General features: G+C 37.0%; 1 protein-coding gene and 1 non-coding gene across 2 annotated transcripts; both read right to left on the bottom strand.

Moving 5' to 3' along the window:
- Positions 1 to 76,330: 76,330 nt before the first annotated feature.
- Positions 76,331 to 143,944, bottom strand: ETNK1 (ethanolamine kinase 1). The gene is made up of 8 exons (XM_030321930.1): positions 143,523 to 143,944; positions 123,429 to 123,688; positions 111,333 to 111,473; positions 108,471 to 108,613; positions 99,213 to 99,296; positions 96,921 to 97,081; positions 82,415 to 82,488; positions 76,331 to 82,076 (listed from the first exon to the last, which is right to left on the bottom strand). The coding sequence occupies exons 1-8, from the start codon at positions 143,676 to 143,678 to the stop codon at positions 82,004 to 82,006; spliced, it is 1,092 nt and encodes a 363-aa protein (XP_030177790.1). The 5' UTR covers positions 143,679 to 143,944; the 3' UTR covers positions 76,331 to 82,003.
- LOC115519591 lies at positions 138,027 to 138,158 on the bottom strand. Its single transcript, XR_003970587.1, has one exon. It is a non-coding gene; the product is annotated as a small nucleolar RNA SNORA72 (small nucleolar RNA).
- Positions 143,945 to 144,179: the final 235 nt, after the last annotated feature.

Raw genomic sequence — 144,179 nt, 5'->3', positions numbered from 1 at the left:
GGAGAAGCCTTAATGTATTTTTTAATTAAACTTTTTATTTTCATTTTATTTTATCTTATTTTATTTTAATTTTATTTATATCTTAGAGAAAGAGAGAGAGAAAACACAGACAGGTGAGAGGGAGAATCTTAAACAAGCTCCACACTCAACACAGAGCCCAATGCAGGACTCAATCCCATGACTCTGGGATCAAAACCTGAGCTAAAATCAATAGCTGGACACTCAACTATCTGAGCCACCCAGGCGCCCCATAAACTTTTTATTTTGAGACAATTGTAGGCTCATATACAGTAGTAAGAAATATAGAGAGATCTCTCTACTCACTTCCAACATCTTGCAAAACTGTAGTACAATATCACAACCAGTATATTGACACTGATACAGTCAAAATACAGAACATTTCCATTATCACAAGAATCCCTCCTGTTGCCCTCCGATAATCACACCCACTTCCCTCCTACCCACACCTCCTCCTTAAGCCCTGGCAACCACTAACTCATTCTCTATTTCCATAATTTTGTCATTTCAAGCATGTTATATAAGTGGAATCATACAGTATGTAATCTTTTGGATATTGGCTGTTTTATTCAACATAACTCTGGAGATTCATCATGCTTGTTGCCTGTAATGATAGTTTGCTCCTCTTCATTATTGAACAATGTCCCATGGTATAAATGTACCACAGTTCAACCATACACCTGAAGGAGGACATTTTAGTTCTTTCAGTTTCAGACTACTACAAATAAAGCAGGTATAGACATTCACATAGAGGTTTTTGTGTGAATGTAAGTCACATGGTCTAACTCAAAGCCAAGTAAGAAGTCTACCTACCCTGTCTACCTTGAGCCTGGCAAGGGGGTGGATGTATTACATTGTTATAGAAGAATGAAGCTTAGGGAACAATAATTCAATCTACCACAGATAAGTTACCTCCAGCTCTCGGCTACCAAAAATAATGGAGCAAAAACCCTTCTCTTTTTTTTTTAAGATTTTTTATTTTTAAGTAATCTTTACACCCAACATGGGGCTCAAACCCACGACCCCGAGATCAAAGTTCCCACATTACACCGACTGAGACAGCCAGGTGCCCCGCCACAACCTTTCTTGAATGTGTTCCTTTATAAATCTTTGTAGGGTTCCCAAAGGATATGCACCCAAGAGTAGGAAACTAGTTTGTAAGGCATACACATGTTTCTCCAAACATAGCAAGATTGCTGTCCACAACGATAATTAACCCCACTGTAAACGATACAAAAGAGTTCCTATTTCTTCACATTCTTGCAACACTCAATATTTGTCCTCCTTTTTAACTTTTATTTTGTGATATGTGTAAAATGGTATTTCATTGGTTTTTCTTTGCATTTTAGATTATAGATGAGTTCACAAATCTTATACCATTTAGACTCTATAGTCTATAAATTGCCAATTCTTATGTGTTGTTCATATTTTTTCTCAGTTTTCTATTTTTTTTTATTATTATTATTTTCAGTTCTTTCTACATTTGTATATTAACCTTTGTCAGTTTAAGATGCTGGAAAGTTGTTTTGTTTTGTTTTTTCAATTCCATTCTCTGTCTGCTAATATTGTCGCCATGTCCTTTACTGAACAGGAATCCATAATTTTGATGTAGTAGATTTCATTAAATTTTTATTTCAATTGATCTGGAATCCACTTTTATAACTGGTGTATGATAAGTATCTAGCAATATTTCTCTCCATTTTAGTGAGGTTTTTTACAGCATTTTTACCAAATAGTTCATATTTTCCTCCATTAATTTGTGATGCTTCATTTACTCTATGTTGAGCTCCCATATTCAAATAAATCTATTTCTGAGCTCTTTATACTCTGTTGGTCAATTTGCTTCTTCATGAGTCAGACCAAACTATTTTATTTCTTGTATCTATGTGGTATGACTTAATATCTTATAGGACAAGAAGCCTCATTTTGTTCTTTTTCAGATTTGATATCACTGTTTACTGTATTATACATTTTGGAATGTGCTTGGCAAGTTACTCAAAAACCCAGGTGGAATTCAATGTTAAGTTTATAGAGAACTATTTAGATAAGTCCTCTTGTCTATCAACATGGAATATTGTTCCATTTATTTTAGTCTTTTATGTTCTTTATTTAATAGGATTATAAAATTTTCCATTCTAAGTTCTTATGCATTCCTTGATAGTTTGATTCATAGATGTAGAGTAGTCTTTATTCTGATGTATATGTTATCTTATATTTTATTACATTTTTAGTTGGTTATTGCTGATTTGCAGAACACTACAGATTTTTGTTATATCTTTTATCTAGCAAATTTGCTAAACTCTTATTACCATTATTTCTAATAACTTTTTTTTATTGGTCCTGTTGGGTTTTCTATGTCATTTGAAAATAATGACAACTTCCTCTCAAATATTATATCTTACATATTTTTCTTGTCTTATAGCATTAAACATGACTTCCAAAATCATGTTACACAGTTGTAGTGATAGTAGTTATCTTGTCTTGATCTTAACCTTCATGGACATGTAGCTGAATTTTCTCCACAATATATATTTCCTAAAAATTTTCAATACATATACTTTATCAAAATAAAGAAATCCCTTCCATTCCTGATTTTAAAGGATTTTTTTAAATATATGTCGACATTGAACTTAGTCAAATGTTTTTTCTGCATCTATTAAGAAAACAAAATTTTTTTCTTCTTTTGTTCCATATATATGGTAAATTTATACTGATTGTTTCTCTGACATTAAACCATTATGGCATTCCTGGGATAAAATAATTATAATATAGCTTTAATGCATTGTTGGATTCAACTAGCTAATATGTTACTTAGGATTTTTATCTCTACATTCATTCACTAAATGCTGTGTGTGTGTGGAGAGACTATATAGATACAGGTAAATATTACCACACCATGCAGTTTTGAAATAAGGTTGTTATAGTTGTATAAAATAAGTTAGGTAGCTCTAAATTGTTTTCTATCATAGAACAAGACAGGGACTATCAGAACTTTAACATTTTGGTAAAACTTATCTGAAAAATTGAGTGAGAAGATTTTGGGAGATAGGACATATGATTTCTATTTCCATTTTCTATAATTATTAGCTATTTTTCTTTTTTCTGCTCTATTTCTATCATTTGTGGTTTTTTACTTTATCAAACTTATTATCATATGGTTCATATTTTTTTAAACTTCATGTCTATAGTCATGTCTTCATTTTCATTCTTTATTTTATTTATACCGCTCTTTTACCTTATTGATTTTTTTATAGAAACAGTTTTGGGTTTGTTAATCTCTATTTTTGTCATCTATTTATTTCTGTCTTTATGTTTTTTATTTTCTTTCCTCTTAGAAAGATCTCCTTTAACAGTATTTTTCAAACTTTTCGATCTGTTTAGCTCATTTCTTTTTTTTGTTTTTGTTGATTTTTGGTTTTTGTTTTAATGTTTATTTATTTTTGAGAGAGAGAGAAACACTGTGTGAGTGGGGGAAGGACAGAGAGAGAGGGAGACACAGAACCCCAAGCAGGCTCCAGGTTCTGAGCTGTCTACACAGAGCCCGACGCAGGGCTCGAACTCACGAATCATGAGATCATGACCTGAGCCAAAGTCTGACACTTAATCAATTGAGCCACCCAGGCTCCACCGAGCTCATTTGTTTTTAATAAAAGCTCCTTCAAAGTACTATTTTAGCTGCATTATAAATATTTCATTATGTAAGTTTTCATTATTCTTCTAATAATTCTAATTTTTTTTATTTTATTAATATTTTATATTTACTATAAGGATGTTTGCAGTAATACTGGTTTCCAGATTTATGGGCATTTGGAAGTTACTTTTATTATTTTACTTTTTAATTTGATTCCGGTATAGTTAACATACAGTGTTATATTGGTTTCAAGTGTACAATACAGTGATTCAACAATTCTATACATTAGCCACTGCTCATCATGGTGAGTATACTCTTAATTGCCTTCACCTATTTCACCCATTGCCCATATAGCAATCAAAGCATCTTCCTGAATTATTTCTCTCCTTCCTGGAGCATTTCTTCCAAGACAATTTTAAAATATGGTCTTTATGTGTCAAAACTTCTAAAGCCATGTCATGACTAAAACTATCTTTGTCATGATCATGCATTTAAAAGATAGTTTAGCAAAATATAAAATTATAGTTTTAAAAGACTTTGGAATTAGATCTGAGCTTAAATCCTTATTCTCCCACTATCTGTGTTACCATGAGCAAATTGCTTAATAGCTGTGAGCCTCAATTTCCTCATTTGTAATGAAAGGATGTTAATATCTAACATGCAGTGTTACCAGGGCAATGATGATACATGCAAGTTACTGAAATGCTATATTAACCAAGGACTTAATTGCTTTTTATTTTTTTTTTTAATTTTTTTTTCAACGTTTATTTATTTTTGGGACAGAGAGAGACAGAGCATGAACGGGGGAGGGGCAGAGAGAGAGGGAGACGCAGAATCCGAAACAGGCTCCAGGCTCTGAGCCATCAGCCCAGAGCCTGACGCGGGGCTCGAACTCACGGACCGCGAGATCGTGACCTGGCTGAAGTCGGACGCTTAACCGACTGCGCCACCCAGGCGCCCCTTAATTGCTTTTTAAAAGTACTATAGTTTGAGTCCTTTTCCTTTAACATGTTGACACTACTGTTTCATTGTCTTCTTGCCTCCTGTGTTGCTATTGAGAAGTCTACCTTCAATGTGATATTTTTAATTTTCTGGATCATCTTTATATTAAGAAACTTGTATAATTTTAATTTTTTCTCTTTGAATTTGATGTTCTTAAATATCACACCTGTAAGTGTGAGGTTTTCCTTCTTTAATCCCCATGAGGGTAATAAAATTCCACCTCTTTTTCTTTTTTTTAAGTTTATTTATTTGAGAGAGACAGAAACAGCACAATTAGGGGAAGGGCAGAGAAAGAATCCCAAGCAAGTTCTTCACTGCCAGCACAGAGTCTGTCGTGGGGCTCGAAACTCACAAAACCATGAGATCACGACCTGAGCTGAAACCAAGAGTCAGAAGCTTAACTGACTGAGCCACCCAGGTGTCCCAACCTCCACCACTTAAAGTGAAAGAAGGATCAAAGAATTTGTAAGCATCTTTAAAAATAACCACTGAGGTTATTTTTAAATAACCTAGATGGCTCAGTGGATTGAGTGCCCAACACTTGATTTTGGCTCAGGTCATGATCTTACAGTCCTGAGATCCAGCCCCACAGTGATGGGATCAAGCCCTGCATCAGGCTCTGCCCAGGCTCTCTCCTGCATCAGCATGGAGCCTGCTTAAGATTCTCTCTCTTCTGCCCCTCCCCGACTCATGTTTATTCCCCTCACTCTCTCTGGCTTTAAAAAAAAAATAAAAGGAAGGAAGGAAGGAAAGAAGGAAGGAAGGAAGGAAGGAAGGGAGGGAGGGAGGAAGGAATAAATGATCTCCCTTGGTCAACATAAGGTGTAACAAATCAAATGTCATATCAAACTTTGGAACTTTCTTTGTAAATTAATTTTTTTTATCATTTAAGTCAAATTAACATACAATGTTATATTAGCCTCAGGTGTACAACATACTGATTCAACAGTCCTACACATCACTCAATGCTAACCACAACAAGTGTAGTCACCATCCATCACCAAACAACATTATTACCATATTATTGGCTACATTGCCTGTGCTGTACTTTCATCTCTGTGACTTATTTCATAACCAGAAGTTTGTACCTCTTAATCCCCTTCACCTATTTTACCCATCCATCCCCCCACTTCCCTCTAGCAACCACCTGTTTGTTGTCTATATTTAAGAGTATTTTTTTGTTTATTTGTTGTCTTTGTAAATTAACAAAGAGTTTCAAGGACATAAAAGCAATATGTCATGACATAGCAAATACTATTCAATCATTTCTCTAAGCCTTTATAATATTGAAAAATGCTGTTTAAAGTTATAAAAATTCTAAGATGTTAGAACTGTTCAGGAAAATTATCCAAAACTTTGAAACAAGGCAAAAAATGTCAGAATTACTTTTCAATGTCATACTAGAACACTGTCCAGCAGGTCTGCCCAAAATTTATTTAATTTCCTAGGGGATTATATCTTTGACTCATTATTTGCTGTTCATCATAGCCAATACCCTGGGACGATACATATTAATTTGTGGATTTCTGTCTGATTAAGTAATGAATTCTCTCCAATAGAAAAAAAATAATCCTAATGCTTATGGTTGTATTTCTCTGTAAAACATAACTTGTTCTGTCTCTTACTTAGCAAGCTTATTTCATCATGCCTTTCATAAAATGACTATATAAATCTTTGTTCCTTGAATTCTTCTTCAAATTAGCCAACTTTACCTTCCACTTGGATCCCTCATTAATGAATTAAATAAATCTTTGACACATTCTTTATATTTGTACGAGACTCATGTTTTTTAACTTTTTGATGAGTATGTTCAATAATTTGTGAGGTTTTCTCCACTGAGATAGATTCATCTGCTGGAGTCTATTCTACTGTATTACCCAAGACATGTAACTTTTGAGTTCTTCCCTGCCAGGAGCATCTCTTCTTGAATCCTGGAGTAAATCCTAAAGACATTATAACTTTTCCTCATTGAGTCTCTGTGTCTTTATTCTTCTAATTTTATGTCTTTATTTTTGTTTCTGGCTGTTCTTTCTGCATTTTGTCCAATTTGTGATTTGGGTCATGTCTTCCTCTACCATGCAGCCTAAGGATTCTCAAATTATGAACCAGTAGGTCAATCTCAACTAGGTAGCTAGAAATCACTCTACATATACATGAGTCTGATAAGTTATTCCCCACGGTACAGACAGCGATTGGAAACTGATTTTATGGTATGACTACTTCATGATCTCTGTATATATAATGGCACCTACTTTTTATCAAGTGAGTGACGACAGAAAATCTAGTTTGTTGGACTTTTTCGATTGTTGTTTTGTATACTCTTGAGTTCAACCCAATTAGGAAAAAACTGAAAAGGAGAAAATCTCTTTAAAATCTAGAGTGGTGAGTGCTTTTGTTTCTGTTTACTGTAGACCTATGTCTGTAGTTACAGAGTTGAAGCTGCAAGCTTTCTATGCGTCTCTGTTTCAAAAACTGAGAAAAGTATTTTCCTTTCATGTATGAGCACAAAATATTTTCCTACTTCTGTCAGATATTAATACATTAAACTACAAAACCTCTTAAAGAAGCTCTGTTCTGTTTGGTTATACAAACCAAGTAGGATTTGCATAAATTTAATACTTCAAAAATTCTTACAAAAATAAAGAAACTTAACTTCTAATACTCTGAGTGTATTAGCCTTTAAAAAACAAAAAAAACTTTTCACAGATACTGCCAGCTCAGAAGTATTTTTATATAATAATTCAAGTTCATGTAATTAAAGTGAATATTATTGGACAAATCACAACAGATTTTCATAATTTTGCTTAAAAAGAGTTTCATGTCAGGGCACCTGGGTGGCTTAGAACAGATTTTCATAATTTTGCTTAAAAAGAGTTTCATGTCAGGGCACCTGGGTGGCTTAGTCCCTTAGGCATCTGACTTTGGCTCAGGTCATGATCTCATAGTTTATGGGTTCAAGCCCCACATCAAGTTCCTCATTGGCAGTGTGTGGAACCTGCTTGGATGCTCTCTCTTTCCCTCTCTCTCTGCCTCCCCCCTCCCCAACTCACGTTTTCTCCCTCTCTCTTTCAAAAATAAATAAACTTAAAAACAAAAAAAGAACTTCATGTCTTTTCCCGATTTTTATCAATGTGGAACATAATAAAAGCATACTTTCTAAAAATTTTTTTAATGTTTATTTTTGAAAGAGAGAGAGTGCACACAAGTGAGTGCGAGCAGGGGAAGGGCAGAGAGAGAGGGAGACACAGAATCCAAAGCAGGCTCCAGGCTCTGAGCTGTCAGCACAGAGCCCGACACGGGGCTTGAACCCACAGACCGTGAGATCATGACCTGAGCCGAAGCCAGACACTCAACGAACTGAGCCACCCAGGTGCCCCTAAAAGCATTTGTATTTTTTAAGATTTGTATTTACTTCTCACAAAGGAACTAGGAATCTGAAGTTCCTAGACGACTTATACTGATTTGTAAGTTCAGATAAGTTACTTTTCCTTTACAAAGTGTTTTAAATTGAGAAACATTATATGTTCAGCTAAATAGAATTATAATAATAAAGCTGATAAACATTTTATATCAACAGTAATTATGTCCTAAAGTATGTCTGCTGAAACTTGTTATTCAAGATCTTTTTTTAAACATTCATGATTTGGGTTTTGTTTTTTATTTTAATTTTTTATTTGAGAGAGAGAGAGCAGGGAGAAGAGCAGAGGGAAAGAGAGAGAATCCCAAGCAGGCTCCACTCTCAGCACAGAGCCCAACACAGGGCTCAATCCTATGGCCCTCGGATCATAACCTGAGCAGAAATCAAGTGTCGGTCACACTCAACCAATTGAGCCACCCAGGTGACCCAAGATCTTTTTTTAACTTTAAGACAAAAAAAATTAATATTAAATTGAGTTAATTAATGGCTAATTCTTGGATACCTGTATAGTATCTAACTATTTTTATTGCTTTCTAATTTTTTTAATATGGTTGACACACAATGTTACATTAGTTTCAGGTGTAACATAGCTTTAATATATGTGCTTCTCTTTCTTTTTCTTGTACATTGTAGAGAGGCTATGCCTCTATGCTCTGTTAACAAATGTGTATATTTTTGCTACTATAAGAGGATATAAAAAGCTGTATGTGACTATCGAGGATGTGTGTGCTCATGAGTTCTGTGGTCACTAAAATAGACAGTTCACAATGAGCTACCTCCAGATTTCCTCTGATTAATAGAAATTAGTTATTTTGGTTAAATGCTGAGTTGTTGAAGCTATGCTAAAACTATTAGAGCAGAGAAGTACAAATGTATATGCATAAAAATGAGATGGGTGTGTTTCTCTTCCAAAGGAAAAAAAGAGTGGTTTTGTTTTAAAGTAAAATATCTTATTGTTTCTGAATATGGAAGGGAATAAAGAAACAACATTTAAATAGATATAGAAAGTTGCAGAAGGTTAGAGAAAATAAGCTCTATTTGCTTTGGTTTTGCATACCTGCAAACAATGAACCCGAAATGAGGAAATGAAATACGTAAAAAGAGGATCAGCAGAGTATGTTTAGTTTGATGAATTCATTCAAAATACAATGCTTTTATGAAAGTTCAGGTCATAATCTCAGGGTCATGGAATAGAGCCCCACATCAGGCTCTGCACAGAGCATGCAATCTGTTTAACATTCTCTCTCTCTTTCTCTCTCTCTCTCTCTCCCTCTTTCTCTCTCTCTCTCCCCCCCCCCATCCCCTCTCCCACTTGCATGTTCTCTATCTCTCTCCCTAAAATTAAAATAATAATAATAAAGAATAATCTCTGGAGATTCTTTACAATTGCGAAGGAGAAGTGATTTGTTAAAAAAAACCAAAAAAACTTTTTTTCCAAAACCTGAAAATAAAGCAAAAGGATAACAGCTTATCTTTTCAATGTGACACTGAATGTTACACACTCTTTAATAGGTCTGTCCCAAGTCTATTTAAGAATGTACTTTTGAGTTACTATTTACCATTGATTATAATCCAGACTCTGAAGTTACACACTCTAATTTACAGATTTTTATCCAGCAGAGATACAAATGACTTCTTGGATACATGTTCACTTTATATTTGAAGAAGTGCTATTTTCAATTTTTTGAAATATTTGGCAGGATGAAATCACTGAAATACAATTTTTGAAAAGTCAAATGACCACCCGTGAAACTTTGGTTGTAGGCAGAGACTGATACAGAATCTTCTCCAAAGAGCTATTTTGTGTGTTTGTTTTTAGTGGATGATTGATGTAGCCTTAGACAATTTCGTGTAGTCGCTGATTTCATGAGGCAAACAAAACCTGATGTATAGGATTAAATGCTGCTTTATAAATCATTAAAAAGCATCCTAAAATCAATTCAAAAATTGACCAGAAGCCACTGCACTTTGCTCCAAAGAGAAATAACATGCTGAGTAAGCAACGCAAATGCTACTCACTCTTCTCCAAACTGAAGCAACCTGCTGGGTCAGCTCTGTGACAGCTAACACCAGTGGACAATGGCAGTAAAAGTCAAAAACAGCAAAACCTACCAAATGAAAGCCAAAATATTGGAAATTTCATTTACTCTGTGGTTAGTAACTATTTTAGTATAAGTTTCTAGGAAAAGGGTTAAGTCAGAATGTGACATAAAATCATACACCAAAAAAAAAAAAAAAACAGTTTTTGAAATATACTAGAAACTGATGTGAAATATGCTAGAAAGCTACCTCAAAAATAAGAGAAATGCCATCAATTCCCATAAGATAAAATAATCAGTTTTTTTCATATCACCTGTTATTGACCAACAGACCTAAACTCAAATCAATTTGATGTTTGGACTCCAAAGGTCAGCAGCATACTCTGCAACAGAAGTAGCAGCTGTTTTCTCACAGATTAGGTCTCTTTAAGCCACTGTCACAAGTCTTCTCCTAAAGTCACCAGAATCAGACATTCTAAGCTCCCATAAACATACTAAGGTCCTGCTGTAATGGTTCTTGGGGCCCTCACCCTATGATGTTATTGTAGATGATATTTATTAAAAGTATCCTTCCATGTCTTCAAAGCTTACAGAGTCTTAGTTGAGCTCAGTAAATATGTACAATCATTTCCTTTCCTCTCCCCCAACCTCTCCCCCCACCACACACACACACACACAACCTGAAATAAGTAAAATTCCAGAATATGCCATGTAATAATGAGAGAGACATTGTTAATTGAAGATTAACAATTCCATGCATACATGGAAAATAGTTTGAGAAAGTGGAGAAAAAAATACTCAAAATCTGATATTTTTGAAAAATGTTATGTATTTGCTTTTCTATTTGGGCCTGAGATTACTACATCCAGAAGCTTATCCTGGCAATGCAATAACAGTTATGAAGTGGGAAAGAAATAGAAAGAGGGTAACATTTCAAGTTTGATTTTTTTTCTCATAAAGTCCATGGATTATGGAAGAAAAGTAAAAGACATGAGGAGAAAAATATAGCATTAATTAGAGGACATAGTTTTGAAGAAACTTGGGAAAAAATATGTTTTTTGTTGAGTGTTTTGGGTTTTTTTTTGTTTGTTTGTTTTATTTTTATAAGCCTGTTATACTATGAGCTCTGTGGTGCAGGGACTATGCTTATATCCCCAACTCCTAGCACATGTAGTACCAAGAATTTCTAGGCATCAAGGAGCACCTGGCTGGCTCAGGTGGTAGAGCATGCAACTCTTGATCTAAGGGTTGTGAGTTCAAGCCCCATATTAGGTGTGGAAATTACTTAAAAATAAAAAATCTTAAAAAACAAAGAGTACAGTAGGCACTCAAATACTTACTAAAGACATGACAAAATTAACCAATTATTGAGCTGTTAACAAGTGCCTATAATGGTTAACATTATTTACAAATCAAATTTTAGTTAGGACTAGATATGAAGAAGTGTTCTGGGCCAGAGCTTCTCAAACTTCAATGTTCACACAAATTACCTGGATATTAAAATGCAGATTCTGACTCCATAGTCTAGGGCGGAGCTGAAGAGTATGCATTTCTAACATGCTCCTAGATGATGCTGATACTGCTGGTTTGTGGACCACATTTTGAGAATCACCATTCTGGGCAATCTAATGCTTCGTGTCAATAAGGAGGCTTCAGAGCAGGGTATCAGTGAGCACCAGTGTTGGGGCAGATGACTATCAAGGGAAGAAGTCTTGGGCTAAACAGGCAAGGCAATAGTAGGAGGGTAGATGACTACCCAAGGAGTATTCCACTGTCCTGTTCCCTTTTCCTCTGTAAAATAAAAACTGTTATGTTTTATCTGAAAAAAAAAAAAAAGAAAAAAGAAAGAAGAGAAAAGAAAAGAAAAAGTTTCAAGAATCAGTAAGCAAATGGAAGAAACTATCTTGTAACCTTGAAATCATATTATGTCCATCCATATGGCTTTAGGAATGGAGTAATAAGAAGGCTTGTGAAGTCTCCTCCCATTATGGCACTTTCTCAAGGACTTTCATTTCCTGGAGGAGAAATTGTGGTTACAACCACAGGAGGCCTATTCCCAAGAACTCTGAGTTTAAAGGAGAGTGTTCTGGCACCTCTGGCCTCTCAAACAGATTTCACCAATTAGCTACCCTTTCCCTCTCCCTCATTCTACCCACTCTAATCCCACCCACTGTGTTCCAAGACTCACAAACTCCAAAGATACCAAGATGATTCACACTCTGCCCACCCTCTCCCCTGTGTCTGCTCAGCCATCATTCTCCATCATGGCTGTCCTACCAATGGCGGCCACATGCACTCAAGGAGATTGTCCCTTTTCTGAAAACATTATTGAAGGGTCTGAGAGACTGAATCTATTCACCTAGGTTATTGGCTCAGAAGTTATGTAGATCTCTCATTTGAAACTCCTGAAGTTATCTTTTGAGCTCAAGTTTTATAGAAGCACAAAATACTTAAAGATGATAGAACCCAAAGTATGAAATATATATATATATATATATATATATATATATATATATACGGTTATTTCCTATTTCTCACTCTTTACCAGAGATGTGATGTATAGTAAGTAGTTTCCTGCCTCCCCTATTATTACAATAGCATTTATTATTACAATGGTGCCACAAGCCTCACAGCACCAACTAAGAGGCAGGTATGAAGATGGGAAGGAGGAAGCTAAATGCTACTGGGATGCCACTGTTGGGGCAGCCACTTTACACAGTTCCAGGGGGTGTAATTAACACAGAATACAATGTGAAAGGCACCCCCTGGAGCTGCAGGATCCTGTAGCACTAGAAGGGACTCTGGAGAAAAGATGACCCACAGGAGAGGACTGTGGAAGGGGGGTGCACGAGGGCCAAGGAAGGAAGGAATTCCAGCATCAGGAACTTTTCTCCAAAAAGTTTCTCCTTGACTCTATATGGATATATGTACTGTAATCATGATTATTAAAATGCATATATTGCCTCAGGAAACTATCAGTGGCCATTCGTTATTTGCTAGAGAACTAATGCAGTTATCTCCCTGGCTTTGTAAAACACAAATTATTATCTCCTGTGTAGACTATTGAGCATTTATCCTAATTATCATGCTTTACAAGAAGAATTATGCATAATACTGAATGGGGTAGTTTATATTGTTGGGAGTCTTACTTTATCATAACAACAACCTATAGATTTTATGGACTATATGTTCCTGAACCTAAATTCAATAAGTGCAAAGGAAAAGAATTAGTAAAATGATCAGCAAGAAATACATGACAAGATGGATGGGCCACCTATAACATAAAGAGAAAAACTGAGTAGTTGAATTTCAGCAGAAACAAAAAACCAATCATGACTCATATGTGCAATCTTATAAAAAATAAGCAATGTTAAATGCATACTCAGTATCATTTTGCTTAATCTAATTTCATCCTAGCAAAAATCCTATTAAATTGGTACACTTATGGTCCCCATTTTATCCCTAAGCAAACTAAAGCACAAAGAGGATCAGTAACTCACCCAAGGCCGTACAACTGGTAAGGGACAGAACTGGAATTCAAGCCCAGGCAGGCTGGCAGCAGAGCCCAAGCTTTTGTCACTAAGATGTAAATACTCCCTATTACAAGCAACAAACATTTGTTCCTCTCTACCTATGTAATGTTTCACAAACATTATATGAATTATTAACATGGCCATATTTAGTTCTACTTAGGCTAGTCTGATAAAAGAAACAACATCCAGAAGCCCAGAAAATGTAAGCCTAAAGAAGAAGAATTTCTTAAAATTTATCCAGGATAGGGGCGCCTGGGTGGCTCAGTCGGTTAAGCGTCCGACTTCAGCTCAGGTCATGATCTCACGGTCCGTGAGTTCCAGCCCCGCATCGGGCTCTGTGCTGATGGCTCAGAACCTGGAGCCTATTTCAGATTCTGTGTCTCCCTCTCTCTCTGACCCTCCGCCATTCATGCTCTGTCTCTCTCTGTCTCAAAAATAAATAAACGTTAAAAAAAAATTTTTTTTAATTTATCCAGGATAATCCAGGAGAGGCAGCACTCTGGCCAAATGGTGTGAGCAGTCAAAATAACTTGACCATAAAGAAGGATGTTTCAGATCAAGGTCATCCAACCAATTGCTCTTGACCCCATACCATAATTACCAACCTTCTGGTTATAATACATTTTTATTTTTTTTAGCTATTTTTTTCAGTTTATTGAGATATAATTGACGTATAACAATGTATTAAAGTACACAACATAATAATTGAGATATGTTATATTGCAGAATGATTACCGCAGTAAGTTAGTTAATATCTACCACCTTCATGGTTGCAATAATTTCATCTTTTAGGTTTTCTTTCCCTCTGTAAGGAGGAGAAGGAGAAGAAAACAATTGGCACCACTTCACAGCTTTCTCAGAGTAAACTAATAAATTGGTATTCTGAGTTATACATCAGCATTTCGTGAGTTGGGATAAATCAAGACTGTTTGTTGTTGTGTCATTTACATGGTGACCACACCAAAGTACTGAGACTTTGTTGCTAAAGCAGCTGACCTCCTGGCCTTTCAAGAAATAATATTTGGTCTAACTAAATGTATATGTCCTTATTTTTTCGTGCATGTTCTTCAAGCCCATGCAGTTTTAAAACCAGGGGAAACTTATTTCTTGGACTATGGATTTGTTGACATAGATTTTAAAGTATACAATTTTTTTAAAAGGAGGAAATAAAAGAGAAGGAGAAATAACCATGATTAATAGCCAGTGGTATGGAATCTAAAAAAAAAAAGAAAAAAGAATAATGAACTCATTGATACAGAGAATAGGTTGGCAATTGTCAGAGGTGGGAGGCGGGAGTGGGTGAAATGAAAAGTGGTCAAAAGGTACAGAACTTCCAGTTATAAAATAAATACATCATGGGATGTAATATACAGTATAGTTAATAATACTCTATTATATATTGAAAGTTACTAAGAGGAGGTTTTAAAAGGTCTCATCACAAATAAAAAAATTTGTAATATGTGGGGCAATGCATGCTAACTAGACTATTCTGGTGATCATTTCACAATATATACAAAATCAAATCATGTCATACATCTGAAACTAGTATAATGTCATAGGTCAATTATATCCCAATTAAAAATATATGACAGGGGTGCCTGGGTGGATCAGTAGGTTAAGCATTTGACTTCCACTCAGGACTCAGGTCATGATCTTACAGTTCGTGGATTCGAGCCTCGCATTGGGCTCTGTGCTGACAGCTCAGAGCCTGGAGCCTGCTTTGGATTCTGTGTCTCCCTCTCTCTCTCTTTCCCTCCCCACTTACATTCTGTCTCTCTCAAAAATAAATAAAGATAGTAGATAGATAGATAGATAGATAGATAGGATAGATAGATAGATAGATATGTATATAGATATAGATATAGATGTCAGGATGAGGATAGGGGTGTGAGGGAAAAGTCAGAGATTTACTTTCCTGGAAGAGTAATTTTTGTTAATGACTTTCATTTTACTAAACAAGGCTTCTTTTTTTTTAATGCTTATTTATTTTTGAAGAGAGAGAGAGACAGAACGTGAGCAGGGAAAGGGCAGAGAGAGAGGAAGACACAGAATCTGAAGCAGGTTCCAGGCTCTGAGCTGTCAGCACAGCTGACACAGAGATAATGACCAGAACCAAAGCTGGATGCTCAACCAACCGAGCCACCCAGGTGCCCCGTAAACAAGGCTTCTGTACAACAGATCTGCCTACTTCCATCCAATCAACTATACTTCAATTAAGAATAAATGACAGACTTGGTTTTCCTCATATACCATGCTTAAATAAGGTGAGTAGTGTGATAGAGTGAGGGAATGAAATAATGAAATTAATAAATAAAGACAGCAGAAGCATTGGCAAGAAAGACTGAACAAAAATTAATCATGTTCCCAATAGAAGAAGTTGAATAGAAAGATAATCCAAAGTCACACAAAATCAAGGCTAAATAGAAGCCTCAGAGAAAGTCAGAGTTCTTTGGTCTCTTCCTAATTTCCAGAAAATGCTTTTACAAATGGTCAGGCAACTGAGCATCTGAGATCTAATTGTGTCACGTCTAACAAACTGGTTTGATGTTCTCCTTTTAGAAGAGCAGATGGAGTCGTCTAAAGACTAAGAGAAACCCCTGAAGAAAGATGTGACAGCCTGAGGGACAGACTTAAACTAATGTTTAAAAAATAAATCTTTGATGAATTAGCAAGGATTCTGCAACCCAGATCTAAATGAGATTTTTCACCATTCTTTAAACAAGGCCAAAGTAATTTTCTGATTTTAAGGAAGAAAAGAAGACACAGATTTAAGAAATTAAATAAAAAGCAGTTGATGAGAAGGAGTTAAACCATGAATACAACATCAAGGAAAGTCACTTTAGATGCTTTCTCTTCATTAAAAATTCCTTTAAAATACAAGGCATTGCAAATAAAAATATAATAAAAGCTATGTATCCACTACCTAGCTTTAATAAATGTTATTATTTTGCCATACTTGCCTCAAATCACTTTTGAGGGATATATATGTTTGACTATTTCTATATTTCCCTTCCCAGTGCAATATTCCTCCCTTTCTCCCAGAAGCAAACATTATTGAGTTTTGATAGGTACTACATCAACTATACATCAACTATACCGACTATATATGTATGAAAACAGATAACACAATACATACATAATATACATATGAAGTACATGCAGTATTAAAATATTAATTGGAAAAAAACAACAAACTTGTATAGCTCATGTGACTCATGTATATCTTTTAAATATATTATACATTATTAAAATTGCCTTTAATCTGGGAAATTTTAGAGAATGAATTTCAGAGCTAGTTGGCATGGCTAAAAAACAGTGGTCATTTCTTCTTAGACAAAAAATAAGAATAGAAACAAAATTTAGAACAAGGACTTTTATAGTGAATTTGGAAGCTATTTTACAAGCTCTAAGAAGATACTGAGAATGGGAAAGGATTTCAAAGGCGGTAACATGATCAAATTGCTACCAAGAAGCTCTCATTTTATAAATTTGAAATTATAAATGAGACGAGTCCAAAACAGATTTCAAAGGTGAACCCAGGTACTAAAAAAAAAGATTACGGTTACTCATTGAACTCTCTTCCATGCATGCTAAACTACTCTCCAGGAGTAACTTACACAGCATCAGAAATTACATTAATTCTTCAAACCTCCAGGGTACTGTTTAGTAAGTTATTATCTGATGTATTAAATTTTCTTAGCGCCTAAATTATTCTCACAACATCAGCTATTCCCTGGGTAATCCCAGTTATGGCCTCCAGAAACCCTATAGCTTTCTGATTACTTAAGAGTTCATGTGACTCCCAAAAGTGCTCAATTTATTCACAGAAGTAATTTAGGCCACCTAGAAAATCCAACTAAACAAGTGAAATTCAGTCTGATGCCATTGTGTCCGTATGCTTAAAGACAACAGAGTGGGAAAGGTCAATCTGATGTATGCAAACCTATTAAAGACAGAATCTATTGACTATACAGCCAATCCAAATGGACATTATGATTGGCAAGCAAAGCCAATTAAATAAAGAATAGTTCACTTATTGGTTTTATGTAGTCAGAGCTTTAGTAAGTTATAAATGCTCCATAAGTCTGGCTCTTAGTCAGACTTCCTGGGATCATTAACAGTCTCTTGGTAATTTTATCAAAGAGAGACATATTGATCCCGTATTCCAGCCAAATTCTAATTTAAAGAATTATAGTCTACTCTCCTCCAAATTCCCTCAGATTAAGTGATATGTTCTGAGAGGACAACCACCCCCACTTCTAAGGTGCTTCTCCCAACCTCAAGCCTCTCTTGGGAAAACCAAAACTTCTCTCTGGCCCAACTCTATAGCACAGATGCCTTGATGGGTTCACAGAAGCCTCTTTTCTCATCACCCACTTCACAATAAAGTGTACATATTCTAATCCTTTTTTAACAAGGGATGTGTTTTTTATCATTACACAGTTGATCTCAACTGAACAGGTCATGGACAAGTATTTATTTACTACTGATTTCTCTACATATCATCCGAAGAGTGATAAAGAGAAGGTAAAAGTGTGAGGAGCAAAGGTGTGAGCTTCAACTCTTCCTAGAAGAGAGAGAAAATAATTAGCTTTATTGCTATTCCTCTTGGAAATAAACATTAGCCTTACTGGTTCATAAATAGAGGCTGGAAAACACCAAACCATCCCATTGTGGTAGCCAACCAGAAATATGATCATTACTTTTTCTAACACCTAGGGGAGGGCAATCCCTATCAAAATTACACCAGCATTCTTCACAGAGCTAGAACAAATAATCTTAAATTTTGTATGGAAAGAACAGAAAGATAAAAGCAATCTTGAGAAAGAAAAGTGAAGCTGGAGGCATCACACTCCCAGACTTCAAGCTGTAGTACAAAGCTGTAATCAAGACAGTATGGCACTGGCACAAAAACAGACACTCAGGGGGTGCCTGGGTGGTTCAGTCAGTTAAGCTTCCAACTTTGGCTTAGGTCATGATCTCACAGTTCGTGAGTTCGAACCCCACATCGGGCTCTGTGCTGACAGCTCAGAGCCTGGAGCCTGCTTCAGATTCTGTTTCTCCCTCTCTCTCTGCCCCTCCCCTGCTTGTGCTCTGTCTCTCTCTGTCTCCCAAAAATGAATAAACATTAAAAATTAAAAAAAAAAAAAAACAGACACTCAGATCAATGGAACAGAACATAGAACCTAGAAATGGACCCACAAACATATGGCCAACTAATCTTTGACAAAGCAGGAAAGAATAGCCAACGGAATAAAGACAATCTCTTCAGCAAACGGTGCTGGGAAAACTGGACAGCGACACGCAGAAGAATGAACCTGGACCACGTTCTTACACCATTCACAAAAATAAACTCAAAATGGATGAAAGACCTCAATGTAAGACAGGAAGCCATCAAAACTCGAGGAGAAAGCAGGCAAAAAACCTCTTTAACCTTGGCCACAGCAACTTCTTACTCAACACGTCTCTGGAGGCAAGGGAAATAAAAGCAAAAATGAACTATTGGGACCTCATGAAAATAAAAAGCTTCTGCACAGCGAAGGAAACAATCAGCAAAACTAAAAGGCAGCCAACAGAATGGGAGAAGATATTTGTAAATGACATATCAAATAAAGGGTTAGTATCCAAAATGTATAAAAAACTTATCAAACCCAATACCCAAAAAAACAAATAATCCAGTGACGATGAGCAAAAGACATGAATAGACGCTTCTCCAAAGAAGACATTCAGATGGCCAACCGACACATGAAAAAAATGCTCCACATCACTCATCATCAGCGAAATACAAATCAAAACCACAATGAGATACCACCTCACACCTGTCAGAATGGCTAACATTACCAACTCAGGCAACAATAGATATTGGCAAGGATGTGGAGAAAGAGGGTCACTTTTGCACTGCTAGTGAGAATGGAAACTGGTACAGCCACTCTGGAAAATAGTATTGAGGTTCCTCAAAAAATTAAAAATAGAACTACTCTATGACCCAGCAATTGCACTAATAGGCATTTATTCACAGGATACAGGTGTGCTGTTTCAAAGGGGCACATGCACCCCAACATTTATAGCAACACTATCAACAATAGCCCAAGTATGGTAAGGGCCCAAATGTCAACTGACGGATAAATGGATACAGAAGATGTGGTATATACATACAACGGAGTATAACACAGCAATCGAAAAGAATGAATCTTGCCATTTGCAACTACGTGGATGGAACTAGAGGGTATTATGCCAAGCGAAATTAGTCAGAGTAAGACAAATATCATATGACTTCACTCATATGAGGAATTTAAGATACAAGACAGATGGACATAAGGGAAGGGAAGGGAAGGAAAAATAATGTAAAAACAGGGAGGGGAACAAAACATAAGAGACTCTTAAATATAGAGAACAAACTGAGGGTTGCTGGAGGGTTTGTGGAGAAGAAGGGATGGGCTAAATTGGTAAGCAGCATTAAGGACTCTACTCCCAAAATCACTGTGCACTATATGCTAACTAACTTGGATGTAAATTTTTTTAAATAAATAAATTATTTTAAAAAAAACCACACACACCTAGGAGGGGCACTTGGGTGGTTCAGTCAGTTAAGTGTCAACTTCAGCTCAGGTCATGATCTCATGGTCATGGGTTCGAGCCCGTGTCGGGGCCCTGTGAGGACAGATCAGAGCGGAACTGCTTTAGATTTCTGGCCTCCTCTATATTCTGCTGCTCCCCGCTCAATCTATTCTCTCTCTCTCTCCTCTCTTACGATCTTATATCTCTCCAAAAAATAAATAACATTTAAACACACACACACACACACACCTAGTAGAGATTATCTATAAGTGAGCATGAACTAACATGAAGCAAAATGGCAGGTCTGATAGGGTAAGCGTGCATGGTGGGCCACCAGTCGGCAGGATAACTTGGGGTGAGATATCGCAAACTAGATTTTTAAATCATCACCAGTCTTACAATTTTGTCAACAGAAAACTAAATAGTTGGGTATTTGTTTGTGTGGTTTCATTTTAAAAATCAGTTAATTCAGTGAGGAAAAAAATGAATTACTCTGGTTTGACATCACATAGGCATTAATAGGCATCACATGGGCATTCACAGGTGACAGGGTTTTAGTTTCCACATGCATGTTTTGTATCGTGTTTGCAAAGTTCGAGCTACCTACAAGTAAGACATTTCTTTGGTAAAAAAGGTAAGAGGCATTGTTATCATGGAAAATAATAAAATGACCATAGCTCAGAAAGCATTAATGCCATCTCTATGCATTTAAACTACAGCATAGTTGGCTGTGAAACATAAATACATCTAGTTAACACAAGCACATATTGAGCATCTAAAAAATCATCTTTTCTTTTTTTAAGCAATACTGACACTCATTAGCACCTTTGAATATAATTTCATGCAATATAATTTTTTTATTTATAAAACTGTTTCCAGGTGTGATTATTCACCCATCACAAGATATTTTTAAAAATAAAAACTGACAGCATTCACTTCCAAAATTTATGTATGCTGGTAAAATACTCTAATTATACAACAAGGTAATTTTGTTAATGTCATTTTTTGGTATCAGTTTACACCGCCTAAAGATGTTTGCAAAGCTAAAGAAAAAAAATTTTTAACTCCAAAGTGTAGGTATTTTCCATTAATGCTGTTCACTATTTCCTTATGGATTACAATGGATTACAGCTATATGTAACCCAGGGTGATGTCTGGCAATTCTTTCTCAAATTCCTTTTCTTAATATGCATAACCAGAATCCCAAGGATGGGAGGAAATAGCATCTTTGATATAACTGCAAGCTTATTCTTACCAAAGCAAACTGTGACAGCAGAGTATGAAAGAACTCCTTCAGAAGGAGGGTCCTAAAAGTGAGGAAACGCAGGAAAATTCTAGACAATTCAAATTCACCTAGTTGTGATTCCAGGCAACAAAAGTACAACAAATTACCCCCAGTACTAAAGAACTCCAGAAAGGTATTCCACTTTAGATAGAAATAGAGTTGTAATTATTTACCCACTTGACATTTATTGAATACCTACTGGATGATAGGTAATGTGCTAGGTGATGAGCCTCCAGAAATAAAAAGCATGGGTCTCTGCTCCACTCTGATGGGGGAGACAGATGCACGAGGTGATTTGCCTGTAGTGATTAAGTTTGAGTGTGGAAGATGAGATTCTCCTGGGAATGACGGTTATTCAGGAGAAATATCAGTCAGGTCTACTCTGCAGGAAGATCATCTTGATAAAGAACAACAAAGAACAAAAGGTACCGGCCTCGGGGCTCCTCTGAGCATCAGAGTCTGCCAGCAGGGACCCTGGGGTCTCCCGCTTAAAAGGTCCCCCTTACATTCTGAGTGCCCATGGACAATGTGTCCCATAGAGGGCTTTCCCTGACAACGGGACCTGTTGGGGCTTTCTGCTTACTGCATTGTTTATTTTTCCTTTCTCATAATTAAACTTTCTTTAATCCTACAAGGTAATAATATTTGCAAATGAAGAACACCTGCTTATCGAACATGATGAATTTTCCAGGCTTCTGGGGAAAAAGTTGTTCAAGCCAAAGAAATCTAATACACACCTAGAAAGTAACCCGAACTCTCCATGATAGGAATACATGGGCACAGGAGTTAAGTGTATATTCATACAGAGAAACCATGAAAATTGTGCCTCTGTGTGTGCGTGTATAACCACAGAATTCTAAGCTTGTAGGGTGTGCTTTATATCTATATCATATGTTATCCAGATACCAGTTGTATATTATAAGCTGCATATGCAATACCATATGGACACCATAAAATATCACATGTGTGTCAGGATAATTTTACATTTAGTGCACGATTAAAATGTCTTATATACCTAGTTTTTCTGTGTATACATGGATTTATCTAACAAACTGCTTTCATTATCAAATTCAGATATAGATCAAAGTTAAAGTCTCTTTACTTAAATTTAATAAAAAGCAATATGGAAACGTGAATACAGTTTGTTTTTCTTCACTAGATTTTTCTGCCACGCAGCATTTAACACTGGTGCAGCTGTCAATACCCATTCATCTGCTATCGGGCAGCTTTTTCCTTTCACTCACTGTGACATTTTTAAAGTGGCAAAAAAAAAAACAGCTTAAAACAGCATATTTGTCACTTTTTTTTCCTAGTGACCTTTTAAGCACTAGGGAAAATTATATGTACTAAACCTTTTAATCATTACACACACATTTCACAATAGTGCTTTATATAGGGGTATCATTTAATTAAATTTAAGAAATTTACATGGTACGTGCTGCTGTTCATTTAATTATTCAAAAATTTAAACATAAGAAAGCCTCATAGCTCTTAGCTATGGCAACCATGTAACGCAACTATAATTTATATTAAGAATCATTTTTTATAAGTGGAATTTCAGAAATAACTTGTACACACCCGCAGTTTCCAGCTTTTAAGATAAATAGCTATATAAAATACTTTTCTTCAGTAAATAAAAAAGGTATGTGAATGGTTAGGCATCACAAGGAAGGTTTTGAAAAAGAAGATGCAAGAGTGAGTCTCAACCTTATTTTAGATTAGCTGTGTGACCTTGAGGGAGTCACTGTGTATCTCTGATTCGTAGCTACTATCTCATCATGTACAAAATAAGATACTCATAGCCACATCTATCACAGTGCGACTATGAGAATCAAATTAGCAAATATTTGTGAAAGTGCAATGAAATCTCTACAAAATGGAAAGTAATACTACTTTTAGCTGAAAAACAAATATTGTGTTTCCTACAAGTAGTAGAGAAATGTAAAATTCTTATAACACATTAGAAAGAAATAAAATTTTCAAAACAGGCTAAAATATCAACATTAGCAATACAATATTTAAAGTTAGTGTCCTTTATAAAAATAGAAACAGAAATATTGCCATGCCTGCCATAGCATGACATTAAAAATTGTAAAAGTTAATAATTCTGGATTCCCCATTTAGTCTCATTTTTGTTCTTACACTTTCACTATAACTGACATATCTTTAGAAGTGACCACGTCTTTTTCCTCCGATCCTCTCTACTCTGCAGCCATGAATACAGAAAGTGAATGGGCTTTACACCCTAAGACAGAATAGCCACTTCACCACTTATGAGTTGGTCATCAAGAGTACTTAGCTTCTCAAAGCACCAGATTCCTCATCTCTTCAAAGAGAACATAATTCCTCTCGCACAGGTTCTTTTGTGGGTCATAAATAGTGTATATTCAGGGCCTGATATGTAATAAGCTCTTGGTCAATGGTATTCATCACTGTTGTTCAGGGAAGAAACTCTCTTACCACATTTTGCTCTGACAGCAACAGGGAAGACTTACTGATTCTACAGTTGAGCCAGAATCCTGTCAGGAATCAAGACACAGGCCTTCCCATCCTTCAGGCGGTCCTCTTGGAGCCCTCCTCATTTGGCTTTGGCATCATGGTGAAGCGACAGCTGGGAAGGACAACCCTCCCTTCAAGGTCAAGGGTCACTGTTGGTTTGCAACCTCAGGAGTTTGTTTTGTAACCTGGGTGAAATTTGAAATTGGCCCCCATACAGAGAGGACAAGGAGAGATGAAAGAAGGAGGCAGGCCACTCCAGACTGGTAGGTGGCAGTTTTAATAAGCAAGGGAATTTGCAGACTAGGCTTATCTTGAGCAATCACAAAATGAGAAAATCTCCGCACATACCCTTGAGAATCTTAGACGTTTACACATAGGCTTTAACTGGGTTTAGTCACACATGCTATCCATATGATCTTAATAACACTTTATTCTCGCAAGATTATGTCCAGGAAATAGTTCCTCGTGTGGGAATAGTGGGGTGAAACATGAATTCTAAGGACAGGGGAAGGGGTGAGGAGCCTCCAATTATCCGCATCTAGCTAGCGGATCAACCAGTAGTCACATCCTTTCAATGAGCAACTCCAACAATCATGGTGTCCTTCTCCCCTCCATGCCAGTCTCTTTATATAGACAGGGAAATGGGGGGAATGGACTCAAGTCATGCCTGGTAGTAATAGGACTGTTCTAATAGAGATCACTAAACATCATAAGAAAGATGAGTATTAGGAGAACTCGAAACCATCATGTCTAGGAGATTTGGGACAACTTGGGCTGGGTCTTAAAGGATGAATGAAATTTGTCAAGGTGGCAGGATTGAGTAGAAAGATTCCCTGACAAAGACAATAGCACGTTCAAATCTCAGAGAAGTGAAACAGTATGAATGGTTCTTTTCATATCACTGAAGCATTGTTTGGGAGCAGAAGGAGATCAACAGTGATTGCATCATCATGGTACCATCTTGGAAAGTCTAAGTTTTATCCTCTCTTCAGCTAGGACCCAGTAAAGTTTTCAGCAAGGAAGCAACACTCCAAGATTTGTGTTTTAGAAAGATTGCTTTAATGTTTATATGGAGAAGAGGTTGGAAAATATTGCACAATGAGAGATTAAGTAGCAGACTTTAGAACAGTCTAGACAAGAAATAGTGTGATCCTGAGCTAAGGCCATACGGGGGTAAGTGGGAGAAGGGGGCAACTAAGAGATAGAATCAACAGAAATTAGTGAATGAAGATAGGGAGTGAGAATAGAAAAGTTGAGGATTATTCCTAGTTTCCTGGTTAGTGTGACTAAGAGGATAGAGGACAGATTACACATAACACAATGAGCTAGATTTCATAATAAAGTGAACTTGTGCTAAAACACAATTACACCAGAAGACAAAATGAAGCAATCTCATGTTTACACTTATTTATGATAAATGTCTGGATTTAAGAGACACTGTTTTTCAGTTCTGACATTTTGAAATAAAGCCGGAATAACTGTATTCCTGTAAACTTAAAATCACCTTGAATGTGTAGCAGATGCTAGGCCATCTTATGGGCAATGATATGCATTTCAAAACTGGGACACAATTCTTAGTAAAGTTATATCATGCTCAATAATGTTGTCAACAGAACATGGTATAATTCCCCTTCCATTTACATTGTAGTTGCCTTAGAAAATTCTGCATATGTTTAAACTTACATAAGTACAAACTTATTCATGTTCTTAGGTAAAATGGAATACATTCTAGGCTTAGGAAATTATATATATATTTTTTTTTTAATTTTTTTTTCAACGTTTATTTATTTTGGGACAGAGAGAGACAGAGCATGAACGGGGGAGGGGCAGAGAGAGAGGGAGACAGAATCGGAAACAGGCTCCAGGCTCTGAGCCATCAGCCCAGAGCCCGACGCGGGGCTCGAACTCACGGACCGCGAGATCGTGACCTGGCTGAAGTCGGACGCTTAACCGACTGCGCCACCCAGGCGCCCCTAGGCTTAGGAAATTATAAACAGCTTTTTTCACCTACATGAATGGCTACTGGGAATATCTGAAGTTGTACAGAATACAGGATAATTCTTTGGGTGGACTGTTCCGGGTAATAACAAAACCTTGAGAATCCCTGCTTCCTCATATGCCAAGTCACTGTGGCACCTAAATCACTGAGACAATTAAAAATCTTCCCAACAAATTTGGGGCGCCTGGGTGGCTCAGTCGGTTAAGCGTCCGACTTCGGCTCAGGTCATGATCTCGCGGTCCGTGAGTTCGAGCCCCGCATCGGGCTCTGTGATGACAGCTCAGAGCCTGGAGCCTGTTTCAGATTCTGTGTCTCCCTCTCTCTCTCTGACCTTCCCCCATTCATGCTCTGTCTCTCTCTGTCTCAAAAATAAATAAACGTTAAAAAAAATTAAAAAAAAAATCTTCCCAACAAATTTACAAAACATTCTCCAGGGAATGGTATCACTCTGAGCCCTTAAGAATGAGTACGCTTAGGAAATGTTCCAGAGAAAACATCACAGTATCCTTTTCCTCAGCATCTGGGAGGACCGTTTCAGCCCCGAAATAAAAAATCACCTTCCTTAAAAGGAACATTGATCCTACTAATTGAGATCATCTTAGTTTTGACTCAAACTGTAATGGCCAATCAGAAAGTATGAGAAGGGAAAGACAGTATCATATCTATTCTTTAGTTTTTAGGAAAAGCCTCCTATCTTTCTCTGAGTGTTTGTGTGACTTTAGACAATGCAGGAACTCTACAGACCCTGCTAGTCCAGGGGTAGAGTGGGGTTAGATACGGAGAATGACCATATCTTTACTTTATGGCTGCCCCTGCCCACTGGCTTGTTGAATCCAGGAGTCTATTGGAGGAATCTCCCACTGGCTTTTGAGAACCAACCTAAATTTTCTAGAATTCTTCGAGCTGGTTGACAATACACTGGCAGCCTGAAATTGGCCGTGATTGTAGCATTTAAACTGCAGAAATTGGGGGGCGCCTGGGTGGCGCAGTCGGTTAAGCGTCCGACTTCAGCCAGGTCACGATCTCGCGGTCTGTGAGTTCGAGCCCCGCGTCAGGCTCTGGGCTGATGGCTCGGAGCCTGGAGCCTGTTTCCGATTCTGTGTCTCCCTCTCTCTCTGCCCCTCCCCCGTTCATGCTCTGTCTCTCTCTGTCCCAAAAATAAATAAAAAACGTTGAAAAAAAAAATTAAAAAAAAAAAAAAAAAAAGAGCTTGCTTCCTTTAAACTGCAGAAATTGGCAAACACTACAAATCAGGGCTCTCCCTAATACCCAGAGACCGTTGTTAAACATTACTGGTACCTCACTGGTTGAAGTTTTCTTTTATCCTATAGGAAAGGGAAAGATCGTCACTGAGAAGGCATTTTACAAAAGCCCATCATCCTCTACATCCTGTCTGGCCTCACAGCCTGCTCATTATAACCTTAAATCTTGTTAGTGGCGGACTTCACAATGCTGTTGCTCTGAAGCACCCATGCAAGTGTTCCATGGATGAGCAGCCTCTGTGCCAGCCACAGATATATATATAGGCAACTAAAATGACTCACCCTAAATAGACACTTCTGGGAAATCCTAGCACTTCTACCTGTCAAGGAGTGAATTCCAGTCCTCCCTTAATCCTCGTACAGCAGCTAAGTTTTACTCAAACCTCCCCCTTGGGCATAAAAACAGACACGCTCAGTTGTCCCTCACTCTGCTGCCCCTGTAAGATCAAGCTTGGGGAAAAGCCACAATAGCCTCAATGCAACTTGAAACTGACAAATCCCTGAACTCCAGCCTCTGGGCCAAAAAGAGTTAAGAGTTTTGTCAGCTCCGAGTCACTAGAGGCTTCAGAAGTCAGTCAAATCTGCCCACTCAACACATTTTGCTTTAAATAGGAAAGATGCCAACTGAAGTTGAATGGCAAAGGAGATTTCCAGGCAGTGGTAAAACTAAGAAGAAGGCAGGGAAAGGGAATACGTAATAATAGCAATGATTCTTTCTTCGAACAATATGACCTCACTTTGACTAGCTGTTCTGTCTCCTTTCTCACATGTCCTCTGAGTTAAGTGTTATTTTGGCCATTTTACAAGTGGCAAAGTTAGAATGGTCAGATAAATAAGCCATTCCAGAACATCTGGAGAAAACAGAACTAAAATCTGGGTCTTCTGATATCTTTCTCTCAATCATTCTGACCCTAGGTACATGTTTCCCACTTAGTAACAAGAAGATAATGTAACTAAATATCCCTCCAACCACAAATGTGCTTAGGCTTTTATGCACAGGAACCAGTTTTTAAATAGCTGAAGAGTCAAATATCCATTTACTTCAATTGAATTCTAGCATGTTTAAAAAAAAATCAATATAAACTACAAATAACTCCATATGCTATCTACTCCTATCTTTTTCTTCTTTTTTAAAAAAGTTTTATTGAGCTATAAAAAGCATATGATAAACACAGTAAGTGTACAATGTGATGAGCTTCGATATATATATATATATAAACCCATGAAACCATTACCACATTCAAGATAATGAATATTCATCACTCCCAAAATTTCCTTGTGCCTTTTGTAATCACTCACCTACCCATCCCACACACCAGGCAACACCTGATCAGTTTTCTGTCAATACAGATAAGTTTTCATTTTCAAAGTTTTATAAAAATAGACTCATACAATATATAGTCTGTATGCGTCCTCTTTCATTCAGCATAACCATTTTGAGATATATTCATGTTGTTGTACATATATGTTGTGTTCCATATAGTTCCTTCCATTTTATTACTGAGTGCATTCCATCGTATGGATATACTACAATTTGTTTGTCCATTCACCTATTGAAGGACATTTAGTTATTTTCCAGTTTGGAGCTATTACAAATAAAGCTGCTATGAGCATTCATATGAAAGTATTTGTAGACATATGATTTCTTTTCTCTTACAATAATACCCTCCAGTGGAATGACTGGCTCATATGTAAGCGTATGCTTAACTTTTTAAAAACTGTCCAACTTTTCCAAAAGTGGCTGCATAATTTTATATTCCAACAGCACCATCTGAGAACTCCAGTTCCTCCGTATCCTGGTCAACACTTGGTAGGTCAATCTTTTTCATTTTAACCATTCCAATAGGTATGTATCTCATTGTGTGGTATCTCATTGTGGTTTTAATTTGCATTTCCTTAATGAATAATTATATTGAGCATCTGTTCATGTGTTTATTTGCCATCCATATAGCTTCTTTGGTGAAGACTGTTTAAATCTGTTGCCCATTTTTAATTGGGCTGTTTTCTTATTATTGAGTTTTAAGAGTTCTTTATATATTGTTCATACAGTCCCTTCACAGATATATGCTTTGTGCATATTTTCTCCCAGTCTGTGGTTGTCTTTTCAGTCTCTTAACAGCACCCTTTGGAGAGGAGAGGTTTCTAATTTTTATGAGCTTTAGTTTACCAATATTTTATTTTATAGACTTTGGGTGTCATATCTAAAAAATCTTTGTCTAACCTAGGGTCACAAAGATTTATACTTTCTTTTTCTAGACACTTTATAGTTCTAGGTTTCACATTTAGGTCTATGATCCATTTTGAGATTTTGATTTAATTTTTGCATATGGTAGAAGGTTTGGATTGAAGTTTGTTTTTTTGTACATATAGATATACAATTATTCTAGCACCATTTGTTGAAAACACTATCCTTTTTCCATTGAATTATCTCTGCACTTTTGTCAAAAATCAGTTAGCCATGTGTGCCTGTTTCTATAGTCTATTCTGTTTCAGTTTCATTGATCTGTCTATCCTTACATCATTACCATAGCTTGATTAACCTTATGATAAGTCTTTAAATCAGGTGATATTAGCCTTCCAGTTTTATTCTTAATTTTCAAAGTCATTTTAGCTACTCCAGGTCCTTTGCATTTCCATGTGAATTTTAAGATCAGCTTGTCAACATCACAAACACACACACACAGCCTGCTAGGATTTTAATCAGGTCTGTATTGAATCTATAAACCATTCTGGAGAGAATTGACAATTGTATTTTTATATGTGTGCAACACTCAAAAATTAAAAATAATGCCACTTACAATAGCATCAAAAATATGAAATATTTAAAAATAGGTCTGATAAAAGATATGAAAGACCTGTTCACTGAACAGGTGAACTAATTACAGAAGATCTACAAAACTGGAGTGATATGCTCTGTTCATAGGTCAAATACTCAGTAGTGGAAGGATTTCTTCTTCCTTTTAATAAAAGAAAAGTCATCACCTTGTAGCTTCTCTTAGAAGTAGGTGTTCCCATTTCACTAAAAGTATCTAAGCAGAAGAGATATGTATAATCTCTGGGTCATATCTTTTTCACTTTCTGTTTTTCCCTTCCTGTGGGCTGGTGAGCATGAGGTCAGCACTCCAGGCCAAGCCTCTTCAGTGTGGTTTCCTGACCAGCAGCAACAGCATCACCTGGGAACTTGTTAAAAATGCAAATTCGTGGTCCCCACCACAGAGCTATTGAATCAGAAACTCTGGAGTTGGAGCCCAGTACTCTGTTTTTAAAAGTGTTTCAAAGGATTCTGACGTGTGCTAATGTTTGAGAAGATCCACCCTCAGAACTGCAAAACATCAGTTAGAACCTGGTTGGCTGAATATCCCTACAGAGCAGAGTTGTCCACTCTTCCAGGATTACCAGCCCATCTCCATCCTCACACATGACAGAGAAATAAACTGCTCTTGCTTGAGACTTTTGTCATAACTGTCTCTCTGTTATACAAATTTACCCCATCCCTAACTATAACTCCATCTTACCTCTATGTGATAGTATCTTGCCCTTGTGTCAGGGAAGATGCTCTTTTCAGATATACTGTTTATCTCAATGCTGGTATCAAAGGAATCACTTCATGGCAAGGACTGTGTTTGCAAGGATTGCACACTGATGGGTAGACCACAGTAGCAAGTAGTACCTTTCCTATATAAATTTTTACGTTCTGAGAAGTTGGATAGGGGTGCCTGGCTGACTCAGTCAGTTAGGCATCAGACTCTTGCTTCCAGCTCAGGTCATGATCTCGTGGTTCAGGAGTTCAAGCCCCACATCAGGCTCTGACCTGACAGCACAGAGCCTGCTTAGGATTCTCTCTCCTGTTCTCTCTCTGCCCCTCCCCTGCTCATGTGTACTCTCTCTCTCTCTCTCAAAATAAATAAATAAACCTAAAATTTTTTCTAATAAAAAAGGATAATAAAGTTACATTAGTATGCTACATTCAAATAGATATAATTTGGGGTGCCTGGGTGGCTCAGTCGGTTAAGCATCCGAACTCAGCTCAGGTCATGATCTCGCAGTCCGTGAGTTCGAGCCCTGCGTCGGGCTCTGTGCTGACAGCTCAGAGCCTGGAGCCTGTTTCAGATTCTGTGTCTCCCTCTTTCTGACCCTCCCCTATTCATGCTCTGTCTCTCCCTTTCTCAAAATAAATTAAAAACATTAAAAAATTCAGATAGATATAATTTATAAATTGTCATACATAAGTTAGTCATAAAAATTAAAATAAGAAATATATTTTCTGCCACTTTCCCTTTTTGCATAATTCCCTTTCTTTTTCTCTAACTTTGAAAAGGAACCACAAGATTTTTTCTTCCCCTCCAAAGTGTTTACTCTTTCCAACTCCTTCATCTCATGTAGGTACTTTAGTTGTCAATAGCAGCAAGAATGGCCCAGAAGACTCTTTCAAAGGAATTAAAAAAGGTATGAATAGCCCTAGTTCCTAAAAGTAATGGAAGTAATGCTTTAAATAATATTCACACTTGATTGTTCTAATCAAATCTTCAATCAGAAAAAAAAAAAAGAGAAAGAATTATGACCTGGAAAAAATGTATTGTTTTAATTAGTTAGATATTTATCTTTTAATATATCATGATAGATGTATAAACATATATATACTTTCACTATATTTGAAGCATTATATTTATAGAAATGCTTCAAATATAGTAGAAGTACCATCCAGTAACTCTTGGTGGAAACTTTTCAGTGGTTCATCATGAAGCACTTCTTATGATGCTTGAATGAGCCTGTCAGACAACTTAAAGATTCCTGGGGCACAAGATTCAAGTCTTCACAGCCATTCAATACTCTACTTATTTGTTAAGTACCTACTCTGTATCAGGCAGCCTCTTCAATTTTTGAACAACTTTAATTGTTTAAAAGTTCTAACTCATACGGAGATTAACAACCTCCTTGTAAACAGCTTCAACACAGCTCCATTGCAGAAACACTGTGCTTGGAACTGGGGTTATAGATACAACTGCCTTCAGGGAGCTTCTAGTGTCATGGGTAGGGACAAGTCATTCCAAGATGACTTCCTCATTCATGAACTTGGTACCTCTGTGCTCTTTGGACTCTCCCCTCTGCCACCTTTTCCTCCTCCTCCCAACAATGGAATTAATCTGACAATGAAATTAATAAATGCCAATGCACAGATGCACAAAGTGTTTTGACAAAATGGAGGAAGAAGCCACTAACTCTGCTAAAGGAGTGTTCAGAGAAGGCTCCAGAGAGAACAAAGTATTAGAGAGAGTTCTAAAAAATGAGTAGGGGGGCACCTGGGTGGCTCAGTCGGTTAAGCGTCCGACTTCGGCTCAGGTCATGATCTCGCAGTCTGTGAGTTTGAGCCCCGCGTCGGGCTCTGTGCTGACAGCTCAGAGCCTGGAGCTTGTTTCAGATTCTGTGTCTCCCTCTCTCTGACCCTCCCCCCGTTCGTGCTCTGTCTCTCTCTGTCTCAAAAATAAATAAACGTTAAAAACATTTTTTAATAAAAAAAATAAATAAAAATGAGTAGGAATCAAAAGAGAAAGAACATTGTGGGTATAAGGAAGAGTATGGGGCAGCATGGAGGCATAAGAGAGTACGACATTTTTAGGAAACTTCAAATAGCTCAGTATGTCCAGAATAATAGGTCGTGGGATAAAAGATAAGACTGGCACAAATCTGCAAGAGACAAATTAGGAAGAGACTTGTACATCATGATAAGGGGCTTGGTTCTTTATTCTCCAGGCACTGGGGAATCAGAAAAGAATGTTCAGCTCTGATTAGAACAATTAGTCTGACTGGGGCACGTGGGTGGCTCAGTCAGTTGGGTGTCTGACTCTTGACTTCTGCTCAGGTCATGATCTCACAGTTCATGAGATAGAGCCCTGCATTGGGCTCTACACTGACAGCATGGAGCCTGTTTGGGATTCTCTCCCTCTGCCTCTCCCAGCCTCTGTCTGTCTCTCAATAAATAAATAAATAAACTTTAAGATTTTTTTAAAAAAGAACAATTACTCTGACTGAAGTGTAGATAATGACTCAGAAAAAGGGGAAAATATAAGAAAGCATAGAGAAGAGAACTATAAAATGTTTGTAAGTTTCTTCCTGTTTCTTTCTCCTACCCTCTCCCTGTTCCTTCCTTCAGAAATAGGAAATATGTCTAAACCAAGGTTGCAGAAGTAAGGGTACAGATGAACCAACATATTTGAGAGAGAAGGAAATAAGATCATCATCAGGACTTAGCAACTAATTCAGTACTGGGATTGAGGGAGAGGGCTCTTATTCCCCTTGGAGCATCACAAAACTCTTCCCTAGGATCTCTCTTCAGTCATTTGAGAAAAATTATCCCATTCTTTTCCTCACTCACTACTCAAATAAACTAATCCTCATCTCTTCAACCTAAGAACAATAAAATGCCATTCCCCAGTCTTACCACCCTCCAGTGTCTAATTAGGTAAAGAGGGTGCCTTATGTAAAATTTCTTCAACTCAATAATACACTCAAAACTTAGTAAGTTGATAAATTCACTCCTCTTCAGCCTATAGGTATTTACACGAGCCAAAACATCTCTCTCACTGTTCAGTTGTCAAGAAAATATATTAATGCCTCTAAATCAAGAACAAAAATAAAATCACTCAGAAATAAAGTTTAACATTTCATATTTTTGGCACTTAAAATATTCTTCTATTTGTGCTATCCTAACATGAGCATATGACTTGCAAAGTAAGGTAGCCATAAATCAGGCTACTATAACACCCCTCCTCACAGATATTTGTCAGGAAAAAGAATTAGTATACTGGCTAAAGGAACACTAATAAAGTAGTGCATTTCATTTCATTTGGTCCTTATTTAACAACGGCACAAAAGACAAAGAAAATTAGAATTATCATTATCCTGTAACCAGCCCTACTGATGAAACACATTTCTTGCTGCTGGCAAAACTCCTGGACCCAATCTTTATTTTTTAACCTATTGATCCTTTTCCATCAGTGACAGACTTGTTCTGCCATAAGAGTTGGGTTTCCAAATTGGCCTTAAGGAGGCATGTGGGTTAGAAACAATATTGTCATTCGCCTAGTTTTGGCAGGATTGGTGGAAAATCAGACAACTGTTATGTTTTGGAGTTGTGGGCTAATAGTGCCCTCTGTTTTCCATTTTTGCTCCCATCAACAGAATTACCAGATGGCCAAGAAGCCACTAGAATAGAAGTAATGTTCCAATATAGTAGAAAAAGACCAACCCCATAAACACTCTAACATCTATCCAGTGGTTTGAAATAGCAATTTAAATGTTGAAAGGTGAAGAGAAAAAAAAAAAAAAGAAAGAAAGAAAAGAAAAGAAAAAAGCAAAAACTCTGTAACAGGCAGTGCTTTCACCATCATATCTTGCCTTTTAGAGCAACAAATTCATTACATATTCCAGCACTCTCAGAATATCACACCCATCCTCCCAAATGTCAGACCTTATAGCTCAGAGAACCACAATGACCTGAAAGATTTGTAAGATGCCTCCTAAGTCCCCACAGTGGGTCCACAGTGAAGCACAGGAAAGTTTTAAAAATCTTTCCAGGTGATTCTGATGGTCACAGTGGCGAATGATTTAGAAGAGTCTCAGGTCTACCTAAAGGAAAAATTTTCAAGTGAGGGTGCTGAACAGGGAAGTCATCAGTTGGGTAGCATGTCAGTTTACATACATCCTCTGCTCCTACCTCCCAATTTCTTCTGTGTCCCCCAGTGAAGAGAAGTATAGTACCCAGGGTGACTGTGGTCCCCAAGTTGAAAACCAATGCTCTTTGGAATGACAAGTCAGGGAACTGCCTGAAGAAACAACAACAACAACAACAACAACAAACATTCCTTTCTGAAAGTGTGGACATGTAGAACTAGTAGAATTCAATCATAAAACCACTGTCTTCTTCACTACTGCCCTTGGTTTTGGTTCATTCCATGGAGCTGATTCTTCCCTTCTGCCTGTAAGAAATTCTGGGAAGATGGAACTGGGTTTTCCAGGAATTCTCAGATAACAAAGTAATTTTGTCTGGAAAAGTCTCATTTTATAATTAAGAATCAATTCAAAACTACAGTGCTTAATGTGAAAATTTTCTTCCTTCCCCATTTCAACCTGCACTCCCAGTTTGGGCCTGCACATTCAACTTTTTCTCAATTTCCTTTCTTGCTTCCCCCCACCCTTCCCCCACTCTGTGGGCTTCCCTTTCTCCATGAAAGACTGAAGGTGGGACTGGGGTCAGGAGAGGGAAGGGAAAAAAAACTAAGGATACAGAGAAAAATGCCTTGCTTGACCAAAACTGATTTCAATCTGACACGGTTGCTGATTCATAAAACTGACTCTCACCCCTGAGATGTAAGGGAAGTTTCCTTGGAGGCCCCTGCTCTCACTGAGACTGCTTACCTGAAGAACTAGAAGGATTCATTTACTCAGGTTCATGACTCACAATTCCTCCCTCCAGCTCCTGACTTCCACCACATGCCTGTAGCCTTTCTTGGATGAGCTTCCCCTGCCTTCTCAACCCCAAAGTACCTGGGCAGTACCTAAGGCATTTTGAGGCCAGCTTTCTTTCTCACATGTGGCCCACCTTTAATGCATGGAAAAGACTCATGTGTCAGTCCCCGTCCCGCCATCAAGACAGGAAACTCTAGCCAGAGCATCTTATTTTTAGGTTCTTCAAGCTTGTCTCAGACACCAGTCAACTGTGTCTCCCAAACAGTAGAGAACAGTATCAGGATATCCACTTTACCCCTTTGAAGCCCATTTTGCTTGACTTGAGGCTTAGAAGAAGCCTTTCATTCAGTCCATCTGAATGATGTAAGAGAATGAGCAGCATACTAAAAACTCTCTCTAAAAAAATCCTCTCATATCTCCAACCACCTCCTCTTGATCCCTCCAACTTCCTTGGGAGATTGGAGGTGGACGCTCTGTAAAATCAGTTCATAGCTACCATCTTCTCAAAATGTGTTTAAGTGATCTTGCACTCACCCTTGGCATGCAGTGTTTCTATTGTCTTCAGGCCTTAGATGAAAAAGGGTTTAAAGAGTCCCATTTTGCAACTGGGTAGCTAAAATCCTAGTCCTTTAGACTGCCAAACTGAGAAGGGCAATGGATTTCCATTAGAGGATCTGAACATGCCCTGCATTCAGTTGGCTCTTTGACATTTAAAGTCTGGGCAGACTGGCAGGTCCCATTTGCCAAGGAGCAATTACTTCTGTAGTAATTAGGTCTGAAATGATGTTTCCTCTTTGAATCAAAAGCAGTTATCTGCACAAGATAACATTCAACCAGTGCAGACACAGAAAGTAAATAAACAACCAATGTTTCTTCAACCAGGCATAGCACTGAATTTCATAGCAGATAAAGATTCTGAGAGTATTAAACATTATAAGACTATAATCATAAGGATACCAAAGACATTTATTAATTAAAGCCAAAATCTGGAAACATACACTGAAGCTATTATTTATATTATAATAGAAAAGGAACAGAGGGAAAAAGGAGGAGAAAAGAAAAAATCCTAAATGAAAAGCGAAATTATAAAAATTTAGATAAACCAAGTATTCTAAAGATCAACTAGTTTAATTCTTATTTTATAAAACAGTAACAATAGTAATAGGCAGCCCTAATGAGTATTTATTGTGTTTCAAGTACTTTATATATGTTATTTCACTTAATCATATGAAAGGCTGTGGTAGATTTGATTATTGTTCTTTTTTTAAAGTTAATTTATTTATTCTTTATGGGGGAGGGGGGGAGAGGAGCAGAAAGAGAGTAAGAGAGAGAATCCCAAGAGGGTTCCACAGTGTCAGCGCATGAGCCTGATGCAGTGCTCAACCCCACGAACCACAGGATCATGACTTGAACTGAAACCAAGAGTTGGAGGCTTAACCAACTGAGTCACCCATGTGTCCCTTGATGATCTTGGGTCTTCACTCTCTCCCTCTCCCTGCTATGGAACCTTATGATGCACTGTAAGGGGAAAGTATAATTTTCCCCCTCATCCCCACATTGATACCGGGCTTTGCCACGTGACTTGCTTTGACTAATTTGTTATTAGCACAGGTAACACAAGTAGAGGAATTATGTATGTTTGTATGATTTGACTTGTCACCTTGTATTCTTGATATCATTGCTGGTACAGGGAGAATTAAAAAACATAAAAATGGAAGGAAAACTTCCAAAGTCTTTCTATGAAGCCAGCATTACCTTGATTCCAAAACCAGACAAAGACACCCCTAAAAGGGAGAACTATAGACCAATTTCGCTGATGAACATGGATGCAAAAATCCTCAACAAGATACTAGCCAACAGGATCCAACAATACATTAAAAGAATTATTCATCACGAGCAAGTGGGATTTATACCTGGAATGCAGGCTGGTTCAGTATCTGCAAAACAATCAATGTGATTCATCACATTCATAAAAGAAAGGACAAAACCACATGATCCTCTCAATAGTTGCAGAGAAAGCATTTGACAAAATACAGCATCCTTTCTTGATAAAAACCCTCAAGGAAGAAGGGATAGAAGGATTATACCTCAAGATCATAAACTCCATATATGAAACACCCACTGCTAATATCATCCTCAGTGGGGAAAAACTGAGCCTTCCCCCTAAGGAGAAACACAATAGGGATTTCCACTCTCACCATTGTTATTGAACATAGTATTGGAAGTCTTAGCCTCAGCAATCACACAACACAAAGGAATAAAGACATCCAAATTGGCTAGGAGGAAGGCAAACTTTCACTCTTCTCAGATGACATGATACTCTGGAAAACCCAAAAGATTCCACCAAAAAACTGCTGCTAGAACTGATCCATGAATTCAGCAAAGTTGCAGGATATAAAATCAATGCACAGAAATCGGTTGCATTCCTATATACCAATAATGAAGCAACAGGAAGAGAAATCAAGGAATTGATCCCATTTACAATTGCACCAAAAACCATAAAGTACCTAGGAATAAACATAAGCAAAGAGGTGAAAAATCTAAACACTGAAAACTATAGAAAGCTTATGAAAGACATTGAAGAAGACACAAAAAAATGGAAAAGATATTCCATACTCTTGGATAGGAAGAACAAACATTGTTAAAATGTTGATACTACCCAAAGCAATATACATATTCAATGCAATACCTATCAAAATGACACCAGCATTCTTCACAGAGCTAGAACAAATAATCCTAAAATTTGTATGGAACCAGAAAAGACCCAAATAGCCAAAGCAATCTTGAGAAAGAAAAGTGAAGCTGGAGGCATCACACTCCCGGACTTCAAGCTGTAGTACAAAGCTGTAATCATCAAGACAGTATGGCACTGGCACAGAAACAGACACTCAGAGGGCGTCTGGGTGGTTCAGTCAGTTAAGCTTCCAACTTTGGCTCAAGTCCTGATCTCACAGTTGGTGAGTTCAAACCCCACATCGGGCTCTGTGCTGACAGCTCAGAGCCTGGAGCCTGCTTCAGATTCTGTTCTCCCCTCTCTCTGCCCCTCCCCTGCTTGTGCTCTGTCTCTCTCTGTCTCCCAAAAATGAATAAACATTAAAAATTAAAAAAAAAACAGACAGATCAATGGAACAGAACATAGAACCTAGAAATGGACCCACAAACATATGGCCAACTAATCTTTGACAAAGCAGGAAAGAATAGCCAACGGAATAAAGACAATCTCTTCAGCAAACGGTGCTGGGAAAACTGGACAGCGACACGCAGAAGAATGAACCTGGACCACGTTCTTACACCATTCACAAAAATAAACTCAAAATGGATGAAAGACCTCAATGTAAGACAGGAAGCCATCAAAATCCTCGAGGAGAAAGCAGGCAAAAACCTCTTTAACCTTGGCCACAGCAACTTCTTACTCAACACGTCTCTGGAGGCAAGGGAAATAAAAGCAAAAATGAACTATTGGGACCTCATGAAAATAAAAAGCTTCTGCACAGCGAAGGAAACAATCAGCAAAACTAAAAGGCAGCCAACAGAATGGGAGAAGATATTTGTAAATGACATATCAAATAAAGGGTTAGTATCCAAAACGTATAAAAAACTTATCAAACCCAATACCCAAAAAACAAATAATCCAGTGAAGAAATGGGAAAAAGACATGAATAGACGCTTCTCCAAAGAAGACATTCAGATGGCCAACCAACACATGAAAAAATGCTCCACATCACTCATCATCAGCGAAATACAAATCAAAACCACAATGAGATACCACCTCACACCTGTCAGAATGGCTAACATTACCAACTCAGGCAACAATAGATGTTGGCAAGGATGTGGAGAAAGAGGATCTCTTTTGCACTGCTGGTGGGAATGAAAACTGGTGCAGCCACTCTGGAAAATGGTATGGAGGTTCCTCAAAAAATTAAAAACAGAACTACCTTACAACCTAGGAATTGCACTACTAGGTATTTATCCAAGGGATACAGGTGTGCTGTTTCAAAGGGGCACATGCACCCCAATGTTTATAGCAGCACTATTAACAATAGCCAAAGTATTGGGGTGCCTGGGTGGCTCAGTCGGTTAAGCATCCGACTTCAGCTCAGGTCATGATCTCGCAGTCCATGAGTTCGAGCCCCACATCAGGCTCTGTGCTGACAGCTAGGAGCCTGGAGCCTGCTTCAGATTCTATGTCTCCCTCTCTCTCTGCCCCTCCCCTGCTCACACTCTGTCTCTTTCTCTCTCTCAAAAATAAATAAACATTTAAAGAAATTTAAAAAAAAAACACAACAAACAATAGCCAAAGTATGGGAAGACCCCAAATGGCCACCAATGGATGAATGGATAAAGAAGATGTGGTATATATATATATATAATATATTATATTAGTCAGAGAAAGACAAGTATCATATGACTTCACTCATATGAAGAATTTAAGATACAAAACAGATGAACATAAGAGAAGAGAAGCAAAAATATAAAAACAGGGATGGGGAAAACAAAAGGACTCTTCAATATAGAGAACAAACAGAGGGTTACTGGATGGGTTGTGGGGGGATGGGCTAAATGGGTACAGGGCATTACGGAATCTACTCCTGAAATCATTGTTGCACCATATGCTACCTAAGTTGGATGTAAGTTAAACAATAAATTAGATATACATCTTTACTGAAAGTCATAATATTTTACTGAAAGGAATAAACTATAAATAAATGAGAGAGGTACCACTTTCATGGGTTATATAAACATGTGTATATATTGCAACCATGTTGACTATCACTAATATGTTCTATATATTCAATTTAGTTCCATTCACCATCCAATAAGGTTTTATGAGACATTAAAAGCTATTTTAAAAATCATATGTAGATTAGTGAACGGATAGTTATGTGACAGAACAATATAGTAAAATGTTCGTTGTAGCATCTAAGTAGTGGGTTCACCAACGTTAGCTTACTATACAATTCTTTCAACTTCTTTTCATTTGTGAAGCTTTTCATAATGAAATATTGAGGAGAAATCATATGGAAAGATCAAGGGCTAGAATAGATCAGACATTTGAAAAGGAAGAACCAGGTGCTTTACCATATAGAAAAGTTTGAATAGAAGTGATAATAATTGGGAAGCCTGCATGTCTCAGTCGGTTAAGTGTCCTACTGTTGGTTTCTGCTCAGGTCATGATTATGGTTTGTGGGTTCGATCCCTGCATCGAGTTCTGCACTGTCAGATCTGCTTCAGATCCTCTGTCTCCCTCTCTCTGTCCTTACATTCTCGTGCGTGCTCTCTCTCAAAAATAAATAAACATTAAAAAAAGAAGTTAAAATAATTACGAAAGGGTGGCAGTTTGAGAATAGAAAAGTGCAAAATGGAATATAGTAGAATGCAGACATTATGCCAGATCTGACATTATTGATCTTAGGGAAAGGATGAGCCATCAATAAACGGTTGCTAGGAAAATTGGCTATGCATATTAAAAATTATAAGAATATTAGGGCCAAAACTTTAAAACTTATTTCAAAAAAGTAAATACATCTTCTAAATATCTTTGTAAACGGGAAAGTTTTTAATGACAAAAAAGCATAACCCATAAAGGAAAAGAGAAATGTAATGTATCATAAGATAAATTTTATTACATTAAAATTAAAAGTACCTGGGGTGCTGGGTGGCTCAGTCGGTTGAACATCCGACTTCGGCTCAGGTCATGATCTCACGGTTTGTGGGTTCAAGCCCCGCGTAGGGCTCTGTGCTGTCGGCTCGGAGCCTGGAGCCTGCTTCAATTCTGTGTCTCCCTCTCTCTCTGCCCCTTCCCCGCTCATGATCTGTCTCTCTCTGTCTCTCAAAAATGAATAAACGTTAAAAAAATTTTTTAATAAAAAAAAAAAAGAAAAGAGAAAGAAAGAAAAAGAAAGAAAAGAAAGAAAAAAAAAAAAAGAAGAAGAAAGAAAGAAAAAAGAAAGAAGAAAGAAAGAAAAGAAAGAAAGAAAGAAAAAAGAAAGAAAGAAAGAGAAAATTAAAAAGTACTGTTCAACAAAACATGGCATTAAGGGAGTAAAATATTGAGGTACCTGGCTGGCTTAATTAGAAGAGTATGCAACTCTTGATTTCAGGGCCATGAGTTTGAGCCTGTGTGGGTGTAGAGATTACTTAAATAAATAAACTTTAAAAAAAGAGAGAATAAAAGATAATTCCACAATCTGAAAACAGTTACTTTTCAACTCCTATACCTCAGTAATATCCATATTCTATAAGGAAATTGTGTAAGTCTTTGAGGAAAACGACAAACAACCTTATGGAAAAAATGGACAAAAGACACAAACAGGCATCTCACAAGAAACAAAGTACAAATAGACCATATGTATACTAAAACACGTTCAAACCATTAGTTATAGAGGGAATACAAATTAAAACCACAATGAAATGTTTTAATTGGGCAATATGTATGTGAATGTTTATTTTGTTAATGTTTTTAAACTGTACACATATATACAATTTGCTATATGATTTCATGATACCTGTCTCTTAAACAAATATATTAAACATATATGTCTTAAACAAAAATTTAAAGTGGAAAAGAATGTTGAAAGCCTAATACGGAAGTAAAAATCTAAAAATCTCATCAAGACGGAAAAAGATAAGCAAACTCCATTGGAAATCTTAAACATTTCAGCACCCTTCGACTTCAACAGAAATAAGGCAAAACAAAGGTGCCACTGGTTTATAATATACTTTAGTAACTTTCCTAAACATTCCATAAAATAATCTAGAAGCTTAAAAACCACATAGGAATTGATGAAGTCTTATTTATTACTGTACTGTCATCAAAATTTATGAATTGTGGTTAAGTATATCTCTGTCCTAGGAAAGAGAGCAAAGGATGGAAACTATGAGCAAATATCTCTTTTTTTCCTTCCTTTCCTTCTCCCTCTTTTTGTCCCTCCCTCCTTCCTTCTCTTACTTCCTTCTCCTTCTCTCCCTCCTTCCTTCCATCCTTTCTGTCTCCTTCTGTATTCGTTTTCCATTATTGCAGAACAAATTACAAAAAAACAAAACACAAAAAAAAATTAGCAGTTTAAAATAAAACAAAACAAATTAATTAGTTCAAGGTTTCTGTGGGTCAGGAGTTTGGTGGCAGATTAACTGTATGCTCAGGGTCTAACCAAGCTGAAAACAAGGTGTGGCCAGGGCTAGGATTCTCTTCCAAGCTCATTCAGATTGTTGGCCAAATTCAGTTCCTTGTGGTTGTAGGACTGAGGTCCCAGCATTCTTGCCGAGTATGGGTTGAGGGGTCACTGTCAGCTCGTAAAGGCTGCCCTCAGGTTCTAACTACATGGTGCTCCTTCAACAAGCAGCTTACTTCTTCAAAGTCAGTGGGAGAATCTCTCTCATGCTTCAAATCTCTCTTGACTTCTTTTAAGGGTTTGCCTGATTATGTCAGGCCCTCCTAGGATAATCTCTGTTTTGATTAACAGAAATTCAGCTGACTAGAGACTTTAATTACAGCTGGAAACCACAAATTATTTAAGATCTCTGAAACAGAGTGACAGGTGGCAAGTGGGAGAAAGCTAAAGATATAGAGGCTAAGTCACACAGGACTTTGTAAGCCATATATGGAATGTGGCCGTTGTCCTAGCAACAGTTAGAAATCACTGAAGGAGTGAAGGTTTTTAAGAACAAAAATGTTAGAATGGAAGGGTCAGATCTGCATTTTAAAAGGATGGCTCCAGGGAGGAGTAAGAAGGAGAAAAAGGGCAATTGACTTGAGCAAGTATTTGTGGGATGAAGAGAGAACATGTGGCAAAAAATAAGTCTAGAAGCTATTCCAAAACACTATGGCGTTGCTCTCAGAAATTCTTTAGTTGAAAAAAATTATGTAGCATTTATTCCATGCCCACGAACAAAGCATGTAACCAAAAAAAAAAAAAAAAAAAAAGAAAAAGAGAAGAAAAGAAAAAATTATGCCCCTTCTCCTCTAGCTTACTACAGATATGCACACATGACTTTGATAAAATAGTTGAGAGAGAGAAAAAGGCAAAGTGCAAACGAGAATAAATTTAGGGACGAAGTTTAGCACATTCCAATTCATACCATGTCTTCATCTATTGTTGCCAGGTAGAGTAAAATTTCATTCTTAAATGTCCTTGAAGTCAAGGTATGCAGGAAACGTGGTCAGTTACAAATGTCATTGTATCCACAGGATAAACTGCTCAGGAGAAGAATAAACATGCCTGATGGCAAGCTTGAGCAAAACTTTTCCCAAGATCCTCTGTTATTTAAGTAATACACGAAGCATTGAAAGAGGTAAAAATGGAAGAGGACCAGTGCACAGCTGGGTTGCCAAAAAAGGTCTCCTGATGAAGGAAAGAGACTATGTCCCTACAGAGAGAAGAGGTAATCCTACTAATAAATTTATATCCATAAGCAGCATTCGACTGCTTCTTATTGGATTTGTCAAAGTGCTTATTTGTGATTGGAGCACCCCATGTGTTAATAAATTGCTAACTTCATCTCTGACTGATTTGTAAATCTTGGTCCTTTTCAGGGATTAACTACTTGCTAAATTCATTTATCAAAATTAAAACTAGGTTTTCAGTATGCTGCCCTCCAAATCCCAAGAAACTGTGAAAGATTAACCTTTTGCAGATCCTTCCAGACTGAACACCAGTGGGTGACATCAATGCAAGTGATTAATAGGCACTATCTAAGGTCTGGGGGAGATGCTGACAGACATTCCCCATGGTGACAGCATAAGTCATCTCATAATCAACCTAAGAAAACACACACTCCGATACTCTCCACACTAATGTGACATCTCCAATTCATATCAGAATATCCATAGGCATTCTATTTTGTACTAATACCAGAGGTTTTTAGAAGTATATCAGACCTCCTTGATGCTGTAAAACAATTCATTAGCTCACTTTTTTTAATTATTCTAGAAGAATCAGTAGCAGCAGCAGAATGAAACATCAAATCCAGAATGAATTAGTCATAGCTTCTCTGTGATGCCATTCTGAAAAAAGGACACTGGCTAACATTTTTGTATCCCACTGACCCTGAACCATTTGAGTTGTGTAGTCTATGTATTCATCGTAGAGAAGCACACTCCTCTTCTGGCTTCTTTCTCCCTTGTCTATTTACAGCCTGCGGTGCTATCTTGGGGCCTTAGAGGCATTTCATCCGAATATCCACATTCACACAAAATGTTCCAACACCTTCCCAGTACAATCCTTGACATTTTCTCTTCCCTCCCTGAGAGGCGCATGCTGTGAGCCTGCTTCTTCTTGCATGTGAAATGGCAGCTGGGCTCGTTAATGGTTCCCTCAGATCCTCTACCTCCTTTATTCCTCTAAACAAACTCTTTGCCTCAGTTCACAACAGGTCTGATGATATCCTAAATAAAGTGCCACCAATACTTTGCTTCCCACTAAAAGGTACAGGTTAGACCCAGTTGGAGATATAAAACGGCATGTGCCCTATCAAAGTATTCCCAGATTCCCTTAATTACACGTCATGGAATTATTCCCTTTGAATCCTCCAAACCAGTTGTGAGTGATCTTTTTTTTCCCCCTTGGGGGTACAGTATATTTTACAGTATAATCACTTGGGTGCAGATCATACAGGTTATGCTAACTCCATTCATTTTACAAGCATCTGTGAAAGCTAGCATTACTGAGCAAGTAAGGTTACCATGCACTGTGTGAAGTGATTTGTATGCATTATTTCCACCAAACTTTACAATTCTGTGAGATATATTCAATTACCAATATCCATTTAAACATGAGGGGACTGAGGCACTGGAAGTGTATGTAACTTGCCCAACGTCACATAGCTAGTGAGTGGCCAGACCAGTAGTCAGACCCTGGCCTGCCTGGTCCAGAGCTCTGGCCTTCTGATTCACCACCTGGGTGAAGCTCCACAGTAGGTCCTAGAATCACATGGATGGGTGAGACACACAGAAGCAGAAAACAACATTTCTGCCACACCTCCACCTGGGGTTTTAATTCCAAGGAAAACATGCTAGAAGCTATTACAGAACTAAGAACAGTGTGGTGGTCCAGCATGGAGGATGGAATAGATAACTCAACCTGAAAGACTGAAGAAAGCTTCCTGAGATGGATGAGATTCAAGCTGTAAACATGATGAACAATATTCAAGGCAGAGGAATAGGCAATGATCTAAAGTACAGTGTTAGAAGAGGGCACATACTAGCAAAGTCAAGAAGCTGGACATGACATCAGTAGAGTGGGCAGTGACAGGAGACTAAAAAGGTTAAGTTGGGCCTTAGTTGCCATGCTAAAAAGTTTGGATATTATTTTTCAGGTAGGGGAGCCCATTGTTTTTAAGGAAAAAAAAAAGCATTATTAATGCTGACTTTTATTTTAAGGAATATTAGCCAAGCGGAAATACGGATAATGGAGGAGGCAGTGGAAAGACTAGAAACAAAGGCAGGATAACAGTAAAAAGGAGAATGTAGAGAAGGCCTGAGCCAGACCAGTGGCAGCACCAGCGGAAAGGCCAGAACAAGATACATTTAAAAATTTCTCCACATTATTTGCCATCATCTTTTACACCATGTATTTACTTAATGATTTGTGTATTTTCTGTCTCCTACTGAGTTGTAAATTCCATAAGAGCAGGGATTTTTGCTGATCCCTGTTGCCTAAGACAGTTTACCACAGAACCTCCATGGGCATATTTAGAATAAATGAAGTAAATTTAAAAGACTTTAAGAATTGATTGGATTTAATAGATGAGAATGTTAGATGACTAAAATTTCAAGCTTAGAAAACTGAATGGATGGTGACAGAGATCAAGAATTCACAAGACAGAATAGTTCTGAAGCGGCTGCAGAATTCGAGATTGATAGATGTGCAGGCCATTTAAAGTTGGAGACTGGAGCACAAGAGAAAAATTGAAACTACTTTTAGAGAGTCTGGAGGCATCAGTATAGAATTAGAAATGGTGTTGAAGCTATGGAAATGGATAAAACCAGGCAGAGACTATGAGGGGTGGGAAGAGGGGAGTAGGGAAACCATGAGCAACCACAAAATTTAAGAGATAGGAGAAGCCAGCCAAAGAAACAAAGAAGCAACAGTGAAAAAAACAAGAGGAGAACTGGAAGAAGAGTTGTTCCTGGAAACACCAGAAGACAGAGTCCAGAAAAGCAGACACCAGCACTTTTGGGGATGATCAGTTGTGCCATTAGTTAAAAAAAGAACATGGAAGATGGGTCATTTGTTTTTGACTGTTAGAATCTCTAGAGAGAATAGTTTGTGGAACAGAGGTGAGAACTGAATGCAAATTGTTGACATTTATAGAAGAGGTAGGAGCAGGGATACCACTAGCTCACAGACCCCTTTGTGCACATTAGAGGAAAGCACCATTCCTTGCACAGGACACATAGACTAGCAGGCAGAGCACCCCCTCCCATGTGCCCAACACCATCAATTGTTTTAGGATACTGAAACCAGAACGCAAGGACCAGTGGAAGAGTCAATCTAAGATGAAGGAGAAAAGATCACCCACCACAGGGTACAGGCAGGATGCAGAAAGAATATGCCTTAGAATTTAAGGAGCACAGTAAAGGTTTGATATAGGAAAATAAAATGTATTAGGGGCAAGAAAAATGACAATTTGGTCTGTATTGATACTCATGCCACAAATTGTGCAGTTGTGTAATTTTTTTCCATTAGTGTTCAGAAGTTCAGCAACAGAAACAAAGAAAACAAGTGGTTAGCTTCATCTTAAAATGTTTGAGAAAATTACAAAATGCTTCACTACTCATTTTAAAAATTGACATCAATCATAAAAATCTAGACTGTAGGAAACTACAGGAAAAAGAACTTAGTTCCCTCAACAAATAAACTGAAAGTTGAAAAAGAAAGCAAGGAACGTATATAGTAAAACACATATATATACATATATACACACATATGTGTATATATACATACATATATACATATATGCACATATGTGTACATACATATATACATATATACACATATGTGTATATATGTATATATATGAAAAGATATATATATATGAAAAGAAATCAACCAATTACAATGTATGTACTTTATTTGAATACTGATTCCAACAGACAAATTTTTAAATAATATTTAAAAATCTGCAGTGGGGGAGGCATTGGAAATTTGAACATTAATTGAATTTTGTAATATTAAGGAATTGTTAACATTTTTGAAGTAACAGTGCCAACAGTATTGGCATTGATGTTTTGTTTAAAGAGTCCCCAGGTATGAAAGATATATACATATATGTTTACAGATGAACTCATTACCGAACTGGAGCTTGCTTCAAAATAATTTGCAAAGCAGTGAAGTGGGTGGAGATACAGGTAAAATAAGATTAGCCATGAGTTAACTTTGCATAAGGAAAATAGGTACTTAGGGATTCATTATACCATTCTGTGCCCTTCATACAGGTTTCCATTGTTCTACAATATCCTTTGTTTAATTTCATGACAAAGTTCTATTCAGTGAATAATGGAAAAATTGCATCACTGCTAATGATGGCCAGTTAAGGAGGATACAGATAAGGGAGGATATATAAAGCAGAAAGAGGCAGAAAAATTAAAAGGACTGAAACTCAGAGAAAAAAAGGCATAAATATAAACAGAAAAAGAGGAAGCAAGGAGAGTGAAGGACAGACTTGTGAAATGACATTACCACCTTGTGGTCTTTTAGGATATTGCCCCCAAATATGTACACCGTGATGTTTTTTCACACCTATAGGCATCTGTGGGGTTACTGTGCCTATAACTACACCAGGTGTAACTGAGTTAAAGGCCATCCCTAAGCTTTAGTCTGGAGGTTTCTTACTTGTGACTTAAACTTTCTTGACTCGCCTAATATTTTCTGATTGTACCTCCACTCATTGTCACAATGAGTGACATTTACTACATTTACTACATTTACTAAGCTTTATTGTCCAAAATGTCCCTTTTTATATATTCATGATTAGTTCCTAATTTGGTTTTTCAGGACTTTATGAACAAATCCTTGTTCACTTTATCCAAACTCCTAATGGTTTAATTTTAAAACAAAGGAAAAAAAAAAAAAAAAGCTTTACTGAGTTACAACTGATATACAAAAAACTGGACATACTTAATGTATACCATTTGATGAGCTTGAAGATACACACACACATGTAAAACCATCACCACAATCAAGGTAATAAACATATTCATCGCCTCCATTTATGTCATCTTTTCATCATTTTGTCTCCAGCCTGACTAATCTTAATTTATAACTCTTCTTTGAGCTTTCTACTCACCTTTCTCTAATGTTTTCCAACTCCACAGAAGTTATTTTTCTTGCAGTATATGACAAAGCAGCATAATGTATTCATGTATATGGGGTGGCACCATAAGACAAAGGAAACCAAATGTGGAATCAAAGGGATTCTTTTTTCTTAATGTTTATTTATTTATTTTGAGAGAGTGTGTGTGTAAGCAGGGGAGGGGCAGAGAGAGACAGAAAGAGAGAGAATCCTAAGCAGGATCTGAGCGATTAACACAGAGCCTGAAGTGGGCTTGAATTCCTGAACCTCGAGATCATGACCCGAGCCAAAATCAAGAGTCGGACACTCAACCAACTGAGCCACGCCGGTGTCCCAAAACAAAGAGATTCTCAAGCTAAAATGGCCCCTCAACTCAACCAGATGACCCATGCCATAACACTCCACCTCTCTCACAAATAACAGCCCAAATAGCCCAAATGCTATTATCACCTGTGTTACCTTCTAAACTCACCCTCTTCTTTGTCCACTTTCTTTCTGTGTGAGCACTTGCTCTCCTGAGTGCGTGGACTAATGCACTAGAGTCCTAGCTGGTCTCCCTGCTTCCAGTCGGCAGCCTCTTCAATTGACCTCCTCACTGCCTCCAGTTACTTCCCCAAAATGCAGGTCTAACCATGTGACTCTGTTTAATACCTTCCAGCACTCCTCAACACCCACAAGAAAAGAATCCTAAGTGTTGACAGCCAATGTTTTCATAACCCAGTTTGTGCTGCTTTCTACTCTTATTCTTTCTGCCCTTCCCCCAACTTATACACTCTGCTCCAGCCATACCAGGCTGCTTGCTGTTCCCAACAAGCTGCCCAGTGCTTCCCACTTCCTTGCCTTGGCACACATTGTTATCCCTTTCCAAAAATCCATTTTTTGTTTGTCTTAACTCTGATGCTGAGTGAACACTCAGACCTAATATTCATGGCAAGCCTCACTTCCCAACTGAATGTTTCCATAGCTCATTCACACTATTACTCTTAACTCATAGTATTGTAAGAATATGTATACTGGTCTCTCTAAATCCCTTCCTTTAGTCTCCTTAAACTCAAATGTTAAGGCAACCTGAAAAGTGCTATGTAGTAGTCCTTCCTTACCCACACAGGACACGTTCCAAGATCCCAGTGGATGCCTAAAACTACAGATGGTAGTAAACCCTATATACACTATTTTTCCCCCATGCCTATATACCTGTGCTGAAGTTTAACTTATAAATTAGGTGCAGTAAGAAGTTAACAATAGCTAATAATAAAACAGCAATTATTACAATATACTGTAATAAAAGTTATGTGAATGTGGTCTCTGTCTCTCAAAATATCTTATCGGACTCACTCACCCGTCTTCTTGTGGTGATGTGAGACGATAAAATGCCTAGGTGACGAGATGAAGTGAATGACACAGGCATTATGACATAGCGTTAGGAACTATTGACTTTGTGCCAATTTGTCAGGAGGATCATCTGTTTCTGGAACGTGGTTGACCAGGGTAACTGACACATGGAAAGCAAAACTGCGGATAAGAGGGGATTACTATATTTACTTAAGTATTCCCAGAACTTAGCACAGTGCCCGGAAAGGCAGGGGTATGCAGTAAAGATTGGCTGCCTTCTACTACAGCTATCTGCTGGAATCTAATCTCCAAAATATAGGAGGATAAAAATAGAGTGAGTGAAATGATGGGGCGCCTGGGTGGCTCAGCATCCGACTTCAGTTCAGGTCACAATCTCAGTCTGTGAGTTTGAGTCCTGCGTGGGGCTCTGTGCTGACAACTCAGAGCCTGCAGCCTGCTTTGGATTCTCTGTCTCCTTCTCTCTCTGCCCCTTCCTCGCTCGTGCTCTGTCTTTCTCTGTCTCTCAAAAACAAATAAATGTTAAAAAAAAGATTAAAAAATAAAAAAATAGAGCAGGTGACCAAAGCTTTAATGAAGAAAAGAAGATACCATTTGGGACTTACTGGATTGAGTTGTGTTTTGTTTTTTTTTTTTAAATATGAACACTTTTTTTTAAATGTTAATCTTCGAGAGAGAGACAGAGACAGACAGAGTGCGAGGGGGGGGGGTGGCACAGAGAGAGAGGGAGACACAGAATCTGAAGCAGGCTCTAGCTCGAGGCTGTCAGCACAGAGCCCAATGCAGGGCTCAAACTCAAGGATCATGACCAGAGTGAAGTTGGACGTGAAACCAACTGAGCCACCCAAGGGCCCCGGATTGCATATTTTTTTAATTCCAATTAGCCAGTGTTGCAAGCATTCTCAAACTCCAAATAGGAGTATTTGTTTAAGTCATCTGGAAGTAAATACAACAAAATATATCAAAAATATGTGCATCATTAGACCCAGAACTCTACTCACAGGGATTGAAATTGGCAGTGTACACAGATTTAGTATTAATACAGTTTTTTTTTTTTAAATCAAGAAACCCAAAATGTCCAGAATGAGAGCTTAGCAAAGTAAATTGTGTTATAACCATAGAATGGAATTCTAGGCAGCCATTAAAAATGATATAGTATGAAACTGAAAATTATTCTCCTAGAAAGCAAAAAACAAACACTAGTTATAAAACAACTGTGGTCAATTGTGTGTGTGTGTGTGTGTGTGTTTCTATCACGGACTAATGCAATAGATTTATGTACATACATACACCTAATAACAAACACAAGATAACCATGCACAATGGAAGTTTTAAAAATATATATGCCAAAATGCAAATCAGTTTATAAATAATTTGTTGACTTCTCTAATTCTGATTTTTCTCCAGTGAACAGGTATTGTCTTTATAATGATAAGGGGAAAAAAAATTTAAGTGGTGAGTTTTTTCAAAAGACGAGGAAGAAGAAAGGAGTCTAAGTCCCCAAGGCCATCAAGAAAGAAGAATATAGAAAGCTGGCCTGAATTTAAAAGAGCATCTGAATCTTAATAACAGAAAGACCTATGGAATTTTACAGAAGGTTAAGCCAATTGGTCATATGTGCTGTAGTGTCAAATACTCAGATCAATATGTTCTTGAGGTCAGTGTCAGTGAATGGAAATGATCTGGAGAGGAGGGAGCTAGGAGGAAAAGGTGATATGTGTCAATATATTGGGTCAGACTATTCACATAACCCTTCTTTCTTTGGTTGCCCCAGCCCTACCCCCCTATCCCCCACTATGGCTTCCCCCTTACTATAGGGATTTGGAGAATACTAGAAACTTACCTTTATTCATGGAGAACAGGAAGGTTACCTGTGGAATTAGTGAAAGAATATCTAGGCCGTACACCTGTCCAGTGTATCTGGATCTACTTCACTAGACTTGGGCTTCCCTCTCCTAACCAGAGGTTAGTGGACAGACTGATTATTTCCAAATGCTTGGAAACTTATTTAAGTTCAGGTTTCACCCAAAATTTTGCACTGGTTTATTTACAAAGAAAACCAATAAAGAAACTCTCTGCTCTCACTAGAATGGATATCATATATTCATTTTTAAAACCCTTTTGTTCAAAAAAATGAATAAACTAAAACCATAATAGATGAAAGAGGAAGTTGAAGGTTATAAGGTTATCATTTCAGGTGTTAACTTGACTAGGCCAAGGGATGCCCAGATAGCTGGTTAAACATTATTTCTGGGTGTGTCTGTGAGAGTGTTTCCAGAAGAGATTAGCATTTGAATTGGTAGACTGAGTAAAGCAAATGGCCCTCCCCAGTGTGGGTGGGCATCATTCAATCTGTTGAGGGCCTGAATAGAACAAAAAGGTATAAAGGAAGAAATGCTCTCTATTTCACTGTTTGAGCTGGGCCATCCATCTTTTCCTGCCCTGGATGCTCTTGATTCCCTGGAGTTCAGATCCAGAGTGGAATCAACCCTATTGGTTCTTGGGCTCTGAGGCCTTTGAACTACACCACCAGCCCTCTTGGGTCTCCAGCTTGCAGATGGCAGATCATGGAACTTCTCAGCTCCCATAATCATGTGAGCCAATACATTATTTTATATTTGTTTCTTACTGGTTCTGTTTCTCCAGAGAACCCTAATAAAAAAGGTGAAGAAGTGGAGATAGCAAGAGTAAATTAATATTCCAAGAACTTTGGTTATGAAGTTAAATATAGAAGTCTGTAGGTAAAGGGAGGTATTTACTTATTGTTATTTTGTTTCTCTGTTTTAAGGTATGAAACTTCAGTATTTTCCTGTCCTATGAGGAAAGCTATTAAAGGGGAAATATTGAACATAAAGGAGAGGACACAGAGGGAGGCACTGGTATTGAACAAGATAAAGGGCATTAAAGCATCTCTACTTCTAAAGCTGCAGAAAAGCAGATGATGAGGATACATAATACTTGTGGTTTTGAAGATGTGATGCAGTGGGACTTTTTGATTCTTTGTTAAACTGGAGGCAAGATCAACTGCTAGAGAGAGAGGGAGGTACAGGGGTGAAATAGTGGTTTTTAGGAGCATGATATATTTTTGGAAGAACCACCACAAATAATGCCTTCTTGGAAAAGACATGTCACAGGAGGTATTCTCTGGAAAGCAGACACAGAGACAGTTGGGAGTACAAAGGATCACTGGAAAGTAACACCTATAAAAGAGGACTTATGCCATTCCAGAAGCTCAGTGTTGTTCTCTTTTGTTGGTTGGATATTCAAAGGCAGCAGATACAACTTCGTAGGTAGGAATTCATGCCATTAAACCTACACATAGCCTCCATCACTGCTAATGTGGCCACTTCGTGTACCTATCATGCTAACTCCAGGGTGGCCACTAATAAAAACTGGCTAATGTCAATGGCCAAGCCATTTTGTCTACTTGGTTGGTTAGTGCCTCTTCGATGATGGATTGCTATCTGGGGCATGTTAATGTATGATAGAAAGATCTTAACATTTTTGCCCACTCCCATATATCCATCTATATGTCTCTATCTCAGATCTTGTCACTGATTTCTCAGTCTTCTTTCCTTTCATCTCTGACCAGCTTGTCCCTGCTTACTAGTCCTTATATAGTGTAAACTTCCACACAAAGTGAATAGCCTATGATACCATACAGTACTCCCTCCACTGGGAATGTTTTCTTTTACCACTATTTTTCAAGAACACCCTGAGTGGAGTGGTAATTCAGCTGCTGTCCACATCCAGTTTACATCTACATACCAAGCCAACTTGTCTATAAACCAAGCTGAGGCTCTTTCTCCTTCCTTCAGCTGGTCATACAGGACCTCCCATATGACCATAGGTATAAGTTGGAGAAGGGACAATGTGCAAATATGATGACATAGGGAACAGGTTATCTGCTCAGTCTACTTAAATCTTTTGGTACTATTCATATTTTGTCCCAGACATTCTATTGTCATCAAAAACCAACCTCCGTCTTTCAGAGCCAAAATATAATGTGAAGACAGAGTTGGGGTTAAAGAGGGACAATAGTGTTATTGCTTTGCCAGGCAAAGGAGGCTGCAGCAGGCTACAGCTTTCAAAAACTGAAAGCCTTATGTAAAGTCATCTACCTTGTCCAAGGGCCAAACTGGCAAATTAGATATGACAGGATCGACCATTTCTGCATCTTTTAGATCTTTAAGAGTGGGACTAATCTCCATCATATTCCTCAGGATGCAATAATATTTTTTATTATTTTATTGGCTTGGGTGAGGGCAGTGTCAAAGGCTTCCATATGGCCTTTCCCACTATGAAAGGCCACTGATATCCCACTGATATCACCTCATAGGCCAAGGATCCAATATGGAAGTTACTCCAACGTCCAAATATATAAACTCCAGTTTTTCAATGGTACTGGGAAAATGACCACCAAGAAGTTTTATGAACCTAATAGATCCAATACAGCCAGACTTTGATAAGGACTCCACTTAGAAACTGATCTCCACATGCCCCAACTCTAATGGGGGGGGGTGGGGGGGGAACCATCATGATACTTCTGTCTCCAGTTATTACTACTCTATGTTCAACAGACCTCAGATTTTCCAGGTAAGTCTTCTTTTTCCAGTGTACAGTCTCAATGGCTATAAGTCCCTTCAGATAAGGACTGGAGAATCATTACAATTTTATTTAACTATGGTGTTACAGTTACCATCCCCCTGAGAATCTAGCCAACTCCTTTGTAAATGGATTTCAGATGTGAAAATTGTTCCTGTCTTTTTTTTTTTTTAATTTTTTTAAATCTTTATTTCTGAGAGAGACAGAGCGTGAGCAGGGGAGGAACAGAGAGAGAAGGAGACACAGAATCCGAAGCAGGCTCCAGGCTCTGAGCTGTCAGCACAGAGCCCGACATGGGGCTCGAACCCACGAACTGCGAGATCATGACCTGAGCCGAAGTCAGACGCTTAACCGACTGAGCCACCCAGGAGCCCTGAAAATTGTTCCTGTCTAATGATTGGGCAGGAGACTTGTATTAGCAAAACTGCCCTCAGGCTTTTGCTCATCCAGTTTTGCTCTTATTTACATATGGTATGCTCATCTCTTTTGCCCCAGGGAATGCTATTTTCTATTAACCATCTCTACCAGAACCAATCCTTAGGTGCACAAGGCTCTGAGCAAATGTTTTATTGTGGGGTTCGGTCCATATTTTAATTAGATTTAAAGTGTAATACAAGGGGCACCTGGTGCTTCAGTTGGTTGAGCGTCCAACCCTTGATTTCGGATCAGGTCATGATCCCAGGGTGGTGGGATCGAACCCCACACCAAGCTCTGCACTGAGCATGGAGCCTGCTTAAAACTCTCTCTGCCCTTCTGCCCCTCTGCCCCTCTCCTGCTTGCTCTCTCTCTAAAAAATAAAAATAAAAAAATAAAGTGTAATAGCAAACTTATAGGCCCATGTGAAGTATGGTGACTTATCAATGAAGTTCTAGAATAATAGAGAAGAGGTAATTTTACATATTGTTTTTCTGCCCAGTCAGTGCATATAAGGATTCTTTGTAGTGTCCAGAAACCATCTCTTTGTGTTTAGGTCTAGGAACCATCTCTTAATGTTCTTTATTCTCAAATGCACCATGACTGGCTAATTTCTGAACCTCTACTGTAAAAAAAAAAAAAAAAAAAGTAGCAACACTATTATTAATCACAATGTTATGGCTCTTCAGAATGTTTGCTTTGAAACAATAAAGATCTTTTTGCATCTGCCTGCAGTTCCTTTATACCATTTATTTAATGCTTGTTACATCATTACTTATGATCCTGCATCATCCTTTGTAGTTTCCATGAATATTGGCTTCCACTGACTCTCTCAAAGTTATTCCTGTGCTTTATTGATGATAACTGCAAATGTGAGTCTTACCCAGAATGCAAGAAAATGTGAACAATAATGTGTTAAATTTACCATTTTGGGTTGTATAGCAAAAATATGGAATAATGTATCTTCCAACCACGTCTTCTCTTGAACTCTTTAGGCCATATCACTGCATTCCGAGAACATAGTCCCTTTTTACTTGACATCACTGTCTTCCATATACTACCACCAGCAGGGAGAATAGATGAGGGATGCTTTAGTGGAGTAAGAACAAGGGTCTTATTTGCAGAAAGAATGTCTATCCTTCATCTGGCATGGCTCAACTGTGATCCATGTTAATCAGAGGCAAAAGACCCTTTGTTATCACAGAGCCATAGTCTTGAAAATCCTCAAAAGAGTTAGCTGCGATCACCCCGGGAAAATTGCCTATGCTTAAGGAAAGAGTGGAGCGACCACTCTCAGTACTAGTGGAGAGCTAGTGCTAGGAGAGCTAGCAGAGTAAAGGATGTCTAAAGGCATACCAGTTGCCCTTGTGCAATAGAACAAAGCTAGTACCATGGTCAAAACATACATATTTGAGTCAATGCATGGGCCTACATACATGTGGTTTAGTCCCAAGAGTCAGCAGTAGACCACTGGTAAGCCAGAACCCTAAACTCATTCTGGTCCTACATGAGTCAGTCATTCCAAAACCAGCATGTCAGAACTATTTAGGTAGTGGTCTTAAATGATCTGTGATGTGCTAGAGGTGGCTGGTACTAGCTCATGAAAGCCAACTGTTAACATCTCTTCCAAACTCTGCATTCAGTGACATCATGTTAGTAGCTTGAAACTGGCCTCATGAGAGTTATCTACACCTTGGGAATCAGCAAACTCTTCAGGGCCTTTTTGTGAGAGAGCTGGTTGTTAAACATTTATCAGCACACAGCTGACACGATCCCATGAAAAAAATACCATGATGAGTAGTTGTGATCCACTCACCGGCTGGCCTCCTATAACTCAGGCCTGGCCACAGGGCTGCAGGACAACCTCATAAGCATGAGTTCCTGAGCTCGTTGGGACATCTGGTTAACCCCAGATGAGGGAAGGGGGCCAAAAAGCTCTTAAATGGAAACATAAGAACTGGAGCCCAGGGGCACCTGGTCTAGTATTGCAGTATTCTGCCTGGATGACAGTCCCAGCCCCACCTGGGACTAGGCACCAGAGGAAGACTTAAAGTTCTCCAAAACACAGAGCCCATAGTAGGGGCTCTGCTTGCTCACATTTAATAATCTCTGTTAACTCTCAACTCATCAGGCTCCCTTGGCTGCTACCTCATGCTTGTTGTTTGCCTTGGTAATCCTGACCACCTCGTTAACCATCACCGTCTGGCCTATACATTAAGGAGCACCATTATCCTTGCTATCACTGAGAAAAGTTCTGTGATAGCTTCTCCTACTATCAACCCTGGCTTCCAGAGAAAGGCCATTACTGATCTTTTTGGTGATGCTGGTAACCCTTTCAGCTGCCCATTACAGATGTCCTTTGTGAAGGGTGTATCCTCCAAACCTCCCTGTGAAACATAATCCTCCGTTGAGTCTTGTGGCCTCATCCAGTTTCAGCATGTATACACTTTCCTGCCCCTTTAGTATCTTTTTCTAATGTCTATCCTGGCAATTCAGGCATTTCAATCTCATCCACTGCTTTTTGCCTACTTCTAGGAACCACCCTAGCAGCAAGTCTGCATCACCCTCTGGAGCTCTGACTCGGACGTTAAACTGTACACCCCAAGAGAATGCCCGCAAATCAGTCAACTCATTGTAAGCTACCAAAGAGATGAGCTCTATTACTTGACTTGTAATTCCTCTGTTAAGTGATCTAGCTTTTCATTATCCAACTGCAGGGTGTCGATGTAATTTACTAACAATAATCCAATTCTATTATCTTCAGATTTATCATTCTTCCTATTATTTCAAACTCCTGAATGATCACACTGGCCAATGCATTTCCATCTACCAGCACAGTACCCTATTTCATCATCAGTGAAAGTTTAATCAGGTAGTTTGCCACTTAGTGCCAGGGCCTGTCTGTGTACCACCTACTAGGATAGTGAGTGAACCAGCTCCAAACTCCTATCTTACTACTGCTTTCTTGGACCACTCATCACCAATTGCTACAGACTTGGTTTTCTTGGAAACAAATGCCAAGACAAGAGTTTGACATGTAAAAGACTAATTATTAGGGAATAGCACCTGTGAAAGAGGAAGAAGCAGGATTTGTCAGGGGAAAATTCCAGATGATGAGGCATGCCTGACAGTCTCTGCCAGATCAATGGGGAGCTCCAGGGCAAAGACGCCCCACTGGAAGAGTTCCACACTGCGAAGAAATCATTAGGTCTTTGTACCACTGGCTGGGGGCTGCCCTGAAAGGAATGTGATGTCAGTTTGAATGAGGCAGAGCCTGAAGGAGCTAACAGTTGGAGGCTATCAGCTAATCACACTCCATACAAAGTTTTTTCTTAGAGATCTGAGCACCACATTTCCAAATCTTCCATAAATATACAAATATTGATAAGTTCAAATACTTACCTTGTTAGGGTAAATATATATGAATGTGTTTATAAATTAAGGTTAACCATCTTAAGAATAAAAATAGAACGCATAGGGGCGCCTGGGTGGCTATTTATGTTAAGTGTCCAGCTCCAGATTTCAGCTCAGGTTGTGACCTCACGGTTTGTGGGTTCAAGCCCTGTATCTGGCTCTGTGCTGTCAGTGAGGAGCCTGTTTGGGATTCTCTTTCCTTCTCTCTACCCCTACCCTCCTCTCTCTCTCTCTCTCTCTTTCAAAGTAAATAAATAAGCTTTTAAAAAAATAAAAAAATAAATAGAATGTATCACCTTTAACCCAGTCATCGTAAATTTTATATATACAATAGAAAGTAGGGAGTAAAACAAAACAGAAAGTACAATAAAACATAATATGAGATACTGAGAACGAAGTTTTAATAATTGCACTAAAAGTAAATGTTTTAACTCACCAATTAAAAAAGACCCTCAGAATGAATTTGGTGATACACAAATTGTTGCTTTTAAGAGCCATTCAGAGCAAAAAGACACAGAAAGGTTGAACATAAATAAGGGAAAAAGGTGTACCAGGCAAATATGAACAAAATAAAGCTAGGTAATCTATAGTAGCAGGTTTAATATCTGACAAGAATATATATTCTTTTGAGATAGATGATAGAACGATATAGATGCAATAGAAATGTTATTCACTGATAAAAGGAACATTAGAACAGTCCAAAGAGCTACCTGGCACTCCTTGATCAGAATAAATATGTGCATACTCTACAACCCAGCAATGCTTCTCCTTGGATATAACCCCAGGAAATTGTTACTCGTGTCCACTAGTAGATACGTAATAAGGAAGTTCATTACTGTATTGCTGTTGTTGGCGGCAGAGTTGGAAGCAACCTGGGTGTCCATCACTGAGAGAAAGGATGAGCATAGTGTGTTGGAGGAGCACCATGAAGTATTATGCAGCTGATGGACACAGTACCTTAGAAATGCATATTCACACAGCTACACAAATTAATCTTTACAATGTAGTACGTGGTGAAAAAGTGAGAACAAGAATGAAATCAAGAACATCAGTTGTGTGAATTTAAAACTATACACATATGTCAGAGTACATTCAAATAAAAAGGTATATAATAAAATGGTTATTTATGAGAAGTAGGGAAATAGGCATAGAGGACATACCTGAAAAAAAGGAATCAAAAAATTAAACAGCAAACTAACTAGAAGGGCTTTGTTAGGACCAATAGTGATAACACAGATTTAGCAGATGAGTACAATAAACTCAGCCCTCTTAAAGGTCCATGCTACATTAGAGATTTTGGAACTAACTGTAGAGGCATCAACTAGCAGAACTGCGTTACCCAGAGGAGTGGATGAGGCACATGGTTGGACACAGCCAAGCCTAAAAATTGGCTGGACATTGGTGGGAGAAAAACAGAGGTGGTCAATAGTTGAGGATGCTTGGCAGAAGGTTCTGAGGTGACATACCAGTATCTAGTCTAGGGTAACTGATAGACCAGAAGAAGGATGTTTGCACAGAAAAGGAAGAGGTCCAAGTTCTGGAAGTTTTAATGGGCTAAATGAAAAGGTAAGGTGAAAGGAAAGGAAAGGTAAGGTGAAAGGAAAGGAAAGGAAAGAAAGGAAAGGAAAGGAAAGGAAAGGAAAGGAAAGGAAAGGAAAGGAAAGGAAAGGAAAGGAAAGGAAAGGAAAGGAAAAAGAAAAAATGAAATCTGGATAAACAGGAAAATGTAGACAAAAATAGGTATAATAAAGGTTTTACATTTCTGCGGCACATTTCAGATGATGAATTAGGCACGGACTATATCCATGCAGTTAGGCTGTTCATATGAAACGGAAATGAAGAATACAGAAGTTTGAAGACACCAAAGAACTTTCAGCTTGAGTTACTGGGATATTCACAGGTACAGTTAGGTTTTCTGGGGTGATGCCAGCAGTAAGAAAAAGAGAGGACTGTGACTCAGATACTGAAGCTCTTCATGAGTAAGGAGGTATAACCAGAAGAGTAAGAAAGAATAGTAAGGACAAGTTGAGTATGATCTAGCCATGTTTCATGAATTTCACATAGGGCTAGTGTTTGTTGGAGAGAAATAGCAGTGAGGGCCTAAGAAAATATCCTCCATGCTGAGCCCTGGACACAGGGTTAATGAAAGAATGCACAGCCTTTGCTTTGGGGACTGTGACTAAATGGTACCCTCAGGAGAAAGGCTATTCTCACTTAAGGCAAGAAACTATGTACCCTGTAAAACAGCTAATATTTATATATTCTCATCCCTTAAACCCCACCTCCAACATACACATATACACACACACTCACTCACTCACACCCCTTCCCTTACGTACTTACAACAGAAAAGTTCTAAGACAAGCCATGTTCCTATGATCTGTATTAATTGGTTCAGGCTGCCATAACAAAATATCGTAGATGTTGTGACTTAATCAGCAGACATTTACTTTCTGTCTATAGGCTGAAGTCCCTAATCAAGGTGCCATTTGATTTGGTTTCTAAGAACTCTCTTCCTGGATTGTAAAGGCTGTGTGCTCACGTGGCCTTTCCTCAGTGAGCATGTACTTGGAGAGGGAGGGAGTAAGCTCTCTAGTCTCCTCTTATAAGGACACTAATCCTATTCCACCCTTATGAGTTAGTTCATTTACTCTTAATTACTTCCTTAGATAAACTCCATCTCTAAATATAGCCACACTGGGGGTTAGCAGACTACAGCACATGAATTTGAGGGCAACACAAACATTCAGTTCAGAATAATCCAAAAAGTAGGTGGAAATGGCCCCATTCAAAAAGAACCTACATAATATTTCATAGATCAAAGACTTGAAAAAAGTAAAGCTCAAAGACAGCTCTCCAAAGACAAGATGCCTTCCTGTGGTAGCCAGTGTTCTGATACAGTGGGATCATCAGCTCATGTACCTTCTGAAAGAACAGGGATTTTAAGCAGGGAATGCAACAAAGGAAGAAAAATGATATGCCAAAGTGACAAAGTTATATGAAAGAGTCCCAATTTTTATGTGACATCTTTTCAAAGGTATTTTGGTTATTGTAATGAGAAAATGAAGCCCATAAAACCCATCATCCTTGTTGGGAGTTCCTGCCACCTGACCAGGGTCTTTCCATTATCCAACACTTAACTCTAGTTTCTGGATGTCCCCAAAGAGATACTCTGAGTTGACAAGGAAAAAGAAAAGCAGAAACTAAATTCCATTCAACTATTACAGTGTCTATTAGCAAACCCCCTTAGCTTTCATTTTTTTATTGCAAAAGATAATTTAAGCTGATGTTGTCAACCCAATATCAGCTAACATAAGAGGAAAGGAAAAAAAAAACAAAAAACAAAAAACAAAAAACAACAACAACAACAACAACAACAAAAAACTGCTCCTCAAACTGAGGAAGGAAACTCACTAGCAATGGGAAATGTGGTCAAGTGGTTACATTTTCTTTCTTGTTTATTTTTCTTTTTAGAATATTTCAAAGCTGGAACTCAAAATCTTTTTTAGCAGGATTGCTTTGGGTTCTTGTTAGGGATGTCACTAAGACAGCCTTTTACAAGGCACCTACACAGCCTTCTGCTTCCATGTGAAAAAAAAAAAAAAAAACTGCAAGAAGCACAATAAAATTTTAAATTCTTTCCAAGTGTTACAAAACTGGGAAAAAAGAGAACAGTTTGAGTTAGACTCTTAAAATGTGGTGAGAAGACTAAAATGGCAATCCTTTATCAACCAATTACTAATACGTCTTTGTAAGAGATGAAATAAATTTTCAACTATTCAGATTCACAATATAAATAGTTGAGAAAACCAACTAGAGAAATTGCAGTACAAAGTAGGACATTTGGTTCATGATCTTGCATTGCAATTAATTAATTAAAATAATGCAGTAAAAAAAATTATGTCAAAAAGTAGCTTTACACAGATTCCTCTTTTGTGATATCCTGGCTAAGGAACAGAGGACATAATCCAATGCAGCTGCCAAATCTTTAGAAAAAAGTAAACTGTTGCTTCCATAATGAATTATTAATGATGGCCACTTTAAATAATAAAGTTCAAGTACAAGTTGGTGATGCTTACCTTGGGTTTTATTGACATTTACACAATATTATGACAATAACAATTACAGATTTTGACTGAAACTCATGTAAAGAAAAAAATCTTGCTTGTTTCAGTGTTATAGACATATATATTTTTTATTTGTTTTTGAGAGTGAGAGAGAGCCCAAGTAGGAGAGGAGCAGAGAGAGAGAGAATCCCAAGCAGGCTTTACACTGTCAATGCAGAGCCCAATGTGGGGCTTGAACCTACGAACCATGAAATCATGACCTGAGACAAAACCAAGAGTAGGACACTCAACTGACTGAACCACTCCATTTAAAAAAATATACTTTGGGTGGGGCTTGAAAAGCTGCTGGCATGCTAGACTCTAAGAACATTGTATTCTGGTCTCCCCTAGGCAATCAGTGAGAGTTAACAAAATACATACTTCGGTAAGTTTTGGCTCAAGTAAATAAATTAAAACCAAATCACACAGAAGTACATGGTAAAAAAAATGGATCTCTAACTTCCAAAGTAGTTAAGTACAGCTTCCCCAATGAAGTAGCTTTTCGTGTATCCTATAAACTCAGGAAAAGTTATTCTAAATCGTCATTTCCAGGGTTTCTCTCTCTCCAAGATCAAATACTGTCTTTACTGATTTTTTGCTTGATTGGAAATACTTCCTATTACTTTGATTCATTCATTTAATGAGCTAAGTGAGGTCCTATTATGTACCTAGCACCATGTTATAAAGAAAGCTCATGTTGTTAAGGAACATAAAATCTACTCAGGGAGGCAAACTCATAAACAGAATATGATGAGGTAAGTTCACTGATAAGCGGTGTTCTTGGGCACTCAGTGAGGTGGAGGAAGAGGACCAGAGGACCAGAATGGACAATTAGCCAAACAGAGAGATGGCTTTCTGGAAGGGACACTTCCAAAGGAGTTTGAATTGTTTTTAAGTTTTGGCAAGGTAAACATTAACCTGGTCAAGAGGATGAGAAGCATGAAAAAAACACAGATATGTGAACAAGACTGGCAATGTGTGCCAGAACCATAAGCAAATAGACAGGTGTTGCTCTACTCAAAGTATAAGGCAGCGGGAGGTGGAGAGGGATGGGGAGGTGAGATGATCTGAAGATGAAGGGAAGCGACAGTAAGCCAAGCAAGTCTTCAGCACTATGTGTGAGGGCCATTTTAAACACTGAAGATGCCAACAAAAAGCACAAAAAGTAAGATATGTGGCATTAAATATATGGTGAAAGGGACACTTGTTTATGTCAACGGTTTATGACAGTCAAATAAGAAGGCAGTGTCAGCTTGTTCCATCTCAGCTGGGAATGTATATATCAGGCACTCAAATTTTTCACCACTCTGCATATGTGCATATCTGCAAACGACCACAAAAGAGCCCCAAGAAATGACTTGGGGCTACAAATAAATTTCATAAAATAAGCAAATATGTAAATATGGAATCCATGAATATTGAGGATAGACTGTGTGTGTGTCTGTATGTGTAACACCACACCCTGACAATAGAGAATATTCCTTCTTCCCAAGAATGCATGGAACATTCCCAAAAGTGGATCATATGTTAAGTCAAAACATCAATAATTTCCATAAAGTAGAAATATTACAAACACCTGGAATAAATCAAGAGATTAAGAACAAAACCAGATATTAAAAATGTCCTTCCACCTAGAAATGAAATAACTTTTTATTAAACTCTTGGGTGCAAAGGAACAAATTACAAAATTCCTGAAAAATAGTAACTAAAACACTGCAAGTTAGAATATACAGTATTCGGTTGAAGATAGTATATAGAGAAAATTTTAGAACATTTCACACCCATACCAATTTAAAGGATCAATTATATTCCCAACCAAAAAAACTAAGATAAAAAGTTCTCCATTGAGGGGTGCCCAGGTGGCTCAGTCAGTTTAGCATACAACTTTGGCTCAGGTCATGATCTCCTCGTTTGTCAGCTCGAGCCCCACGTTGGCCTCTCTACTGTCAGTGCAGAGCCTGCTTTGGATCCTCTGTCTCCATCTCTCTCTGCCCCTCCCTTGCATATGCTCTCTCTCTCTCTCAAGAATAATTTTTTTTTTTTAAAGTTGTACACTGAATGATGGAGGAATGACTCCTACTGGACCAGGATTCCCAAGAATAACCATAAACTTGGGATATACTATATAAAACTACCTAAAAGTGCTAGCAAATAGCAACTTGTAGCAAAAAAAAAAAAAAAAAAAAAAAAAAAAAAAAAAAAAAAAAAAAAAAAAAAACAAAACAAAAAACCAAAAAACCTAGAACAGAATTTACACTTAGAAAAAGGGAATGACACCAAAAAAATTTTTACTAACACTATGCCTGAGGACAAGCCATGAGTCAGAGGTTTGTGGTGTTGCTAAAACTGAGAAAACCTGCACTTTTACTTGAAGAATGAAAAGACAGAATTCAATGCAACCTCAGCAGCTGGAAAGTATGAAAAGGAATTCCAAGAAGAACCAGAGAGAAATGGCCTTAAAATCTGTGTATATCCACTTTGCCCAAATGTCTGACAGACCTCTGATCTATGCATGTGTCGGGCGGGGGGGGTGGATACTCCAAGCAGCCAAGCTAAAGCGAAAAGAATTGAAAATTTTAGCTGCCGCTTACCAAAGAGGTACCAGAGTTTGAGGTTTGAGTACAGCCAAGTTATACTGCCTACTAAAATAAACAAAATCAGTACTTTTCAGATGATCGTAACAGAATCAAGAGTCACTATAACATATCAATCATAATGTCTGGTATACAAATCAAAACTACTAGACATACAAAGAAAATATAAACCATACTCAAAAGAAACCTTATCAACAAATAATCAAATGGAGATTCCAGAACTGAAAATAATATCCAAAATGAAAAAAAAGTCACTGGAAATGAGATGGGGGAAAATGTCCATGAAATATGAAGACTGACCAGTACAAATATTCCAATCCAAAAAAAAAAAAAAAAAGAAAATAGATATTGGGGAAAAAATGAATAGAAAATCAGTGATGTGTCAAACAGTATCATACAGTCTTTGGAGACTCACAGCAAAAAGAGAATGAGGCAGAATATGTATGTAAAGAAATGGCAGAAACTTACCTCAAATTTGGTAAAAGATAAATTTACAGATTCAAAAAAGTCAAAACTGAAGCAGGATAATACAAAGGATGCACATTTATATACATCATAATCAAATTGCTGAAAACCAACTAAAATGAAAAACTCTTGAAACCAGAAAAAAATAACACTACATACACACACACACACAAAAATGGAGGTGAGAAGGCAGTGTTCTTAGGACATACAAGTATTGAGGGGTAAATGATATTTATGAGCACGAACTGCTCTCAAATAATTCACAAAAAAATAATATAAAAGAGAAAATGATAAAGAAAAGGAAGTGAAATATTGAGGGACTTTGAAAAAGATATATGGCAGTGCACTGAACTATTATTGTAACTTTTCCTAAGTCTTAAAGGATTTTAAAATAAAGTCATGGGGGAGGAGCCAAGATGGCAGAACAGCATGGAAGTTTTTTTGTGTCTTGCATCCATGAAACACAGCCAGATCAACACTAAAACATCCTGCACACCTGGAAAACTGATTTGAGGATTAACAACAATAGACACAACCTGAACCACAGAATTCAGCAGGTACACAGCGTGGAGTGGTGAACTCGGGGAGAGAGAAGCCACAGAGGGCAGAGAGCTGTATTTGCTTGCGGAGAGAGGATGGAGACAGGGCTGGGCGGGGAGTGGGGGGAGATACAGGAAAAGCCCCCCCCCCCGCCCCCCACCAAAAGCAGCTGGAGAGAAAGTGAGCTAAAAAAGGAGAAAGGAGAAAGGAGAGGGTGTGAATTCCATTAAGACTCTATAAACAGGGAGTGCAGAGTCTGAAACTCTGCAGTTCAATACCTGGCTCTGGTGAGTTCAATACCTGGCTCTGGTGCTCTGGTGAGAAGGGCGAATCCCCAGGTACAGAGTGAAGTCAGGGGTCCTCGGGCCACTCAGGGACAGGTGGTTCCCCTGCTGGAAGGACATCTGGTAGAGGCTATGTGGCCCCCTACAGGCAAAGGTGCCAGCAGACCCGGATAACAACCACATTCGCTGGTGCTGGAACAAGATCATTAAGCGTGAAGCCTGGTGCCAGATGTGTTTGTGATTTCCCATAATCCCTGAAACGCTGCTGCTACGCGACCGCGGGAACATTTTCTGGGGTGGGCTGGCACCCAGCCGCAGTCTCTGGGCATCGGCAGCAGCTCGGTCAAGCAAATGTTCCTGGGTGCGGCCAGCACATTGCTCGGTGAGAGACCCTCCCCCAGAAGGTCTGAGCGGGTCAAAGCCACAGTCCCTCAGAAGTGAGGGGTTAGGAAACACAGCCGCATCTGAGTTAAAATTCCGAAGGGAGGTGCCGCCTGGCAACCTGACGGCTTGGTCACCAACAGTATACAAGCAGGCAATGGAAGGAGGCCAGAGACAAAGGCCGGGTGCGCGATTGCTGACCCAGGAGGAGAGAGTTCCGACACTACACACTAGAGCTCGGAGACGCCATCTTCACAGCCCCCGCGCATGTTCGTGAACACACCTACAAGCGCCACAACAATCCACCCTAGTAAGCTAGGGAGCGCCATCTAGTGGAGAACGGAGCCGTTACACTAAGCCCCGCCCAACTGGACAACCTTTGCTCTTCAGGAACACAAGTCTCTCCGCCTGCTTAGTTTATGGACTATAAATGCTTCATAGTTTGACTTCTAGGGAAAAACAATGTAATTTCAATCATATTTCAGTCTGTTCACTGGTCCATCTGTTCAATTTTCTTTTTTCTTTTTCATTTTTCTTGAGTACAGAAAGAGGAAAAATATTTTCAATTTTTATTAAAAATATTTTCTACTATATTTTTTATTTGTAAATTTTTCAAATTTTATTTTACTTCCATCATTTCACTTTATTCTATTTCACTGTATCCATTTTTTCAAATTTTCAAACATCTTTCTTTTTTTTTCCTCTTTTTTCCTCTAATCTATCAAGCTCCTTTCAAAAACCAGACCAAAACACACCTAGGATCTAGCATCATTTATTTGATTCTTTTGTGTGTGTGTGCTGTTTTTAATTTTTTAATTTTAATTTTTTTCCCTTAATTCCTTTTCTTCCTTCAAAATGACAAAATGAAGGAATTCACCCCAAAAGAAAGAGCAGGAAGAAACAACAGCCAGGGACTGAATACAGATACAAGCAAGATGTCTAAACCAGAATTCAGAATCATGATAGTAAGAATACTAGCAGGGGTCGAAAATAGATTAGAATCCCTCTTTGCAGAGATAAAAGAAGTAAAAGCTAGTTAGGATGAAATAAAAAATGCTGTAACTGAGCTGCAATCATGAATGGATGCCACGGCACCAAGGATGGATGAGGCACAGAATAAAGACAAACTTATGGAGAATGATGAAGCAGAAAAAGAAAGGGGGACAAAGGCAAAAGCACGATTTAGGAATTAGAGAAATCAGTGAGTGACTCATTAAAAAGCAACATCAGAATCACATGAGTCCCAGAAGATGAAAAGACAGAAAAAGGGGTAGAAGGGTTATGTGAGCAAATCATAGCGGAAAACTCTCCTAACCTGGGGAAAGACACAGATATCAAAATCCAGGAAGCACAGAGAACTCCATTAGTTTCAACAAAAACCAACCATCAAGGAAGCATATCATAGTCAAACTCACAAAATACTTAGGCAAGGAGAGAATCATGAAAGCAGCAAGGGAAAAAAAGTCCCTAACCTACAAGGGAAGACAGAACAGGTTTTGCAGCAGACCTATCCACAGAAACTTGGCAGGCCAGAAAGGAGTGGCAGGATATATTCAATGTGCTGAATCAGAAAAACATGCACCCAAGAATTCTTTATCCAGCAAGGCTGTCATTCAAAATAGAAGAAGAGATTAAAAATTTCCCTGACAAACAAAAATTAAAGGAGTTTGTGACCACTAAACCATCCCTGAAAGAAAGTTTAAGGGGAAATCTCTGAGGGGAGAAAAAAACGAAAAAAAAAAAAAAAAAAAAAAAAGACCAACAGCAATAGATTAGAAAGACCTGGGGCGCCTGGGTGGCTCAGTCGGTTAAGCAGCCAACTTCGGCTCAGGTCATGATCTCACGGTCCGTGAGTTCGAGCCCCGTGTCGGGCTCTGTGCTGACCGCTCAGAGCCTGGAGCCTGTTTCAGATTCTGTGTCTCCCTTTCTCTCTGACCCTCCCCCGTTCATGCTCTGTCTCTGTCTCAAAAAAAAAAAAAAAAAAAAAAAAAGACCAGAGAATACTACCAGAAACTCCAACTCCACAAGAAACATAATGGCAATAAATATGTATTTTTCAGTACTCACCCTAAACGTCAATGGACTAACTGCTCCAATCAAAAGACATAGGGTAACAGAATGTATAAGAAAACAAGATTCATCTATATTCTGTTTACAAGAGACCCACTTTAGACCTAAAGACACCTTCAGATTGAAAGTAAGTGGATAGAGAACCACCTCTCATGCTAATGGTCAACAAAAGAAAGCTGGAGTAGCCATACTTACATCAGACAATCTATATACATTAAAATACTAACGGTATAAAGAAGGGCATTATATCATAATTAAGGGGTCTATATCCAGAACATTTCATCCTAAAGCAGTGGAATACACATTCTTCAATGCACATGGAACATTTTCCAAAATAGATCACATCCTGAGACACAAATCAGCCCTCAGCAAGTACAAAAAGATCGAGATCATACCGTGCATATTTTCAGACAATAATGTGAAATTCGAAATCAACTACAAGAAAAAATTTGGAAAGATAAGAAATACTTGGAGACTAAAGAACATCCTACTAAAGAATGAATGGACTAACCAAGAAGTTTAAGAGGAAATTAAAAAGTACCTGGAAGCCAATGAAAATGGTAACACCACAGCCCAAACCCTCTGGGATGCAGCAAAGGCAGGCATAAGAGGGAAGTATATAGCAATCCAGGCCTTCCTAAAGAAGGAAGAAAGGTCTCAGATACATAACCTAACTTTACACCTTCAAGAGCTGGAAAAAGAACAGCAAATAAAAACCAAAACCAGCAAAAGACAGGAAATAATAAAGATTAGAACAGAAATCAATGCTATCGAAACAAACAAAAAAGGTAGAACAGATCAATGAACCAGAAGCTGGTTCTTTAAAAGAATTAAGGAAATTGATAAACCCCTAGCCAGTTTTTATCAAAAAAATAAAATCAAGAATGAAACAGGAGAGATCACAACCATCACAGCAGAAATAAAAACAACACGAGAGTATTACCAACAATTATATGCCAATAAAATGGGCAGTCTGGAAGAAGTGCACAACTTCCTAGAAACATATAAACTATCAAAACTGAAACAGGAAAAAAGAGAAAATTTGAACAGAACCATAACCAGTAAAGAAATTGAATTAGTAATCAAAAATCTCCCCAAAAAACAAGAGTCCAGGGCCAGATGGCTTTCCAGGGAAATTCTACCAAACATTTAAGGAAGAGTTAACACCCCTTCTCTTGAAGCTGTTCCAAAAAAATACAAATGGAAGGGAAACTTCCAAACTCTTTCTATGAAGTCAGCATTACCTTGATTCCAAAACCAGACAAAGACCCCACTAAAAAGGAGAACTGTAGACCAATTTCCCTGATGAACATGGGTGCAAAATTCCTCAACAAGATATTAGACAACCGGATCCAACAATACATTCTTCACCACGATCAAGCAGGATTTATACCGGGGATGCAGGGTTGGTTCAATATCTGCAAAATAATTGATGTGATTCATCACATCAATAAAAGAAAGGACAAGAACTACATGATCTTCCTAATAGACACAGAGAAAGCGTTTGACAAAATACAGCATCCTTTCTTGATAAAAACCCTCAAGAAAGTGAGGATAGAAGGATCATACCTCAAGATCATAAAAGCCATATATGAAAGACCGAACGCTAATATCATCCTTAATGGGGAAAAACTGAGAGCTTCCCCCCTGAGGTCAGGAACAAGACAGGGATGTCCACTCTCGCCACTGTTATTCAACACAGTATTGGAAATCTTAGCCTCTGCAATCAGACAACACAAAGACATAAGAGGCATCAAAATCAGCCAGGAGGTAAAATGTTCGCTCACTCTTTGCAGATGACATGATACTCTATATGGAAAACCCAAAAGATTCCACAAAAAAACTGCTGCTAGAACTGATCCATGAATTCAGCAAAGTTGCAGGATATAAAATCAATGCACAGAAATCGGTTGCATTCCTATACACCAATAATGAAGCAACAGAAAGAGAAATCAAGGAATCGATCCCATTTACAATTGCACCAAAACCCATAAAATACCTAGGAGAAACATAACCAGAGAGGTAAAAAATCTATACACTGAAAACTACAGAAAGCTGATGAAAGCCCTTGAAGAAGACACAAAAAAACTGAAAAACATTCCATGCTCCTGGATAGGACGAACAAATATTGTTAAAATGTCGATACTACCCAAAGCAATCTACATATTCAATGCAATCCCTACCAAATAACACCAGCATTCTTCACAGAACTAGAACAAACAATCCTAAAATTTGTATGGAACCAGAAAATACTCCGAAAAGCCAAAGTAATCTTGAAAAAGAAAACCAAAGCAGGAAGCATCACAATCCCAGACTTTAAGCTCTGCTACAAAGCTATAGTCATCAAGACAGTATGGTACCGGCACAAAAACAGGCACTCAGATCAATGGAACAGAATAAAGAACCCAGAAATGGACCCACAAATGTATGGCCAACTAATCTTTGACAAAGCAGGAAAGAATATCCAATGGAAAAAAGACAGTCTCTTCAGCAAGTGGTGCTGGGAAAACTGGACAGAGACATGCAGAAGAATGAACCTGGACCACTTTCTTACACCATACAGAAAAATAAACTCAAAATGGATGAAAGACCTCAATATAAGACAGGAAGCCATCAAAATCCTCAAGGAGAAAGCTGGCAAAAACCTCTTTAACCTTGGCCACAGCAACTTCTTACTCAACACGTCTCTGGAGGCAAGGGAAATAAAAGCAAAAATGAACTACTGGGACCTCATCAAAATAAAAAGCTTCTGCACAGTGAAGGAAACAATCAGCAAAACTAAAGGCAACCGACGGAATGGGAGAAGGTACTTGCAAATGGAAAATCAGATTAAGTGTTAGTATCCAAAATCTATAAAGAACTTATCAAACTCAACACCCAAAAAAACAAATAATCCAGTGAAGAAATGGCAGAAAACATGAATAGACACTCCTCCAAAGAAGACGTCCAGATGGCTAACAGACACATGAAAAAATGCTTAACATCATTCATCATCAGGGAAATAAAAATTAATACCACCTCACACCTGTCAGAATGGCTAACATTAACAACTCAGGCAACAACAGATACTGGCGAGGATGCAGAGAAAGAGGATCTCTTTTGCACTACTGTTGGGAATGCAAACTGGTGCAGCCACTCTGTTAAACAGTATAGAGGTTCCTCAAAAAATTAAAAATGGTATTTATCCAAGGGATACAGGTATGCTGTTTCGAAGGGACACATGCATCCCAGTTTATAGCAGCCCTACCTACAATAGCCAAAGTATGGTAAGAGCGCAAATGTCCATTGATGGATAAATGGATAAAGAAGATGTGGTGTGTGTGTGTGTGTGTGTGTGTGTGTGTGTGTGTGTGTATATATGAAATGGAGTATAACTCAGCAATCAAAAAGAATGAAATCTTGCCTTTTGCAACTACGTGGATGGAACTAGAGGGCATTATGCTAAGTAAAATTAGTCAGAGAAAGACAAATATCATATGACCTCACTCATATGAGGACCTAAGATAAAAAACAGATGAACATAAGGGAAGGGAAGCAAAAATATATAAACACAGGGAGGGGACAAAACATAAGAGACTCTTAAATATAGAGAACAAACAGAGGATTACTGGAGGGGTTGTGGGAGCGGGGGATGGGCTAAACAGGTAAGGGGCATTAAGGAATCTACTCCTGAAATCATTTTTGCACTATATGCTAATTTGGATGTAAATTTAAAAAAATAAATTTAAAGTCATAAGAACAGATGGATAAGGAAATACAGATGTGTTATTTTAGAAATATATACATATATGACATATATATATATATATATATATATATACACATGTATCCATATAAAATTTCCTGATTCTGTCAACTGAAAGAATATAGAAGCAGTAACACTCTCCAGTAACAATGAGCACACCTGGCACCCAGAGCTTAGTTTCTAAATCTCATTCTCTATTAAAAAAAAAAAAAAAAAAAAAAAAAAAAAAAGTCAGGGCTCCTTGAGGGAATTACTGAATTGAGGGCTGGGGCAGGGAAAGTCCAAGCCTCACCTGGAAAGCCTTATGTTGCCAGAACAGAAGTGCTCAAGGAGTAATAGGAGCATACTGAAAGGATGTAGCAACCAACTTAACGGAGCTCTCAATCACCAAGTGAACAAACTGAACAACAAAATGATTGTAATGGATTACAGCCTATAGAATTAAAGATCCTTCTGTTGAGATATAGTTAAATAAATAAGTAAACTTAAGGAAACTATAGCTCTCCCTTAGAGTAAAATTCCAATTTTAGAATTAAAATTGAAAGAGAGAAAGAAGGAAAGAGAAAGAGAAAATCAACATTAGGCAAACATCACAATAACTGCTGCAGGCGAAAACTGCTAATGGATGCTAAAATAGCACAAAAATCACAGTTTCAAAGTATTTCCTCCCACTAGATACTTAGTAATTGTAAGTAGAAAATGGGGAGAAACTTGGCAGCCACAACTTTAATGAAATGACCAAGGTTAAACTCACTAGTAATACATATATCAACATTTTATACATCGTGTAATACAATGAAAAGGGCACATTAATTCTATGGTATTCCTAACAAAAATACCTATATTATCACAGTAAGGAAAAGGGAGAAACAAATATAAAATAGGAGAGGCAAGGGAAAACTGTGAAGGTAAATTAAAAATTGGAAGTGTCAGGGGCACCTGGATGGCTCAGTTGGTTAAGAGTCCGACTTCGGCTCAGGACATGATCTCGTGGTTTCTGAGTTTGAGCCCCACATTGGGCTCTGGGCTGACAGTGAGGAGTCTGTTTGGGATTCTCTCTGCCCCTCCCCAACTTGCACTCTCTCTCTCTCTCTCTCTCTCAAAATAAATAAAACCTTTGACAAAAATTGGAAGTGTCAGTATGCACTCACAATTTCTAAAATATATATTTACGTGTGTGTGTGTGTGTGTGTTTCCTTGCTCTGCCAGCTAAAAAAGGCCAAGAATGTCATAACCTAGAATTAATGAGCATACCTAATTCTCAGATTTAAGTTTCTAAGTACCATTCTCCCTAAAAAACAACAAAAATGGCTGATTCCAAGACTCTCAAAGGTTCCAAAATTAGTCTAGAACATCTTATTTTACTATAAAGGAAGTGTTCAAAAAAATGTTTTGGTACACCAAAATAAGCCAGAACTAATTGGGCTCCCCTAAGCAAAATCTCATTTTAACATCAATGTAAGAAAGTACAGTAACAGATTATAATCCACTAAGAAAAAAAAAAACAAAAAAACACCTAAGGGGGTGCCTGGGTGACTCAGTCGGTTCATGATCTCACAGTTCGTGAGTTCAAGACCCACACTGGGCTCTGTGCTGACAGCTCAGAATCTGGAGCCTTCTTTGGATTCTGTGTCTCCCTTTCTATTTGCCCCTCTCCTGTTCATGCTCTGTCTCTCTCAAAAAATGAATAAACGTTAAAAAATTTTTTTTAAAAAATAGCAACCTAAGAGTCTGTACTTAAAATACAGTCACATGAATGCTAGATGATACACACACACTTATACACACGGATGATTCCTTGCAATAAAATGCTGATACATGTGTACCACATAGCAAAACTGAAAATGACTATTTTGCAGTCATGATAATAAAGATTGGTTTAGACAATTATCAAGTGTTATGGAAATGAGATGTTTGACAAGCAAAATACTTACATAATCTTTTTAGTGTTTCTCTCCATAGATTACTTTATTTCCCCACAAGGGGAATAATAAATACTACACAGTGAAGATACAGAACATTCAAAATCAACATCAACATCAACAATGAGTTCCTCAGATGATCAAAATCAACATCAACAATGAGTTGATGTGATACTTTAATAAGGATACATCACTTTTGTAGTATTTTGGCTGGTGATAACCTCATTCTAATCATTAGAAAAACCCAAAAGATAACCCATTAGATAAACCCAAATTGGAAAACATTTTAGAAGACACACACTGACACACAGCTATTTTTGCTATAGAGAACTGATCTTCATGATTATCTGATGGTAGAGATATCTTTGTATCTCCACTATCACATTACCTGATAATTAAAGCTTAATAAACAATGGTTGAATGGATGGATATTCACTGCCTCTACTGTAAGATGCTAAGTTGCAGACAGTTTATCTGTTTCCAGCCCTCATCAGAGTGAAGATACAAATCACAGTGGTTAGAATAATTAAATTTTAAACTAAGTAAATAGAATCTGTTCATTGAGTTACATAATATCCCACACTCTCATCTCAACCAAATTTCCGAAAGCAAACTTTTTTCAAAACTTTTTAGGGGCGCCTGGGTGGCTCCAGGCTCAGTTAAGCATACATCTTCAGCTCAGGTCATGATCTTGCGGTCCATGGGTTCGAGCCCCAGGTCAGGCTCTGTACTGACAGCTCAGAGCCTAGAGCCTGCTTTGGAATCTGTGTTTCCCTCTCTCTGTGCCCCTCCCCTCCGCGTGTTCTGACTCTCTCAAAAATAAACAAACATTAAAAAAACATTAAAAAAAACTTTTTAACACTGGGGCGCCTAGGTGGCTCAGTCAGTTAAGCATCTGACTTCAGCTCAGGTCATGATCTGGTGGTTTGAGAGTTCGAGCCCTAGGTCAGTCTCTGTGGTGATAGCTCAGAGCATAGAGCCTGCTTCAGATTCTGTGTCTTCCTCTCTCTCTGCCCCTACCCAGCAGTCTCCCTCTCTGAAAAATAAACATTAAAAAAAACTTTTTTAAAGAACCTTTTTTTTTTTTAATTTTTTTTTTCAACGTTTATTTATTTTTGGGACAGAGAGAGACAGAGCATGAACGGGGGAGGGGCAGAGAGAGAGGGAGACACAGAATCGGAAACAGGCTCCAGGCTCTGAGCCATCAGCCCAGAGCCTGACGCGGGGCTCGAACTCACAGACCTGGCTGAAGTCGGACGCTTAACCGACTGCGCCACCCAGGCGCCCCTTAAAGAACCTTTTTAATACTATAAACCAGAGAATTAGAAATTTAAAGAATCACTTCAAATATATAGTTATACAATAACTTTGAAAAGACTTGTTTTCTGACTCCCCAAAAAAGAAAATCCACCAAAATAAGTTGAAAGAACAACAAGATTTATGGTACACTGCAGTTAGAACCCAACTTTATTGTTACAACCAATTTTTATTTACAGAATATAAATCTCTTCAAAAAGATACATTCCTTCATTTAATCAATGGTAAAAGGCCTTATTAAGCAGAAATAAAGCCTAAACATCACTTATATTCAAACAGAAATACAAACACCTTCATTAAAAGTTTATGAACATACAGCAAAAATGTATTTTTTACGTAAGCAGTTACATGAATGAGGCTGTTTTTTTATTGTCTTCACTGGCAACCCCATTTTTATCCACAGAATAAATTTTACGCTTAAATTAACAGTAGTAAAAATGTAAAAATTAAATTTTAAACATGAAAATATGCAACCAAAAACAGGAAGTATCTCCATTATCAAACAAATTGACAAGTTCTCAGACACTCAGATACTTTCTGAGGCATATCAAAACACCTACATCAAAATTTGCATTCATCTGAGAGGTATCAATACATTTTCAGTGCTGAGACTATTTGTAGCACTTACAGTATATACAAAGCAGCATTATACTACTATGGTTCACATTTGATAAACACAAATTTAAGGTTTATGCCACAACTGCCCAATTCAACATACAGCTAACGCAGTGACAATTACTCATTTTGTTTTTTCTTCTGAAACTCAATAAGGAAATTATCACTTAAGAACATGGAATAATGCCATGTCTTATTTCTTATGATAGCAGTATATTTTAAAATTCAAATACTTCATATCATGGAAACTTCACCCAGCTGTAAAAAGGTTCCTAAATACAGTACAGTTTAACTTTCCTCTTAGCAGATTCTACCGAGTTACTTTAGTACACATAACTAACAGGAAACTTCTTCAGATTATTGGACAATAAGATCTCAGTGTGTCACTACCTAAAAAGTAGCAGCACACCACAACCATGGCAAGTAAATATTCTTGCCTCCTCCACTGTGTTTCTGGGGTTTTCTCCAGGTCATGAACGCTGGTTTACATGGAGATCAATGGGTCTCAACCTATCTCTGAACATTCCTTTATTAAGAGTTTTGAAATTTAATGAAAACAATTCAAATCAGCAGCGTTTTCTTACCCTTCACTAACTAGTTCAAATACAATATGTAATGTTTTCAATTTTTATAAACATCTTGTGTTTTGTTACAATAATTAATGGTATTTATACCATTAATGGGTAAGATGTAAACAAAAATATGCCTATATTTAGGGATTAGGAGTACTTTACAGAGCAATTTTTCATATCCAGAAAAGCTGAACGATTCATAATGAACAAAGATTTTATTTTAACCTGCTATCTGATATTATCTATAGCATAGTAAGTGCATTAAGTACAGGAGAAAAAAAAAAAAAAAAGCAGATCTTAGGACAGAAACCTAAGAAGTTGAATTTGGGATGACTGAAACACAAAAGGGAATTTTTCTATAAACACTGTCATTTTTATCCATTCAAATAATTGAATCCTCTGTCCATTTCAAATTATCCAAAAATGAAAGTTGTTAATGTAAAAATTGGAAATATCTAATTCATTATGTAAGATACCTTATTAATTTTGGTTTTCAAGTATTCAAGTAATGCAAACCCAAGCATTTTGTTTTACAAGAACACATTTACAGACTAAGCTTCAAAGATAGGGGAAAAAATCATTTAAAATAACTGATATGCTTTTCTGTCCAAAGACCTCTAACCCAAGACATAACACTATAATCACACACGTGATATATATAACTGGGAAAAAAAGGTGGTTCAATAACTAATGTCTTTAAAAAAAAAAAAAAAAAAAAAGGAAAAGAAGAAGCAAAACAGATTACCTTAATATGTTAGTTTCCAATCAAAGGACATTCTAAAATCAAATGAACTAAGGAAGCAAAACCAGAGCATATCAATTCTGAAATAAGGAAAAGGCTGTTTTACCACATACTTATAACTCATTTCCTTTGTGCATATTACTCACATTTGCTTTTTGAGGAAATTAGTGCAAATTGCTCCCAATAACAGAACTCTCGTCCTAGCATAAAGCACTGGTAACTCTGTCTATATCAACTGAATGACTGATTAATATTAGAAGTTTAAGTCTGTATCACTTTGGAATGCATATAAAATGCTTATTAAAAGCAATTTGAAGCAGAATATCAAACTGATAGTATTTTCATATGTACTATGAAGGAATTTAAAAATGGTACAGAAAGCTTTGTGTAATATAAAAAAGAAAAACCTATATATTTAAAGTGGAACTTTTTAACTTTTCACTGAGAGTGCTTGGGGGAACTTTTTTCCTTTAACTTCCTTTATGAAGTTGAAGTAAATACTTTCAGTCCAGCAAAAATGAAAATAGCACTATGTCATTAAAAGATTACTCATTACTTAGGTCTTTTCTGTCTTTTACAATCCCGTAATGAACAACTTTATACTTATAGAAGCCAACTGAGATATGTTTAAGTTGAGCTAAGAGCTATTATTTATCAAGATCTCATACATACGGGATTTAGATTCACACAGATACATAAAATGTCAAGGTTTGTTTGGGGGTTTTTGGTAGAAAAAAGCTAACAACCTTGAAAACAGGAAAGGGTAATACTTCAGTCTGCAATCATCACATTATATTTTTAATTTGCTTTAGCTTAGAATCATGACTCAAAGAAAGGAGCGTGTATTAATTTACTGCTTATAGCAATCTAACCTCACAAAAACTAATGGCCAGCTGAAGAATGAAGAAAAGTCGTATTAGGCACTGAGAGGCTAAATAAATAAGTAATGACATTGACAAAACCTGATAAACCCTATTTCCAGTTCCTCTTGCTATCCCACTGTGCAGCCAGAACTTTTGGCTATTTTGAGTCTAAAACCAAAGAGCTGAATCATTTCCTTACCCCCCCTCCCCTAAAAAAAAATAAAACTACAAAAGGGAAGAGAATGCAAAACAATACACAATCTCATATGCAAGATACAATTCACACTAATTTACAAATGTTTATTTACACTGTTTTATATACATTCCAGGCAGACCTAGTTGAGTTTTTGTGCTCATGTTGATCTCAAACGACCATGTGAACAGTATGATTTACTACCACATCTCTTTGATTTCTGGAAAATCAAGTGGTAGCATGGGGTCAGGAGGGAAAAAAAATCAAATATTACTGGTCAGGTAAGATCATACAAGTATGTAAGGAACAAAAGGAAAAAATGTGGAATTTTGCTTGTTAAAGCATCCAGGCCACTATGGTCTATTGACTAACAATGAGTACACATGAATGCCACTTCTCTAACAACCATTTTCATATTTACAAAATGAACTTACTACCAGCTGAGTTATTAGGTAAGGCATTCAAGTTCCTTAGCTTAACATAAAAAGGCAACAGACATCTCAGCAAGCCACAGGACAAATTTTAGAGGAAGTTTTTCCTTTAGGTTCCCTTAAATGGTCAATAAAAAGGGAAGCAATTTTGAACGCTATTATTAGGCTGCAGCATGATACCAAAAACCTGGGAAGGTTTTGGAGCATCACAAAGGAAGTGGGAGCATCACAACTCCCAAAAATTAGCCATAGAGTGGGGAAAATATCTTAAATATCTTATTTTGTTTCCAACTCCCACTGCATACTCCTAGGGCTAAAGTGAGAGCCTTTATTCCCCTTTACATTCACTTCTAATATGAATCTCTCAAAGAGTACCACAGCTAGCAGCTATGCACAGTCTACCAGAAAAGGCTCAGTGAATCCCTATTCAAAATAGTTTGAAGAATATGGAATAAAGTAGAAAACTGATCTTGTCTTCTCTCATACACACAGTTCTCACTTTAAGAAGTCAGAAAGCAAAAAATCAAGGGTATTACATATTATTCATTGTCCTAAGAAAATGTTCCAACCACAAATAAAAATTCCACCAAAAACAATTTTTCAAGTTCACTCTAACATTATGTAAAAAGCTACTGTTTAATTGGTTCCATTCATTTAGTCAATTAGGTAAAATTCTATTGATCCTTTACTAATACGGTTTAAAAAAACAGAAGTGAACATTTATAACACTGGGGAGGTAGAAAACAAATCTTAGTCTAACACTGTTACAGACACAAGCAGATTTTAAGATTCTATTTATGTAACTAGAATTTACCATTTAAAATGGCCTTAAGTGTTTCTACTTACTTTATTAGCTTTAAACATCTTGAGATAATCCAAGTATTTTAAAGCACTTATCTGAGAATATAAGTCATTTGGAATAATACATCAAACTCCCCAGAAGATTTCTTAGAGGATATATTTGTAGTTGCATATTCTGAATATGCAGATTCATTAAGCCAACTTTGTACATGGGCACTTATGTGACCAAAGTGCAAAGCTTGTCAGACTAATTTTCTAAGTTAACCATGACTGCTCATCCCCACACAGGGGCAGTCTTCAAAACTTGAAGCCTACTTATCGCAAAGATCTAACTTCCTTCCATATAATAATTACCACCCTCTCATTCCCAAACAAAATTAAAAAAATACACAAACAAAATCAAGAGAAACTAAAACAAGATGCCCTCCTACCACAAGTATATCTGCTTAATTCACATTTGTTATATCAGATTCTAAGTGTAGTAGATCAAAGTCCTAAATGTTCCTTATTTCTTTCTCTTAACTGCTTCAATTTAGTTCTCTGAACCTGCATATATCATGTAATCATGTCATTCTAAAGACATGGAGCAACACTAAAACATGAAATGAAATTGTAAGGAATGAATATGCAAAGGTAAAAAAGAATATCTAAATGATATTTTCTTGTTCCCAAGTATGATAACCACTCTATCTTTGTTTCAAAAATTAGCATTTGTTCTACTAGCTAAACAGACAAAAAACACAGAATATTTCATTAAGTAAAACAAAATTTTTGGTAAAAAACAGTATGATACAACCAAGTTTTAAAAATAAACTAGCAACTTAAATGACCATATTTAGTATGTGAAAACATTACTTAATGCAGATTTTGGTAATACAAAATCATATCTATTCCAGGATTATATGGTTAATATTTATACTGCCAGACTATGTAAGGAAAGGAGAATTTAAAGATAGATTCCACCCCCCCCCAAAAAACACTATCCAATATTCAATTCAAAAAGATGTACCACTAAGCATAGACAGTAAATGCAGTTTACCCTCATACACAGAAATTTTTCTATGAACACCCTAAGTTATCTATACCAGTATCTGGCATTTCAAGACTGAATGATTCATATTTCTTACAGTGTATCGAGATAAAAAAGTTACACTGAACACTTAGAATGTTTACTAAAATTAATATTAAAGTAAAACTTAAAAAAAAAGTTTCTCTGGAACATTTTCATTGCTTACACTCAACCAACAGATGAAAGCAGTCACAGAATTATGTTAAGTTTATAATAAATAATTCACATAAACAGAGATTAAATTATCAAAGAAAGGATTAAACTGACATCTTTATACCTTTTTGCAGATTTAACAAACTTCTAATCCACCACACACTGATAGCAGTAGGTGTACTTCTTGACATCATTCAGTCTATTTAAAAAATAGATTGGTTTAGAGGCATAATTTGTAAAGCAAGATAACCAAATTAAACAACAGAATTTTAACAAATATTGGCTTTTCAAAATTTCTTAAGAAAAGATTTCACAAGCATTGTTCAGCTACTTGAGAATAATCAAATCTCTTCTTTACTCAGGCACTTTTAATGCGGTAACTTCAGGCTTCATTTTAAAGTATTGGTTAAAACGAACAATTGCATACCTAGTGAGAAATGAATAACAACAATTAATCAAAGGTGAAAATCTTAATCCTTCCTTCATTTTCCATTCACCTTTCTAAGCTGATTTTTTTTTTAAGTTCTAAGATTTTCAAAGGACATATTTTTGGTTTACTGCACCACCTACTGGACACTTTTCTAATAGAGTATTTAACAGATTGGTATACCAGATTTCCTTGCAAACCATTAAATGTATGAAACCTTTAGAAGATTTGACTGAAAATAATAATAACTACAGTGTACCCCATGAGTTCTACACGTACACCAAAAAAAACAAAAAAAGTAGAGACAAATGTAATACACAGAGTATAATTAAACTTACCCAAGGAAATCAAAGTCAATAGTGGAGTATTTGGCTTGAATCAAAGCCCACAATCCCCAAAAGAAATGAGAAGCCTAAAAAGGAGGAAAGAAAAATCAAGAATTATGGTAATACATTTCTTAATAAAACAACTGTCAAATAATTAATGTTCTTTTTCTTCAACTCCATGCTGAATACAATCTTGATGCTCTGTCTAAAAAACAGCAAATACTGAGCATACAGTTATCTGGATGACTACCTATGTCCACACCAAAAGACATTATGTTTATAACCTCTTAAGAAAATAAAGCCCAATTCCTGTAACTGCTTTGTAGAGACAGAGTTCAGCATCAGTACTAATAGATGTTGGTTAATTATTTTTAATGATTAAAACTGCCAACAGGCTTTTCCTATAAAATACAGGATTATCAAAGGACTTTGGCTTTTTGACATAAAAATATAAACAAAAGGGAAAATCCAAATCTCAAAAATGAAAAATATATTTAAATATGAAAAATGTTCTAGACATGCCAAACATCTCAAAACAATTTTTATTGGCCCAACAATTTTCTATAACCAACCATGACATACTGTAACATGATTTTACCTACGCCAGACAAAAATGGGTCTTAAGACTTCAAGAGAAAAACAGATGACTGTACGAGCTATAAAATAACTGCTGTGTGTGTGCTTTACAATCTATTTCCAGTTAAACAAGAAAATATCTTAAGATTCGAATATTAGCTAATAAAACCTCACTTCCCAAGAAATAGTCTATTCTAACTAGAAATACAGCTAGAAAAAAAGTCTTGAAGGGTTTTATTTCAACTAAATTCCTTATAGTAACAACAAAAAGTATCTCAGAAAAAAAAAAATTCCTCAACAGCTGTGATCTTGGTATTAAAATAATCAAACAAACCAATTGGGAAGGTAAAGCAACACAATGAATGAGGAAGGATTCTTAATTTGAATTGTGAATTGGGGGGTTTCAAGTCCAGGTTCTGTCACTAACTCTTTTTGCAACAACCTTCAGTAAGTCACAAATTTTTAGTGTCAGAATTATCACTTAAAAGATAAGAAACTATTAGCCATTCTGTATTCCACACAGGATTGTTTTAAAGATTAATGGAGGGGGCATCTAGCGTGTAGGTGGTTCAGTATGTTGAGTGTCCAATTCTTGATTTAGGCTCAGGTCATGATCCTAGGGTCATGGGATCCACACTGAGTGTGGAACCTGCTTAAGATTCACTCTGGAAGTTGCCTGCATGGCTCAGTTGGTTAAGTGTCTGACTTTGGCTCAGGTCATCATCTCATGGTTCAAGCCCTGCATTGGGCTCTCTGTTGTCAGCACAGAGCCCACTTCAGATCCTCTGTCTCCCTTTCTCTCTACCCCTCCCCTGCTTGTGCTCACACTCTTTATCTCTCAAAAATGAACATTTAATAAAAAAAGATTCTTTCCCTCTGCCCCTCTACCCCCTACTCGGGGGCCTTGAAGGAAGGAAGGGAATTATATATATTGTGGGAAATAATCTCACTGACCCAATCAAAGGAGGGACACGGAGACTCGGAGCACAGTGAAGCAAGACTTTAATCAACAGTCTTGCAAGAGCAGGCGTCTGACAGACAAGCACACTCGGAGCAGTCACAGCAGACAATTTATCTCCTAGTGTGCAAGTTCCTCCTCTGGATCCTCACTGGCTGAGTACTACAGTAATTATAGCCTTACCCCATCACCTATGCCCATCTAAGGCAAAAAGTAGTCTAATTGGAATAATGTACATTTCCTGAGGTGATGCACAGACTTTCAGTCCCTCTGTTGTTCTTTGGTTCATGCTCACTGCAAAACCTGTAAAAATAAGCCTGCGAAACGGAGAAGGGGAAGAATGGGGAAGTGAAGTGTCCAAGGGTTTGGCACTCATTATGGGGGGAGAGGGGTTTCATATATATGTCCAATAGGTTGTAAACCTACTATTAACTAGACAGCACAGCTTTTATTTGGTATTTCTGAAAAAGAATCATCTCCCTTACTTCATACACACACACACACACACACACACACACACACACACACACACACAGAGATATCTATGAAACTTTTAACCTCTAAAGATCTCTTTAAAGTATGTTGTTGTAATAATATCCATTTAAAAAATATTATCACACTTTGCTTTTAACTTCCTCAAAAAATCACTAGCAGGATATATAACTTCCCATCAAATACAGATATAGAAAAGAATAAATATTGTAGTAAAGAGTAAACAGCTAAAGTCACATGCACATGAAGTCTAACGGTTAAACAAAATTTAAGAAAAGCTGAGCTCTGGAGTCAAATTGCAAACATTATTACCTATATGACTTTGAGCAATTAACCTCTCTATACCTTTGTCTCCTCACCTGTAAAATGCAGGTGTGATATGATTTATAATGAGAAATAAATATTTGGTTTTTATCCACTGTCTCTGGCTCACAGTTCCCCAAATCCTTGGAATTTTCTAAGCATAACAGCAATGGGAACATCTTTTTGTTATAATATTTGGTCTTTTATTATAAGTTCCTGAAATAGCTCCAGAACAATAAACGTAAAAGGAGTATCTTGTTATTCAAAACAAGTCCCTTTCAACCACACCTGAGTTTTGGAAAGCACCTCTAGATGAGAATTGGTTGCCAGGGAAACCAATCAGATGATTAGAGGGGTGGGCATCTCACAACCTCCAGGGAGGGGAAAGGGGAGAGAGACGGGAGTTCAGTTTTCAATGCCCAATATTTTAATCAATGTTGCCTATGTAATGAAGGCTCCATATAACCCAAAAGGAGAGGGTTCAGAGAGCTTCCAGGCCTGGTGAACCAGAATATATCCACACGCTGGAGGGTGGTATACACTATCCTCCTCGAGAACAGAAGTTCCTATGCTCAGGACCCTTCTAGACCTTGCCCTATGTGCCTCTTCATCTGCTGTTCTTCTGTATCCTTTATCACAAACTGGTAAACGTATGTAAATGCTTCTCTGAGTTCTAAGTGCCACTCTCGCAAATTAACCGCACCCAAAGTGGGAATTTTGGAAACCTCCGATTTATAGCCAGTGGGTAAGAATCACAGGTAACAAATGAGACTTACAACTGGCACCTGAAAGAGGGAACAGTGAAGTGTCGTGAGACTGAACCCTTAATCTATGGGATCTAACACCTATGGAATTGCAGGACACTGCTGAGAATTGGAGAACTACTTAGTGATGTAGAAAAAACACACATCGGAGCCGAGTATATATATCTGGTATATAACAAACATTCAATAAAATGCTAATTACTATAATTATATAAAATTAGAATGATAAAAATATAAAAACTTTCAAAAATGGTTTTCTGAGGTGCCTAGTTGGCTCAGTGGGTTAAGCATCTGACTTCAGCTCAGGTCATGAGCTCACAGTTTGTGGGTTAGAGCCCTACATCTGGCTCTGTGCTGACTGACAGCTCAGAGCATAGAGCCTGCTTCAGATTCTGTGTCTCCCTGCTCTCTGCCCCTCCCCAACTTGTGCTCTTGCACGTGTGTGCACGCACACTCTCTATCAAAAATAAACATTAAAAAATAAAATAAAATATTATAAAATAAAATAAAAATAACAAAAATGGTCCTCTTTCTACCTGAGGAAGTCCCACATATTGAGAAATGAATTATGAGATGAGATGTGCTTCCTTCTTTTTAAAGTCTAAAACAGTGGTTGTCAACCCAGGGGAGGTGTCTGAGACTCAAAACTATTTCCTATATGGCACAAAAACAGACACTCAGATCAATATAGGAGAATAGAGAACCCAGAAATGAACCCACAGACATATGGCCAACTAATCTTTGGCAAAGCAAGAAACAATATCCAATGAAATACAGTCTCTTCAGCAAGTGGTGCTGGGAAAACTAGACAGAAACACGCAGAAGAATGAACCTGAACCACTTTCTTACACCATACACAAAAATAAACCCAAAATGGATGAAAGACCTAAATGTAAGACAGGAAGCCATCAAAATCCTCAAGGATAAAGCAGGCAAAAACCTCTTTGACCCTGGCTGCAGCAACTTCTTACTCAACACATCTCCAGAAGCAAGGGAAACAAAAGCAAGAATGAACTATTGGGACCTCAACAAAATGTAAAGCTTCTGCACAGCGAAGGAAACAACCAGCCAAACTAAAAGGCAACCAACAGAATGGCAGAAGATATTTGCAAATGACACACCAGAAAAAGGGTTAGTATCCAAAATCTATGAAGAACTTATCAAACTCAGCACCCAAAAAACAAATAATCCAGTGAAGAAATGGGCAAAAAACACGAATAGACACTTCTCCAAAGAAGACATCCAGATGGCCAACTGACACATGAAAAAATGCTCCACATCACTCATCATCAGGGAAATACATACCAAAACCACGATGAGATACCATCTTACACCTGTCAGAATGGCTAACATTAACAACTCAGGCAACAACAGATGTTGACAAGGATGCTGAGAAAGAGGATCTCTTCTGCATTGCTGGTAGCAATGCAAGCTGGTGCAGCCACTCTGGAAAACAGTGTGGAGGTTCCTCAAAAAATTAAAAATAGAACTACCCTAGGACCCAGCAATTGCACTACTAGGTATTTATCCAAGGGATACAGGTATGCTGTTTCGAAGGGGTACATGCACCCCAATGTTTGTAGCAGCACTATCAACAATAGCCAAAGTATGGAAAAAGCCTAAATGTCCATCATTGGACGAGTGGATAAAGAAATGGTGTGTATACATACATACACACATATATATATACTATATGTATATATGTATATATACATATGCTATATGTATATATACATACATATGTACATATACTATATGTATATATATACTATATGTATATACGTGTATATATACGTATACACACACACACACAAACACATATGCATACACACACACACACACAAGGAGTATTACTCGGCAATCAAAAAGAATGAAATCTTGGGGCGCCTGGGTGGCTCAGTCGGTTAAGCAGCCGACTTCGGCTCAGGTCATGATCTCGCGGTCCATGAGTTCAAGCCCCGCGCCAGGCTCTGTGCTGACAGCTCAGAGCCTGGAGCCTGCTTCAGATTCTGTGTCTCCCTCTCTCTCTCTGACCCTCCCTCGTTCATGCTCTGTCTCTCCCTGTCTCAAAAATAAATAAAACGTTAAAAAAAAAAGACTGAAATCTTGCCATTTGCAACTATGTGGATGGAACTAGACAGTATTATGCCAAGCGAAATTAGTCAGAAAAAGACAAATATCTTATGACTTCACTCATATGAGGCCTTTAAGACACAGATGAACAAAAGGGAAGGGAAACAAAAAAAATATAAAAACGGGGGGGAGGGGATAAAACATAAAATACTCTTAAATATGGAGGGCGCCTGGGTGGCTCAGTTGGTTGAGCGTCGAACTTCGGCTCAGGTCATGATCTCACAGTCTGTGGGTTCGAGCCCCACGTCGGGCTCTGTGCTGACAGCTCAGAGCCTGGAGCCTGCTTCCGATCCTGTGTCTCCCCCTCTCTCTGCCCCTCCCCCACTCTCACTTTGTCTCACTCTCTCAAAAATAAATAATGTAAAAAAAAAATTTTTTTTAAATATGGAGAACAAACAGAGGGTTACTGGAGGGGTTGTGGGAGGGGGGTTAGGCTAAATGGGTAAGGGGCATTAAATCACTGTTGCACTATAGGATATCTAATTTGGATGTAAATTAAAAAAAATAAAATGTAAAAAATTAAATAAAAATAAATACTAAAAAAATTAAAGCAAGCTCCAAACTCTGAGTTGTCAGAACAGAGCCCAACATGGGGCTTGAACTCACGAACCATGAGACCATGACCTGAGCCAAAGTCGGATGCTTAACTGACTAAGCCACCCAGGCACCCCAACGGTGTATTTTTCTTTAACTTTCTTACATGAGTGTTGAATTTTTCAGTAAGGGAAAAAATTATTTGGTTTTGTTTCAGTGCTGTGTCTTCAAAGACTGATGATAGCAGTATTAAAGCCCTTACTCTCTTGCTATTAAAAAAAAAAAAAAAGGATCAAGTATATTTTAACTTTGGTTCTATTTTTGTTTTAATAAAACATTGGATTTAAAAAATATATATTTCTTATAATACTATTAATATGCTACTTGCCTTCTTGAATATGTTAACATCTGCAATGATGGTTTAAAAGCAATGGTGGGTAAAGCTACTAGTACCTTACAATATGTCAAGGCAGTGACACCAAACACACACACTCACATCACCACTACACACAGTAAAAGACTAGTCTTGTCTGTGTGAGGAATGTCCTTTACGAAGCCATTGAAATTATTAATTTTATTAAATCTCTACCCTTGAGTACACGTTCTAATATTCTGTGAGATGGTGTAGGAAAGTACACATAAAGCAGTCTGCTATACACCCAAAAGAGGAAGGTTGTTTCAAGGAAAAACATTTATGACTGAGTTGTGAGCTGAACTTGCACATTTTTAATGGAACATCATGTTTACTTGAAAGAACAACTGACATTCGAACCACTTATTAGACTTGGGCATTTGGCAGATATTTCTCAGATATAAAAAAGAGCACTTGTCATTTCAATGAAAATAATTGACAGTATTTGTTGCCAATGATAGTCTTCAAGTATTCAACCTAAAATTAGAACTTTGGAAAATTTGTATTTGATTCTGTGAGCCTACCAGCTTCTCAATACAGTATTTAAAACTTTTCTGATGACACTGATTGTGATATCAGCAAATGTGATATTTTTATATCATATAATGAGATGTATTAACATCTGTAAGATCTATACAACTCAATGAATCAATATTTCCCAAATAATACTGAATGGTGTTAAAATTACAAAATCATGCACTGCCAAAAGAGCCATTCAAAGTGCAAAGTAAATCAATGGATTATAATATAATAGAATACGAAAAATTAATTGATGTTTTCTGACTGCACATTGCAACTAACCTTTAAGAAATAACCACCTGTTGAGTTCTGGTGATGTATCAAAGAGAAAATCCACAATTATCTGAAAAGGCAATGTACTCATTTCTTCCAACACGTGTGTGACACAGAACTTTCTTTGTATACTTTAACCAAGCCAATATATTGCAACAGATGAAATGCAGAAGTAGATATAAGAATCTAACTTTTGGGGCGCGTGGGTGGCTCAGCTGGTTAAGCATCCGACTTCGGCTCAGGTCATGATCTCGTGGTTTGTGAGTTTGAGCCCCGCCATCGGCCCCGTGTCAGGCTCTGTGCTGACAGCTTGGAGCCTGGAGCCTGCTTCAGATTCTGTCTCCCTCTCTCTCTGCCCCACTCCTGCTCATGCTCTGTCTCTCTCTGTCTCAAAAATAAATAAAACATTAAAAAAAAATTAAAAAAAAAAAGAATCTAACTTTTATTAAGCCAGACATTACAAGGATTTGCAAAAGTGTGAAATAATGCCATTCTTCTCACTAAATTGTTTTTTTGTTTTGGAAAAATAGTTATTTTCCATTCAAAATGATGTTTATGTTAACAAGTTTATTATTTTTTACTTAATAAATATTTTGAATTTGTTTTAATTTTCAGTATGACAAATACTGATAATTAACTGAAATAAACAAAAGCTCATGGATGTCTTCAAAAAAATCTTGAGGGATGTCTGGGTGGCTCAGTTGGTTGAGTGTCCAACTCTTGATTTGGGTTCAGGTCATGATCTCAGGGTCATGAGATCAAGCCCCATGTCTGGCTGTGGGCTGAGCATGAAGCCTGCTTGGGATTCTCTTTCTCCCTCTCTCTCTCTGCCCCTCCCCTACTTGCACTCTCTCAAAATAAATAAACATTCAAAAAAAAAATATTGGGGTGCCTGGGTGGCTCAGTCAGTTAAGTATCTGACTCTTGATTTCAGCTTAGGTCATGACCTCATTGTTTGTGAGTTCAATCCATGTATCAGGCTCTGTGCTTGGGATTCTGTCTTCCCCCTCTCCCTGCCCCTCTGCCCCTACTCTGCTTGCATGCTCTTTAAAAAAAAAAAATTGGGGGGCGGGGGGGGGGGGGTCCTGGATGGCTCAAGTTGGTTAAGTGTCTGACTTCATGATTTCGTGGTTTGTGCGTTTAAGCCCTGCATCAGGCTCTGTGGTGACAGTTCGGAGCCTGGAGCCTGCTTTGGATTCTCAGTCTCCCTCTCTCCCTGCTCCTCCCCTGCTTGCACTCACGCACACATGCTCTCTCAAAAATGAAATAAAAAACATTAAAAAAAAAAAATCTTGGAAGTGTAAAAAGAAAATCCTGAGATGAAAAAGTTTGAGAACCACTAGTTTAACTCACCTAGCCATATTTAAAGTGATATAAAAATCATCTGTAATCTCTTATCAGGCCAGTTCTGTGAGTAGAAAAGACTGCGATCAGGAAATTCTACACCTAAAAATAACATCAAACCAGCTCTTCCCGCCATTTCAAGCAACGTTCATTCATATACTAGTATAAAATAACTAAACAGTTCTACATTAGAGATGCACTACACACAAACTTCACAAAAATCCCTCTTTTTGACAGGCAACCTTTTATAGGATGAAAAATGAAAAATTTATATACATTAGACTCTTAAATGGATGAAACGGAAATGCAGGAAAACAGTCCATTCATCATTTCCCCAAAATATCAAAGAAAATACTTAAGTCCTAATAAAATAATGTAATATTCTATGTGATTTACTTATACTCTTATTATTTCTTTCAAATTTGGAAGTTATAGATATGTAAGTCTATTAAAGGGCATTTTAACTTCTAGGCTATTGTTCTGTATAGAAGTTGTTTGTATGACCTGTCATGCATTTCTGACAGGCGCACAAACACAATCGGGGGGGGGGGGGGGGCTCAGTTGGCTTATTCTGCATCTGGCCTCAGGATCAGAACTGACGCTTCTGTTCCTGACAACAAGGAGGATTAACAAGCCTCACCTTCCTCCTTGAGCCAGACCAGGATGGATCTGGGAGGGATGAGGAATATGCAGAAGCCCAGGCTCCTAAGATTGTGAGATACGATAAGAGAAACAGAGAAAAACAGTATAGCTCGGGACTGTACTGAGGCAAACTTAATGACTAACTGTAAGTCACACAAGGGTAATATATATTGCCCTGGCGGGAATAGCTTGTTTGAAGTCCCACCTGAGGGGAGGATGCTCTGCCCACAACCCTCTATCAGGACTCCAACTGGGCTATTCACCACGGGGCTTCCCTAGCAAGAAGGTTGGATGTTATAAGTACCTGACTTGGTGTACTAACCCTTCTTTGTTCTTCTCTATACTTCTCTCCTTCCTTGTGTTTACTATAATTGTCTAATTCCTTATATTCTCTTCCCCCTTATAATTAATAAAGTCTCCCTCCACGAAGCCAGAAGTGCATCTAGTGTGAATTCATATTACTGAGAACAGGTACCCATCTCTGTGGCAAAGAACAATTCAAGGCTTTATAAGACAAACAAGTAACTAAAATGAATCCTCAAACTGGTTTCTGAAAAAACCTAAAAACTGGTTTCCTAAAACTAACATTTTCTTAGAAATAATCCAAAGTCTGCAAACAATGTGCCTAACAATTAAAAAACCCATATGTATACTCTATTTGATTTTATAATACAAATGCCTACTTTTGTTTACCATCTCAGTATTAATTACAATAAACAATCAGCAACATATGAAGTCTTTTAATATTTACAAGTCTACTCACGCCCTCAGCAGTAAATATTTAACCAGCCATTCATTAAAAAACATCTATATCCTAATCTTACTCAAACCTCTTTTCTCCACTTATCAAATCAGCTTTATAATGTATGTATATGCTGTCTTCATGACAAGTGATCAAGGAAGGAAGGGTCTCAGGAGGAAACAGTATATAAGACACGTCTATAAGGAACAAAAAGAATTTGCCAGAGGATGCAGGGAAAAGGGCACTCTAGGGAGGAAGAAATAACTTATACAAAAGCATATAGGCTTCAAACATGGAATGTACAGAAAACAAGATGACTCTGCTAAAGCAGAAATGGAGGTGGGAAAGAAGACAGAATTTACAGACTGCTATCATTTGGATTCACCCTGTAGGTCACGGGGAACCATAAAAATGGAAGAGACATACTTATATTCATGAATTAGATCTAGTTATTAAAAAGATTAACTTTTTAAATGTACAGGATGAAATATAGACAGGAGAAACTTGGAGGCAAAGAGACCAGTAGAAGTTGACATAGGTGAGAAATTAACGGCTTAATCAAATGTCACATAATTAAGGAGATATGGCTGGAATTGAGAGAATTTTAGGAACTAAGAGTAACAGAACTTGGAAATAGAAAAAATTGATAATAAAGAAGAGGAACACATGACATAAAAGAAAATTACTTTTTTCCTGATTTCAGAATACAGCAACTACATGGATGGTATTTAATTAAATCAAGACAGAACAAAGAATAAATAATGGAACAGAGGACAGGATGCATGAAATAAAATCCAAATTTGGACATACTGTGGTCAATTACTAATGGTATCCTGGATGGTGGCAAATACTGATCTTGAGATCAACAAAGGAAAAAAAAAAATCAACTTGGGATCATTAATAGGAAGTACAATAAAGTCACAGGACTAGGGGCACCTGGGTGGCTCAATCGGTTAAGAGTCTGACTTTGGCTCAGGTCATGATCTCCCAGTCCATGAGTTCGAGCCCCAAGCTGGGCTCTGTGCTGACAGCTCAGAGCCTGGAGCCTGCTTCGGATTCTGTGTCTCCCTCTCTCTTTGCCCCTCCACTGGTCGTACTCGGTCTCTCTCAAAAATAAACATTAAAAAAAAAAAAAAGTAATGGGATTAAATCATCCAATGGAAGTATTTAAAGTGAAAGGAGCTGGGAGAACCCAAAATCAGGACAATAGGAAACACCAGTATTGTAAGAGGACTGGGAGAAGAGGAAGAAAAGGAGGAGCCAGGGAAAGAGACTGAGTAGGAAAATACAAAAGAGAACCAAGGAAGAATGGTTATCACAAAAATTAATAAAGAAAAAATTCTAAAAATCAATGGTAAATACTGTCAAATGATTTTGGCAGAACAAATAAGATAAACACTGAAAGTTCAAACTGTATTTAGTAATTATGTCATTATTGGTAACCCTGCCATGAATTATTTTTTATTTTTAGAATAGTGAGGGGAGAAGACAGATTGCAGTGGCCTGAGGAGTGCATGAAAGATAATAAAGAAAAAAGACAGAGGGTTTGCTTTTGTTTCCCCCTACCTTCCCAATTATTTATTCATTCCAACACTTGAGATTGCGACAGACGTTTACTTAATTACTGTGGGGTGAAATTAAGAGTTGGTAAAAGAATTATGTAAACTGGGCTAGCTTAAAAAAAGAAAAAAAAACTGCAAAAAAAAAATCTTGAAAAAGAAAGGCATACAGGGACACCTAGGTGGCTCAATCAGTTAAGTGTCCGACTCTTGATTTCAGATCAGGTCATGAACTAATGGTTCATGGGATCGAGCCCCCATATCAGGCTCTGCACTGACATCAGGGAGCCTGCTTGGGATTCTCTACCCCTTCCCCGCATGTGCATACATGCTAAGTAAATAAATATTAAAAAAGAAAATAATAAAATGATTCTTTAAAAAATGAAACGAAAGGCATATACATCAAATCTCAGGAGAATTAATAATCTCAAGTAAGAGGGGCTGTGAAGCCAAATGTGAGCATTCATCTAAATTCTGCTATATTCTTTCTATTCTAAAGATAGCAAGAGAGGTCCTGATGCAAGAAAGTAACCCACCTCTGGAGAGAGTTGTCAAAAACAGCACATAAAAGAGGACCGCAGCACGATTTAAATAAAAAGAGAAATTCAAACCAAAATTGGCTTCATACCTGGTTCTCAATGGTTTCTTAATGAGGAAAAATCGGAAATTGGTAACAGACTCTCAGAGAATAAACTGTAATGTATATGAAAACTAAAGATTATGTAAATTAAGGACATGCTAAATAAGGAATACTATTAAAAAGGTATCGAAGTTTTATGTCTCATTAACCATCCTTCTGTTTTTTCTTGAAGTTTTTATTTTGAGAGAGAGCACATGCACATGAGCAGAGTAGGGGCAGAGAGAGAGAGGGAAAGAGAAAATCCCAACCTGTGCTAACAGCACAGAGCCCGATGTGTGGCTTAAACCCTGAGATCGATCATGACCTGAGGTGAAATCAAGAGTCAGACGCTTAACCAACTGAACCACACAGGTGTCCCTCATCAACCATCCTTTATTCTTTTTCTGTAAGACCTTCTACTGATCATGACATTTCATGAATGTTTGCTGTACATTTCATATATTTTTTCTTCTTATTCAGGTTAAATTGTGGTGCCTGGGTGGCTCAGTTCATTAAGTATCTGAAGTCGGCTCAGGTTATGATCTCACAGTTCTTGAGTTTGAGACATCGGGCTCCATACTGACTGTGCAAAGCCTGTCTGGGATTCTCTCCCCCCGCCCCCCTGCCTTTTCTCGTTTGTGCCCGCTCTCTCTCAAAATAAATAAATAAACTTAAAAAAATAAAATAAAATCAGGTTGTTTGTTTAATCAGGTTAAGTAAGTTTCCCTCCAATTCTAATTTGCTATGAATTTTAAACAGGGATGCGTGTTAAATGTTATCTAAAAAGTATTTTGTACATATTATTTGCCCTTCCAAATTGTAAGTACTTTGAAGCAATGCACTGTTGTATTCTTCTTTTAATCCTCCAATCTACATGACCTAGAGTAGTAAGTACTAGGTATCTTATTAATGGGTATTATAAACAACTTGATAATCAAACCAGAAGTAGTTATTTTTCAATACCATGATATATATACAACCGCAGTATCCAAAGCTGTTAAATTTTTATCATCAGAAGTTTACAAAAGAACCCAAGTTAGCTAATAGTAAACAGTGTTTTTGTTTGACTAATCAATAAACTATGTGGACTTTCTGTGGAAATTAATGAACTCAATGCCTTAGGAATAATTTACGTAAATAGGTGCATGAAAAAATATAAATTATAGCGACAATAATATTCCTCATGTTAATATAGACAGTGGCTAAACAGAACTATGTAGGTAAATTTTGAAGTTTATTAAGTAACGTCATGAGAAAGAAAACCCTACATTCTCTACTTTAAGATCATGCTTAAATAAAATAAATGGGAACAGCAGGCATCCTAGGACCAGCTGGAGAGCAGGCCATTAATTTAGCCAACAGTTCACTGAAAATAGATATCAGAACAGAAGATGAGTCAAGTTTCAGCACACCCTCTTATTTCAGATGTATTCTGAATGGCTCTGGGAAAATGCTGCTCTTAAAACAATGGAAAAAGTACACCCATGAGCCATCAACAGGGTTTATTTGTAAAGACAACATAGCAAATATTCCCCATGTGAACTGTACCAAATTGTATTAAAACTAAGAAGAAACAGCTAAAATAACTTCAACCTAGTATTCAATTTAATTGTGTAACACCTTAGCTGAAAGCTCATTCTAATTCATCACACCACTCTCAAAAGATAATTGAACTCTTTTTTAAAAAATAAATGCACTCAAGAGTACAGAAAAGTGGGTCTTAAAAATAATAATAAAGCATTAACACATCAAAGAAGCTGGAAATAACTGCTTATCAAAAGAAGACCAAGACAAAATACTAGGTAAGTTATGAAAACATAATTCTATTCCTTCCAATCTACTTTTATCATCTTAACAGTAAGATGTGATGATTAAATGTACTGTGGAGGGACACCTGGATGGCTCAGTCGGTTAAGCGTCCGACTTCAGCTCAAGTCATGATCTCACTGTTCATGAGTTCAAGCCCAGTGTCAGGCTCTGTGCTAACAGCTCAGAGCCTGGAGCCTGCTTTGGATTCTGTGTCCTCTCTCTCTTCCCCTTCCTCATTCGTCTGTCTCTCAAAAATAAACAAACATTAAAAAAAATTTTAAATGTACTGTGGAAAGCCTCGTTTCCCATAAATCTTTCCTTGATTATATGTTTTTTGTAACATAAAGAGAATAGATAGAATATAAAAAACTGCTTCACAATTAATCCTAACTCTAGCTAGAATCCATTCATCATGTAATTACTGAGCACTTACCATGTGGGTAAGGCACTGTTATTTTAGAGGTTAAGAATAAAATAATGAATAAAACAAAATCTCTGTCCTCAAAAGCTCCTTAATATGGGAGTTGTAAAAAAAATCATGTTTTGTCCTAATTTTGAACAAAAATACACAAAAGATGATGAAAATTAAAAAGCTTTTTAGGGGCATGTGGGTGGTTCAGTCGGTTGAGCATCCCACTTCAGCTCAGGTCATCTGACGGTTCCGTCAGTTCGAGCCCCACATCGGGCTCACTGCTGTCAGTGCAGAGCCCACTTCAGATCCTCTGCTACCTCTCTGTCCCTCTTCCCCTGCTCCCTCTCTTTTGAAAATGAATAAACATTTTTTTTAAAAGCTGTTTAAATTATATTAAGAATCTTTCATTGTTTATATTTAAACTTACCAATGCAAACTGATTGACCTGAATGAAGAGTATTTCAACCTCCTTTTCAGTGACTTCAGTCCCAAAGCCTTTATACTCTTTGTAAGCTTCAAGGTAAGAACGCAGCCACTGGCCCTGCAGTTGTCTGTCTGGATAGAGACTATAGTCTACATCACTCACACCTGAAATGGAAAAAAGGAACACTAAAACTTTTAAAAACACGATATCTCGTATATACTTCAATAATTCCTAAAGTAATCCTAAAATAACTAGATGTTAATAGCATTTATTAAAATAAACCAAAAAATCTAACGTGCTGAAACTTGAATCCTAATGTATGACCTGTTTCATTATCATAATCAATTCTCATTGCTTCAATTTCTCCTCAAAGTGTGAAGCTTGAACCACCCATATCAGAAGCCCCAAATCTTCATTCTAACAAGCACCTCAGGAGATTCTTAAGCACACTAATATTTAGAGCATTTCCTAGAACTCCAGCTCTAAAAACATTTTTTACCATTACTCACAGGGTAAGAAATACATTTTACATTGAAACTTTATACATTCTCCTGGTACTAAGTTCCACAAAACAATATTTACCCTAACTACTCCTTCCAACTCGGATACCTTCTATGTCTGTTCTTTTCCGCTGCTTGTTTTAAAATAATCACCCACCAAATCTGGTTTTAAGATGTGCTATTTGAAAAAGAGTAACCTAGGGGCACCTGGATGGCTCAGTCAGTTAAGCATCCAACTTCAGCTCAGGTTATGACCTCGTGGTTTGTGAGTTCAAACCCCACATCGAGCTCTGTGCTGATGGTTCAGAGCCTGGAGCCTGCTTCGGATTCTGTGTCTCCCTCTCAGCCCCTCCCCTGCTTGTGCTCTCTCTCAAAAATAAATAAACATTAAAAAAAATTTTTTTTAATAAAAAAAGAAAAAAGAAAAATAGTAACCTAGAAAATAAAGTTTATACTATTTTGTCTACCCCTCAGTGTTCTTCATGAGTTGGTCCAAACTTCACTTCTCTGGTCTTGTAAGTCCTATATGCTCCTCCATGAGTTTTATATCCTACCAACATGTACACTCACCTTGAAGTTTTATTCCTCCTTCCTGCAGTGCTTTCCTTTCTCTTCTATCTGCACATCTCAAATTCTACCTAACTTGCAAACTTCAGCTCAATTTTTTCCTACACAAAATCATATTAGGATCACCAGAGCTTCCTCTTTTATATCTACAGCAGTGATGACCCATTATACTAAGATGGATATGGTGATATCTCATTATATGCACAGCTGCTTTCCCTTTTAATATGTATAGCACATGTGTGGGGATATAGGATGTATATGAAAGGTCTGGTGTAGGGAGATAACTGAAAGCACATAAATTAAAACCCTCTCCAACTTCTTCCCAGTTTGCTAAGTATATGTAAATATAAGAATGCATGAATGGTAACAAATACAAATTCAGCAATGAAAAGTTCCTACTAGGTATAAATCATCCAAGAGAATTTTCTAATCTTTAGTTTTAGAGCATTTCATGTTTCTAAATATAGTCATAAAATGTATTTTTAAATTAATTCCTTTTAACATAAAAAAACCTAAAACTTTTATACTTGACAGTGATAAAAGATTAATTTTCAGGGGTAAAATGACAAGGCTTTCCATTATTCATAGCCAAAGACAAAATAAAAAACAAATTATTTAGCTTCTTAGTTGTCCAACATTCCAAAGCTCAAGTATAAAATGGAAACAACAAACGCTTTTAAAGGATTAGAAAAAAAAAAATGCAAATCTAAGTTCTCTGTATTTTACTGTGACCTTTGGTGAGTTACTTTCTCCATGTGTAAACTGGAATATGACCTAAGTTATATTGTTGTGGAGGGAAAAAATGAGATTTATGAAACACTCTGCATTATGTCAGGTCTTAATGTTAACCACAATGATTATTTATTATTTTCCTTAAAGTATTAGGAAAGAGTCATCTCCTCTTTCTTCTAGTAATAAAGAAAAAAGTCAGTAAAGGGTTAAAAAATGTTGTTCCTACTCCCAGGTGAATTTCCCTAAAGATAACAAACAAAAACAACTCTAAAAGTATCATTTCAGTTAAGCCTCTGACTCTTGATTTCAACTCAGGTCATGATCTCACAGTCTTGAGATCTAGCCCCACACACTGGGCTCCACACTGAGCATGGAGCCTGCTTGGGATTCTCTCTCCCCCCTCAAAATAAATAAATAAACATTTAAAAAAAAAAAAACTTTAAGTATCACTTCAAAGTTATACATGTTGCTCCATTAGTTAAGCCCTGGATTTTACCTGCAAATTCATTGAAATGATTTCCGATATCATATGCCAGGTAGTTGTATCCAGAATATTCATAATCAATGAACTGTACATCACCTATGTGAGACACAAAAAAAAAGACATAAGAAATCATATACAAGATCAGAAAATCCCTATGCTATTTGTAATTAAATAGCTTCCAAAATTTTGTCTCATTGTATGTGCTTGGTTACATGCACTTGTGAGACAATACAGGGTAAGGCTGTGAATTTTATGGCAATGAGCTTTACAAAATTCAAATTACATATCGTCAACAGCTTGTGAACATTAATGTCCACTTTATTAAAGAAAAGTCAAAGTATAATTCTCCAAATTCAAACAAAAGCAAAATATGTCTTTCACCACAAGGGGGCATCGGATACTTAAAAACTCAAATTTAATTAAAAAATAAATACTATCTTTGGAAATTGTTAATAACCTGTGCAATTTTAACAAATCATGATACTCCAAAAGTGAACGGACAAGCCACTTTACATATACAAATCAAATATAAACTTTAATAGACTTGAATTCTGTGAACCCTGCAGTTCTGCTATAATATTTGGTCAATTTAACGATATTCCTAATTTAAGAAATTAGTTGCTATAAACTCATAGTTTCTAGGAATGCTACATAACTAAAATTTACAATAGAATACCTGAGCAGCATTAAGTTGGTTGTTTTATCTTTTAAAAAGAACAAAGGAATAGTTGCGTGTGAACTTTTTTTAATTTCAGAGATTTTTATATAAGCTAAATTCCTATTCTAAATTAATGCTAAATATATTATGTGTATTTCATTACATTTCTCCCAAGATAAAAGGCAAAGTCTGCCTGTCCAGGGGAAATACTCCTGCTCAGGAACTTTCATTTTTGAGTACTAAGTATAATAGAGGGTTTGTCTCAAAGATACAGGTCTTTTTAAAAGAGAGACGAGAAAAAGTTTTTGAAAGAGAGAAAGAGCTAAAGAAATTAAAAAAAAAAAAATCAAAATGGGTCACTGTCGACACCAGGCATCACAAACTCAAAGGCTTAAGGAGCCATACAGTTAAAATGGATACACGCACAGAGATGGTTGTAAGAATAGTTTCTAAGAGGCTTATATTGAGAAAATGCATAGCATATGCCTTAGTTACACTGTCTTTTAAACATCAAACTGAAGTAACAAAACAAACTCCTGGTCCACACACTCTGGAATTTCCCAAATAAAAGAGCTTTGAATGATACTATCTTGATATGGATATGTATGTTTAATTTAGGGGTATATGTTGATCATATTCAAACTCAGAAAAAGAATTACATGACACAAAAATATCATGGCAAATGGCATATTTTACATAAAAGCAAAAAAAAATGTCTAATGTCGCAGCATTTAATATATTAATCCTAAACTTGTATTAAGTACTAGTTAGGTCTAGAGTAAATTAAGTGAGCATCATCAGAATATCAAAGCCCAGTTAATTAAAATCTATATGCATACTGATGAAATAAATATAAGGTTCTAAAATGCTGGTGACTACAATGAATCACTGCTTTGAACCACCACAAGTATTATAATCTTGAATTCAAAAAACTATCCCACAGAAAGTCTTAAAGTTAATCAAATCACTTTACTAAATTGCAGAATGGGGAGGGAGAACATGTTTTAAAGTTTGTTCTGGGTAACACTGGTAATAAGAGGGTGAATTCCACCATCACAATAAAATACTCTGCAGCCATGAAAAAAAATTTTAATTTTCAAAAATTATTTGATGACCAGGAGAATTACATGAAATGCTACATGAAAAAAAGATACAAAATAGTAAACACAGTGATTCAAATTATTAAACTATGCCTAGAGATAGGGAAAGAACATAATGCACAGGAGAAAAAAAGATGAATGGAAATTAACCAAAACAGTATGTTTCAACTGGTTTCATTACAGGTGATAGACAAGTGACCTTTTTCCCTTGTATTTTAAATTCTTTACATTAAACATTACTTTTAGGAGGAAAAAAACCCGATAGTTTAAAAAGATTAAGATGAATTCTCTAAATAAAACTGTCAATAGATGAAGAGACTAAACCCAATGATTTTGGATATACCTATCCACCCAGCCTTTAAGAAATCAGGATTCAAGAAGATTCGACAAGTCGCACAACTGAGCCAACCAAACAGTTTTATACATATTTTTTTAATTGCAGCTGTTGATTGCTTTAACTCTTTAGACACAAATTCTTGTAGAGCTCATATTAACTCTTACATGCCAATAAAAATACACAGCCCAGTCCTGAAGCTTACTTTTGCCACATAAACAAAAGCTTCAATTTCAATTTTCAAAATTATATTTAGAATTTGGCAAATATAGTTAAAATGGCAGGTAAAAATCCCTGCTTACAAATACAATTTAAATAAGACATAGATCATTTTAACAAAAGTTAAAATCTGTTTCAGTATGAAAATTTTAGCAATGACTGTTTGTAGTAGCATTAATTCATTAAAACTAGCCTTTATTTTTAAATGCAATGTTGAGTTTATAAATAATGAAATTTAAAAAATAAGAAAATGAAGCTAACAAGATACAGATGAGGCTGTTACCAGGCTCCGTGCATGTGAACAAGTGATGCGATAAACCTCCAGTCAGTGCGTTTAAGAAGCACGGGGTGCGCCGCCACATGGCAGCAACAATGGCATACCTAATCTGTAGCAGATGAAGAAAATTTGGCAAACTCACATTTTACAACACACAAAGCTTAAAAGGAAAAAAAATTTTTTAAAAAATCTGCATTAACTATTCTTTTTTCAAACTATTGCAAACAAAGTGGAACTCAACCTTAAATTTAATATTCTGCAACAAAATAAAATTAAAGAGGCCTACTTCACTTATTTTGGGTGCCAGAAAAATCAAATTACTAGGAAATGCTTTCCTAACAACAGAAAATATACTGAACTTTTTTCTTATATAAATTTAATTTCTGATTTCTAAAATTACCAATTATTTAGAGAAACATCCACATCACTCTTAATAATAGTTCACAGGGCATGACTATCTTGTTAATTCTTTAAGACACGAATTTGTAATTGGAGTTTCAAGGGTAGGGAAAAAAATGAGACTACTCCCTCAAAGTTTTTATAAAATCTTATGTGTATGTTCATTTTCTGAAGGCAATCTCAATCTTCCAGATTCTAAAAGGGATCCCTGACCTCTAAAAAAATAAAGCAGCACTGCTTTAAGGCCTAAGACCATGTATCATTGATCTTTATATAATAAGGCACACTGCACATAATGGGTAAAACATAAGATTAATGAATAAAATTATAACCTGGATTTTCAAAAACTATGTTTCTTCTTATGACTTTATTTTTTGTATGGCTTGAGAGTAATAAAATCCATACATTACTGGGTTTAACTGTTCAAATCTCAGTATGGCTGAAAACAGCCAAATTTTAAAGTCCTTTGAAATCAAAAAATTTAGTTCATTAACTAAGGCTATATAATTCACATGCTACATTTGTTTGGATACCTTTATTTTGGGAAAAGGGATAAAAATAAAAAGCAAAATAACCAATACGAGAACCTGAAAATCTTTTCAACTCACTCTACTTGCTCTGCAGTGTTAGGTAAGGCAGAAAGAGAACAAAGAGAAAAATAACCATGATTTCCTACTGTTAGCAAAATGCTTCTTCTCTTTTACAGAAAAAGGGAATATTCTGCTCTGAGAAACTTTCCCTTCATCCCTCACTCTGGCGTCCAGTAGTACCTGTGTACACCTTCACCATGGCGCTCATCATTCTGAATGTAAATATCTGTTTCATGATCTGACTCCTCCACTACATGGCATATGGCTTCCTGGAAGGACAATAGGTCCCTTCATCTTTCATCACGCAATCCACAGAGCAATCTCTAGCACACAGTAAGTATTCAAATGCTTATAAACAAAGGTTTGGCAGAGAATGCTGGGACACAACGATTAACATACGTTTAAATGGGAGATGGGGGAGAAGCAATAAGCATGAAACACTAAGAACGAACGAAGCATGGCATTTCTGACATTCTTATCCAAGTATATGATTGAACATACAGTGGGAATGAATGTATGAGTAAAGAAAAACACACTTATCTAGTAATTATTTTAGGCAGCTCTTCCTAAATAGGCTTATTAACAGGCTTTTACAGTGCATTTAAGCTTTTTACTGATTTAAGGATATTTTATGCTAAATAGTAATCCAGAATACAAGTTAAAACAAGGTTAACACTATCTTTCATTAAAAACTCCACCCTGGAAAATACAGGTTACCAAATACAAAAATAAATTTGTATTTACTTAAATTTTAAAATAAAACCAACAAAAACAAAACTCTATGTCATTAAAATACCAATGAAACAACCAAACCACAGTATCTTTCACAAATAATAATACACTGGGTAAGATTTAGAGTCAATCAAGTGACTGAGAATGGTGCCTCATCCATTTTCTCTTTACATTGTGTAAAACTCTAAAGAAAAACCTGGTTTACACCATAATTCCCAGGAAAAGATTCCTTTTTCTTCCATTCATTTGTATTTCTTTAAACAGCTGTAAATCAGCTTCCTGTATTTCACAGAGAAATAATCAATGATTGCCATCACTGAAATTTAAAGTTCTATATTAGATCTTTATATGAGCTTTTATGAAGAAATGGGGGAGAATAAATGAAACAGCCACCAATAAACAGAGCATCAGACATGAGAAAACATACTGAAAAGCTTTAGCAATTACTTCTAAAATAGCAGTTAAAGAGTTAGCTGAAATTAAAATATTAGAATTAAAGTTGGTTAGTCAATAAGCAATATTACAACTTGTTCTACTTCATATAAATTTTTTTTTAATTAATGATTAATATAAAATACAACTGGTAAGTCTTAGTTCTGGAACAAGAACCACTGCTATTGGGTTTTCTTATCATGTAATAAATTTTATCATCATTAAGTATTCTTTCCTTACCTTTTTAAGATGTCATTTCACTGAAGGCAAGGAATGGGCCGCTGTTTACCAACCACCTAATTCCTGGCACTGCCTAACATTTCAAAAATCTTGATAGTTACCATCAACTTCAGAAAGGAAGCTCACTCTTCTCCCATGTTCCTGAGTCCTGTCAACTGACATGGTGAGAACAGGTAGAGGCAGTGTTTCTTCCTGTGATGCCTACTATCTCCTGTTAACATTCACAGGTACAAAAAGCCTATGAACTGCAGGGTGCTCATCATCCTGTGTGTGTATAAATATGTACTTATGTATACATACACACATACATATATACATTTTTAAACTTTACTCAAGTTACAGTTAAGACAAAATCTGTAAGCTGCCCCTAAAGACAAAGTGAATTGTCATCTCACATCTATGAGCCATAATTACCCTATTTACAAGACACAACCACTAGCTTACAGTAACCACTCTTTTTCAGAATCAAATACATTTTGTAAAATGCATCCTATAAACATAATAAAGGGGTTGGCAAACTACATATGCTCAGGCCAAATGCAACCCACTGTCTGGTTTTGTAAATAGTTTTACTGGAACACAGTCACACACATTTATTGATGTATTATCTATGGCTCTGTTAGAGCTACACTGCAAAGGAGACTATCTGGTACACAAAGCCTGAAATGTACTATCTACACCTTACAGAAAAAGTTTGCCAACCCCTATTATAACAGCAATAGCTGGGAGCTGCTAGGTACCTACTCCAATGCTATACACTTGTATGCATGATCTAAAATCTTTCCAGGAAACATATGAAGTAGATGTTAGAAATAAGTTAGGAATAAGGCAAATTAAATTTCTAGGCTATCAGAAGTATAACACTGCCTGGAAACCCATTTAACATGCAGATTCTTAAGCCCAACTACAGAAATTCTTGTTCAATTAGTCTTAGATGAGACTCAGAAACATCCATTTTTCCCAAGTACCCTGGGTGATTCTGGTGCAGATAGTTAAGTTCAAATATAAACAGTTCATAAAGAGACAAAATGGGGACACCTGGCTAGCTAAGTCAGTACAGCATGCAATTCTAGATCTCGGGATTGTAAATTAGAGCCCCATTTTGGACACAAAAATTACTTAACAATAAAAATTTAAAAGAGAGAGAGAGAGAGAGATAAAACAATGTGTCTAATACCACCTACTTCTGTATGTGACTGAGCAGGGGTGTGAACCTAAGTGTGCTTGGTTCCAACATCTATACCCTTTCCAACTTCTCTTAGTTGTAACTAAGCTTTAACACATCTACTTTTAAGAGTTACTTAGGGGCGCCTGGGTGGCTCATCGGGTTAAGTGTCCGACTCTTGATTTGCGCTGAGGTCATTATCTCACAGTTCATGAGTTCCAAGCCCTCATCGGGCTCTGTACTGACAGCGCAGAACTTGCTTGAGATTCTCTCTCTCTGCTCCTTCTTCCCTCTCTCTCTCAAAATAAATTAACTTAAAAAAATTACTTAGAAATGTTTAATCCAGTGACAATGTACAAAATCTAAAGTATTATGGTGAAAAAATACACGTGGAAACTTCAAGATGATCCAGTATCAATTCATGAAGTTTAATAACTAAAATCTGCACTTCTGAGAAATTAAAGGTCTGAAACATACTAGAGATACTAAGCTTGATGATGTCAAAGCCAGTCCCTTGGCTTTCATCTTATTATGTTTACATATTTATATCTCATAAGTGGGTACAAAACACTTAAGTCCTGAGCTCAAATCACATGAATGACTTAAAAAGTGGTAACAAATTAAACACACCTATGATAGGATATGCAGCTTAATTACTTATTCTATGTAGAAATTATTTTAATCTCAAAAGACTTCACACTTGGGCTTTTAGATACCATAACAAGGTAACTAGTTAAGATAAAGAACTTTTGCCGTCCCTATTTCTAATTTTAATTATCCTCCTTAAGACTGCGGCTGTAAAAATTAATGCTAGTTTAATTGTTTGCTAATTACATTTACTAAATGTATAGAATTTTACAATTTTTTAAGCACGAGGCATGGTAGGTATCTCCTCCTTATAACTAAAGGTAAATATGCCATACAGTTATATTACTTCAAAACCATTAGCTCCTAATTTGAAACAGATAACAATACAAAGAACAAACCTCATGCCACACTTTCATGACCTTTAGATTCTACTGAACAACATTCCAACCCTATTTGCTTAATACTATGTATCAACTAATCACATAGCAATTGACTTTTTTTTTTAATGGATGCCATAAAGTCCAAACTTGCCTTCCTAACAGACACTGTTAAAACCACTGGTAAGGAAAAATAACAGAACATATCCATAACTAACACACAAAATATAACCACAAAGACAAGAAGAAACAAATGGTACACAATAGACTTTCTGAAGAGAGGAAAAATAGATCAAAATAATTACATTTGTTGAACTGTGAAATTCATTCTTTCTGTGTAGGGAAGAAAAATTAGGTAACTCTTGGTAAAATAAACAAATGACAACATAGGAGTCAAACTGAAGCATAAAGATTTTGTTTGAAAAATGAGAACTTTTCATATCACTGATCAATAGTTTAGATAGGCAACTGATTAAATAAAAAAGTAAAAATGCATTTTTTTAATGCCTAAGACAAAGTAATCTGATTTTTTTGGTCCCTTGTATTTTAGTTTCATAAACAAGATTGTTCTGTGAAATGAATATGCAAAAGAAACTTATAAAATAAAAATATGAAAAGTTAAAACTATATTCCAAAGGAAATAACAGATTCTCTTTGATTAACTTGCAGTTAAAAATAAAGCTGAGTGTCCACTTCAAAAGTAAGATGAAGTCCCTCACTTGAAATTCTATTATAAAATGTGTTATTTGGTCTTGCACTGAACTAAAAAGCTAACACATCGTTTAATGTAAAACTAGTACTCATGTCTCACAAATGGCATTGAGATTTGGTTACTATAATAATGCAGTATATACATGACAAATGACAATTATATGTAATAAATGGACAATATATAATGAAGGACACTGTCAAGTACTTCATGTTTTAGGGTATACCTTCAGTTTTTTTAAAAAATATTTCTACACCAAAACTTCAAGACATTCAAACTAAAGATGTTAGCTCACTGCATTTAAAAATAGAATCTCTAATCCAGATAAAAATATAAAATATAACAGATACTCAGACACGTTTTTGAAAATATGTGCTTCAGTCTACCATCCTTGACAGTGCTCTTTGGTTGACTTTCTTCAAGCTAAAGGCAGTTACAAATATTAATAACCTTTCCATTAGAACAGTCTCGACTTACAATCTAATAAGAATGGTCATAAATAGCAATTTAATAGAATTATGACCATTTAATCAGAATTCTTTGACTTTAGCATCTTCACAAAAACACTTTTGACTTAAAATAATCTTCCAACTATAATGACTACTCTCAAAACGGATTTCCTTTAAAATGCAAGGGTCAGAGTTTCAGACTTTCTGGATTAATACTAAACCTTCAGCCAAAATTATATTTTTTAATTTCAACTTATTACTAAAGGGAAATCTATGCTTTAGCAACCAAACCTCAAACCACTTTATCCAATAATATAATACAACCAAGAGTTTCTTAAATATGGAAACAGAGAATTTGAATACAACAAGATATAAACAATCACGGAAAAACATTTCACCAAAAAGTACCACTGTCTATACCTCAAAAATGTTAAAACTATTTACCAAAGCTTCATGATTATTAGTTGAGTAGGTACAAATTTCAGCAAGTACAAATAACATTTCCTCCATATGTAGCTCTCTCCTTATCATCAAAATATCTAACAAATCAGAATAAAGAGGTAATAGAGAACCTGGAGACAAATTTGTTTCTAATACTGCTGTCCTCCCCAACACTGAGGAAATTATGTATTTATTAAAAGCAGTGCAATGTCAGTTGCCTTTTCAGTAACTCCCATTACAAGCAGGTACATTTTCAAACCATAAATTACCAAATAGGTTTTACAGTTAAATTTATAAACAAAATCATTTTATCATTTTTCATTTAATTCTTAACAAGAACCACAAGCTTTCTAAGAAACGTATTTTATACAACTATATAAACAATATATTCCTAATTTAGCAGAGTTACCATGACTTTTTAACCTAAAAGAAAATAAAGACTTCATGAATGTTTTTAATCCTAACATCTGAATTAAATTTATTTACTGATACAAAGATCAAAGGACCATTAAGAACATCAAAGAAATCAACTTTACTTACTGCTAAAGTCAGATACCTACCTTGTTTCTCATTGTAGATTATATTCTTACACAATAGGTCATTATGGCAAAGCACAACAGGTGACCCCAGGTTGGAAAGAATCTCCTTCATCCAAGTCATTTCTTCCTGAAGAATCTGAGAGCTTGGGATATCACTTAAAAACCTTTAAGTTTAAAAACAAAAAAGAAATTACATCCTGTTTACATTAATGACTTTTTCAAGTTTAATTAAAGATTAAAATCTATTTTTAATAAATTCTTTCCATTCAATACCACAGATTCCTGAGTTAAAATAAGCCAATTATTCTAAAAGTTGGAATAAAGGAAAATCTTTACAATGAACTTAATATGAATTAAAAAAAAAAAAAAACCTAAGTAAAAAGGAAAGTAGAAAAGTAAAAAAAATCAATTACTATAAAATTGGGGGAGGAAAGGAATACATGACATATATACATATACTTAATAGCTAACATTTACTAAGCTCTAATTCTAAATGTTTTACATTTATCTCTAAGACACAAAGAGTTCAATAAAAAGAGGTTTAAGTACATTATTTAAAGTTATAAAGACAGTTTATTAAAGAACTAAAACATCTATTTCAAGTTTAGAAGGGTGAATGCTAACTTTACCTATCAAAGTCAACAGGCATGATCTACTATTGATAAACAAAGTAAATTATATGATAATCATCAGGTATTATCTGTGATAATCATATCGTAGAATACTCCCATTATCTATTATAGAAATGGTCTGAGTAGTGAAACTAGGAAGTAGGGTAGCTAGGGTGGCAAGCAGGACTACAGATTATGGCTTTTGAATCCTACACTCACTCTTCTGTACCATTATGCTATATTTATATTCACTTGATAAAAATAAAACAAAACAAAAATAGAATGCTACCACTAACTCTTCCAGGGTACCATCTGGCTTACAAAATTGCTGTTAGTTTACACTTTCTCTTTCCTTAACACTTTAAGCCAAGTTTTCTTCATTCTTCCTTTACAGTCTCTCAAACTACTCTCTTACTTTTCCATTTTCTATCAATTAATTTAATTTTAATGAATCTATCTATTCAAGTGATTCCTGCATTTTCCCACTACTGCCATTCTTCTCTACACAGATTCCAAAAGTAATCCTTACATGCATGCTCTTTTGAAGACGGTGTAACTGTTCAAGAAACTATGTAAAATCTATAGTGTTGAATAGAAATAACTAAAACTCAAAGGATTGAACGTGATAATTACAATCATATACAAACAAAAGGGAACCAAAAAAATATGAAACATATTTCTCATACTTTGTTTTTAATGTTTTAGTTGTGTATTATCTATGTATACAATATCTATGTATTTTGCATATACTATCTCAATCCCCATAAAAACCTTAAAAGGTAAATATACTACTCTTGTTATTTCCATTTTACAGACAAGGAACAGGTAACAGTTCCAGGTAACAGAACTGCAACAGTTCTGCCCAAAGTTACACAGCAGAACTGTTAAATGGCAGAATTAAGGCTTCACCCTAGGCAATCTGGACTCCAGAATCTTGTGCTCTTAATCCACACAATACTATGCTGCCTCCGAACTCTGCATTATCTTATAAAGTCAAGAAAATCTTACATTCGCCATTGCCATCTACTTCGTTATTTTTAAGTGACATTCCCCCAAATTTTTTAATAAAATAGTTATTTCAAAAGAGGATTTTGTGGGGGTTTCTGCTGTCACTTCCTGAATATCTAGCATACTGGACACATTTACAGATGTTTGCCTAACCCAAGTAAAAGGGTATACTGTCCCTATCAAAGTCTGACAAGCTACCTGCAAATAAAAACACATACACTGAGTGAATCAAACTAATCTGTGAAATAATCCAACTCAACAGAACAATAGTCATTTTTCTCTAATGAATTATAAAAAGTAAACAGAAAGAAGGAAAGCTCTATAGGTCCTGCCTGCCTCTACTGTCCTTAAAATGAAAAATTCCTGAATAGATATAAAGGGGAAAATAAAATTCCTAATTTTTATACTAGTATTAATCACACTGTATAAAAATGTGTTCATATAACTTAGATTCCAAATACTAATTTACAAGTGTTTTTATATAAAATATAATGAAGTGCCTTACTTTTTGAACCTAGGGAGTCAGTTTTACAAAAGCCAAGTAGGACTCCAGTAATTGAGGGGCACCTGGGTGGCCCAGTCAGTTAAGCGTCCAACTCTTGATATCAGCTCAGATAATGATCTCATAGTTGTCAGATCAAACCCCACATCAGGCTCTGCACTGAGGCATGGAGCCTGCTTGGGATTCTCTCTGCCTCTCCCTACCCACCCCCCCACCTCCTACCCCTCTCAAAAGACTCAAGTAATTGAATTTTCAACCTTATTACCTGGGGCTTAAATTCTCAGTAAACTAAGACAATGCAAACTTTTTCACACTCCAGTATTACTACACTGTAGTAGTAAATGTAAATTTCTCCGCCTATTTAAAACAGCTTTTAACAAAAAGAATTCTTTAAAAAAGGGCTCCATGGCCAACTCATTCTATGCAAAAAGTACCCCTTCAGAGCAATCATTACTCTATCCTTCTTCCAAATAAATGTTTCTATATTTGTTTCTTGACTGGTCATCTCTACCATCTACGTACTACCCACTTCCCAGGACTGTGTAGATTGTCTTTTTTGTTCTTGAGTTGGCTGGGCGAGAAAGGCAGTTACACTCCTGTAGTGCCATCTTGAGAGTCAGATGAAGCAATGCTAATTTAATCAAATACTAAGAGAGCAACCAAGCCAGATTTTATACACAGAAACCTTGTAAGCTACCTCTAAAACCCTATTATGTATAGCAAAACAAGGTAAAACAATTTCAAATGTAAAAGTAATTTTACCTTTTATTAAGGTCTTCATCTGCAAATCCTGTAGGAATGAGAGAGAAATATTTTCCCATCTTTAGCCATAGATTGGATTTGGGAATCCAGCCATTGTGTGCATGGATAGCATGGATTTTAGCAAGCTGACGTGCTATGAGTCTGTTTTAAGACAAAACAGCATAAAAAGAAAATGTTAAGTATCATAGGTTTTATGTCTACTCGTGGGTAAACTAAAATAACTAGTATGCATTCATTTTAGAACAGGATTTCATTTTTATCTTATGTAAGAGTCAAAATTAATTTGTCAAGGCAACTCTCAGAAGGAGAGGCAAACAAATGATTAAAGCATCAGTAGGAAAAAAACACCTACAATTGATACAGTGAATAAATGTTATATCCAAAAGGGGTTGAGTGTCTAGAAGTAAGTGGTCTATTCTGATTCCATAAACAATGGTTAGGACCAGCAGAACAACAAAAAATTATAAATGACTTCAAGGCTCATATTAGACATTAATCAGCAATACATTTAAATTGCGCTGTTTAAATAAACTTTTTTAAAAAAAAAAAGGTCTTCTGATGTCAGAATCAATCTTCTCAATTCAACAAAATAATCTGAAGCTATGTATACGTGTATCCATGCTATCTTTTTATCTGTAGAACCTAGAACAGCAAACGCTAATATAAGAATAAGCATGCAAAACAAGTTACCAAACAGCCTATAAAGACTAGCAGGTGGGAAAAATGACTTAATAGTAAGTAATGACTTAATAGTAAGAACTTAAAACTGGCTAATTTTGAAGATGCTCACAATCTAATGTAATGCTCTTCAAAGTACAAGTTTTAGGAGCTATGACATAGCGCCATCTAGAATGTCTGATGCCCCACCTCAGATCTACTGAATCACAATCTCTGAGGGTGGGACCCTGCACTCTCATTTTAAACAAGATCTCCAGGTGATCGCAATACACTGTAAAGTTTGAGAAACACTGATATAATGCTCCAATTCCGCAGCCTGGCTCTATACTGAAATTAAACTTCAGAAACATACACACATACACATCTACATACATAAATAAATAAACGCCAAGGTATTACCCTTAAAAATTCTGATTTAATTGTAGTACAGCCAGGGCATCAAGATATTTAAGTTTCTCAGAGGACTCTGATATGCAAAAGTGTTTGAAAACTGCTGCATTAAAGCACACAATACTCTAGCACTGTAGTACTGTGATTAAATACACAGTTTTATTATATTTTTATAGTATGGTGAATATTCTTATGTACCTAGTTTCTAGTAATAAAAGAGTTCTGATTTTCTTTTGAAGAAATCTCCATTCCCTTCACTTTTAGTTCATGTGGTTCATATAGAGCTGACCTCAATCCTAACCCTGTATCACATCTGTAGCACTAATTTTAGGAGTTACAATATGACACAGAATTGCCCAGAGCATTCCATTCTTCCATATTTGTTCCATGATGATTGGTTCTGAGCATATTATTCAAACTAAGCCAAAGGGAATTTTCGTTGATGCTTCTGACTGGTTGAAACTATTAGAAAAAGAAGAACTCCCCTGCTCCCTGCCCTCCTCCCACCACTGCTAAACTGATTAGATAGGCCTGTATGTAATTGCTAATAATAATAATTGCCATCTTTTTTTTTAAGGTTTTATTTTTAAATAATCTCTATACCCAACGTGGAGCCCAACCATACAACCCAAAGATCAACAGTCACATGCTCCAATGACCAAGCCAGCCAGGTACCCCTATTACTGCCACTCTTAAGAAAACTTGTAAGACTATAAAGCTAACACAGAATAAAAGAGAAACGTGATACTGCTCTAATGACAATGTTAACAGTCCCTGGATCCACCCATGCTTGAACTCAGTATCCTCAGCTATATGCACCAATAAATCCCTCCTTCTTTAAGTCAGTTTGAATTTTCCAATTATCAAGAGTCCTAATATATTACCAAAATATTACACAAATTAGATTACCTAATACATTACACAAAATACGTGCGCCTTGGTTCATATCTCTCAAATCAGCAAACATTGCTTTACATAAATTAAGTAAGTATTGCTTGAATGACCTTCCCCCAGACCATATATATATATATATGTATGTATTCATGTCTATATGAATATACACACACAAAAAATCTAGTTTTAGCCAATCTCACACACACACACACACACACACACACACATACATATAAAGGTAGGCCCAAATGCATATATGGTACTTTAAGCACCAAGAAACTTAATGAAAAAGTCAGATAACAAAACCAAAACAAAGAAAAGTTTTGTATATATACACATACACATACATACATATATACTTACACATACATGCAAGTGTATATGTGACACATACATCTTAAGCCCATTAAGAACTGATTTTAAAACTTTAAAGAGGAAAGCCAGGACCAAAAGTCTTGAAGAAAGGTACAATCCATGTTACATAAACTCAAAGGGCAATCTATGTCAACCAAACCTTACGTTCTAGAAATGTTTACTGAACAAATGAGACCAGTGATTCAGGAGAAGGATCACATAGTAGAACATGTATTTAACACGGACAAATTTTATTTGCTGTGGTTTTTTAAAATAAGTGAATAGTAGTGTCATTTTTCATAGTTTTACCCCAAAGTCCGTACGAAACCCTGATTTACAAAATACAAAATGTAGTCTCAGAAGTTATCCAATTATCAATTATTCAGCTGAGAGTGACTGAAATGACAATTCTACAGTAAATACTTCAAAACTGAATAAAATGTTACCCAAGGGGCTCTTAGAATTTAAGGGAATTTGTTAAACATGAAGAGCTACTAGAAGAGAAAGCACCTACTAATTTTGAGTGCCTTCAAATTTTCTGACAGAATGGTGGGTAACAGGCTGAGCCAGGATTTGGAAGATTGCATGATGCAAAAGCCAAGCCTTTCTCACTATAGACACCCCCCCACCAGAACACTACATTGAATTAGTTGGATTTTCATTCTGACTCTGCCATTGTTACTTTCGGTCTGAACTTAAATAAGCAAATCATTTCATTTCTGAGTGTCAGATTCCTAATAAGAAAAACAAAATTATTGGGGAGAGAAAGAAAAAAAAAGGTAGAAGCAACCCAAATGTCCATCCATGGATGAGAGGATAAACAAAATGCAATACATACATAAAATGGAGTATTTGACTTAAAAAGGAAGGAAATTCTGACACATACTACAAGACAGGTGAACCTTGAAGACACCCTACTAAGTGCAATAAACCAATCAACAGACAAAAGTGTGATTCGACTTACATGAGGTATCTAAGGCAGTCAAATTCATACAGATAGAAAGTAGAATGATGGCTGCCAAGGCTGGGGGTAGGGGAGAATTGGAAAGTTGCTGTTTAATGCATATAAAATTTTAGTATTATAAGATGAAAATAACTGTGGAGGCTGGATGCAAAACAATGGGAATGTACTTAATACTACTTAACAGTATACTTTAAAAATAATAGAGGGCAGGGGCGCCTGGGTGGCGCAGTCAGTTAAGCGTCCGACTTCAGCCAGGTCACGATCTCGCGGTCCGTGAGTTCGAGCCCCGCGTCGGGCTCTGGGCTGATGGCTCAGAGCCTGGAGCCTGTTTCCGATTCTGTGTCTCCCTCTCTCTCTGCCCCTCCCCCGTTCATGCTCTGTCTCTCTCTGTCCCAAAAATAATAAACGTTGAAAAAAAAAATTTAAAAATAATAGAGGGCAAATGTTATATGCCTTTTTACTGGCCAGCACCTCCACCAAAAAAAATTTTTTTAATTAAATGGTTATACAGTTCTTAACAAGACTTGATTAGAGCAATTCGGTTATTTTCTCTTAGTAAATTTTACATACAACAGACAAAAAACTACAAAAAAATCTCTTCAATAATGTAATTCTGCACTACTTACTTAATAAACCATGATGTTTTGGTTTTTTTTTTTTTTTTTTTTTTGAGAGAGCATATGTGCATACAGGCAGGGGAGGGGTAGAAAGAGAGAGGGAGAGAGAATCCCAAGCAGGCTCCACATTGTCAGCCTAGAGCACCAATGTGCCTGAATCCATGAACCTGAGACAAAATCAAGTCCGGTGCTTAACTGGGCCACCCAGGCACCCCTAAACCATGAATTTTTATTTGTATATATAACAAAGTAATCAAAAATTACCTCAAGATTTCTGATTTTCACTGTCATAGACTGGTCCTTCTTCTACCTGGTCTCAGTTAAGTAAGGCTTCCCTGCACTAATATCAAGGCAAATGCTACTTTAAAACCCCACACTCTGGGGCGCCTGGGTGGCGCAGTCGGTTAAGCGTCCGACTTCAGCCAGGTCACGATCTCGCGGTCCGTGAGTTCGAGCCCCGCGTCAGGCTCTGGGCTGATGGCTCGGAGCCTGGAGCCTGTTTCTGATTCTGTGTCTCCCTCTCTCTCTGCCCCTCCCCCGTTCATGCTCTGTCTCTCTCTGTCCCAAAAATAAATAAACGTTGGAAAAAAAAAAAAAATTAAAAAAAAAAACCCCACACTCAGTAAAACAAAACATTTGAAAATTTCAAGGCTTCGGAGAACTTCTTAAATATTCAATAATACTAATTGCTCCCACTCTTGTAAGCTTTCAAAAAATTAAGAGTATTATAACAATAACAGGAATTTTTTTAATTGAAAAGTAATCTCTAATCTTACCACTCCAATAGAGCTTGTTTCATTTTTACATACTCCCTTTGGGTTTTCACATAAGCAAATTATTGTGTGATTGTAGCAAAGTTCATCTATTAAGTGAATTTTTTCCTCTTAGGCCTGCATCAGCCATTCTGCATTATTTTAGATAATATCCAAAATTATGATTTCAATAATAGTACATTTATTTGTGTTTATATGCCTTGGTTATATCTGACTATAAGAGTTGTCATGATAGAAACATACTATATAACTTTATTTTATGATTATATATTGCCCTACTGATTTCCAAGAGAACATTACCAATATCACGTATAACCCACAATGTACAATGTACCAGTTCCGCTACAATACATACAACATTGGAAGTGTTTTTTAGTTATGCCTTTTGATAAATGTGCAATAATTGATTTTAAACTGCATTTTTCCCATGATGTCTGTTGCTGGGTGGGTTTTTTTACATTTTTTTTCAAGTTTTTATTTTCAGAGAGAGAGAATGAGCAGGGGAGGGGCAGAGGGAGAGAATCCCAAGCAGGCTCCACATTGTCAGTGCAGAGCCCAATGAGGGGCTTGAACTCATGAACCTTGACATGACCTGAGCCAAAATCAGGAGTTGGAGCTTAACCAACTATCACCCAGTCTCCCCCAAGTGGTTTTAAATTAAACTATAGCCAGGATTCCTAGCAAGAGGCAAGTAAAGTATTAGAGAAACACCTGATGAGAAAGTTCCCAAACATCTGTGAATTTTAAAAAATTTTCTGAAGGTCTCTCCAATACTTGTTTGCTACAGAAAAGTTCAAATAAAACATGTCATGGTAAACTTCCATAAGCTGAATTACTAGTTAAGCATTAACTTGGTACAACTTGTCTTTATCATACCATTCTCTCACAGCCTCTTCCCTGCTCTGCCTTTTCCTGTAAGGTTCAGTTTAAATGAGATCTCAGTGAAACACTGCCGAATTTACCCAAGTATACACAGTAAATTATCTGTACTTTTTTTTGAAAACCTTTTCTGTTTTCTGTGTATACTATTTAGCTTACTTTTTTCCAAGATTATTGTCCGTCACACTGCAAATTACTAGGAGAAAAGGGATTGTCTGAATTCTTTTTCCTTCTCTAGACTAAACATAAATATGTATCAAATTTTTATATTCAAAGTAAATACTCTATTACAATCATAATATACACAAGTGGCAAGTAGCTATGCCTGAAGGAGCCAAAGCCAAGACAGCACCTTGGACTTTGATCTAAGGCTCAATCAGCACTTACTGAAGCTCTGATTAATCAATCAGTCCAGACTGTTAGCTGCATATCAAGCTTACCTAATAACAACAGCTCAAAATGTGACACCTAACCCGAAATTAGTAATAAGTCCTTATTTAATAAATCAAATCCTTTTACCATAAATATATGAAATTCATTTTCTAAAGGAGAAAAGCTAAATGCAAGCACATCAATCATCCCAAATTTACACCCCTAACCTCTTCTTGGGGCTCCAGAATTATCATTTATTCAATTGCTTACTCGATTTTTTTTAAAAAGTATTCCACTGTACATATTTGAAACCAGTAAAAACCATATTCCCTTTTAAAATCATTTATAATTCAGCTATGACCTTCTTTCAATTAGCTCTTCTTTTTATATTTTCTGTGTTTTACAGTAATTAACAAAACCTTCTGGGGGTACCTGGGTAGCTCAGTTGGTTAAGAGTCCAACTCTTGATTTCAACTCAGCTCATGATAAGATCAAGACCAATGCTGGGCTCTGCACTGACAGCACAGAGCTTACTTGGGATTCTTTCCCCACTGCCTTTCCCCTGCTTGCACTCACTCACATGCACGCTCCCTCTCAAAATAAATAAACATTTTAAAGGAGCAAGAAATAAAAAGAACCTGAACACTTATACATACCATAAGAGAATTACACTGTAACTTGAAATAAATTTAATAGGAAAAAAGGTAAATAGCTAGTGTTACTACTTATAGTGTCAACTAGCCATATCCTTACCTGTCATCTTCTTTGCTTTCTTTTTCAACCTCCATTCTTTTTTTCAAAAATATGAGTCAATTGGGGGTGCCTGGGTGGCTCAGGCTGAGTGTCCCACTCTTGATTTTGGCTCATGTCATGATCTCATGGTTGTGAAATCGAGCCCTGTGTCAGGCTCTGCGCTGAGCATGGAGCCTGCTTGGGATTCTCTCTTTCCATCTGCCCATCCCCTGCACACATGGGTGTGCACATGGGCTCTCTTCTCAATAAATAAATGAACATTTAAGAAAAAACTATAGGTCAATTCAATATATCATTCACTGCAAGCTAAGTGTCATAGAACTTAATTAAATATATTGTTGGGGCACCTGGGTGGCTCAGTTGGTTAAACATCTGACTTCAGCTCAGGTCATGATCTCACAGTTCGTGAGTTGAAGTCCCAGGTCAGGCTCTGTGATGACAGCTCAGAGCCTGGAGCCTGCTTTGGATTGTGTGTCTCCCACTCTGCACCTCCCCCACAAGTGCACGCTCTCTCTCTCTCTCTCTTAAAAACAGACATTAAAAAAAAAATAGAGAGAGAGAGAGAGAGAGAGAGAGAGAGCGCGCGCGCTCTTTGGTCTCTAACAGCATGGGTTCTTTTTTTAATGAAATGTATATATACCTGCATTAGTATCATACATATTCTAAGTAGATCTAACTGAAAGTACAGGAAAAGGCTTCTATATAGACTTTTTTTATTTTTTAGAGCAGTTTTAGGTTCACAGCAAATCTGAGAGGAAGGTTCAGACATTTCCCAAATGCCCCCTACACTGACAGAAACATCACCTCCTTCAGTATCAACATCCTCTACCAAAGTGGTACATTTGTTACAACTAAAGAACCCATACTGGCATATTGTTATCACCCAAAGTCCATAGTTTACATATGGGTACACACTTGGTGTTGTACTTTCTATGGCTTTGAGCAAATTTATGACAGGTATCCACCATTAAAATATCATGCAGACATTTTCACTGCCCTAAAAATTCTGTTTCACCTATTCATTCCTCCTTCCCTACTAACCCTTAGCAACCACTGATTTTTTTAGTGTCTCCATTGTTTGGTCTTTTTCAGAATGTCATGTAGTTGATTTAATGCAAACATTTTTATGACATGGTATCAAATACCAAAATGAGCCTTAACAAAAATTCAGTATTCTTGATCAAAAACTGTAATTTTCCATCTTTCTACTTAAGATTACATACAATTATGAAAAGCTTTCCCTTTAAAACAGAAATTCTATAATAAGCTTAACAGCAATGATTTAATTATAGAGAATAATCACAAATCAATAAATGGGGGAAGCTGCATTTATTTTCTTCTTGAATCTTTTTCACTTTACTTGTAATAGGTGGAGTAATAAAGGCCTTACTATTTTCCTTTACATGTTATGTTCTTTTCTCAGTGAGTAAGTAAAAAGATTAAGTTACTCATTATCTTCTGGGATGTACTAGTCACATGACTAATTACTTAAAATCTTACTTTTCTCATCTATTAAAATGGATTTTAATATTATCTATTCCCTAGGATTATTGTGAGTTGACTTTATTAATACACTTAAGGTGTTTTGGGGTGCCTGGCAGGTTCAGTCAGTGGAGTGTGCAACTCCTGACCTTGGGGTCATGAGTTCAAGCCCCCCATCATGCATACAGTTTACTTAATTAAAAAATATATTTAAGAAAATGCATATACATAAGGTATTCAGAACAGTGTCCAGTTCATATTAAGTGTTGTATCAATATTAGCCACCATCATCACTTTAATACGTCATTTCTCCAATTAATAAAAATTATAACATACCTGTTACTCTATTACCCATTACTCTATCTTTTTTAAAAATATTAGTTAAAAATAAAATCTTCAGGGACGGCTGGATGGCTCAGTTGGTTAAGAATCCAACTCTTGGTTTCAGCTCATGTCATAATCTCACAATTCATGAGTTCGAGACCCACTTGGAGCTCTGCACTGAGAGTGCAGAACCTGTTTGGGATTCTCTCTCCAGCAATCTCTGCCCCTCCTCTGCTCATCCTCCCTCCCTCTCTCTCTCTCTCTTTCCCCTCCAAAATACATAAACTTTAAAAATATAAAGTAAAATAAAATCTTAACTTTTTAATGTAAAATGGTCTCTTCAAGAAAGCTAAAATAAAAACTAAAACAAGGGACTACTCATGAGTATTAAGTACCTAAAATAGCTTAGTTGAAAAAGATTCTGAAATCTCCCATGTTCATGAGGAAAGAGTTCCAAGACTGGTTAGTATTGTCTATCACAAACAAGTGGGGGGGGGGGTTAGTGGCAATGATTACTTGCTATGCTACATCTACATGCTGTTTGCATACACCTCACACCTTAAGGAACAATATATAATGTTATAATAGTACACAAGAGCAAAAAAAAAAAAAGTCTATGAAATTTAAAATTCAGAAAATGTTTCTAAAAGCATAATAAAGTCAACGGATTAGTATTTAATACTTCAATTAATGTCTAAGTTCTTAAAAGCTCTCCATAAGTTAAAATGTGAAAGTCTTGAGGAAAAAAATTGTAATTATAAAAGCTAACATATTACATAGTGTTTAATACATGCCAGGCATTGTTCTAGACTTTTTACATACACTACAACTTTAATCCTTACAACAACCCCCTAGAAATAGGTACTATTATTATTCGCATTTTTTAGGTAGGAAAACTGAGGCACAAAATGTTTAAGTACTATGCCCAATTTCACATAGCTCATAAAGCTGAAGCAGTCTTATTCCACTGTATATTCATAGTGGCAGAGGTATAATGCCATATATAGAATTTCACATGGCTTTTGGGGCACGTGGGTGGCTCAGTCAGTAAGCATCCGACTTCAGCTCAGGACATAATCTCCCAGTTCATGGTTTCGAGCCCCGCATCAAGTTCTGTGTTGACAGCTTGGAGCCTGGACCTGCTTCAGATTCTGTGTCTCCCTCTCTCTCAAATATAAATATTAAAAAAAAAAAAAAAAGAATTTCACATGACTTTTGATTCTGTAACTTTCCACGATCACTCAAAGAGGAAAAAAACTGTCCTGAGCATCTACTTTCCATCATGAGATTATAGAATAAAGAGAAGTGAGAAATCTTCTGAATATGTACTACTGACCAACAGATAGTACCCACTGCCAATAGTTCAACGAAAAGTTTAAATTCAGTGTGTTAAAGATAGTTTAGGAATATCAACATTAAGGCAGTTAAGACGGCAACACCAGGGGCGCCTGGGTGGCTCAATTGGTTAAGTGTCCAACTTTGGCTCAGGTCATAATCTCACAGTTCTTGAGTGTGACCCCAATGTCGGGCTCTGTGCATCTCAGAGACTGAAGCCTGCTTCAGATTCTGTCTCCCTCGCTCTCTGCCCCTCCCCCACTTGCACTCTGCCTGTCTGTCTCTCTCTCTCAGAAATAAATAAAAACATTAAAAAAAAAAAAAAGAATGCTACACCAGTGGGGTGCCTGGGTGGCTCAGTTGGTTCAGCATCCAATTTGGTTTACGTCATGATCTCACGGTTTGTGAGTCCATGGGTTCAAGCCCTGCATCGTGCTCACCGCTGTCAGCACAGAGTCTGCTTCAGACCCTCTGTCCCCCTCTCTCTTTACCCCTTCCCTGCTCATGCTCTCTCTCTCTCTCTCAAAAATAAAAAAACATTAAAAAAAAAAAAAAAGAAGACTGCTATACCAGTTAAAGTTGTATTAGCTTTAAGCAACTTTCTTCTTAAATCTCTTGGACAAGGACTCATTATTTTCCTCCTTGCTTTAGTTACTAGTAAGATGGCCCTTCTCTATGGAGAAGAGAACATTATGGAATATACTTTTTGTATCTGAATCTAACTCCAGCTTTTCCTTTGGCCTAATTTATGCATCTAATCACCTTTAATCCTGTTATATTGATATACTTCAGACACTGTGAACAAGCTTAAGGGTTTATAAATAAATTTCATACACACGCACGCACAAACCTAAACACAACAAAAAATGTAACACAAATGAAAAAAGACATTATCTATTAATTGGGATCCTTCAATAAATTCTAAACAGGGGAGCCTGGATGGCTTAGTCAGAGGAGTGTATGACTCTTGATTTCAAGGCTGTAGGTTGGAGCACCATGTTGAATGCAGAGATTACTTAAAACCTAAAAAAATACATACTAAACATTATACTCATGTAAGGGAGGAGACTCTATCTTGTTAATAACTGGGGTTTGAATAGATTTCTATACCAAAATATTTTTAAATATTATTTGAAACAGTTATAATATACATAAATACTGGTCCATTCCATTTTCATCACTGTGTTAACATAGCAACTCTTAAAATATGACCCAGGATCCCTGGAACCTCAAAACCCTTTCAAGTTTATACAGTTAAAACTACTTTGATAAGGTATTATTTACCTTTTTCACTCTCTCGTGAGTATACAGTATAGTTTTCAAGAAGCTACATGAAGTGGTGTGATAATGTTATCACACTGATAGCTAACAATGTGCAAGTGAGATTCCTGAATTAAAAAAAAAGTTGTTTTAATTTCTAACATGGTAAATATTGATAGATGTAACTCACAAAACCTCTTTGGGTCCTCAATAACCTTTAAGAGCTGTTAAGGGATCTTGAGACCAAAATGTCTGAGAACTTCTGGTTTAAACTATGAATGAATTTGCAGTTTTCAAATCAAGCTCATTTGCTAGTTTTTAAAAGAAAGAGAACTCTAAAAGCAATTTTAGAAAAATGATCAAGCATATGCAAGACGTTATCGTTATAGAAAACATAATACAATGAATTAAAAAGTAATATAACGTTAACAGAATTAAAAGCATCTTAGTAAGCAAAATCTCTGAAAATATGACCAACTGAGTTACAAAAGTTAGTAATAAGAAATGTGTGATGCTTTAATCCACGCACTACTTTAAAAAATTAAGGGGAAGCCTTGACACTCAGTAGCAGGCTAATCCAAAACCACATGCTAGAGTCCTTTCTTTTGCAAAGAGTCAATAACGAGATGGCAGACAGAAAGGATTTTTTTTCTTCTTCAGCAAAAACAAAGCAGAGTCCAAACTAAAGAAGTTTCTAAATTAACCAAATAATTGCTCAAAGAAAAGGCAACTGCCTTTTAAATATTTAAAAAATATTTCCTGGGGCACCTGGGTGGCTCAGTTGGTTAAGCATCTGACTCTTGATTTCAGCTCAGGTCATGATCTCATGGTTCATGGAATCGAGCCCCACACTGGGCTCCACGTTGAGCACGGACCCTGCTTGGGGTTCTCTCTCCCTCTGTCTCTCTCTCTCTCTCTCTCTCAAAATAAATAAATAAACATTTAAAATATACATGTAATTCCTTAGTGCACTTAATACTTTTATTCATCAGAAAGAAAAATTTAGAGAAAGTAAATATACCTGAAAATGGCAGGGTTGCAGACATGCTTTGGATCCAATGCTTCTCCCTGTATAAATTCATAGCACAGTCCATTATTGAAGGTACAGTAGAGTTGTGGTGCACAGCCATGAGCCTGCAACACTCGGAAACTCTTCACTTCCTCATCTCGATCAACTAACAGCTCAGTCTTATTGCCATAAATTCGCACCAGGACTACATCCTCCATTGTATTACTCACATAACAGCCAATAAGTTTATTTGTGATTCCATCTGTGAAAAGCTGCCAAAGGAAAAAAAAAAAAGAAGAAAGAAAAAAATGAGTGAAAAACCAATTATACACTTCATTAACAAATGAAATAGCAGATAACTTGAAAATAACTGAAACATCTACTTTTTAACATAAAAAAAAACTTTTAAATACAATTTTGCCAAACAGGTCTATAATTTTAATTCTAGATTTAAATAAAAAGGAATGCTACCGCTTAATATGTTGCCCTTAATTCCCATAACATTATGTCTTTTCTCTTGATCCAAAAGCATTAATTATTCAATCTCTAGTACTTCTATACAATGTTTTGATGCTATTGTATCTCAAAGTATACCTTGTACTGCAATCACTATAAATGTGTGTATACACACACAATCTCCTATGTCTAATAGTCCGGAAACTCTCTGAAAACAGAGACACTGCCCTCTTTCAGCATGGCATTTAACGTATAAAGGTCTTTAATAATATTCACAAGTTTAGGGGGTGCCTGGATGGCTCAGTCGGTTAAGCATCCAACTCTTGGTTTCAGCTCAGGTCATAATCTCAGTCGTGAGATCAAACCTCATGTCCACGCTCAGTACAGAGCCTACTTAAGATTTGCTCTCTCTCTGCCCCTCTCCCCTGCTCACTCGAGCTCTCTCCCTAAGATACAAAAATGTTTAAATAATAATAACGTTCACAAGTTTAAATATACAAATATAAATCTACCATACGTTACGAATTATGGTAAATCTCCAACTTATAAAAAATGAATTTTAAATGCCAATTTTAAAAGGTTACTTAACACAACATGCATTAGAAGTTGTTGTAAGCATTTATTTAGGTTATAACTTTTTAAACTTAAATACTGTGGCTAAAAAGAGAAGTACAACCTTAATGAGAGGAAATGAGAGGTTAAGTAGAAACTTCCACAATATTTTCTAAAAGGGACTTTTGGGACTTTTCAAGAGCTTATGTCAAGTATGTCAAGTTCTTTTTTCTTTCTGAGCACAAATGGTACACTTAAAAGGCAAACAGATGATTAGCAGTGTTAGTTCAAATGTATTCAAAAACTGCAATTTTTATTTTCCTCTTATTTGATACTAAAACTAATTTTTCTATTTGCTCAAAGCTTTTGGAGGCTCTCAGGTGGAATAAAGGGACAAGAGATAAAACTCAAAGTGTAAGCAAGAGTTAAGGACATTTTTTTCCAAGAAAACTGTCAAAAAAAAAAAAATAAATAACAGGAAAAAGAGCCAAAGGATAAGTTTTAAATGTACACATATTTAGTTAATGCCTGAGAAAAAAATGTAAACGTTTCTATTTCAATAAGATTACTGTAATGATAAACGACATCTGAAAAGGCTTATATCTTCAGGTGAAAATCTGGAACTGTTTACTAAAGTTAACATAATACACAGCTAACTAGGTTTGGGGTTTTTTTTGTTTTAGTTTTTTTTTTATGTTTACTTATTTTTGAGAGAGAGAGCGAGCATGAGCAGGGTAGGGGCAGAGAAAAAAGGAGACACAGAATCCAAAGCAGGCTCCAGGTTATCAGCACAGAACCCAACTTGGGGCTTGAACTCACAGACCACAAGATCATGACCTGAGCTGAAGCTGGATGCTCAACTGACTGAACCACCCAGTCACCCCAACTAGTTTATATATATATTTTTTTATTATATACAAGACTTGACTATTATCCTTATTCACATAATGCAGGTAAATTACATGAGTTAAGTAAAGAGGCTTATTTTAAATACTTTTTCAGGTATGCAGAGACATACAAGTATTGCTTTCCACCTAGATTTCACAAAATTGTATGTAGAATTGACAAGAAGCATATGCACTTACACTAAATGCAAATCATTTTATTAAAATCTGTGTTGAAAAGCATACTGTCTACTACAAGGTCATATCAATTCATATACATTATTCTGTAACTTCAGATGTACGATAAAATATCTCAACTTACTGTAACAAAGACTGTGAAACTAACCCCAGCATCCTCTACTGTGCAATAACTACATACTTCCAACGAAATAATAAACCATAAATTCTTGTAAAAAAAAAAATACATGAATAATATCACTTCACATCTATAAAAATATTGTATGTATAAATAAGGATAGAAATGTCTGCAAAGATATTCAAGAAAATATTAGGCAGACAGGTTAAATCTTGTTTTTTTTGTTTCTCTAAACTTTTTCCTTTTGGTTTATGTATGTTTTCTCACTTTCATTTTCCTGCAATGAGCCTAGTTTACATTTGAAAAATTAAATTACTAACAGAAAAGAAGCCCAACAACTAGGAACTGACCTGGCACACACAGTAAAGCCTTGAGGTTCTATTGAACATAAATAATTTCACAGAACACCAACATCAGGTGAGGCCACTCTGACCACAATGGTTCAAGACAAAAACAAAGCCATTCTGTAATCATGTCTGAATGTAGACAAAATCATAAAATTTTTTCAAACCACAAAAATGACTAAATATCCCCCTATTTTGGCTAGTATGAATGACTGCTCTTCGTTTTCAGTCACAGCTTTGGCCCTACTTCATTCCTCCAGTCCTTTAGATAAGATTAATATATCCCCAGTCATAGACTTGCCCCCACTTCCTGACAACACCAAATCCAGAGGAAAGCCTAGCTTACTTGAACACTTTCCCAAATCAGCAAACCCAAATCCTATTAAGTCCTTTGTAACATCCACTTACTGAGATCCCTACTATTCCTACCTAGTGGTATAAGTTCTCTCTTAAACCCAACTTGTTTAGCTAAAAGTGTGTTCTTAATGGAGAACACTGGCTTTAAAGATGTATGGATAGGGGCACCTAGGTAGCTCAGTCCGTTAAGTGTCTGACTTCAGCTCAGGTCACGATCTCAAGGTTCGTGGGTTCCAACCCCACGTGGGGCTCTGTGCTGAATGCTTGGTCAGAGCCTGGAGCCTCCTTCAGATTCTGCATCTCCTTCTCTCTCTGCCCCTCCCCCCCCTCGTGCTGTCTCATTGTCTCTCAAAAATAAAGTAATAAAAAAAATTTTTTTTAAATAAAGATGTATGGATAATGGTTTTTGCCCTTGGATGGTTCCCACCTCATATATAAACCTACAGGAAACTCAGAAGGTGCTGAACCTTCTGAAACATACAGTAAAATATACTAGGTATATACTAGATACATATACTAGATATATACTAGAAATGTAAATTTTCACCTCAATGGAAGAAGGACAAAACTAATACAAATCTCATGGAGCTCCTTTTCTCAGGAACTATATCTTGCACTGTTTGTCAAATATTTAGGATAGTACTAGCTCAGCGAAAAACATTCTGAACTGAATGATAACAAAAACATTTCAAAACTTGTGGATGCTTGCAGGGTCATGTAAATAAAAATATTAAAAATTAAAAAGGCAGAAAATTAATGATCTAAGCTTCCAGCTCAAGAAGCTAGATAAGTAATTCTTCAAATATATATATGTTAGAAAGAGAATAAAAGGGCAAAATTATCAATAAAACACAAAAATTCAACCATCAAAAATTGTTATTTTTAAAGATAAGGTTGATCACTTCCAAGCAAAACTATCAAGGAAAAAAAAAAAAGAAAACAAACTATCAATAAGATATCAAAACATGCCAAGGACATTACAAGAATATTATAAAGACCACTCTCATAAACATAGTTGCAAAAATTCCAATCAAAATATTAGTAACTAGGGTCACTGGACTGGCTCAGTTGGTACAGTATACAACCCTTGATCTTGGGGGTCATGAGTCTGAGCCCCACATGGGGTGTAGAGATTACTTAAATAAATACTTTAAAAAACATATCAATGGGGCGCCTGGGTGGCGCAGTCGGTTAAGCGTCCGACTTCAGCCAGGTCACGATCTCGCGGTCCGTGAGTTCGAGCCCCGCGTCAGGCTCTGGGCTGATGGCTCGGAGCCTGGAGCCTGTTTCCGATTCTGTGTCTCCCTCTCTCTCTGCCCCTCCCCCGTTCATGCTCTGTCTCTCTCTGTCCCAAAAAAATAAATAAAAGTTGAAAAAAAAAAAATTAAAAAAAAAAAAAAAAAAACATATCAATAACTAATATTTAAAAAGGAGAACACGTCACAACCAAATGGGGCTTACTCTAAAAAGCAAAGGTTTTCAACATTAAAAATTTTTTTAAAAAATCAATGTAATTCAGCTCAACAGAAAAATGGAGGAAAATCATGCAATCATCATGAGAAGCAAAAAAAAAAGTATACCATAAAATCAACACTCATGTATGATAAACACATGTGCAACTAAGAATAAAATGAAACTTCCTAGGATGCTTGGATGGCTTAGTCCATAGAACATGCAACTTTTCATCTTAGGGTCATCAGTACAAGCCCCACATTAGGGGCAGAGTTAACTTTAAAAAAAGAAAGTTTGGGGTGCCTGAGTGGCTCAGTTGGTTGAACATCTGACTCTTGACTTTGGCTCAGGTCATGATTTCACAGTCTGTGGGTTCAAGCACCACATTAGGCTCTGCACCATCAGTGCAGAGCCTGCTCAGGATTCTCTCCTTATCTCACTGCCCTTGCCCCACTCGTGCTCTCTCTCAAAAAAGTAAACATTTTTTTTTAAAGTTTAAAAACAAAAAGCAAAAATGTGGAGAAAAATTAAAGGACTAAATAAATGGGATATGCCTTGTTTATGGATTTTGAGACTCAATATTGTTAATGATTTTACTTCTCAAAAATCTATAGAGTCCACAAAGTATCAAACTTTCATCCAGTTTCTTTTGTGAAAATTGAAAAGTTGAGTCTACAATTTATATGGCAATTTAAAAAGTCAAGAATAGTCAAGAAAATTTTAAAGAACAAAGTTAAAACCCTGTATCATGGACTACAGTAATTATATCAGCTTCCAACAACCATAGTAAAGCCTGAGAGTAATCAAGATAGTACAGTACCAGCGCAACAGATAAAACAGACCAAAGGGACAGAACAACATAACCTGGCCCACATACAATGCAACCTGATTTATGACAATGATGACACTATAACGGGGAAAAGATGGCCTTTTCAATAAACAATAATGAGTCAACTGATAGCCACATGGAAAAAAAATTAATCATGATCCCTTCTACCTAACATCATACACAATTCTAGATCAAGATATAAAATATCAAAACAGTAAAGCTTGTACAAAACACAGAAGAATGAACATCTTCATGAGGTTGACACAGGAAGAGATCTCAAGACATAAAACAAGCAACCTATAAGGAAAAAAAATTCAAATACTGGTTTTAAGATTATCAAATATACTACTAAGAGTGAAAGTGCAAGCTACATTTTGGCAGACAATAATTGTAGTATTTATTTATTTGAAAAGGACTCAACTCAGGGTGCCTAGGTGGCTCAGTCAGTTAAGCAGCCGACTTCGGCTCAGGTCATGATCTCACAGTCTGTGAGTTCGAGCCCCGCGTCGGGCTCTGTGCTGACAGCTCAGAGCCTGGAGCCTGCTTCAGATCCTGTGTCTCCCTCTCTCTCTGACCCTCCCTCGTTCATGCTCTGTCTCTCTCTGTCTCAAAAATAAATAAACGTTAAAAAAAAAAAAAAAAAAGGACTCAACTCTACAACATATAAACAACATCTTCACAAAGGAAAAACTGAAAAATCAGCAAAAGATTTGAACAAGTACCTCAAAATAGAAGACATCCAAATATCCAACACACACACAAAAAAGATGCCCTTAGCCACCAGCAGAATGCAAATTACACCCATAAGGTATCCCTAATGCTCACAAGAATGATAAAAATAAAGACAAATAATACCAGCTGTTGGTAAAAATGAAACATACTGAAACTATCATATACTGCCATTATGGGTATAACTGGGCACAACCACTTTGGAAAACTGAAAATATGTAGTGAGGCTGAAAATACTTAAGCCAGATGACCTAGCAAGTCTAACTATTCACCTAACAGAAAGGGTCATTTATGTTCACCAAAAATATATATAATTATGTTTGTAACAGCATAATTTTTAATAGTCAAATACTGAAAACATCCCAAATGTCCATCAACAGTAGGAAATAAAGAAACAGAAGTGCATTCTCACAATGGAATAAGTTATTGTAAGAACTATATATACATGAATAAATCTCTCAAAATTTGAACAAAATCCAGCCCCAAAAACAAAAAAACAAAAATAGTCCACATGATTCCATTTAAAAAATTCATAAACAAAATTATGATGTAAGAAATCAGGATAGGAGTAATCTTTGGCTGGGGAGAGAGATGATGAATAATGACTACAGGGGAACATAAGAAGATTCAGGGGTACTGTTTCCCCAAATCCATTTCCTGACCTGGATACTTATTACACAGGTATGGTCATTTTGTAGGAACATTCATCAGGTTCTACACTCGATGAATTGTGTGCTTTTTATTATGTGTATCACTTCTCAACAATAAATAGACTTTTATTAAAAAGAGTTAACACAATATTCAGAGCGGGAGGAATGTATTTTCATGTTAATCTTCTCATTACCTTCAACGATTTTCCAATTTTACAAAGGTGTAAAAGCAATACACATTTGGAAGAAACCATACTTTGAATATGAATTTTGGGCTGGCGATATGCAGTTTGATCCTCTCATGATGATAGTTAACAGCAGTTGCAGCTCTCAGTCAACCACATGATCATGACAATAAACAACCAATGCACTTCCAACCATTCTGTACCCAAACAACTATTCTGTTTTTCACTTTCAGTACAGTATTCAATAAATTACATACAATATTCAATACTTTATTATAAAATAGTCTTTCTGTTAGATGATTTTACCCAACTGTAGGCAAATGTCAGTGTTCCGGGCACATTTAAGATAGGCTAAGCTAAGCTATGATGTGCAGTAGGTTACATGTGTTAAATGCATTTCTGATTTGGGGGATTTTTGACTTACAATGGGTTTATCAGGACATAACCACATCAGAAGTCAAAGTATACATATATATGAAATGAAATAAAATTTCTTAGTCTATTACATGCATTCTCAAAACAGGTATCACCAAAGAAGCAAGAAAAAGCTATTACAATGGTTTGTGGCTCACCAAAGCTCAATACTACCTGACAAAATCCTATTCTTTGGTATATAATTTCTGTTAGATAGAAATCAACAAAGCTTTTTAATTAATTTCATTTTAATTTTTGTTTCGAGAATAATTATTAAAAGGATTGAGAAACAATGGCCTACAACAAAGACATATTCAATAAATGTTTGTTTATGTATAGACTGATTGTAAAATACCTCAGAAATGCTCAGTTTGTAGAATGAGAAAATTATGGCCGAAATAAATTCCCTTACTTATCCAAAATCACACAATGGAAGAACAGGTTAAAAGCTGGTATTATGACTATTAATCTGTTCCAAGGATATCAAATTTGCTAGCATGATCCTAGACTCAGTGTAATATTGCTAAAGCATTTTGGGGGGAGAAAATAAAAGGCCTTAGAGGCTAAATCCTTGATGCCAGGTGTTTGCCAAATCACCCACAGTATCAAACAGCAGGCGTGCTGCCATCTGTTACAGGAGGTAAAAGTAAATGAAACCTAGCAGATAGATCCAACCTGAGAGGAGTTTCATCACTGAATCTACAATAAAATGCAAAATAATAAGAAACTGGCTAAAGGCACAATTCAATTCCCTGGCTATTGTTAGCATACTACCTAGAACAGAAAGCTAAAGACAGTTTTAGGGTGGGCTGTGATGTTAAATAGAGCCAGATTCCAACTGATCCAATCCAACATCAAACTGCTCACTTCAAAACCATCACAAAACAGAAAAATCATACTGAGCAGATTTACAGCTGTTTACCAAAATGATTCAGGTAACGAAGAGACAAAGTCAGGAAACTACTGACACCAGGGGAGATAGCGTAAAAGTTGTCTTATTTAGTGGGGTCAATATAGCTGGTTCCCTGAAGAACCTTTATTAACATGGCTCATAAGAATGGTTAAGTTAGGAGCAGTCTATGAAGACCATGCCATGTTTGAGCTAATGCAGGATCCATAGCTCAGTGACAGTCCTGAATGGCAGTGACTAACCCAAACAAGAGTGTCAGCCTGGTACAATGAATGAAAGTGGCTAGAAAGTTTGTTTATCCTGAGAAGGGGAAGTGTCCTGTCCCTCCTTTGCATGCAAAGTGGAATAATCCAGATGAAGGGCTGATATGCTATATATACAGACCATACTAGATTTGCTTTCCAGTGACCAAGATATTCAGTATGTCTCACCCCCAGGTCACTATGAATACTGTATGATAAAGATGGCTTCTTTTATGGGGCACCTGGGTACGTCAACTGGTTAAGCATCCAACTCTTTGTTTTGGCTCAGGTCATGATCTCATGGTTCATGGGTTCAAGCCCCGTGATGCGCTCGAGATGTTGGTGTGGAGCCTGCTTGGGATTCTCTCCCCTTCTCTCCCTGCCCCTCCCCTGTTTATTTATTATTAAAATAAGTAAATTTAATAAAAAAAAAAAAGATGGCTCCTTCTATATGGGTCCCCCACGTAACTTTACTGTTACCAACGCAAGAAACCATTCAGGATGCTTTATCAGACTTGCTGTCTAAAGCTTCACTTTATGGGTCTTAGGAATAATACCAAGAAAATTAGAATGGTTCACTAGGAAGTGGAAAGATAAGACAGATGGCAAATCGATTTGCCCCAACACAATGGAAGTTGTGAGGCTTTTTTTTGTTTGTTTTTTTGGGGTTTTTTTTTGAAAGACAGAGTGAGAGCACAAGTGTGCAAGCAGGGAAGAAGCAGAGGGGAAAGGAGAGACAATCATAAGCAAGCTCCACACCTAGTGAGATCATGACCTGAGTCGAAATCAAGAGTTGAACACTTAACCGACTTAGCCACTCAGCTGCCCCAAGATTATGGCTTTATTGACACTTAAAAGCTACAGTGGTATTAATAAACTTGAAGGTCTTCTTTAGACCCTCAAATCATAATTCAATACTTCTTTCAATATTTGACACTGTCCTGCAACTACAAACCCTGAGATGGTAAAAATATTAAATTCTACATATCAACTATGAAACTCCTTTAGTCCTAATGATTTAATATGCCAAACAGGGAACCTGTTTTGACACGTATTTATGGTCTAGAATGACCAGTTAACTACTGAATTTAAATGAATAAACTCTCATGCCAATAAAATAGTAAAGGCAAGTTTCAATTATTAAGCTAATGGTTGCTAAACCAACTAAAAAGCCTAGAAAGGTGGAAATTAATACGTATCAGTTCATTGTTTTGTGGAAGAAACCCTTGGATTCCATCGTCTTCCAAAATAATAAAATTAGAAGTATAATAATACCATTTTCATGTATCCCACTGGCAAAAATTTTTAAATTCAGTATCAGGGATTGGACAAGGTATAAGGAAAATCGTGTTCTCCAACACTGTATTGAGAAGTATAAATTAATGCAACTTTTGTGACAATTTGGTAATACGAAAGTGAGAAACAGCATGACAGTTTAATGAGTCAACTAGGATTGGCTGTAATACCCACTTATTCAAACACTAATCTAGATGCAGCTGTGAAGGTACGGTAGCTACACTTAACCTGTACAATCAGTTATGAGGGTGGGCTTCATCCAATCAGTTTAAGATATATAAAAATAAAACAAGTTTTAAGTTTTCCTGAAGAAATTCTACCTTAAGATGACAGCATCAACTCCTCCCTAAGTTTCTAGCCTATTACCCTGCCCTATATTTCAGACTTACCAGCCTCTACAAGTACATGAGCCAATTCTTTGAAATAAAGCCCACATACTATACCCGTAACTGGCACACAGTTTTTAACTTTTTAATTCCACTAGTAAGAACTCATTCTATGGATATACTTAGAAAAGTTATCCAAAACATATGTATAGGAGCAGTTCATGCAAAACTACTTTAACGTGCAAAAAATAGAAATGATTCAATGTTGTTTAAAAAATATGAGGCAGGGGTGCCTGGCTGGCTCAGTGGATGGACCATGCAACTCTTCAACGTTTATTTATTTTTGGGACAGAGAGAGACAGAGCATGAACGGGGGAGGGTCAGAGAGAGAGGGAGACACAGAATCGGAAACAGGCTCCAGGCTCCGAGCCATCAGCCCAGAGCCTGACGCGGGGCTCGAACTCACGGACCGCGAGATCGTGACCTGGCTGAAGTCGGACGCTTAACCGACTGCGCCACCCAGGCACCCCTGGACCATGCAACTCTTGATCTCAGGGTCATGAGCTCAAGTCCCATGTTGGGTGTAGAGATTATTTTTAAAAAATTTAAAAAAAAAAAGGTTAAAAAATATGAGGTAGATTACATATACTGACACAGGAGGATGCCTAAGATATATTATTTTAAAATCCAAGATACAGAATAACTCTGTTGCATTACAAAAGGGATATAGTAATACTTACTAGTATTTATTAATATAGGTAATATGTGCCCGGATAAACCCATAATCTGATTTTTTAGAAGTTCAAAAAAACTGCTCACAAAATTACTGTGGGGAGAATGAATGGAAGTTGGAAGTTGAGAGAGTTACACTTTTTACTTTTCATTTTACATAGTCTTGTATATTTTTTAAATATTTTATTAAAAGCATATATTATTTGTATTTTTTTAAACAAAACCAACACATTTAGACAGTATATGAACCTTTCTAATTTTCTAGTTTATACTCCTCACAATTTTTGTTGGTTTGTTTGGTTTTTATTGAGAGAGAGAGAAAGAGAGAGAGAGAGAGAGAAAGCACAGGGGAGGGGCAGAGAGAGAGGGAGAGAGAGAATCTGAGGCAGGTTCTGCACTGACAAGCAGCAATCCCGACTGGGGCTCGAACTCAGGAACCGTGAGATCATGACCTGAGCTGAAGTCAGTCACTTAACTGACTGAGCCACCAAGGCACAGCTCTTCAAAAATTTTTAAACTTCATTTTAATAATTCAGGAACATGATGTTCAACATGACCAAATATTATATTTATGGCTATAAAAAATTATAGTCAATATCATACAAACACGGGAAAGTGAAAGGCCGCATAAAAAAAAGGACTACATAATTACATACTTGGTATGATCCTAACTATGCAAAAGAAGGTAATGAAAAAACAACTGATTTTTTTTCATAAAATATGGATCAGAAATGGTTTTTCTCCCTATTCAAACTTTCAATACTGTGATATATCTTTGTAGTAAAACTAAATTATTTCACATTCATGTCCCTTATAAAAGGAAATTCATACTCAGTATATTATTTTCTCATAGTACTGACTTGCAAAAAAAATTTTTTTTCAATATATGAAATTTATTGTCAAACTGGTTTCCATACAACACCCAGTGCTCATCCCAAAAGGTGCCCTCTTCAATACCCATCACCCACCCTCCCCTCCCTCCCACCCTCCATCAACCCTCAGTTTGTTCTCAGTTTTTAAGAGTCTTTTATGCTTTGGTTCTCTCCCACTCTAACCCCTTTTTTTTTTCCTTCCCCTCCCCCATGGGTTTCTGTTAAGTTTCTCAGGATCCACATAAGAATGAAAACATATGGTATCTGTCTTTCTCTGTATGGCTCATTTCACTTAGCATCACACTCTCCAGTTCCATCCATATTGCTACAAAGGGCCATGTTTCATTCTTTCTCATTGCCACGTAGTACTCCATTGTGTATATAAACCACAATTTCTTTATCCATTCATCAGTTGATGGACATTTAGGCTCTTTCCATAATTTGGCTATTGTTGAGAGTGCTGCTAGAAACATTGGGGTACAAGTGCCCCTATGCATCAGCACTCCTGTATCCCTTGGGTAAATTCCTAGCAGTGCTATTGCTGGGTCATAGGGTAGATCTATTTTTAATTTTTTGAGGAACCTCCACACTGTTTTCCAGAGTTGATTTGCAAAAAATTACTAAAGAAAAACAGTTAGAAAAGAAGAGAAGAGAAGAGAAGAGAAGAGAAGAGAAGAGAAGAGAAGAGAAGAGAAGAGAAGAGAAAAGGAAAGAAAAGAAAAACGAAACGAAACTGCTATTGTGGAGCGCCTGGGTGGCTCAGGTGGTTAAGCATCTGACTTCAGCTTAGGTCATGATCTTGTGGTTTATGAGTTCAAGCCCTGCCTCTAGCGCTGTGCTGACAGCTCAGAGCCTGAGCCTGCTTCAGATTCTGTGTCTCCCTCTCTCTCTCTACCGGTCCTCCACTCATGCTCTGTCTCTCTCTCTCTCAAAAATAAATAAACATTAAAAAAAAAAAACAAAAAAAAAAAAACACCTGTTATTGTGACTACCACTAGAGGGAGGGAGAGATTAGGACCAGGAAGTAAAATGGAGATATTCTGGGTTGCTGATATTTTCTTTACCATGGTTTGGGTTACACAGTATTTGTTCTACAAAAAAATTTACATTTCATAGATTTTTCTGTATGTTTATTATATCTCACGATTTTTAAAAGGATGATAAAAATTTATTTACAGCCCATCTATTATATCAAAGAGCAAAATAACTCCTCAGAAGACAAAATATTTCTCAAGTGAGATATCTAGCCTCTGATTCCTTAAGTATAGGTCTTCTATTACCTCCCTATCTTTGTCACCCCCCCAAAAAAAAAATCCTTAAGCTTCTCTGTTCCCTCACCTGCAAACAAGCAATTAACTCCTTCGTATTTATTTTCCGAAATGCCCAATCTGCCCTTTATTTTCATCTCCAAGGCCACTGTCCTTATTTGAGTAGCAGCAACTCTTGTCTGAACTAACAGTCCTCCTAGGTTAAGTTTTTCTCCAACATTTTTTAATGTGATACTCAGACAAAAATATATTTATCATCTAATTCAGTACCATACTTTCATATGAAAAAAGCTTCACCTTATTATTTGCAAGACTCTCTGATCTATCCTATTGCATCCTATTTTAACTCATCTTTTTAAACTGTAGTAGTTTCAACCCACTCTGCTGACTTAGCATTCTATTCATGTGGGGTAACCACTAGTTTCAAAACCAATGTCCTAAGTGGATCACTTATTCCCCAATTCAAAACATCTCATTCAACTACAGTTGCCTTCAATATAGCCTGCTACTGCTTTTAAAAAATACATACTATAACTCACCTCCTTAAAAACATTCAATGGCTTCCATTATGTCCTAGATAATAAAATATCACCTCCTTAATGAAGCACAAAACCTTCATATCTAACAACTCCCTTTCTCAAAAATCAGTCCTACTACTCTTGTTCACACTCCATTTGGCCCAAAATATTCAGTCTAGCTTTGTTCTTTCCCCCTTATAGTCTAGCTTTGTGAAAGTAGTTTTTTTCATTGCCCAGAAATGCTTCCCCATTCCATCTGACCATATATTTCCTTCAAAGCTCAGTTCAGGTATCCCCTCCTCTAGGAAGTGTTCCCTTCTACATTTTCCCATGCCTACCTTTTGTTACAGTTAGTTGTACAAAAGGATGCTGCTTAAAGTTAATATCATGCTAGGGCTGGGGGGGGGGGGGGGGGCTGAATCAGTTAAACGTCTGACCCTTGATTTCAGCTCCAGTCATGATCACACAATACATGAGTTCGAACCCCACATTGGGCTCTGTGCTGACAGTGTGGAGCCTGCTTGGGATTCTCTCTCCCCCTCCCCCCCTCTCTCTCACAATAAACAAACTTGAAAAATATTGAAAAAAAAAGGTTATAAAATAGCATCGTGCCTGTTACAAAAAATGTACGTCAGAATTACTGAATTTCAGGGGCACCTGGGTGGCTCAGTCGGTTAGGTGTCCGACTTCAGCTCAGGTCATGATCTCATGGTCCATGGGTTCATGCCCCGCATCAGGCTCTGTGCTGACCGCTCAGGGCCTGGATGCAGCCTGTTTCAGATTCTGTGTCTCCCTCTCTCTCTGACCCTCACCCGTTCATGCTCTCTCTCTGTCTCAAAAATAAATAAAAACATTTTTAAAAAATTAAAAAAAAAAAGAATTACTGAATTTTAGGAGCTTACAATTCAGATGAATTATTCCACTTACAAATGGGGGAGGGTGCTGGGGGAGATGGGAGGGGAAAAGTTGGAAGCATGTAGTACTAAAATATACCATGCAGAACTTTATGCATTTCATTTCTTAGGATATTCTATTAGTAGTAAAGTAGTAAAAACTGGTGCTAGTAGTAAAATTACTATTAGTAATAAAGTAGTATTTTTTTTTCTAGAAAATAAGACATAACAGTTTTACAATTTGTTTAATGGCAACTGGTAATCATCACATTGGCAATGGTTATCTTCAAAAGTTGTTACACTAGCTTTGCTGTCATTCTCAAGGATGATCAGATACCTAGAGTCACAGACATTTTCCACGGATGCATCATGTAAGTCAGAGTTGGTTTATCACCAGCATTGATAAAACCAGACCTAGGGAAAGAGCTAAGTCTGGGGACACATGCATGGTCTTAATATAGCGAATGTTTAGCCTGCCCTGATTATTACAAAATCGATAAAGTAGTATTAAGTGGTAAATTCTACTATTTTCTACCAGTCTGCTGCTTTCCAAGGTAGATAAAAATCCTGTTTCAGAGATTTAAAAACTTGCCAAAGGTTACAAATAGCTGGTATCAGGATTCAAAAACCATCCTCTTTCTACCACATTATGCTGAAGCCCCCCAAAACAGGTCAAGTTACTTGTTTAGTCCAAATCAGACAGCTGTTAATACCTGAAAATGAACTAGCGTATTAGGCTTCTGACTTTTTAATCCCATCTTAATAAAAGACATGGGAGCCTATCAAACATTCATCTTTGGGAAGCCTAGCTGGCTCAGGGTCTCTTGCTCTCAGAGTCAAGAGTTCAAGCCCCACGTTGGGTGGAGATTACTTTAAAAAAAACAAAAAAAATTAAGGGCTCCTGGGCGGCTCAGTCAGTTAGGCATCCAACTTTGGCTCAGGTCATAATCTCACGGGTCATGGGATGGAGCTCTGCGTCGGGCTCTGTACTGAAACCTCAGAGCCTGGAACCTGCTTCACATTCTGTGTCTCCTTCTCTCTGCCCCTCCCCCGTTCACACTCTGTATCTCTCTCAAAAATAAACATTAAAACAAATTTTTTTTTAAATTACACATCTTTCATAGGAGCCTATCAAACATCATACATCTCTCTTAGCCACAGTCAACAGAGTCTTAGGGCCTACCACCCATCAAATACTTTATTACAAAACACTGAAAACAGAAAGAGGAGGAACAGAAAATGGAAAATTGGACCCAACCATTTATATTAAAAGTTATGCTGAGGGGCACATGGGTGGCCCAGTTGGTTAAGCTTGGACTCTTGATTTTGGCTCAGGTCATGACCTCACCTTTGGTGGATTCAGGGGATCATGTTCTGCACTGACAGTGGGGAGCTCGCTTGGAATTCTCTCTCTCCCTCTTTCTCTGCCCCTCTCCCTCAACCCACATGCACATGCACTCTTTCTGTCAAAAAAGTTTGAAAAAAAATTTTTTTTAAGTTACGTCGAGGGGCGCCTGGGTGGCTCAGTCGGTTGAGCGTCCAACTTCGCCTCAGGTCCTGATCTCACGGTTTGTGAGTTCGAGCCTCATATCGGGATCTGTGCTGACAGCTCAGAGCCTGGAGCCTGCTTCGGATTCTGTGTCTCCTATCTCTGCCCCTCCCCCACTTGTGCTCTGACTCTCTCTGCCTCTCAAAAATAAGATAAATGTAAAAAAAAATTTTTTTTATTAAAAAAAACTTATGTTGACAAAACTGTGAACCCTTATTATTTATCTACATGACTTAAAGTTCATATAAATATCATATCCTCCTGGCATACTTAATACATTACTTGAATCTACCTAAGACTTTTCAGAAACTTCTCAAAGTAAGGAAAAAACTCATCTTTCTAAAAACAGAAAAGAGGGCACCTGGGTGGCTTAGTTGGTGAGACGTCTGACTCTCGATTTTAGATCAGGTCATGATCTCAAGATTCATGGGTTTGAGCCATGGGTCGTCAGGCTCTGCATTGGCAGCACAGAGCCTGCTTGGGATTCTTTCTCTACCCCATCCTGGCCCACACTTGCTCTCAATACAAACTATCTCTCCTTCTCTCAAAATAAATGCATACAATAAAAAATAAAAAAATAAAAAAATAAAAAGCCCAGGTGGCTCAGTCGGTTGAGCGCTGAACTCTTAATTTAGCTGAACTCTTAATTTCGGCTTGGGTCATGATCTCACACTTCCGTTCCAGCCTACTATGGGACTCTTGTGCTGATAGTGTAGAGCCTGCTTGGGATTCTCTCTCTGCCCCTCCCCTGCTTGCACATGCAAGCTCTTGGGGGTACGTTCTCAAAATAAATAAACTTAAAAAAAAATAAATAAATACCTGAAACTAATGTAACATTGTGTGTCAACTATACCTTAAAAAAAAGGGGTGGGGGAGAATTAAGTTAGAACAGTAAAGACACAGCTTACTAGAACACTCTCTCTCTCTCTCTCTGTTTTGATTCTTCATTTAAAAAATTAAATAATATTGATATTAAAATAAGAAGGCTTATAGATTTTTAATAGACTATTTTAGTAACCATTTCCAACATGGCTAGATAAAGAGAAGAAAGGGGATATGGAAACTGCTATGTAGCTACAAACCAAACACAGCACTGGTTTCCAAGACAGTCCATGTATGCTTAAAAAAAAGGGGGGATTTCAAAACTATGCATCCAATAACATGGAAAAACTTGTAGTACAAAAAGGAAAAAACTGTATGCTTTTTAAATGTTCTTCTGTAATCTTCACATATTAATATGAATGTTCATTCTAAAAACACTACATTATGACTTTATTTATCTTCCCCATCTGACTAGGAATTTCAGTAAAATATTATGAAATAAAAAGCACTGACTGGTATTATTGTTTCAAATGTACTCTATCTACTCTAGGGCAGTACAGTACACTCAAAAAAGCTCACCACCCCTTTTATACTTTGTTCTTTCAATTTTGTATGAATAGGAAAACCAAAAACTTAACTTGTTAAAATCCCATCTAAAATGAGATACAGCATTCCATGTGTCTCTTAAGTTCTGAGCAAAGACTGGGCCCTATATCATTTTGACTGCATCAAAGTCTTTTTTGCTGGCTTCTGGATTTTCCAATATATTCTGGACAGTTCAGCTGACATGAGTAATCGTCAAGTAAAGTAAGTGTTAGTAGACTTAGCCTGTAAGGTATGTTTAAAGAATATTTTCATTACATAAAAATTTTAGAAAAAAATGGGCTACATACCAGTATTAATCTGTTGACCATATGATACATACTTCCCTTCTGAAATGTGAATGATTATCTTTATACTTCAAAGGAAATAAAAGCAAATCTCAAAAGAAATATTCCCATTGGGATTTACTAAAGAAATCCTAAAGCATCATAAAGAAGAGTTTAGAGGGGCATCTAGCTAGCTCAGTTGGTAGAGCATGACACTCTTGATCTCAGGGTTCTGAGTTCGCCCCACAATGGGTGTAGAAATTACTTTAAAATAAAATCTTAAAAAATTTTTTAAAAAAGTAAAGAAGAGTTTAGAATGACGGAATTTGGGAGTCAGATTTTCCCAGGTTCAGAAACCACCAATAAATAACCATCAAGTCAGACTTTCTAATCAAAAGAGTTGTTTGCTCATGGAATGATTATATTTCTAATAATCATCCTTACAGCAAAGTAAGTGGTAGTATTTACCTTTTTTTTTTTAATTTTTTTAACATTTATTCAGTTTTGAGAGACAGAAACAGAGTATGAACAGGGGAGGAGAAGAGAGAGAGGGAGACACAGAATCTGAAGCAGGCTCCAGGCTACGAGCTGTCAGCACAGAGCCCGATGCGGGGCTCAAACTCACAAACCAAGAGATCATGACCTGAGCCGAAGTGGTTCACTTAACCGACTGAGCCACCCAGGCACCCCTGGTAGTATTTATCTTCACTGACAAGTATATTAGAAATTTGGATTATGAGTGCAAAGGTCTTAAAGTCAAAAGTTGCTATGTAGATAAAAGGCAAGAGTCAATCCCAAGTACTTTCCAATAACCAAAAAGTTCCCATTTTGTCCCTTTTTTACCTCTACCCTGGCTTTATCTCACTAATTCCACCTAAAAAAAAAGAAAAAAAAAGTACCTAATAGTGTTGTTTGTAGGATTAAGTGATAAAACATACAGATCACCTAATTCACAATCTGGAACACTGGTACCACAGGATAGCTATTTTTACTGTTCTACAGACAAATACACCAACAGAAACACGAGTCTCAAGCTTAAAACTTTAAACTCTCTACTTAAAAAGTAGCATAGTTCGCCAGCACCAAAGTTTCCCAGTAAGCAGCACTGTCTTTAATTAGTATGCTTAGTTTATAATTGACTTTCAGAGTATAAATCATTTTAATAAATATAAAAATTTTCTGTAATAAACTACAAATAAGTTAATAAAATAAGGAGTTCTGAGTTTCAATTGGAAGGTTCAATTTTGGAAGTTTGAACTAATTTAACTTTTTTAATTAAAGGAAATATAGCATACTAATTTTTTTTAATTACACATGAAAATCATTTTGGAGTCACTACGTCCTGTTTAGTTGGCTAACGCTCCCTTAAAATTTCAAAATTCCGAACAATTTTTTTCCTAAAACACATGAGTCCTTTTAATCTGCTCAAAACTCTTCTAGTCAACAAGAACTGAAACTAACACTCCTGAAAGCCCAAGTGTCAGGAACTGTTCCGGGGCCCTAGAGCACTGTTCATGTTTTATTCATCTTTGTATAGGTGACTACTTTAGCAAAGAATCTGAAATACTGTGAAGTCAATAACACTAATGAATAAATTAGTCAACAAAACAAACCAGATGATTTGGCTACCTCTTAAACAGATCTGAAACAAATTCCAAATACCTCAGCCTTCAAAATTATTGACTTTCATGTGTGTATGCAAGGAAAATGGAGGTTCGTTGTCACAGATCCCGAAACTCTAAAAGTTAAATTAATATTCAAAATGTCACGTATACTAAATCATACCTTATTAGAAATAAGTTATTAGAAAACGCCTAGATCTCTAAAGATTTTTCTCCCAATTTTTGTCTATCAATATGACACACTGATCGACCTAACATCAGACATTGCTAGTTTTACTAAGACGAATAAAAAAATTCAGAAACACCGATTCAAATAAAATATGTGTAGAGCTACCTAAGAACTCAATCGAGTAATGCCTGACCATGGTTATTACTTTGAAATCGAATACTCTCGCCATTCCGAAGGTTCGAGACGATAATGCAGGGTGAGACCTCCAGGGGAGTTATCCGCCAGGAGGGGTGGCAGGCAAAGTGGGGGGAGGGAGGGGAAGGGGGTGGGGGAAGGGGATGGGGGAGGGGGTACGGGTGGAGGGAAGGGGGTGGGGGTACGGGCGGGGGGAAGGGGGTGGGGGGAGGGGTGGGAAGGGGAAGGAAAAGACCAGATGAATTAATTAAAGCATTATCCGAGTAAGGAGAGAAGGTAACTAGAGACGACAGAAGAGGACCCCCTAGCAAGGAGAATGGAAAAGGTTCCTTTTGCAGTTAGAAAGGCCAGGGGAGTGGGAGGAGGGGCAACTATCAACAGGGATTTTCCCGGTGTGAATGGGTGCGTCACGTACGTAGCTGATTCCAGAAAGAAAATCTGCCCTAAGGACAACCTCGCTAAGCAATTGTGAAGGAAGGGGGAGTGACCTTCCTAGGTTTGATGGAGGAAACACACAGGGTCACTTCCCAGAGGACTGAGGAAAAAGACGTTCCCGTTGGTTCTCTCGGGTCGACAGAGAACTAAAGGGATTGTGAGAACCCCCCGGGGCCGAGTCTGGGCTGTGAGAGACCCCGTACTGAGATGTGGGCGTTACCTGCAGGGTCACCTCTTCAGGGTCCCAATGCGGCCGCAGGTGTTGCAGGAGGCTGAGGGCCCCCTCCCGGCAACGCTGCTCCTCCTGATCCTGAACCGTGACGTCCAACTTGGGCACCTCCGGGGAGCCGGGCGGAACGTGGATGTAATTGGCCATGGCCCAGGCGACGGCAGAGACTACCACCACGACGACGGCGACGGCGACCACGAGAACGGCGGGCGCCGACAGGCTGGTGGATCCTTCCGTCCCGGGGCGCCCTCGCGGGAGGGCTAGGGGCGCTCAGACTGACGGGCGAGCGGTAGGAAAACGGCTGGACACGACACTCTCACCGACCCAGGTCTGAACAGCAGCTGAACTGAGCCGGAGATGTTCACGGGAAAAATTCCGCTCGTCTGCACTCCACCGCCGGCGGCCGCGAAGCATGCCGGGACTGGCCTGACGCTAGCGTCACGCGCAGGGCGGGGCCTCCGCCTGCGTCAGTTGGCTGAAGACGACTTTCTAGCCGCAAGCACAATGGGTGACTGCAGCTAGCTCGGTACCTAGGTCGTCTAAAGCTCGTCCCGCTTGCTTTTAATCTGAAAACGCAGGCTCCTCTTCCGGAATGAGCCTGAGCTCTGCGAAGACTCGAAAGGCTGTGAAGCTTTAGATCACATGATC

This window comes from Lynx canadensis, chromosome B4, assembly GCF_007474595.2.
Source record: "Lynx canadensis isolate LIC74 chromosome B4, mLynCan4.pri.v2, whole genome shotgun sequence".
NCBI classification, from domain to species: Eukaryota; Metazoa; Chordata; class Mammalia; order Carnivora; family Felidae; genus Lynx; species Lynx canadensis.
This window is presented reverse-complemented; position numbering and strand designations above follow the sequence as displayed.

Bases quoted from the DNA above. Each gene is read 5' to 3' on its own strand.
- ETNK1 (XM_030321930.1), bottom strand. From the start codon at position 143,678: ATGGCCAATTACATCCACGTTCCGCCCGGCTCCCCGGAGGTGCCCAAG. The intron at 123,689-143,522 runs GTAACGCCCACA...TTCCTTTGGCAG, and splicing joins CTGAAGAGGTGACCCTGCAG to CTTTTCACAGATGGAATCAC. The intron at 82,489-96,920 runs GTAAGTTTAAAT...CCTCCTTTTTAG, and splicing joins AGGTCAATCAGTTTGCATTG to GCTTCTCATTTCTTTTGGGG.